The following is a 113,918-nucleotide window of genomic DNA, read 5'->3' as shown; positions in this document are numbered from 1 at the left end:
GGGGAGGGAGGAGGACTGGAGGTCTGGAGGGTGCTGTGGCTCTCATTTCGGCGTCCCGCTCCACTGAGGCACAGTTTTAAAGAATCCCAAAGACCAGGTGTGGTGGTGCACGCCTAATCCCAGCATGAGCAAGGCAGAGGCAGGCAGACTGTTAGAGGACATCCAGTCTACGGAGCAAGTTCTAGGTCGGTCGGGACCACGTAGTAAGAAGCAGTCTCAAAACAAACAAACACCCCCAAACCTGTCAAACCACACCCTTTCCCTCCCTAGAAACACAAACTATGAGGGTTGAAATTTAAAATGTATTCTAAAATCCTGCCTGAAGCCAGGCGTGGTGGTGCACACCGTTAGCCCCTGAGCTCGAGAGGCAGAGGCAGGTGGGCTGTGGGTTCGAGGCCAGCCTGGTTTATAAAATGAGTCCAGGACATTTTATAATGAGGGCTGCACAGAGAAACGCTGTCTCGAAAAGCCAAAACAAAAAACAAACAAAAACAAACCCCAAAACAAACAAACAAACAAACAAAAAATTCTGCCTGAGCTCAGAAGATAAAGGACCATCCCGACAGCGAAGTGACTGTAGCTGAGTGGAATTTGAAGAATTCGGCCTTGACTTAACGAGAGCGGAAGGGCATGGCTCTTCCAGAGGTCCTGGGTTCAATTCCCAGCAACCACATGGTGGCTCACGGCCACCTATAGTGAGATCTACTGCCCTCCTTTGGCGCGCAGGCACACAAGCAGGCAGAATGCTGTCAAAATAAATAAATAAATCTTAAAAAAAAAAAAAAAGCTGGCGCTCCGTAGCTCTTCCGGTGCAGGGCGGTACCCCGCCCCGCTAGCGTCCACGTGACAAGCCGTGCGGCATTTAAACTACAACTCCCAGAGGGCCACGCGGCCGGCCTGCGCCACGCGTTCTCGCTGATTGGCCGCTGGGCATTTTTGAAAGGAGGAGCTGGCGCGGAAAACGAAGGTTGGCCGAGGTGTTTGGTGGCGCTCGGGAGCGGAGCGGAGCCCTGGGTCTGCGGGGCCGGCGGCCGAGAGCCAGGCGAGGCGCGGAGCGACTCGGGAGACCGTGCTCAAGCCGGTAAATGGCGTCCCCTTGCTGACCTGGGGACCCAGGCGGGACAGCGAGGACCGGGGCGGCCTGCGGGGAGGGAGGGCGCTCCGGGGGCATTCCCTGCCCGCCTCAGCCGCAGGGTCCGACCGCCTCAGTCCTCCTTTCCTCCAGGGTCTTTCCGAGTCTTGGACAGTCCATTTCTTTTTCTCCAGCCTTTTGCCATGAGGAACTTCAAAGGAGTCAACTTCGCGGCTCTGCTCTGCAGCAAGGAGGGGGCCCAGGACCTGTTGCCTGACTTGAAGGTGCGTTCCGGCTCAGGACAACCTAGTTTTCTGAGATCACCCGTGGTTCCTCCTTCTTTTACTTAATTTGGTTTGTTTGTTTCTTGTCCTGGGGATTGAACCCAGGATCTCAGGCATACAGGAGACCCATATCTGTATATTTGTTTTCACTTTAAAAATTATTATTTTGCTAGGCGTGGCTCACACCTTTGATCCCAGCACTGGGGAGGCAGAGGCAGGTGGATCTCTGAGTTGGAGGCCAGCCTGGTCTACAGAATGAATCCAGGATATCCAGGGCTCCATTACACAGAGGAATCCTGTCTCAAAAAAACAAAACAACAAGAATAATAATTTTTGAATTTTTTTCCTTACATTAATTTATTTTTATTTCATGGGTGTTTTGCCTGTATCTATCGTCTGTGTGAGGGTGTCAGGTCCCCAGGAATTGGGGTTACATGGTGTGAGCTGCCACATGGGAGCTGGGAACTGAACCCAGGTCCTCTGGAAGAGCAGCCAGTGCTGTGGTGGTGTGGGCCATCTCTCCAGCCCTTCTTAAAGTTTTTTGAGACAGAGTTTCCTTATATAACCCTGGCAGTACTGGAAGTCATTCTGTACACCAGGCTGGCCTTGAGCTCGGAGAGATCCTCCAGACTCTTGCCTCCTAAGGGCTGGGATTAAAGGCCCACACCACCACTGCCTGGCCTGTTTCCCGTTTTTTATTTTGAGATAGCGTCTCACTAAGTTTCCCCAGCTGGCCTTGAACTCACTCAAGCCCAAGAAGGTCTTGAACTTTCAGTCTTTTAGCCTTAACAGAGGCCTGAGCCTCCACGCTTGTGGTTTGCCTTAACTTGGAGAGAGATGTAGGAATCTGCGGAGCTCTTTCTAGTTCTTCTGCTTGCTCTACCTCTTTCTGTACGTCCTGCTTTAGCTCTTTCTCTTCCTAGGAGTTCCTGTCCAAATCTCGACCTGATCTTCCCAGCAACCGATCTGACGCTGAGAGAAGACAAGTCTGTGACGCTGTCCTGAGGGCTTGCAACCAGCAGCTGACTGCCAAGCTTGAGTGCCCTGGGCACCTGAGGACTGTTCTGGACCTGGCGGAGCTGGCCTGTGAGGGTTATTTGCTGTCCACCCCGCAGCGCCCGCCCCTCTATCTGGAGCGCATTCTTTTCATCTTACTCCGGAATGGCTTGGCTCAGGGAAGCCCGGACACCGTGCTGTGCCTTGCCCAGCCTCTCCACGCCTGCTTGGTACAGAGCTGTCCAGAGGCCGCCCCTCAGGATTATATGCTCGTGACACGGGGCAGTTTCTCTCTGCTTTGGAAGGGAGCCGAGGCCGTGTCAGAGCGGCGAGCTGCTCTCTTGACCCGGCTGAAGGCCCTGAGCTTCCTGGTGCTCCTGGAGGATGACAGTGCTCCCTGTGAGGTGCCTCACTTTGCCTCACCAACAGCCTGCAGGGTGGTGGCTGCCTATCATATGTTTGATGCCGGCGGACGTGGGCTAGATGAAGCCGACGCTGACTTCCTATATGACCTGCTCTCTAGGCATGTGATCAGAGTCTTAGTCGGCGGGGCTGGTGGCTCTATGGGTTCTCTTTCTCCTCAGAGGGCCCTCTGCCTCTTGGAACTCACCTTGGAACACTGCCGTCGGCTCTGCTGGAGCCACTACCTCCACAAGGCAACCAGAGCGGTGGAGAAGGCCCATGGTCACCTGCAGAGCAGCAGTGTAGCTCCGGGCCTCCAGCTATGTCAGGTGGCGGTCGAGCTGCTGGACGCTGCCGAGAAGCGCCCCGGGGCAGTGGCCCAGCTCCTGAAGAAGGCGGCAGCCATTCTGAACAACAGCATGGCAGCCCCCGCGCCCCCGCTCCGGGCCTTGTATGACAGCTGTCAGTTTTTCCTCTCGGTCCTGGAGAGAGGCACCAAGAGGCACTGTGGGCTCCACGGCACCCTGAGCTTCTTTGCTTTTCTTGGGGGATACTGCTCCGTTGTCCGGCAGCTTCGAGATGTGAGTCAAGGACCTGGCGTCGGGTGGGGATGGAGTTCTGTGGATCCCTGTAAGCCGCTGCCTGGGCCATGGCTAGAGGCGCATCCTGCTGTATTTGGAGAGGGCACGGGGTCGCCTCTTCTGGTCTGTGCCAGCCTTCAGGGACTGCAGGCCAGCCACCCCTTCCTTCCTCTTCCAGGTCTCTGACGCGTCCTCCAAGCAGCAGCAGTGTCTACTCCAGGTGCACTTCCAGGCTCTTCACCTCCTCACTGGGATGGTTTATGACTTTGCCCAAGGCTGCCAGGTACCATCTGGGAATCAAGAAATAGGAATGGTCTCGGGTCTGAGGCTGCTTCTTAGAGGAGCTTTGGGCAAACTGGTGGTGCACACCTTTAATCCTAGCACTTGGGAGGCAGGCAGGCCAGCCCAGTCTGCAGAGTGAGTTCCAGGACAGTCAGCTATGTAAAGAGACCCTGTCCAGAGGGAGAAAGATGACAGAGAGAGAGGGAACAGCTTTGGGGTTGCTTTGGTTTCGGGCGTGGGCAAGGTGGGGGGTCCCAGAGGACCCCACATGACTCTTGTCACCCTCGAACCTTGTTCCTCAGGCAGCCGAGCTGGCCCAGTTAGTGGACGGTTGCAGATCTGCGGTTGCCTGGATGCTGGAGGCCTTAGAGGGCCTGACAGGCGGAGAGCTGGCTGAGTACCTGGGCATGACTGGTTAGTGCTGGGGGCTCCGATGCATTGTTCTCGGGGAGGGCCATGCCTTATCAGCCTGGTGGGTAGTGCTTCTGTATGCTTCCGGCCACTGAGTGCCAAAGGCTTGAGGCGGTGCTGACAGATACGTGCCTAAGGGTCGGTTACTCTGCTGATGCTCGGAGGGGCGTGATGAGGGCAGAGGGTTCTTTTTGGTTATTTTCTGATATTTTGCAGTTTGGTTTGTTATTTGTTTTATAAAAATGTTTATGTCTAAAATGCAGCATTACAGCCTTAATATTTGTTAGTTTTCCTTTTTAGACCAGGCTGGCCTTGAACTCACAGAGATCCACTGCCTCTGCCTCCCAAGTACTAGGATTAATGGCATGTACCACCATTGCCCACCTCCCTGGCACATACATGCAGGCAAAACATTCATGCACAATCCAGGTGCAGCAGCGCACCCCTGTGATTCCAGGGCTCAGGGAGGTGGGCACTGTCTCAAAACGAAAGTGAGGCCAAGGCAGATAGTGCAGCCAGCACAGCCAGCGCTGCCAAGGCTGAGGACCTGCGTTTGATCCCTGGGATCGGCACAGGAAGTCCCTTCAGGTTGCACATGGATGCGGCCTGTGAGCACGATGAATACAGGTTTTTAACAAGTGCTGAAATACGGGAGAGGAGTAGACCAGGATTAGAAAGGGAGGCTAGGGGGCTGGAAGGAGCATGAAGAGCATCAGCTGATGGCTGAGAAGACCTGGGTTCAACTTCCAGCACCCTTATGGCAGTTCACAGCTCAGTGTCTGTTCTGGGGGACTCATGCCCTGACCCTTGTAGATACCACACAGGTAGAGTAAGGATGAATAAGTCAGCTGGGTGTGATGGTGCACGCCTTAATCCCAGCACTCAGTGGATCTCTGAGTTCGAGGGCAGCCTGGGCTACAGAATGAGTTCTAGGACAACCAGGGCTACACAGAGAAACCCTGTTGTGAAACACCAAAAAAAAAAAAAAAAAAAGGAAGGGTGAGAAGTATAAGTACCATTTGAATTAAGAGTTTCAGGGTCTACCGCATGGATGTATGCATGAACAAGAAGATGTTAGCCGTGATGGTGTCTAGGAAGGAACATGTCTGGCATGCAAGCAGCCAGTGCTGAATCTCGTAGGCTGGAGAGGGTCCAATAGGTTCACGAACACGAAAGGGATTTCACTGTCATGGGGAAGGAAGAGGCATGAGAGGTCGGTGTGACTCAGGCTGGCTTAGTTTCCTCACAGCGGCCTCAGCTGGCGTGGGGCCAGAGGAGAGCGTGCCCGCCCTTGCTCTCCCTATGGTTTGATTTGACAGTGTTCTCAGCCAGAGGCTGAGGAGCTGACCCCAGGGTGAGTGTCTTCAGGACGGGGAGATGGTGCCACTCTGACTCAGTTGTCCTTTCTCTCCCTGTAGCCTCTTACTCGAGCAACTTGGCCTACAGCTTCTTTAGTCACAAGCTCTATAATGAGGCTTGTGCCATCTCGGAGCCAGTCTGTCAACACTTGGGCCTGGCAAAGTCAGGTGCTTGCCCTGAGGTGCCTCCTGAGAAGGTAGGAGGGAGAGCAAGGGCTAAAGAGGGGGGTGAGTTGGAGCAATGTGAAAGGGCCAGGCTTGATGCCTGCAGCGCAATGGGGTGGGCACCGGGCCTGGGCAGTGCTCCCTCATGACCTTGCCTGCCCTGGTTGTTTCCCCCTTTTCCTGATACAGTGTCTCACTGTGTCACTCCAGCTGTCCTCGAATTTGCTACATAGACCAGTCTGGCCTTGAACTCACAGAGATCCACCTGCCTCCACCTCACACCTGCCTTCTTTCTTTACATGGCTGTTTTACCTGTGGCTTCCCGCCTGTTCCAGGATAGCTCACATCAGGGACATCCTATTTTAATGCTCACCTCACGTTAATAACATCCCATTCTTGCCCTCAGCTCAGGTGACTGCTTACTTTAGGGTCCCCCCCACCCCCAGGGGGGTCCTTTGCACAACCAGAGTGAAAGCTAGTCTGGCAAATGACATGAGCAGTGCAGATCCCTGAGTTTTGCCTCCAGTAAGGGATGATAGCTGAAGGGTGTGAATGGAGCCATGGTATCAGGTTGCCGTTTGAATTGCTTTGCCATCACTGTGGGAAACACTGAAGGCCAGAAGCCCGGGTCGTAGGGCTGCTCTGACAGCCGGGGCAGGAAATGGTGCCATAGAAAAAAGTGGGTGGTATAAGAAATCAAGGCCTGTTGGTGTTTAACCGGCTGGGAAGGAGGTAGAGAGAAGGAAGACAAGAGTGACACTGCATTTCAGTAACAACGAGACAGCCTGAGACAGTGTGAGGGGCGAGGCACGGGAGGCTGTGGGTGTTGACTGGAGGGTACTGGGAGGCAGAGCTCTCTGGCCCTGGAGAGGCAGGAGGCTACCCGCTGTCCCCCTTCCTGTGCTGAGTGTGTGTGCCACCCTGCTCGGCACTCATCGGCTCTATGTTCCAGCTCTGTCCTGTCTTTGGTCAGCTGCATAGGTGCTTCCGGCTGCATGTGGAGAGTCTGAAGAAACTGGGTAGACAGGCCCAGGGCTGTGAGATGGTGACCTTATGGCTGGCAGCTCTGCAACCCTACAGCCTGGAGCACATGGCCGAGCCAGTCACTTACTGGGTTCGCGTCAAAATGGATGCAGCCAGGGCAGGAAACAAGGAGCTGCAGCTGAGGTGAGTTGGAGGGAGCTGGACACTCACATCTGCCCATGGATAGGACATGGCTCTAGTCTGACATGATCTCTCTGTAGTCCTAGCACTTGCTGTGTAGACCAGGCTAGCCTTGAACTTCCTTCCTAGTGCTGGAATTAAAGGCGGTGGCCACTGCGCTCAGCCTCCTCCATCCATACTCTTGAAAGGCAGTGGTTCCTCCATCCGTCAGCTATGGGATGAGTGCCTGAGTCTGGGTGTGGTGCGCATAGTGGTAAGAGGCTGTTCTTTTGTTCATGGACAGATGTGATTGAATGCGTGTATGTATTTCTCATGAAGACAGGTGATATGTGACCTGTTAAAAGGGGGGAACTTTATGAGGGTTATTTAAGCACGTCTTTTTTGGAGAAGTGTATTTTAAGACCTGAAGATGTAGAGAAATCCGTCATTGGACCCCTTGGAGTAAAGAGCCTACCACAGAACACAGAGAGGCAAGGGGTCAGGAACCAGCTTGGGAAAGGGAACTGGCTGGAGAAAGCCAGATGAGGAAGGAGGAAGGACGAGGTGTGGCTTGCTGAGTGAGTTGCTCAGAAGCCAGGCCACACAGGGCTGCAGGCTTAGATGTGATCCCTCGTGGAGCCCCTGTGTCAGGAGGCTTTGGCCTGATTGGAGCTTTAAAGGCACAGCAAATGCCAGGCCGAGGCTGGGTCTCCCCAGCAAGGGTCCTCATGCTGGTGCTCTTCTGCCTTCAGGACTCTGCGAGACAGCCTAAGTGCCTGGGCCCCGGAGACGCAGGTCCTGCTGCTGAGGGAGGAGCTGCAGGCCTACAAAGCAGTGCGGGCTGACACTGGACAGGAACGCTTCAACGTCATCTGTGACCTGCTGGAGCTCAGCCCTGAAGAGACAGCAGCTGGAGCCTGGGCACGGGCCACCCACTTGTTGGAGCTGGCCCAAGTGCTGTGCTTCCACAGCTTTGCCCAGCAGACCAACTGGTGAGGAGGGAAAGCTGGAAGCCTCTTCCCCTTCCTGCCTCAACACTGCTGTCTCCCACTGCTGCTGAAGGCTCCTGTCATTTGAAGGTCCTTGGAGCTGCAGTGTGACTGGCTGTCTGGGGGGCCTCTCCCAGGGTGCTGTGACTGTCCATGGGGGGCCACTGAAGTACCTCTTCCACAGCTCTGCCTTGGATGCTGTCCAGGAGGCCCTGCAGCTTCTAGAGTCAGTGAGGCCCGAGGCACAGGAGCAGGACCGCCTTCAGGATGACAAAGCCCAGGCCCTGCTGTGGCTCCACATCTGCACCTTGGAGGCCAAAATGCAGGAAGTGCGTGGAGCTCAGCACGCTGGGGTGTCCTGGGCTGCCCCCACGGAGCTGCTCCCAGTCCTGGTTTTTATTTCACCCTCCTCTTTTCCAACCAGGGTATTGAGCGGGATCGGAGAGCCCAGGCCCCGAGTGACTTGGAGGAGTTTGAAGTCAATGACCTGAACTATGAGGATAAACTCCAGGAAGATCGTTTTCTGTACAGTAACATCGCCTTTAATCTGGCCGCCGATGCCGGTGAGGGCAGGAAGCTCAGTGTGCCATAGGCTTCCTGGGGCTTCCTGAGGGGAACAAATACTGACAGTGCAAAAGAGGCTGGGCTCGTGCCTCTGTGGTGAGGAGGGAGGCTGGCACAAAGGCCTTCTCCGGTCTGGAGAAGTTCTTTCTGGGTGGACAAGTGGAGAAAGTGCTCCCCTTCTGGTTTCCAGCGCAGTCTGAGTGCCTGGACCGAGCGCTGGCCCTGTGGAAGGAGGTGCTTATGAAGGGGTCTGCCCCAGCCGTGCGGAGCCTGCAGCAGACGGCAGCCTCCCTGCAGATCCTGGTGGCCCTCTATCAGCTGGTGGCAAAGGTAATGGGGTGGCTGCGTTTGCGCCACAGGCTTAAACTAGAAACCCGGGAAACCCGGCTCCCTCCCTGTGCACTTGCTGAGAAGCCATGCAACCTAACTATCAGGAGGTAGGTGTGGTGCCAGCACAGGGGAGGCTGAGGCAGGAGAGTAGGAATTACAGGACAGCACCATTTAGAACTCAGTGGCCGAGAACTTGGCCAGCAATGCAGAGTCCTGATTCAGTCCCCAGTGTCACAAGAAGGAGGGAAGCAGAGATTTACCTAATGGCATTATTGACATTCAGCACAGCAACACATGGAAAGATGTTCTGTGTAAGCGGAATGTTAGCCTTAAGAAATACTAGGTGCTGGGCACAGTGGCCCACGCCTTTAATCCCAGCACTCGGGAGGCAGAGGCAGGTGGATTTCTGAGTTCAAGGCCAGCCTGGTCTATACAGAGTGAGTTCCAGGACAGCCAGAACTACACAGAGAAACCCTGTCTCAAAAATAAACAAAGAAGAAAAAAAAAATTAATGAATGCTTTCAGACCTTTACACTTGAAAAAAACACATAGGTGTAATTTTACTCCCCCCCATAGTAGGAATTTGAATCTACCGCTAAGCTATATGCCAGTTGCATGCACGTGTATGCGTGTGTGCGCGTGTGTATGCATGTGTGTAGACCAGAGGTACTTCCTTAACTCTCTCCAGCCTGAAGCTGATCCCTTGGGTGGGAAGGGCATGCCTAGATTTACATAGGTAGTGAAGATCCAAGCTCAGGTTCTCGAGCACTTAATTGACTGAACTATCTTTCCGTCCGGCCCTTCCCCACCCCCTTTCTGAGGTCTCACTATGGTCTCCCAGCAGTGTAGAGCTTGTCCTGTAGACCAGGATGACCTTGAACTCACAGAGACCCTGTCTGCCTCTCCTGCGTGCTGGGATTAAAGGATGTGACGACATGCCAGGCTCCTCCTTTGAATGTTTTTAACCTTTATTTTGTGCGTATGTGTGCTTGGCTTGCATGTGTGTGTCTGCACCACGTGGGGTGTGTACAGCAGTGGTCAGGAGAGTGTTGGGTTCGCCTGGGACTGGACGGTGACGAGTGGTGAGGCAGGGGCTGGGACTGAACTTGTTTTCTGGAGAGCAGCCAGTGGTCTTGGCTGCTAAGCCACCTCTCCAGCCTTCCTTTTTGATTTTTTGAGACAAGGCTTATGCTACAGTCCAGGCTTCGTTAATCTCAGGATGTAGCCAAGCTGTCACCAAACTCACAGCAACACTCCTACCTCAACCTTTCAAGTGCTGGGGTCACAGGCGTGAACTACCTTTATGGGTTCCTCCCCTTGAGATCTGGGTTAGGAGAGGTGGCTCAGCAGCTAAGAGCGGCGGCTGTTCTTCTGGAGGACCTGGGTCTGATTCCCAGCATGCACCTATGGCTCACAACCACTAGGTTCATTGCTGTGATGCCCTCTGAGAGCCTCTGTGGGCATTGTACACAAGTGGTTCCACATAGTTTCCAGGCAAACACAAATACACAAAATCGTTTGAAAATCTCAAAAAGAGAAGGAGGGTCTCCTTAAGTTCTAGGAGAGAGTTCTCTGACAGCCAGGACTACACTTCAGGCCCTGAGTCCATTCCCACAACCACCTGGTGGCTCTCAGCCACCTAGAGTGAGATCTGGCGCCCTCTGCTGGCGTGCAGGCAGAGCACTAAGCATCATGATGAACTGGTTTGGAAGGCCCAGCACTAGGAGGCTGGAGGCCCACCGCATGAGCGCTTCTGCCAGCTTGGACAGGTTATCTAACCTCTGTGAACCTAGTTTCCTGCTCTGGTCAGCTGAGATACAATTACTGTGAAGATTAAAAGAGATGATGCCGGGAGACAGTGCCTCACATGCAGTAGCACCTGTCAATCAGTGGGGTTGGCATCTAGGCCTTTGAATTTATTTTTGTGGTGCTGGGAATCAAATTCAGGAGCTTTATGAATTCTAGGCAAACAGTGGTCTACTAACTGAACTGCTTTCACTTTTAGTTTTCATTTTTCTACTTATTTATTTACTTATTTTGGAGACAGTCTTACTGTGTGTCTCTGGCTTGCCTGGAAATCCCAATGTAGATCAAACTGACCTTAAACTCAGATCTACCTATCTGTCTCCTGAACACTGAGATTAAAGGTGTTACCTCCATCATCATCATCATTATTATTATATTATTATTATTATTTTGTTTTGTTTTGAAGCAGGGTTTCTCTGTGTAGCCCTTCCTGTCCTGGACTCACTTTGTAAACCAGGCTGGCTTTGAACTCACAGAGATCTGCCTGCCTCTCTCTCTCCCCGAGTGCTGGGATTACAGGCATGAGATACCTTGCCCAGCTTTTAAAATTAGTTTTAATAGGGTCTGGCTGTGTGGTCCAGACTGGCCTGTAACTCAGCTGTGGGCTTGCCTTGGCTTCCTCAGTGCTGGAATTATGGGTATGTAAACGGAAGGGGCCGTGGTCGTGGCACCTGAGAGGTAGAGCCTGGTGAGCCAGCCTCCTGAGTGCTGGCACTAAAGGTGTGTGCCAGCAACACCCAACACATGGCCAGTCTGCATTGCATAGCAGGTTTAAGACAAGTGTGGGTCACGGGAGACCCTGTCCCTAAACAAAGAACAAGGCCCAAAGCGTGCAAGGTGGTTGTGGGTCTCTTGGGGTGGTTGATCGGTGGTCTGGGGAACCAGGGGAAACACAGGCCCCTACAGGATCGGGGTAATGTGTCATTCTTGGTTGACCAGCCCCTGCAGGCTCTGGAGACCCTCCTGCTCCTCCAGACTGTGTGTGAGAGACTGCAGGACCATGCAAAGGCAGTCAGCGCTTCCTGCCAGCTCACCCAGCAACTCCTGAGCCTCGGCTGCCCCGGCTATGCCCAGGTGAGTGCGGGCTTGCTGAGTCTGGGGCTGCAGGGGCCAAGTGGCATTAAAGGCCCATCTTCCCCTGAGAAGTTGGGTGTAAAGAGAGAGCTTCGTGCCGCTCTGGCTGTGGTACGTTAGAACGAGGCTTCCTGCCTGCCTGCTACAGGAACTGATGTCACGGTTCTGCACACCAGCCTGTTTCCCACCTGGCGCTTTGACTTGGCTTCATTTCTGTGTGTCATTGTCCTCCTTCCAACTGACTTGCAGCTCCCCTCCACCCGTCTTCTTTCCTGACTGGTGGTTGGAGGGCTAGAGGCGCACTAGATAAGAACTTGGCCGCCATGCTGAAGCCCACTTCCTCTATTTGATTCTGTCTTCTGAATCCCACCAGTTGGCACAGATGCCATCACTTCTTATCCTTCTAACAGACCCCATGGCTTCTCTGATAACTAGAACGATACTATTCCTGATTTTAATTCACTTTTAATGAGTGTATTGATAAGTGTGCCTGCTTGTCTGTGTGTGTTCCGCGGAGGTCACAGGTGGCACTGGATTCCTTGGAACTGGAATTACAGGCAGTTATTAACTACTCCATGTGGGTGCTGGGAGCCAGACCTTAACCGCGGAGCCATCTCTGTTGCCCCATTGTTGCCCATCTTTATATATTTATTTTATATATATTTACGTATTTTATGCATGTGGGGCTCTATCCGCACGTACACCTGTGTGTCAGAAGAGGGCAGCAGATCTCACTAGAGATGTCTGTGAGCCACCATGTAGTTGCTGGGAATTGAACTCAGGACCTCTGGAAGAGCAGCCAGTGCTCTTAACCTCTGAGCCATCTCTTCAGCCCCCATCTTTTATATTCTGGTTCATACTTTTTCCTGCCACTTCTTCCCCTAACTGTAAGCCAGTATGTTCCACTTGCATTGTTTCCAGTGTGTGCCCCTATCTATAGTTGTGTTAGGCCCTTTACCAAAGGTGTGCCTCTCCAGATTTCCCTCCCCCCCCCTCCCTCCCTCCCTCCCTCCCTCCCCCTCTTTTTTGAGACAGGGTTCCTCTGTGTAGTCCTGGCTGTCCTGGACTCACGCTATAGACCAGGCTGGTCTTGAACTCAGAGATCCGCTGTCTCTGCCTCCCGAGTGCTGGGAGGTGTGTGACATCACTGCCTGGCTTTTCATTTCATTCCTAAAGGCAGAGATTTAACGACAGACCTCGGGCATCTCAGGTTTCTGTGACTAGCCGCTAGCTTTTGTCTCTCCCAGGTGGTTGCTCTGTTGTTGTGTTGTGAGGGTGTCGCTCTGTTGTTCTTTAGCCTTTTCCCCCCAGTGTTGTAGTTGACTGAACTGAGGATCAAGTGAATGGCTTTTGTAGATTATAAGATTTGAGATAATACAGTATCTAATGCCTTGCCTGCAAGCGCTTCATTGCGTTTTGATTGAAGAGTCTAACCAGCATGCTGGTGGCGTCGTCTGTCCGCCTGCCTCTTTTAGTCATACTTGGAAGCAGCAGAATCAAGCCTGAAGAGTCTCGACCAGACTACTGACGTGTGCCAGCTCCTTTCCCTGACCTGTGCTCTGCTTCGAAGTCAGCTCTGCTGGGCTTGCCAGAAGGTGAGTCCCACTGCCCATGGCACTATAGACGGGGACTCGGCTGAACCCAGAGCCTGCCTGTATAGCTGGTCCAATGAGTCAGCGTCCTCTAGAGGGTGGTTCGCAACCTGTGGGTTGTGACCCCTTTTGGGGTTGAAGGACCCTTCTTTTATAGGGGTCACCTAAGACCACTGAAAACCACAGGTATTTTCGTTACAGTTCATAACAGTAGCAAAATTACGGTTCTGAAGTAGCAACAAAAACAGTTTTATTGCTGGGCATCACCACAACATAAGGAATTAAAGGGTCTCAGAATTAGGAAGGTTGAGGACCCGCTTCTCGGAGCCTGAGCCGTTGCCTTTCAAGTGCTGGATTCTGGATGTGTGGACTCTGGCAATCAGGTGGCTGTGTCCATGCACCGTCTTCATGCGTGAGCCACTCCCCAGCTCCCCCTTTTTTGTTTGATGGGCGGGTGGTTTGTGGTGCTGTGGACTCACAGGGCCTCTGCACGCCTTACAAGTACTCTGCCACTGAGCTGCATTCTCCCTCTCTTCTCACTTACTTCCTGAAGGCTGAGGACCTCAGATATCTTTAGGGTTTTTATGGTACTTGTCTGTGCTCTGAGACTCTTCTAGAGGCATGCAGAATGTTCAGGCCCCAGAAAAGCAGTATAAATTTCCTCACGTGGTAGTAGAGTTATTAATTTCTTTCTTTGCCAGTTTCTGCTGTGGCAGAACACATAAGGAGATCAGAAGCTGGGAAGACAGGCTGAGCTGGCAGCCATTTGCTGCAGTCCTCACACTGAGGCTGAAGGAAGTCAGATTTGAAGGCAGCTCCAGCTGATTATCCCAAAAAGGAAGAGGAAGCTTGGGGAGGCCCTGGAGCCTCTCTAGGAAGCACCTCAGCTGTGCATCTCCTGTCCTCTTCCCATCAAGCTCTGCTTTGTCTAGGAGTTAGTTTGTTTTCGGCTTGTTGTTTTTCCACTTCTAAAGGCAGAGATTTGCACTGCAGGCTTCTAGGGCCATCTCAAGCTTACCTGGCTTTTCTCTCTGGCTTCTCCTCTCTCAGGTGCCCGAGGGTGTTTCTCTGTTGCTTTCTGTCCTTGGGGACCCTGCCCTGCAGAAGTCATCCAAGGCTTGGTACTTGCTGCGCGTCCAGGCCCTGCAAGTCCTGGCTTTGTATCTCAGCCTCTCGGCCAACGTCCTCCCAAGTGCCCTGCGCGAGCAGCTCTGGGATCAAGGTGAAGGAGGGGCTGGTGGCTTTCTTGGCTGGTGGTCCCGGTAGGTCTGCTGCCCAGCATAGAAGGCTGTCTGTCTAGAACAGACCTGCCTGTGGTCGCGAACAGGTTTCACCCCATATGCCTCCTCTGTCGCTAACCAGTAACTCCTTGGAATATTAAGGGAAAAGGAATTCTAAGGGCAGCCAGGGGACCTCAGAGGGAAAGAGTGCTGTGATTGGTTGGCCTTCAGTGCAGACGGGAATGAGTGCCTTGTGTTTGGAGGTGCTGCGCCTGCTGTTGCAGTGTCTTCCCTCCCCCATCTCAGGCTGGCAGACCCCAGAGACGGCCCTGCTGGACGCCCACAAGCTGCTGCGCAGCATTGTCATCTTGCTGATGGGCAGCGACGTGCTCTCTACCCAGAAGACCACTGTTGAGTCAACCTTCCTGGACTTCGGTGAGGCTGGCAGGGACTGCAGGGCGCTGTGGGACTGGACACAAGAGACAGGATGAGCCGTTTTGTCTCCATAGTATCTAGCTGTGGCTCTGCATTGACGTCTTGTCTTTCATTTGCTACAGGTGAAAATTTAGTGCAGAAGTGGCAGGTTCTAACAGAGGTGCTGAGCTGCTCAGAGAAGCTGGTCAGCCGCCTGGGCCGCCTGGGGAGTGTGAGCGAGGCCAAAGCCTTCTGTTTGGAGGCCCTGAAACTCACGACCAAGTTGCAGATACCTCGCCAGTAAGTGGCAGGATGCCAGGGCCAGCTCCTGCCATGTGCTTTTGGGTGTGGTTCCCCAGTGGTTGCAGAAACCCTCTGCTCTGTCTAGAGAGCTTGGTCGGGGAAGACACCCCATGTCTAAATAGGAAATGCTGAGTTAGTCAGGGTTAGAGCTGAGATGCCTGTAAGTCTGTAAAGGACCGCCCTTCCCTCATCCTCAGCCTGTGGGAGCCGGGCAGGAATACAGCTGGCAGTCACCTGAAGGGTGATTTGGGATGAGACTTTCTACAGCAAGGGTGTTCTTTGGCGTGGAGTGACCTTTTCAGAGGGGCGGCATAACAGATAGTTACGTCACTATGCATGGTAGTAGCACAGTTACTGTTCAGAAGTAGCAATGAGAAGAATTTTCTGGCTGGGGTCACAATAGCATACTACCACTTCCTAAGGGTCGCAGCCTTAGGAAGCTTGGGACCCGAGGAGCCTGTGGTTTTCACCAGAGACTCGGGATGGTGCTGACGGCTGGGCTGGGAGGGGAAAGGAGAGGCTCCAGGAAACAGCACTCTGCTGACTGGTTCTCATCTGTTCTCACCAGGTGTGCCCTCTTCCTTGTCCTGAAGGCTGAGCTGGAGCTGGCTCGCAGCGACAGTGACCTCTGTGAGTCAGACCTGCAGCAGGTTCTATTCCTGCTGGAGTCCTCCACAGGTGAGCTGCTGCTTCCCTCCCAGCCTGGCAGGGACTGCGTGTGACAGCCTGCCACACATGTGAAGGTTTGGCTGCCTCCACACGGGTGTTGGGTGACAGTGACCCCTGTCAGGCCAGACTGATAGTGTCCTTCTTCAGAGCATCTTTTGTTGTTTTTAATTTTCTGAGCCAGGGTTTCTCTGTGTAGCCCTGGCTGTCCTGTACTTCTTTGTAGACCAGGCTGGCCTCAACTTGGAGAGATCCACCTGCCTCTGCCTCCCCCCTTTGGCTTTTCTTGTGTTTTTGTTTGTTTCTTTGTTTGTTTGTTGTTGAGACAAGGTCTTCCTGTGTAGTCCTGCCAGCCTGAACTCACCGAGTAACCAGGCTGGCTTTTGACTCTGTCTCCTTGATGCTGAGACTAAAGGAATGTGCCAGCACACCCTGCTGCCTTTCTATTTAAGGGCTGGGTGTGGGTCCACGTGCCTTTAATTCCACCATTCCAGGATTGTATGAATTCCAGGCCAGCCAAGTCCAAATCAGACCCTGTCTCAAAAAACAACCAAACAAAAATAATTGTTTCAGGGCTCAAAGATGGCTCAGTGGATAAAGATGCTTGCTGTCAAGGCCAGCAGCTTGAACCCACATGGTGGAAACTCAGAGATCCACCTGCCTCCCCAAGTGCTGGATTCACAGGCGTGCGCCCAGCTCAGCCTGGTAATATTTGATCTGCCCTCTCCCTAGAGTTTGCTGCAGTGACCCAGCGCCCAGACTCTGTGAAGAAGGTGTATATGCAGAAGGGGAAGCAGAGGGCTCAAGTACCCTGTTTTCCACTGCTGCCAGAGGAGGAACCCTTCCTGAGAGGCCCTGCCCTGGAGCTGGTGGCCACTGTGCCCAGGGAGCCCGGCCCCATCCAGCCCTCTGCAAACTCCTCCCCAGTCCTGAAGACCAAGCCGCCACCCAAGCCTGGCTTTCTGTCCCACTCCTCCAGCTGCGACTGCTCGCTGTGTGCCAGCCCTGGCCTCTCAGCCGTCTGTCTGCGCTGGGTGTTAGTCACTGCAGGACTGAGGCTGGCCACGGGCCATAAGGCCCAGGGTCTGGAGCTGCTGCAGCTCGTGCTGAAGGGCTGCCCTGCAGCCACCAGGCGCTTCACACAGAGACTTCAGGCCTCTCTGAGACACACAGCACCCCCCTCTTCCACGCCAAGCCTCTTCGATGAGATCATGGCCCAAGTGTACACACACTTGGCACTGGAACACCTGAATCAGACCTCTGAAAAGAGCCTGGGGAAGGTCCTGACTTTGGGGCTGAAGTTCGTGGCAGCACGGATACAATGCTTGGAGTTCTGGCAAGCCAGCCTGCTCTTGGTTCAGGCCCTTGCGAAGCTGGCCAGCTTCAGCTGCTGTGGTACCCAGCTTTTTGCAAGCACTTGGGGCTGGCAGCCACCATTAATAAAAAGTCCCAAAGTCGTAGAGCCCTCTAAGACTCGGAGACAGAAATGCTCTGGACGAGGGCTCCGGCAGGCAGCCTCTGCCCCGCCACCCCTCCACAACAGTGCCCAGAGAGTCTTGGAGGAGGAAGGGCCACCTTGTACCCCGAAGCCCCCAGGCCGGGCTAGGCCAGCGAGTGCTCGGGTCCCTTTCACCATATTTGAAGAAGTCCACCCCACGAAGAGCAAGCCTGACGCTCCCTTGGCTCCCAGAGTACATAGGAGGGCGCAGACTCGCCTCAGGGTAAGGAGGGGCTATGTCTAGGTGGGAGTGGCTTCAGCATAGCGAGTGCCCATCTGCCCGCAGGTACCTACCACATCATCCTTCGCTTGGTGGCGCCTTTCCCTAGGCATCTCCATCTTTGCTCTCTCTGTCTCCTTCCCAACCGAGTTAGTGTGGGGCTTTGAGAGAGGCAGGCACAGTGTGGGAGGTCTTCCCAGGCTGCTAGGGCAGCTACCTGCTGTTGGGAGGTGTTGCCTCAAGTCTCTTGTCCCTCCCTGTCCTGGTCACAGGTGAGCTTCAGTGATGACAGCGACCTGGAAGACCTTGTAGCCGAACCACAACCTGTGGAGGAAGTGAGAAGACGAGGGACCCGGGGCCGGGGCCAGATGAGGAAGGGTCCTGGCTTGAAGACAGACGCAGCAGTTGGCACAGGTAGTGGCCCTGGACGGTCAAGTGTCAGTGGGATCAGTGGGAGGAGTCGGCGGGCCAAGAAGGAGGTACCAAGACGTTGTGAAGAAGAGACTGCCAAGACATCCGTCTGTGTCCGGGCCAGCGTGGGACCTGAGGTCATGAGAGCCATCCCTGAAGAGAATCTGACGGACAGCCGGCTGGAAATGAGCTTTGAGATTCTCAGGGGTTCTGATGGGGAAGACGGCGCTGCAGGTAGGGCTTCAAGGGGGAGCAGCAGGTGTGTGTTCTGAAGTCTGTGTCCCCGGCACAAACACAACAGGAAAGCAGTGATAGTACCGGGCCCGCAGGAGAAGCCCTTCACTGGCCCTGGGGGAGTTGTAGAAGAGGAGAGAGGCTGGGGCCGGGGCACTGGGAGACGGGCGTGCCCGCTCCCCGGGTGGGAAGGCTCCAGCTGCGGGCCCTGCTCTCCCCACAGGAGAACGGGAGGTGTTGAGACGGGACTCCAGCAAGGCAGAGCATTCTGTCCTGTACCCGGACAAGGAGCCCGCTAGTGACCCTCGACCTTGGCTGCGGCCCCTTTCAGTCCCTGTGCCCATTGGTGAGTACGCTGACCCCTGAGGTTAGGTTTCCTAGAGACGGCTGAGCTGGGTCTCTTGATATCTGCCCGTTTGGGGGAGGCAAACTCTTGAAGAAATTTCCCTTGAAACTTAGTCTCATGTAGTCCAGGGTGGCTTCTAGGGTCACATCCGGCTTTGTGTGTGTGTGTGTGTTCCTGTGTGTGTGGCACACTCGTGGTGTACATGCGGAGGCTGGAGATTGACACTAGTGTCCCCTTGCTCACTTTCTCCACCTTGGCTTTTGAGCCTGGAGCTCGCTGATGAGCTGGAGTGGCTGCAGCCAGAGGGCCCCTTGTTTCCGCCTCCTCAGCTGGGAGACAGGCTGCTGAGCCTGGCTGAGGCTTGCACAGCGCAACAGCTGAACCATCTCTTCAGACAGGGTCTGAATAGGCCTGGGATTTATTATGTAGGCCACGCTGTCTTCAAATTCAGAGACCTCCTGGCCTTTGCCTCCAGGGGGATTTGTACTGGGATTAAAGGCCCAGCTTTTTACTTCTTTGGGAAAGTGACATTTGCATACATGTGGAGGTCAGAGGGAACTTTGACCTGCTGAGCCAGCTCTATGAGAACCCTTGTTTTGTTTTTGAGATGCAGGCATATGTAGCTCAGGCAAGCCTTGAACTCCCAGTCTTCCTGCCTCAGCCTCCCATGTGCTGAGATTACCTACCATGTACCAACTACACCCCAGAGCCCAGCTTTGAAAACAGTTTGGTTTCAGTTTTTGAGACAAGGTCTAATAGCCTATGCTGGCCTGGACTTTGCTGTTTGGTGCAGGCTTGTCTGCCAACCAATGCTAGGAAGACACGGACACATCAGCTTTTTAGTTTCCCCTCGTTCTGAGACAGGGTCACTGTCGCCAGCCGGTCTGGAGCTCAGTCTCTAAGCGCTGGCGTGACAGGCTAGGCAATCAGTGCGTCTCCCAGTCTGTCTGTAGTTCTGGCTTCCTAGAGTCTCTGCGCCTGGTTGAATTCTGCATTTTGTATAGAACTTTTGCTGCCTCCCATTGGGCTTCAGGGAGGATAGGGTGCGGGGCTGCCCGATAGGAGCCGCCAGCCCTCTTGGCACATGGCCGCTAAGCAGTAGCTGCTCTTCTCTGGGGTGAGGCGAGGGCTCCTCGGGGGTCCCGTTCATTACCAAGTGGGCTGTTGGTCTTAGTAGCCGCCCTGACTGTCTTGTTCAGATCTCTCTACCCTGGAGTCCATCTCCGACTCGCTGAGCGTTGCTTTCCGCGCTGTCAGTCACTGCCCGCCCAGCGGCCTCTACGCCCACCTCTGCCGCTTCTTGGCCTTGTGTCTGGGCCAGCGGGATCCCTGTGCCACTGCGTTCCTCGTCGCTGAGTCCGTCTCCATCACGTGCCGTCACCAGCTGCTCACCCACCTGCACCGACAGCTCAGGTGAGCGCTCAGGTGGGGGACTGGGCAGACTCCTCAGGTTCCTGACCCTCGAGACGGACTCATTCCTGCTTGTGTTCCCACAGCAAGGCCCAGAAGCAGCAAGGAGCTCCTGAACTAGCAGAGCGCCTCCAGGGGCTGGACCTGAAGGAGAGGCCAGGGAGTGTCCCCCTGGCCCGCATCCAGCGCCTCTTTTCCTTCAGGACTTGGGGATCTGGCTGCTTCCCCCAGGCAGAGAAGGACGATTTCCAGGAGCGCCTGGCTCAGCTCCCCAGTGGTACGGCACGTGCTTCTGCCGGGTCTCTCTTCTGTGTCTAGCTGAAGAGCTGGGTAGATGAGTCGGTTAGCCATGCTGGGTTTCTTCTTTCTGATACACTGGCCTTGGCTGGTCTGAAACTCAAAATGCTCCTTCGTCAGCCTTCTGGGTGCCGAGATTTAGCATGTACCACATGCCCTCTGTCAAGCCTTTTTATGTATTAACGTCTTTTTCTCACATCAGTCCAGATGTGAGAAATGAAACAGCAGCAGATGATGTGGAACCTTTGCTAACTGCTGTGAGGGGTACACAGAAGTACCAGCTGCCTGTTCCCAGGGAGCTATAGGGGAAAGAGGGCTCACCGTGAACTCTGTTCACAAACTCCGTCGGAGTTGAGGGGCTCCGGAGAGGCAGGCCTGCAAGCGCCTGCAGAAAGGTAGTGTGATTCTGGATGTGTCTTTTGTGTGATTTAGGGGTCACTGTCTGCGTGTTGGCCCTGGCCACCCTCCAGCCTGGAACGCTGAGCAACACTCTCCTACTGACCCGACTGGAAAAGGACAACCCCCCAGTTACCGTCAAGATCCCCACCGCCCAAAATAAGGTGGGGTTCTCATTCCAAGGGCTGGTGTTGGCCACAGGCGGGCTCAGTACCCGAGCTGGATAAGCCAGATGTCCTAAACTCTTCATCTCCCGCAGTTCCCACTAAGCTCAGTGCTCAGAGAGTTTGATGCCATCCAGAAGGACCAGAAAGAAAACAGCAGCTGTACTGAGAAACGAGCATGGTGGACGGGGCGGCTGGCACTGGATCAGAGGATGGAGGTGTGTGCTCCCGGGTGGGGAGGGGCAGCCTCTTCCTAGTGGAGGTCCGATCAGTGTTGAGCTACTTCAGGCTCCTTCCTGAAGAATTAGGACCTGCACAGCTGCTCGTGCCAATCTCCCAGTGCTGCCCAGGCTGGGCAAGAGGGTTGTCTCAGGTTCAAAGGTAGCCTGGCTACAGTCTCAAAAGTACAAAATAGATGGAAGTGAGCTCATTTGAGGGGGAATCTAATTTAATTTAATTTGGTTCTTAAGACAGGGTTTCTCTCTGTAGCCTTGGCTGTCCTGGACTGTAGACCAGGCTGCCCTCAAACTTAACGCAATCCAGCTGCCTCTGCCTCTGCCTCTGCCTCTGCCTCTGCCTCTGCCTCTGCCTCTGCCTCTACCTCTGCCTCTGCCTCTGCCTCTGTCTCCCTGAGTGCTGATATTAAAGGCATTCATCACTAGTCCCGACTTGAGGGGCAATTTAAAAAAAAAAGAGCTCCAGACATGCTGCTGTGTCGCAGCCACATCCTGTGATCCTAGCCCTGGAGAGGCAGGAAGGTGGGAGTTGATGTTATCCTCAGCTACAAAGCAAGTTAGAGGCTAGCCTGGGGACAACCCCGCCCGCCTGCCCTCCCTCTCCCTGTCCATGAACAAGGCTAGAGTGTAGCTTAGTTGGCGGAATGTTTGCTTAGCATGTAGGACGACCCCTGTGTTCAGTTTGAGCCCCAGAACAGCAAAAGTTATGTATGGTTGTACAAGCTTGTGACCTAGCACTCAGGAGAAGTGGCCGGAGGACCAGAAGTTCACAATCTCTTTTTCGTTTTTCTGTTTTTGTTTTGTTGTTGTTTTGAGATAGGTTGTGTGTGTTGTGTGTGTGGCCCTGGCTTTCCGGAACTTACTCTGTAGACCAGGCTGGCCTCCTTCTGAGAGATCTGCCGCCTCCCAGGCACTGGGATTAAAGGCATGATGAGCCACAACGCCCAGCTTCAAAATCACTTTTCCTACATAGGAAGCTAGCCTGGGAAATATAAAATCCTATTTCAACAAAGTGTTATAGTTCCTTTGTATAAAACTGTTTCTCAGTTTCCCTCTTGACCTGGCTATCACGCACATGATTGAGATATTAAAGTTTTTTGTTTACAGCTTCACAGCACAGTAACTGAGCAGTTATTACTCTGTTCTTAACCCTCAAAGCCACTCCGGCTTCCTCTGTGCCAAAATCCCAGAGATGCTTGCACTTTTTGTCACTCCTCTCCAGCTGACTCTCCGTCCTCTCTCCTGGGCCTCTGCTCATGGCTCAGTCTCCTGCTCCCTCCCTGGCTGCCAGGACATATCCAGCCCTGTTCTCTCCCCTGCTCGGTGACCCCGGCTCTAGGTTGCTTCATTGTTATATCAGGGGACAATTGGGGGACAGTGTTTACACAACATTGGGACAGGAGAGCGCAGAACAAAGATTGTAGCCAGTTATGTGGATACGGAAATTAGCATTTGACTTACACCTTATTCCCACACTGAAGATCTGAGGACGGTGACGCAAGCCTGCAGTCTGTGGGAAGGCTGAAACAGAACAGCTCAAGGCCAGTCTGGGCTGCAGTGTGGGATTCTCTCAAAAGAAAAAAAACTAGGTGTGGTAGTGCACTTTTCATCCTAGCACTCGGGACAAGTGGATCCCGTGAGTTTGAGGCTAGCCTGGTCTATGTAGTGAGTTCTAGGATAGCCAGTGCTGCCTGGAGAAGCCATCTCAAAGAAGAAGAAAAAAAAAGAATGAAAGAGAAAGAGAACAACAAAAGATTCACGGAAGGGTTTAAGCCCACTGCCCACCTGTTCATGTTTGTCAGTGCCATAGTGATCTCACGATCTTTGGTGACTCAGAAAATTAAAAGACACAGGTCTTCTAAGACTGATGATTTTCTGTCTAACCGAAAGCTCTGTCCCTGCCCTAGGACCTCATCACCTCCCTGGAGGAGAGCGTGCTGGGCTGCTGGAGGGGCCTGCTGCTGCCCTGCAGTTCGGAGCCTGGCCCTGCTCAGGAGGCCTCCCGGCTACAAGAGCTGCTGCGGGACTGTGGCTGGGAGTACCCTGACTGCACGCTCCTCAAAGTGAGTCACGGAAATGAAGGGGAAGGTGGCTCCTCTCCCGGCCTTAGCCACTAACCACTGTTCTCCCTAGGTCATTCTTAGCAGTGCCAGAACCCTCAGCAGCCAGGATGTTCAGGCCTTGGCCTATGGGCTGTGCCCAGCCCAGCCAGAGCGTGCCCGAGTGCTCCTGAGCGAGGCGGTAGAGCGGGTGCAGAGCCAGGCGGCCCCGGGAAATCAGCACCTTGTATTGGTGTTAGACAAGGTACAGAACTTCAGCCCAGAGCAGTGTCCAGAGGGCGATGAGCACTAGTGAGCTCCCCTCTAGGTCATTTTCACTTAGTGGCTGGGGATAGCAACCTTGGAAATGCTTTTCTCCCAGGACCTGCAGAAGCTGCCATGGGAGAGCATGCCCGTCCTCCGAGCACTGCCTGTCACCCGGCTGCCCTCCTTCCGCTTCCTACTCAGCTACTCCATCACTAAAGAGGTGGGAGCGGGGCCCGGGGGTGCCTGGCAGCTGAGTAAAGCCTAAAGAAAGAAGGCTGAAGCCCTGGGATGGTGGGAGTGGCCGTTATGGGAAGGGGCTTAGAGTACACTGGGGCTGGGCCTCCTGGACTGACCATAACCCTGATTGCCAGTGCTTGCCCTGCAGGCTGGGGCTTCGTCGGTGCTGAGCCACGGTGTTGATCCACAGAATGCCTTCTATGTCCTAAACCCCCACAGCAACCTGTCAAGCACAGAGGAGAGGTTCCGAGCCAGTTTCAGCAGGTCAGGGATGAGGGTGGGGAAGGGTAGAGGCCGTGCAGAGGCCCATGTGTGCGGCTCATTTCTGTCAGCTGTTCCTCTGCCCTCTTTGCTACATGGTGTCTGCCGAGGGCCAACTCCAGGCTTTCCCTTGCAGTGAAGCTGGCTGGAAAGGAGTGATTGGGGAAGTGCCAAGCCTTGAGCAGGTGCAGGCTGCCCTGACAGAGCGGGACTTATACGTGTGAGTGTTTGGGCGGGGAGGTAGGGAGGGGGCACTCTGGAGGAGGGTATCATTACCATTGCTGTGGCATTTTAGAGCTCTGAAAACTGATAAGTCGCTGCCAGCCTCACTTCCCTCTGCCTTAGCTATGCAGGGCATGGAGCTGGTGCCCGCTTCCTTGATGGGCAGGCTGTCCTGCGCCTCAGCTGCCGGGCAGTGGCCCTGCTGTTTGGCTGCAGCAGCGCGGCCCTCGCTGTGCATGGAAACCTGGAGGGAGCTGGCATCGTGCTCAAGTACATCATGGCCGGCTGGTAAGGCAAAGGGCTTGTCCTGCTCTTGGGGCGGTAGAGGTCGTGCCCCATCTTCAGGCTCCTCCCCAGGTCGGAGCCCTGAGTGCCCCTTTGCTCCTGTCCTGGGCCCTCCTAGAACATAAGCCGAGGGCGGTAGCCCCTCACTGCTTCCGGCCTTTGCTCATCTGCACCAATAGTGTGTCCCCGTGTTTTTGTTCCAGAGCCCTTACTTTGCACTTCTTCATGCTTTCTTCCAAGCCCCTTGTTCCTAGGCAACCTCTGGGATGTGACCGACAGAGACATTGACCGGTACACAGAGGCTCTGCTGCAGGGCTGGCTCCGAGCAGGCCCGGGGGCCCCCCTTCTCTGCTACGTCAGCCAGGCCCGCCAGGCGCCCCGACTTAAGTTTCTCATTGGGGCTGCACCCATCGCCTATGGCCTGCCCGTCTCTCTGCAAGCACCTTGAAGCTGTCTTACCTGTGGTAGAAGCTGTGTGACTGTCTACCTCCAAACTTAGTTTTAACTATTTAGAATTTTAAAGTGATTTTTTCCTGGTGTTTTGTATGAAATATTTTCTTTTAATATGACCTTAATAAAGATATACCAAGCCTCATTTTGTGAAAATCCAAAAGCATCTAAAGACCTGAAAGTTCCCGCCTCGTTCCTGCTGTGTGAATATTAAGCAGATGGGAGGAGCTCCAGGAGTTGAGAATTTGAAAACTTTGGGAGGAAAGACAAAAGCACAGGACAGAGTTGGGTGGTCCTGAACAGAGGACCGTCAAGAAGCCACCGCTGATCTCTGAGTTCAAGCCTAGTCTTTACTGTTGAGTTGCAGGCCATCCAGGGCCACCTAGCGAGACCCTGTCTCAAAAAAAAAAAAAAGAAAAGCAAAATCGGAGATAGGGGAAAGGTGCTGAGGCCGGTTTTAAAGCCTCCATTGCCTTTGCGTCTTTCCTCAGCGATTTTAGAAATGGTTGCTTATAATGGGACTTTCTTCAGACCGCCAGCTCCCAATAATGACAATAATAAAAGCTTCAGCTGGGTGTGGTGGCACACCAGTGATCCCAGCACTTGGAGGCAGACGCAGGTGGATCTCTGAGTTCAAGGCCAGCCTGGTCTACAGAGTGAGTTTCAGGAGGGCCTATGTAGTGAGATCTTACCTTGAAAAGGCTTGGCCTTAACTTGTTTCTAAGGTTGTAGAACTTAACCCTTTTATACCTCCCCCCTTTTTCTGAGACAGGGTCGTTTGGGGTGGTTGAAACATTTGAAAGACCCTGGACAACCTGGACAGTCACTGACTTTTTTTCTTGAGACAGGGTCTCTCTGAGTAGACCTGGCTGTCCTGGACTCATTGATTGTTCTTGATAACACCTTTCAGTATTTTCTCAGATGCATTTTTTATTTTATCATTTATTTCTAGATTGAAGGAATGTTTATCTGTGTTTCTATTGCTGCAACAAGTCACATCCTCAAATTCATGGCTGTATTAGGCACATTTAGCTTTATCTATTTGACCTGGCCCCATACCTTTGAGCTCGCTCACACTTTGTTTTGCTGGGGAAAGGGATAAAGCTCCAATCCCCAGAAACTGCATATTTACCTCCTGAAAAGGCCAACCAGAGGCCAAGATTTTGGTAAAGTTGCCATATCTGCTTCAGGGTCTACTGTACCTTCAATATGACTTATAAATACTTTTAGTTTTGGCCTGTGATCATCTATAGCAGTTTGACAAAATATTTGTTTTCTGGTTTCTCCTGAGTTTTACCTACTAAAATTGCTCTGACCTTGATATGAGTTAATTTTTTAAATTTATTTTTATGTGTATTGGTGTTTTGACTGCATGTGTATCTGTGAGGGTGTCAGATCCCCTGGGACTGGAGTTGTGAGTTGCCCTGTGGGTGCTGGGAATTGAGCCAGAGTCCTCTGGAAGAGCAGCCAGTGCTCTTAACCACTGAGCCATCTCTCCAGTCTGGATATCTGGTTGTTTGTCCCTCGTCGATCTGCATTCACTAATCCAATGCCAGCCTTCGCCACAACTTCTGTGTATTTCAGAAACGGCAGGCCTTCTTTCGGAATTACCTTGGTTCTGCCTGCAATTCATTTTGAAATGACTTTGGTCTTTCAGTGTTGCCACAGGCAAGACATTTGACAGTTTGACTAGTCTCAAAGCCTTTAGCAATTACTTCTATTGAAGTTGTATCATGAACAGGGCATCCAGTCATCTATTGGTGCTGATCCTGCCTTTAAAAGCCTGGTCACACCGTGGCATTCAGAATTAACATCTTTGAAAGCCAAAGAGTCCATTAATGCTTGCCTAGCTTCTCAATCTGATACTTTACTTACAGCTGACGTTAACCTTTGTGGAATAAAAAAATTAGTAAAATTTCTACATGGCTTATTCCTTTGTGTGTGTCTGTGCGAGTCTGTGTTGCATCAACTGGCTTTTATTCACATATTCAAATCAGTATGTTTTTCCTGTGGAGAATGGCTTGCTCTCTAACCAGAATATGAAAAAGTGAAGACTAATGCAAAATGCGACCATCTGCATTTCGGCTTGTTCTTTTTAATTTTATTTAATTCATTCCTTTAGGACTTGCCAGCTTTTTCCACTTTTCTTGCCGCCTCAGATTCCTTCTCAGAGTTCCTGTCTCTGCTGGAAATCCTGTCTATCCTCTCCTGCCTTAGCAATTGGCTCTTCAGCTATTTATTAAACCAGAGGGTGAAAAGGGGTGTTTACAAAATATGATGCATCCATATGAATGACAATACCAAATTCCAGGGTACAGAGATTAGCCTTTGAACAATACAAAGATAACCTTTAGGTGGCGTACAAAAAGATGACCGCAACAACTGCTCTTCGCACTAAGGCTGGTACACTTAGCGGTGCTGGCAGCAGATTCTGCGAGGTTTCTAGCTTCCTGACTGAAGTGTCCGGTTCCTGGGAAGCATGTACCTTACATGCATGTGTCATGTCCTGCACACAGTTAGCTGGAGCTGGACAGCTCAGCAGGTAAGCGCTCCGGGCTGTTCTTGCAGAGGACCGCGGTTTGGCTGGCCTGCAGACACTGCGATGCAAAAATACACACAACGGGCAAAGACCGTAGGCTGTACTTGCTGGCTGGCAAAGCGGTCTCTTCGGTGTGTCCGCTTACCTGTCCTCCAGGCACTGTCTTCACAAGCACCTCAGTGACTGTCAGGACACAGGCCAGCTCCCGGCCGGGCACCGGGGTTGTCTCGCCAGCGTGACTCGCCAGGGTTTCCCTGCGGCCCCTGCCAGGCCGCAGCTCGCCCCGCTCCCCTGCGAGACGCGGGTCATAGAGACGCCGGGCGCAGAGCGTCGCCGCCGCGGCACAGCGGAGATGCCGCGGAGGCTGGCTAGAGCGTCGGCGGCGCGGCCGGCTTCCTCTCCGGCGGGCCTCCCTCCCAACATGGCGCAGTCGATCAACATCACGGAGCTGAACCTGCCGCAGCTGGAAATGCTCAAGAACCAGCTGGACCAGGTGAGGCGCGCCCAGCACCCTGCCCGCGCTCCCCGCGCCCTCGCGGCGGGGCCCCCCGGTCCCGCCCCCGCCCGGGCCCGCTTCCCCAGGGGCCGCGCTGACCCTTCTTCCCGGCTCTGCAGGAGGTGGAGTTCCTGTCCACGTCCATCGCGCAGCTCAAGGTGGTGCAGACCAAGTATGTGGAAGCCAAGGACTGCCTGAGCGTGCTGAACAAGAGCAACGAGGGTATGGCTGGGCGGGTGAGGGCGCCCGGGGCAGCGGCGCGCGCCCGCCCCCGGCGCCGCGTCCCAACCCGGTTTTCCTTAGAGAAGGCTGTGCGTTATGAAGTGTGTAGCCACACGAGCCCCCTCATGTTGCCTACCGAAAACCAAAATGTGCAAGACTCCTCTCCCGCCACCTCAGTGTGGACGCTGAGCCCCGTTGGGAGGCCCCTTGAGACCTTCACGTGGGAGCGCCCAGCCTTGCCCAGCTGTCTGTCTTCATTGCTTTCACAGGAAAAGACTTACTGGTCCCCCTGACGAGCTCTGTATCCTTTCCAACGGGAGATGCTGCTTGTCTTCCTCCTCGGCCTTTCCCAAAGGGGAGAGCTTTGGTTACGGTCACCCAGTGATGTTAAGTTACATATACCGCGCCGTTCTCTTGGCCAGTCTTGGATCGGTGTCCACCCAATGTTTTCTATCGGAGTTCAGTGAAGGGTTGAAGTGTGGTGTCTCTCTTTGCGTGGGATGTTAATCTACCACGGAGATAAAGCTGGCATTCTGCTAACGACATAGAGAAATGGGCGGGTATTGGAATTGGGAAATTGCCTCATTTCTGGGTTTCAGCGTAATTGCGGCCCATTTCTAAAGTGTCTCACTGTGAACCCCGGTCGGCCTCACGCTGGCTAGTCTCCCTTAACCTGGCCTCAGATGTACGTCCCTGGGAAGCTGCATGACGTGGAAAATGTTCTCATTGATGTGGGCACTGGCTACTACGTGGAGAAGGTGAGGGAAGGCGGAGCATGTCCCCGGAAGGTGAAGGGAGCTGAAGGAGGGGCACAGTGAAGGCCCGCTCTCCTCCTCCTCCCATTCACCTCCAACCTTGCAGACAGCTGAGGATGCCAAGGACTTCTTCAAAAGGAAGATAGACTTCCTTACCAAGCAGATGGAGAAAATCCAACCAGCCCTGCAGGAAAAGCACGCCATGAAACAAGGTAAGCTCTGCCCAGGGTGCCTCAGTGTCGTCATATCTGCTCTTGTCTGTAAAGTTGTATTTGTCACTGTTTGTGTGGGAGAGAGAGAAACAGACAGACATGAGGAGAGAGAGAGAAGGGAACAGGAATGCCACGGTACATGTGTAGAGGCTGGAAGAAAATTTCAGGAATTGGCTTTTTCCGTGCACTCTGGGTTCTAGGGATTAGACTTTACCAGCCTTGTGTGGCAAGCACTTTCAGCTGTTAAAGCCATCTCACAGCCCCCTGGGAACCTCCTGACCCTTTCTACCTTCATGGTAAAGAAGAGTCATTGCATAGGGCATGATGGCACACACAAACACAACCTAACGCACAGGCTGTAACAGGAGCCGTCCTCTGCAGGGCAAAACCATGCCTCTGCCGGAGGTAGCGGTGCACGCCTGTGACCCCAGCTTTGGGGAGGCAGAGGCAGACACACATCTCTGTGTGTCAGAAACAACAAAGAGATGTTTCTGTGTCTCTTTGGTGCCGTGATGTGTCCTCTAGATTCTGTAAGTGACATGTGTAAGGGTCTGAGTACTTGAGAAGAAAAACCTGTTACTGAGTTAGGATAAAATGCCTGTAAACACAGGAATCCGCTGAGTAAATGCCAGCAGCCACCACCTAAGCTACACAGAGCAATCCTCTAGGCAGTTTAAAAAGAAAGTCTAAGTCCAGTCCAAACCAGCTAAGTCAGGCTGGAAAGGGCATCATGGGAAGCTACTCAAGGAGGCAGTTTTGTTTTTAAGCTCCTGATGTTAGAGCCAGGGCAGGGCTGATGGCTTTTTTCTTTTTGTACTATGAACCAGAGAACAGCATGTAGGCTAGACTACACACCAGGAATCTGTAGCCTGTCCAGGCCTCGAAGTCAAGGCCGTCCATGTGCCTCACCTGAGTTTTAATTTTTATATTATTGTTATTATTTTGTTTTTCAAGACAGCGTTTCTTGTAGCCTCGGCTGGCCTCGAGCTCACAGTGCTACGCAGTGGTGCTGAGGATTGAATATGGACCTCCTCTGTCGTATGGTGCCCGTGCTGTGCATCCTCAGCCCTCACATGAGCTGTTTCTGGTTATGGCTAATGTTGTGCTCGTTTTTATAGTCCAGCGCTGACTGACAACAGTGTAGATTCTAAATCTGTGCGTGTGCGCCCTCCACAGTTTAACTGGCAGTGTTCCTTGGGTTCTCCAGCACACTTCCTGACCAGGCTGTGACTCTCCTTCTTTTCTCTTAGCTGTCATGGAAATGATGAGCCAGAAGATTCAGCAGCTCACAGCCCTGGGGGCGGCTCAGGCTACTGCCAAGGCCTGAGAGCGAGCCGCGGAAACAAAGCAGAGGGACCCTGTTTCAAGGGGCCTGGGACTTTTTGGGCAGGGGCCGCCTGGTGTCTGGGAAGAGAGGGTCTCGTGTGTGAGGTCAATAAATGTGCCAGCTGGGCGAATGGTGGTCGTCTTTGGTTTAAACTCGGCGGCGGTGAGCTGGGGTGGCCAGAGGGTGTACCCGGGTGAGCGCTGGGCGAGCCGCATCGCCGCTTCGAGTCCAGCCGGGGCTCTGCGGAGCACGCCGTTTTCCGGTTGCCGTGGGGACGGCTGGCAGGCGGAAGTGAGGTGCGGCCGACACTTCCGCCTCCGGGGCGTGCTTGCCGGGGAGGGAGGCGCATGGGCCACCGCTTCCTGCGCGCCGTCCTCGCGCTGTGGCCGCCGCGGTCTGTTCTGCAGGCCCCGCGCCACATGCTCGGCCCCGAGTCCGGTCCGCCCGCGAAGAGGCGCGGCATGGCGCCGTCCCGGATCGGCACGCACGGCGGCACCTTCCACTGCGACGAGGCGCTGGCCTGCGCGCTGCTCCGCCTGCTGCCGGAGTACCGGGTACGGCCGCCCGGGGCCCCTGCGGAGGGCGGGCCCGAGCTTCCCCCCGCGCGCAGCCCGCGGCAGCCGCTCTCTGTGCCTGCAGGACGCGGAGATCGTGCGCACGCGGGACCCCGGGGAACTGGCCTCGTGTGACGTCGTGGTGGACGTGGGTGGGGAGTACAACCCCGAGCGGCACCGCTACGACCACCACCAGAGGTGAGCGCGTGGACACGGCTCGCGGCTCCGGGATCCCGGGCTCGGGGCCCGCCCCCGGCGGAGAGCGCGCGTCCGCGCTGCCCGCCCGCCCGGGCCCCGCCGCTGCTCTCCGTTCTCCGCCCGAGCCACGGCTGCAGGAGCCTAATGGTTCGCAGCCCACTCACGTGGCCTTTTGCTTTGTGTGCGTGGGAGTTTTGCCTGCATTCGCGTCTGTGCGCCAAGTGCGTCGGCGCCCACCAAGTCCCCTGGAATCGCAGTTAGCGGGTTGTGAGACACCACGTGGTGTAGGTGACTCCGCCCCCCCGTGTCATTATCAACCTGACAGTCTAGATTCTGTTGTGACCTGGGAAGTGGGTCCTTGAGGGATTACCCAGGCCGGGCGTGCCCCTGCGCCTGTTTGTAGGGTGTCCTGATGGACGTGAGACCACCCAGCCCATTGTGGGAGCCGCTGATCCCTGGGTAGCTTGAGTGGAGGAAGCAGGCCCAGCGCTGCGGGCGTGCGCCTGTTTCCACTCCGCTCTAAGCTCTGCCGCCTTCCCTCTCTGACGGTGTGAGCTGAAATAAACCGTCTTTCCCCTATGCTGATTTTTGTCAGGTGTTTTGCCCCAGCTGCCTCTATCCCCGGCACGATGGTGCCTTCACCTCAGACACCTGCTCACTCTTCTATAAGAAATTAGCTTTTCACTTTCCCCACCTCCACAATTTCACAACCTCCAATTTAGGAAAATTTGTTCCCTTCTATTTTGTTTTTTCCATAAAGAGTTTATCTGCAGCTCTGGCTGTCCTGGAATTTCCTCCGATTCACAGATCCGCCTGCCTCTGCCTCCCGAGTGCTGGGATTAAGAGTGTGCCACCATGCCTAGTTTCTTTTATCTTTTTAAAATAAAACGCATCTGTGTAGAATGTGGACAGTCTTTTCTTGCCCTCTCACCCAGTGTCTGCATCCTGTTAGGCATATGTAATCCAGAAGATGCAGGAGCAGCAAGGCAGGGCGCACACTTACAACCCCCACACCTAGGAAGATGCAGGAGGGTTGTGAGTTAAAGGTCCTTTGTTAGTTGTTTTGAGCCTGTCCTGGATCACATAAGACCCACTCTCACCAAGTAGGAGAAGAGCTGCAGCTAAGTATGATGTCCTGCACCTTCGCTCTCAGCCCTGGAGGCAGAAGCAGGTAGATCTTTGAGTTTGAGGCCAGCCTGGTCTAAAAGTAAGTTCTGGGACAGCCAGGGCTACACCGAGAAAGCCCGTCTACAAAAACAAACATATACAAGAGAATGGGCATAGTTTATAGTCAGACATTTTACACAAGGATTTGAGCATCTAGAGGTTGGGTCCTCGGGGTCCTGACACACACCAATGACCGTGAGCTCTTTGCTCTGTTGTTTGTCCACTTGTCCCGATGAACTTGACAGAACAGGCTCTAAGGTCTTAATGTGAAAACAAGACCTGACACAGTAAGCAGTGAGTCAGTCCTCTGGGAGGGGGATGCAGGTGCTGTCGGCCGGGGCCTGAGCTGGCGCTGGAGGAAAGTGCTTTGCACCTCCCTGTCCCGCAGCACTCCCCATCCTGCCAGGCCCCAAGTCCCCACACACAAACCCTAGACTCCTGGTCACCGCAGCCCCTTCCTGTGCTCCTCAGGACTTTTACAGAAACGATGAGCTCCCTGTGCCCTGGGAAGCCATGGCAGACCAAGCTGAGCAGTGCAGGACTTGTCTATCTGCACTTCGGCCGTAAGCTGCTGGCTCAGTTGCTGGGCGCTGGTGAAGAGGACAGTGTGGTGGACACCATCTATGACAAGGTAGGGGCCTGTGGACATCCGTTCCTGCCAGGCTTGCCTGTGATTTCCGAGGTTAAGCCCACCCTGGCGGGTAGCGTGCCAGCAGGCACAGACATGGTGCTGTAGGGGCAGAGTGCCAGTAGGCACGGACATGGTGCTGAAGAAGCAGCCACAAGTTCTGCATCTTGGTTGGCAGGCAGCAGCAGAATAGCACTGAGCCCGGCTTGGTCTTTTGGAACCTCCAAGAACCCCCTTCCCCATGACACACTTTCTCCAACAAGGCCATACCTCCTAATCCTTCTAAAGTAGTGCCACTACTCCCGGAGGACTAAGCCTTCAAATACAGAAGCCTCTGGGGCCATTAGCATTCAAACCCATCAGGCATCTTTGTTCCTTCCGCCTGTATTGTGAGTTGGGGATGAGGACTGGGCATCAGTGTCTAGGAAAGGGCTCTTAGTATTTTTTATTTTGAGGTATTCTGCCAATGTTGCTCAGGCTGGTCTTGAACTTACGGCCTGAGCAGTATGCTTGCTTCCCCCTCTTAAGTGCTGGGACTATAAGTGTACAGTACCACACCATCCTGGAGAAGGGCTTTAGAAGTGAGTGGCATTTTCCAGTCTTTCTCCTGACGTACATCAAAGAACAATGACTCCAGGTGTGGTGATGCCCAACACTGGAGAGGCTTAGACAGGAGGATCTCGAATTCCAGGCCAACTCGGACCCTTCCTCAAAAACAGAATTATTGGGTATCTCTGGGTACACAGCCGAGGCTGCTCACACTCAGGAGACACTGAGCTCAGATCCTGCCTCTGGATGACTCGGGCTGACACGGGAGCTGGTAAGCTCTGCCGGAAAGGAACATGTTACAGACAGGCGAGTCTGAGGCTCAGGCCAAACAGTACCAAGGTCAGCGCTCCTCAGGTTGTTCCCACGGGGATTCCATCCCGCCTCAGCTCACACAGCAGCCCGAGGTGCTGGGACAGCTTAGGCTTGCTTCTCTGGCATCTCCTGACTGTGGGTTAAGAGCTTCGGGAATGGCAAGGCTTTAGAGCCCTGGGATCAGCTTTCATTTCCAGTGCTAGAGCTGCCGCGCCCAGAGGAGTCCTTCAGGGCTCCCGAGGTCAGTGCCTTTTGTGCCTATCACACCTGAGCAGTGTGGAGCCTGCTTTCTGGGGTGGTATGTCACACCAGTATGTCACACCGGCTCTGCCCTAGAATCTGAGGCCTTGTACTGCTTCTTCAGGCAGACGTCGTATGTTATGGTATATATCATGATGCCATCTCCGCCTCACTCCGCTCTTGATGGCTGTCAGACAACCACTTTCATCGCTTAACTGTTGGGCTAGACCATCCCTACCTCACCGATTGCTGTGCAGCCTCCTCAGCCACCTCCTGGCCCAGGGACCCATCCCCGCAGGGTTCTAGGAACTGAAACCCTTGTCCGAAAGGCAGTGGCCAGGCAGGAGGTTAAGAGCAGGGGCTGCTCCCACCGAGGGCTATTGTGAAGGAGTATGTACTTGCGTCCTGTGAAACCTAAGCCACCTTCTCAATGACTGGTGTCAAGTGCCTCTCCCCTGTGGCTGCTTAGATGTACGAGAACTTCGTGGAGGAGGTGGACGCAGTGGACAATGGGATCCCTCAGTGGGAAGACGGGGAGCCCCGCTATGCCCTCACCACTACCCTGAGTGCCCGGGTTGCTCGGCTCAACCCCACCTGGAACCAGCCCGACCAAGACACTGAGGTGAGAGCCCAGAAGCCCCAGTCAGAACTGCAGAGGACAGAGCGCAAGAAAGCTGGGTCTGTCCAAGTCCTGTGAAATTTAGGCCAGTGCCCAAAACATCTGTGGTTTCTCCGTCCTTCCCAGGCAGGGTTCAGGCGCGCGATGGATCTGGTGCAGGAGGAGTTTCTGCAGAGACTACATTTCTACCAGCATAGCTGGCTGCCAGCTCGGGCCGTGGTAGAGGAGGCCCTGGCTCAGCGATTCAAGGTAGGCCTGGGAGGTGGCCCGCCGCCAGGGCCGGCCTGCGCTCTGGCCCCCTGGGCCTCTTGCTCCTGCCCAAACCCTGTAGCCGCATTCTCTCCCTTTCAGGTGGACTCCAGTGGGGAGATAGTGGAGCTCACTAAAGGTGGGTGCCCTTGGAAGGAGCACCTGTATCACCTAGAGTCTCAGCTGTCCCCCCCAGCGGCCATCTCCTTTGTTGTCTACACTGACCAGGTCGGACAGTGGCGAGTCCAGTGTGTACCCAAGGAGCCTCATTCGTTCCAGAGCCGGTGAGGCCTGTTGTAGGGCACCGTGGTTCGGGTGGTTTCTCCTCCTGAGACTCAGGATAACTACTTACAGATACCTAGGCCACACAGCGAGGCTCTTCTCTTCTCTGACAGCTCATACCTTAACCCTTTATACTAATCTACATGGCTGGCTACCTGAGCTCAGGCACCAGGCACCCATCTTCCTCACATGCTGGCTGCAGCGCCCCGCCTGTCTATCCCAGAATCTTGTCTGCCTGCTGGAAGGCCACCTATTTCCTGCCTCAGCCATAGGACACAGGTTTCTTGGCAGCTGTTGCATCCATACAGGAGTCCCCACAGAACTACCCTACCTACCCTCGGGCCTGTTCAGCATTGTTGGAGGCTGCCACCTGTGTGTGACAGGTGCCATCCTCCCGTGAGCCCCTCATGCCCCCCGTTTGTTCTTACTTAGGCTGCCCCTGCCAGAGCCATGGCGGGGACTGCGGGATGAGGCCCTGGACCAAGTCAGCGGGATCCCTGGTTGCATCTTCGTCCATGCCAGTGGCTTCATTGGTGGACACCACACCCGAGAGGGTGCCCTGAATATGGCCCGGGCCACTCTTGCCCAGCGCCCTGCACCTGTGCCTCTTGCAAATGCTGCAGTACAATAAAACATGCTTCTCTCTGACTCAGTTCCTGACCACCAACCTGGGAAGTTTCACAGACTTGTAAGCGCAGCATGTCAGGTGCAGAACCCTGCTGCTACCCATCTCCCCACCTAGTGTCCTGGCACTCCAGCACGTAGCTATCTACAACTCCAGTTCCAGGGCATCCAACGCCCCTTCTGACCTCCGTGGGGTAGACACTCTTGTGGCACACATTTGTACATACAGCCAACACATAAAGCAGTAAATCCTGAAATAAACCATCCCAGGACTAACTTGACCATGTGCACAGCAGCTAGAAAGTGACAGTGGAACCAGAATCAGGTCCTGCTCTGTTTACCCCAGCAGCATGCTAGGAGAAAATGCAGCCTCGTAAACGAGTAGAATACATGGCTTTATTTACAGGGGGGAATGGGGGGAATGGGGTTGGGTGGGTGGGAGTCCTGGGAGGGGGTCCCAAGGGGCAGAGGTTGGCGATGTTTCAGTAAAAAGTGGCACTTCATGAACAGAGCCTCCACCTCCAGCTGGGGGCTCCTGGGCCCGGCCAAGAGAAGGACTAAAGCGCGGAAACTGCGCATTAACAAAGTACAGTGGGGTGTGGGTGATCCGGCCTGAGGACCAGCACTGCAGAGAACGAGAAAGACCCAAAGTGGCACCCTTGTAGACCCGTGACCCCTGGGCCTTCAGCCAGCCTGACACCTTCACACAGCCTCGCCCCTGCCTACTCACCACACTGAGCAAGGCCCCCTTGTTGAAGGAAGGATGGAAAGTGATGAGCTGAGCCTGGGCTCCGGGTTCCCCCTGAATAATGCCACTATGGCAAAAAGGAAGCGGTAAGAAGCCAGCGGAGGCGGGGAGTTGTGCAGGTATGAGATGTGTGGAGCTCAGACCGAGCTCTGCTCTGCACTTACCAGGGAAGTAACTCAAACACGGGGCTGTTGCGAGTTCGGAAAAGGAGGATAACAGGGTTCCCATCCTGTACCCGTGGGTTTCCTGTAAGAAACAGTCAGCTAGCACAGGAACACGGCCCAGAAGGCAAGGCAATGAACAGTAGCCCTGATGCTACCAAAATCTACTAGGCTGTGGCTCAAGAAAGCCCCTCTCTAGTTGGGTGTGGTGGCCTTTAAAGGCAGAGGTGGGAGGCAGAGGTGGGCGGGCTTGTGAGTTCCAGGACAGCCACATCTCCTCAGATCTTTTCTCAGAGACATTCTCTTTATCCCTTACCTTTCATGAGCACAGCCAGACGCTCTCCACTGGGGTCCCAAACCATGGAGTGGGCCTCCCCTCCGAGCCTGTGACAGAAAGACGGGGCAGTCGGTGTCTGTCCCACTCTCGTCACTCCTGCCACGGCCACTCCAACTCACCTCTCCTCACCATCTGGGGTCTGTATTGTTGTCTCAGAAAGATCGGCCACGATTGTTGCTGACGCTGCGCCTCCAACATGGCCCTCCTCTGTTCCTGTCAGGGCAGTCTCCTGGCTTCTGTACTCCATCCCTCAGTGCAGCCCACAGGGCGCTGTCCCGCCCGCCCCAGTCTGTAATCTGAAGGCTTAACTCACCACTTCGATCTGGGAATGACAGGGAATAAATCAGTGCTTCCCCCAGGACCGTGAACAGCAGTCGGTTTCCGTCCGGACTCCAGCAGCCAGTCTAGGGGCAGAAGGAAAAGACAGGAGGAAGGCCTGCAGGAGGGCTACGTCAGGAGGGAAGCAGAGATGGGGAGCCATGCACGGGGCACCCAGGCCCGTCAGAGTTCCCTCCTCAGCCCGTCTTACCTGACAGCGCCCTGAGAGAGTTGGCCACCTCTCACAAGTCCACATCTGTGCCTCCCAGACCCTGAGCCAGAGACAACAACACAGGCTCAGGCTCCAAGTTCACAGCCACAAGGTCGCGTCCGGAAGCCAAGCGCCTTTGCCTCAGTTCCTGGCCTCCCCCAGCTTCACCCACTCACCGGAAAACAGCTGATGGCGTAGTAGCCAGGACTTTGCTGCCATCTGGGGACCACACCAAGTTGGTGACCCCTCCTCCTCGGAACCAAGGAAGGGGCACACAGATTTCTGTTGAGACATCCCATACCTGAGAGAGGGAAGTGGGTACAAGAACTCAAAACACTATCAACCAGCTGGCGGTGGGCTACCCTCTTCCACACAAAGGCCCAGAGAAGGGGAAGCAGCAAGACACCGGGTGCTCAGCGTGAGGACATGGGTTCGAGAGTACTCAACAGCTGGCAGTTTCAAGCTGAGGAGTCCAGATGAAACTCCTCCACCATATAAGACAGACGACAAAGGCTCGCGGCTCAGCACCGAGGGTGGGCCCACTCACCAGAACAGCAGCACCCACAGGTGAGGCAGAGAGCAGCCGTCCCCCATTGGGGGCCCAAGCCAAGCTGGTGACTGGTGCGTGCCCAGGGTGAGACAGCACCTGGGCGCAGCCAGAGGAGGGTCTGCAGGATAAACAAAAGGGGCAGAGGAAAAAATGGTGAACAAACGTGTCAAGGGGGTAAAGAAAGGGAGAGCAGCGAAGAGCGCTTGCTGCTTTCACAGAGGGTGGTCTGGCTCCCAGCACTCACCGCACCTGGCTCACAACCACCTGTGACTCCAGGGTCTCAGGGCCCTCTTCTCCTCTCTGCTAGCACCCAGACAACACGAAAGTAAAAGCAAAGCCCCATCATGATTCCATTTCCCTGCTTTGCTGGACGCCCTAATTCACGGCCTCTCACGTCAACCCAGGCTGGCACAAACGAAGGCTTCTGATGGAGGTTAAAGGAGGTATATGGAGAACCTGGGGTGTGTGGGGCAGGAGCCAGGGCAAGGCAGAAGGTGCTCCCGCCAGGTAGGCCTCAACGGGGCTGTGCTGAGAGTGAAGTCCACACTGACTGGGCCTGAGCCACCTCACACGACCTCAAACACCCAACCTCTGCTTCTCTTCTCACCCAGCGCCCTAACTGCCTTTGACAGAGCATCCTCCATGCGCCCACAGCCTTCTGCTGACCACAAAGAGCCGTAAGGGCCCCTTCCATCCCCGGGTGCACATCACCTAACAGTACCTGCTGTGTGCTCTTCAGTGCTGCGTCAGAGCCGGCGCCCTGGCTCTGCCCTCTCCACCTTAACTCTTGAAGTCCTTGTCACTGACAGGTGACTCAACTGGACAGTGAATGACAACTGTCCTTTCAAGTCAGCTCAGCTCAACTTACCTAGGAGCTCCCTGTCCCCGTGGCCTGTTCACCAGCCCTCTTTAGACACACACTGGGGCTGCTTATGGGCACCGTGCCCAGCCTTGACTTCCACTACTGTAAATAATGCTAGAAAAGTTCAATCTTCACAACCCACGGAGCAAAGCTAGCACAACTCCCAAATTTTGTTTTCTAGGCTTGAAGTGGTGGCACACACCTTTAATCCCAGCACTCAGGAGGCACAGGCAGATGAGTCTCTGAGTTCAAGGCCACTGTGGTCTACAGAGTGAGTTCCAGGACAGCCAGGGCTACACAGAGAAACCCTGTCTTTAAACCAAAACCAACCAAAGTTGTTCTCTAACCATCGGATGATAGAAGGCAAACACACATAATACATTTTGAAACATTTTTTTTAATTTGAAAAGGGCAACCCAGGGCCAGAGAGATGGCTCAGCAGTTAGAATATGTACCTTTTCCCAAAGGCCCCGAGTTTGACCCCAGCATGTGCGTCAGGCAGCTGTCTGTAACTCCCGTTCACTGGGTCCAGTGCCTCCAGCCTCGGGGCAGTTGTGCCTCTGTGCACGCATGCGCACGCACACACACGACTGAAAGAAATCTTTCACTGTTTTAGGTGTGTGGCCGTTTTGCATGCCTGCATGTCAGTGCTCGGATGCTTGCGGTGCCCAGGATGGCCAGAAGAGGGCATCAGATCCCCAAACTTCTTATCCCTGTGGAGACAAGCCATCTCCACATTTCTAAAATAACATTTTAAAGGGTAGCCTGTTTTCTGTTTTGTTTTTTGTAGCATCCTTGCTGCAAGAACTGTTTATCTACTTCTCAATCAAACTTTTCTGGCTTCTCCTTAAAAAAAAAAAAAAAAAAGAATCCAATTTGCTAGGAAAGGAGGGCTGGAGAGACGGCTACGTGGCTACGGGCACTGGCGGCTCTTCCAGACCCAGGTTCACTTCCCAGCACCCACACGGTGGCTCACAACTGTCTGTGACTACAGTCCCAGGAGCACCGTCCTCTCTGGCCTCGTTAGGCACGCATGCACATGGTATTCAGACATATAAAATTTAAAAAAATAAAATAAACCTCACTTTGTAAAAAGTTCCCAGGAAAAGCTGGGTGTGTGGTACACTCCTAAGATCTTTGCACTTGGGAAGCAGGTGGATTTCTGTGAGTTCAAGGCCAGCCTGGTCTACAAAGGAAGTCCAGGACAGCCCAGGCTACACAGAGAAACCCTGTCTCAGAAAAAAAAAAAAAACATTAGAAAAGAAAAGAGTTCAAGGCCAGCCAACCCTACCTATACTGAAGTTTGAGGTCAGTGTTGCCTAATTAAACCCTGACTCCACACGACTCCAAAGCTGTGCCTTTCCGTACAATTAAATGACTACAACAAAAAGCAACTCAAAAGAGAATAGTAACAAAAAGAAGACAGGGCATCAACAGAAACACTTGTCAGCTCCAAGTAATTTCTAATCTTAGCTAACGGAAATGGACAGCAGGGCAGTGGTGGCTCCCACAATTAATCCCAGCACTCAGGAACAGGGCCGTTTGGATGTCCAAGTTCAAGGCCAGCTTGTCTGCAGAATGAGTTCTAGGACAGCCAGGGCTATACAGAGAAACCCTGTCTCGAAAAAAATTAAAAAAGCAACGGAGGGTGCCAGCTTTGCTCTCAGAGAAGCTGACAGGGTGGCACAGGGTGCTGAAGCAGCCACTGAGATGAGGGTATCCTGAAACGCACCAGGCATGGGGGTACACCCTTTACTCCCAGCACAGAGGAGGCAGAGGCAGGCCAAGCTCTGTGAGCTCAAGACTAGCCTGGCCCACAAAGCAAGTTCTAGGCCAATCAGGACTACACAGGGAGATCTTGTCAAAAAAAAGGATACTGAAACTTAATAATTTTATAACTTCTCTATAAGGACTAAGCTAAAATAGGGCTGGCAGGGGAGGAAGAGAGAAAGAAAAATGGAGGAGGGGCACAGACAGATGGCACTAAAACCTGAAGACCTGAGGTCAACCAATCCCAGGGAACCATGGAGGACGGAGGGACCAACTCCCCAGAGTGTCGTATGGCCTCACACTGGAGCTATGGCACGTGTTCCCACAGACACACTGAATAAATGTATTTGTCCTTTTTTTAAAGACAGTTTCTTTGTGTAACAGTTCTGGCTGTCCCGAAACTCCCTTTGTAGACCAGGCTGGCCTCGAACTCACAGAGATCACCTGCCTCTGCCTCCCAATGCTGGGACTAACGGTGTGCGCCACATGAACAAGAACAATTTACTGTTCCAAACCTCCCTTTCCTCCACTACCACCAACCATTCCCGCCCCTCTCTGAGCTGTTCTCAGGTGTCGTTCTGTAGCCCAGGGTAGCCGCGACCTTCTGAGCTGAGGCGGCCCTCCCCGACGCCTCCGACCCCGATGCCTCTGACCCCACGTGGCCACGGCTGCAGGGGATGCCCAATGCTACCCTTGGCTCTTCCAGCTTACGCTGGCCAAAACGTTTTCTTGGTTCTTGTTTTCATTATTTATTTGTTTTTTGGAGGACAGTGCTTCCAGACAGGATTCCTCGGTGTGCAGCCATGGTGCCCTGGAACCCGCCTCCTGAGTGCGGGAATCAAAGGCCTGCACCACCAGCACTTGATGACTGCTCAGTTTTAGTTTCTGCTGCCCGCTCCTTGTCGCACTCAGCACCCTGTCTAACAGCTTACGACCCACAGGTATGTCACAGGACTCACCTTGTGGATAAGGAGGTGGGGTCCAGGGTCCAGATGAGAATACAGCTCTGGCATGCCACAGCCAAGATGGAGGCACTGAGGGGCTTCCAGGCCAGGGCTGCCACATTCCGCTGCAGACGATGCTTCAGGGAAGGAACGATAGTGCTAAGGTAAAAAGGTAGGAACTGAGTCAAAGCAGGGACACTGCGCTCAGAAAACCCGAGTCCAATCAGAAGATTAAACAAGAGGCTGGAGAGATGGCTCAGGGGTTAACAGCACTGGCTGCTCTTCCAAAGGGTGTGGGTTCGGTTCCCAGCACAGACATGGGAGTTCTTACAGCTCCCAACTGTCTGTAACTCCAATTCCAGGGGTTAGGTTGCCCTCTTCTGGCCTCCACAGGTACTGCATGCAGCCATACAAGCAGACAAAACACTCAAACATAAACGAGACAATTTTTAAAAATTTTAAAGAAGGTAAACAGGCTGCAAGTGATGGCGCACGCCTTTGATCCCAGCCCTCAGGAGCCAGGTGCAGGAAGATCTCTGGATCTGAGACCAGCCTGGTCTACAGAGCAACTGCCAGGGCTACACAGAGAAACCCTGTCTCAAAAATAAAAAAAGAAACTGGAGCTGGCTCAGGAGTTAAGAGCACGGATGCTCCTCTAGAGGAGCCAGGTTCAATCCCTAACACCTACACGGCAGCTCGCAAATGCCTGTAGCTCCCCTGCCGTGCACATGGTGTGCATATATGTTCATGCAGGCAAAACACCCAGACACGAAAAGCAAGGGAGAGGGCGGCCCCGGCAGGGGCTGGTCAAGAGCACAGATATTTCAAGACGGAGCAGAAGGTGAAGGCCAGGGGCACGCCGGGCGTCACGGGGCACGCCTTTAATCCCAGCGGTCGGAGGCAGAGACAGGTGCAGCTCCGAGATTGAGGCCAGCAGAGCCTCTAAGGAAACCCTCAGCTGCAGAAAGGTCACGCAGGCGAGCAGGCAGGGAGACCAGCCTGGACCTGCCCTCGGCCCACCCCACGCACCTGTTGGCATTATACACGCGAATGGAGTCGTCCAGCAGGGCCACTGCAAACTTGTTGGTGTGCGGGTGCCACGCAAAGACTCGGAGGCAGCAGCTAGCCCTGCAGTGGGGAAGCACAAGGTACACAGCGGCCCAGCAACTCAGCCTCTTCCACTCGGGAAAGGGCGTTCCGGTTTTATCGTTGGGGGGGGGGTGTCAGGGTTTCTGCCACGGTAATAAGAAGCCACAGCTGAGAGCAACAAGGGAGGAAAGGGCTGCCTTCATCTCGAAGCTTGAACTCCGTCCAGAAAGTCAGGGGCTGACGCGGCCAAGCTGTGGCTACTACTGGTAGGGTAATTAGGTTCGAGAGCTTTTTGTTTTGTTTTTGAAAGTGTCTCACTATGTATGTCTAGCTGGCCATAAATCACCATGTAGACCAGGCTGGCCTCTAACCCAGAGATCCGCCTGCCTCTGCCTCCCAGTGCTGGGACTAAAGGTGGGCACCACTATATCAGATTTCAGTCTGTTTTTTTCCTGTTTGGTTTTTCCAGACAGGGCCTCTCTGTGTAGCTTTGGCGATCTTAAGCTCGCTTTGTAGACCAGGCTAGCCTAACTCAGAGATCCGCCTGTCTCTGCCTCCCAGTGCTGGGATCACAGGTGGGCACCACTGTACCAGCTTCAGTCTGACTTCTTACAGCACCCAGGACCAGTGAGCTGGGCCTCCCACATCACCATTAACAAGGGCCCACCCGCACAGACCTACCCGCACAGACTGCCCACAGGTTTTCTCTTCCCAGATGACTCTAGTCTGTGTCAAGCTGACATAAATCGGCAGACGGGGGTGGGAGGGGGGACAGCATGGAGAGCGGAGGCTCAGCCTTAAAGGCTCTCCTCAGAGCACCCTTCCCAGCTCAGGACTTGCCCCTCGGTCACCAGAGCTTATGCACTCACCAGTTAGTTACTTGGGAAAATTCAGCAATCAGATCTTCACTCCTGAGCTGTAAGAACAGAAGACAGGAAAGGAGCTCACCTATTCAGCACCCCCCCACAAACCCTGAGTCCAGCCACAAAGGAAGGGGGGGTCAAACTTACAGACAGGTGCGGGAACAGGGAGCCGTGCAGGGAGGAGGCCCATCGGCAGACGGCCAGGGCCCAGCTGCAGGCCGTCTTCACCCATTCAAACACTGTGGTGTGAAAGAGACTGGGCACAGCGCTCACAGCGCTAGCACTGGGCATGCCCTTAGGTGAAGAGTGTCAAAACTCTTCAGCCCTGTGCCAGCAATGAATGGGTTTGGATACCAGAACCCGCTCTGGGTGACTAACGGAAAGTGTGGAGAGGGGCCGCAGAGAATACTTACCTTCTTCCTCTGAATTTGCAATTTCATTCAGGACTCCAAAAAGGCCCATATCCCGCCTCACGGGGAGAAAAAGGTAAAGAATTACTCTACCCTGTCGCAAGCCCTAACAGGTTTCATTTATTCAACAAACATAAAGAGGGTTGGGGTGTGTTGGGCTCAGTAGGTAGAGTACCTGCCTAGCGTGAATAAAGCCCTGGGTTCAAGCCCTACCAGCACATAAAATCAGAAGTGGTAGCACAGGTGTGTGATCCCAACACCGAGAAGGTACCTGGGAGGATTACAAGTTCAAGATCCTGAGCAACAGAGGGAGAATGAGGCCAGCTTGGGCTATATGAGGCATTACCTCATTATTTAAAAAAAAAAAAAAAAAAAGGAAGCCAGATGGTGGTGACTCACACCTCTAATCCCAACACTTGGGAGGCAGAGGTTGGAGGGTCTCTGTGAGTTTCAGGCCAGCCTGGTCTAGTTCCAGGTCAACCAGAGCTGTTATGCAGACAAACCTTGTCTCAAAAACCCAGAAAATTTTAAAAAGAAACAACTTAAGGGCTTCTCAGAAACAAACAAACAAACAAAACACCTGAAGTAGCCTGAATTTGTGGGAGATGGAAGAGATGAATTGGAGAAATGTAGGAAGCAAATACACAGATCTGAGGAACAGTTAAGACATGAGTGAGCCCAAGAGTAACATTCTGGGAAACACTTGGCGGTACGTCTATAGAGAGTGAAGCCCTGGGCCTGCTGTTTCCACAGTCCACTTGCCACAATCCTATTGCCCAGTGTCTGTTTTGTTTGATTTTTGGTGTGGTTGTTTCTGAGAGGGTCTCATGGAGTCCCTGCTGGGCTCAGCCTTGCTACTGTCAGGAATGACCACAAGCTTTGACCCTCCTGCCTGGTGTTGAGATTACCAGCGCCACTGTCCGTTTCCTGTGGTGCTAATGACTGAGCTCAGGGCTTCCTGCATGCCAGGCAAGCACTCAACTGAGCTCCCTCCCAAGTCATGCATGTCAACTTTAATAAAAGAGGATTGGCAACAACTCACAAAGAAACAAATGGACACAACTGATGAGCCCAGCAACCCTGCTGACATAATGGCGACAGCAGACATACCAAGGGATTAGTACGTGCCAGAAATGCCTCTAAGTGCTCTTGCATCTATTCAGTCACCACACTGTAAAAGAGGTTTGTAACTTTTCCAAGGCTACACAGCTGAAAATGATAGTCAGAAACCAGGTAACACTGCTTCAACTCCTAATCCAGGTGGACCAATACAACCTTTTCCTAACTGTCCTGAGCTTCAGATAAAAGCCCAGGATGAGTAGTGCATGGCCTAAGATGGGTGCTGGGAGCGGGTCTGTAAAACCGAGCCAAGCCTGAGGGATAAGCCTCAGGTAAAGCCTTCACTTTCCCAATAGGGACGGATCATCTGATATGATCTGGGGTTACATGAAGACACAGATATTAAGCAGCCGTCTAAGAGCAGCCCAAAGCAGAGGCGTAGTGACGCCTTCGTCCGGGCTCTGGGGGCCTCGGCCTGGTTAACCCTCTGCTCACCACACACTGGTACACCTCTTCCAGACTTGCTCCCGGTGCTGGATGAAGGCAGTCCTTGCGCCATGGTCCAGCCTCGCGGGGGCTTTCAGGGGGTCCTTGGTCAGGTGTAGCACAGGAAGGTTGATCCACTATACCTCAGAAATGGGCAAGGGAGACAGTCAGTGTCCTCCCCAAATTTCACCAGCACTCCCAGCCATCTCCAAACTTTGGCTGGACTAGACAGAATGGACACGGCCCCATTTCCCATATCCGCAAATGTAACACTTGTGGGGGCAGAAAAAAAACAACTTTTTGGCCCCTATCTGCAAACCCCAATCGTTGTTCACAGGGCTGACATTGGAAAAGACCTGATGAAGAGCACCCTCCACCTTCTCTCTACCTCCTCTGGAGCCTCCTCGCATGCCCCGGCATCCCTTACACGCCAACACCAGCCCTAAAGCACAGTTCGCCCTCTCTACTCTCGCGTGGGCCAGCCGTGTCCCACCTACGAGCCCCGCCGCGCCGCCCCTGCAGAGCCCCGCTCTGCGCGGAGCCTCGCTGCGCCCCCGCCCGGACCACCTGGCCCCGGAAGTCGGGAGGCGGGCTCTCGTAGCTGTCGCCGGTCACCAGCTCGTTGTTGTGCTCGTACAGGGTGACCTGACCCCTGGGCGGCGGCGGGGGAAACAAGCCCAGGGAGCACATCGCGCCCGTCCGGAGCGTGTGGAACGGACGGGCTGCCCCGACGCTCAGTTCCCGGGCTAGATTCGTACGCGGACGGGAAGCCGCGAGGGACAAACGGCGGCGCGAAGCTCAGCGGAAGGGCAGCGGGGCGGACTTCCGGAACTTCCCGGCGCGCCCCCTCGCGGACGGAGCGGGCACGGCGCTGACGCGTCCAAGGGCCAGCCTGTGCTCTAGCGGCCCGCGGTTTGGTTTTGGTTTGTTTCCCGGAGGACTACTGTTTTTTCCAACTCCGAATCCCCAGCAACGGCTCCCACTCACTTACTTAGTGCGGAAAAAGCCAAAAATAAGCCAGGTTTAGGAAAGTACCTAATTAAACTGCCCGGCGGCCGTGAATAGCCCTCAGGAAAATACAGACTGCCATCCTGTCACTGCAAGGACTTTAGCAGACAGTGCTGAGCCTGCCGAACCCAGAGCCACAGACAGGGACGGAGTCCTGAAAGAGAAAGACGACACAGGAAAAACAGCATTTCCTGCGCCCATTACTATAAGCGCTTTCATAATCCTTACAAAAACCCCTGAAATGCGCCGTCGCCCTACGCAGCAAAGGGACACAGGTTGAACCTGAGAATGCACAAACCACACACTGGCAGGGTAGGTTGGCCCGAGGCTGGCAGTGCCTGCAGGACGTGGCGATGGGGAGAAGGGGGAACAAGGTCAGCGTGGGCTACACGCCTCGAAATCTCAGTGACTCCTGCCTGTAATCCCAGCACGGGGCAGGTGGATGCGGAGGAGCCAAAGTTCAAGGTCCACTTCATAGTTCTCCAGCTTGAAATGAGTACCATCTTGCCTTTGTTTTGTTTGGGCTTTGCTTCCGCGCTTTGAGGCAGGGCTTTGCTGTGTTGATCTGGCTAGACTGGAACTTCCTATGTGGAGCTGCCTAGTCTTGAACTCAGATCTGCCCACCTCTGTCTCCCGAGTGCTGAGATTAAAGATGTACCACTATGCCCTCCTGAGACCCTGTGGGGTGGGGGAAAGGGAGGGAGGGAGAGAGATCTAGAGAAGAATGGGCGGTGAGATAATTGGTTACTCTTGTCAACTTGATTCTGATCAGTGGTTCTAATCAGTCTGAATTTTGGGAGGGAAGTGGTGAGTGTGTGAGCCTCACAGGAATAGCACCCTCAGAGGGTGCACCTGGGCCTGGCCCCGCCCTGTGATACCCTCCCTCTGCTTCCTGGCCACTAGGAATACGCAACCGTTTCCACCTGCTCCTGCCACGTGGCACTCTACCTCATCAATGAAATGATTCACCTAACCTTTAAACCTCTGAAATCCTTTAAAGTATTTTTATCAGCCAGGTATAGTGGTGCATGACTTTAATCCCAGCACTCAGGGAGGTGGAGGCAGGGGGATGGATGTGAGTTCCAGTCTGGCCTACAAAATGACTACGCAGAGAAAATGTCTTGAAAAACAAAGGATTTTTGCCGAGGGGCATGGTGCTGCTGCATGTGGACCCGTGGCACCAACACTGTTGTTTTTTATGTGTTTTGTGTTTTTCCTGTCTGGGGCGATGTGGGCCACCTGCAGGGAGTGTCCGAAGAGGCCAGTGGAGGACCTGGAGTTGCGGGTTGTGAACCCATCATGTAGATGCTGGAAAAGGAACCAGGCTCCTCTGCAGGAGCAGTAAGTGCTCTTAGCTGTTCCTCCAGCCCCAAAGAACTTTTTTTTTCTAAGACAGGGTTTCTCTGTGTAGCCCTGGCCTCAAACTCGCAGAGATCCGCCTGTCTCAGCCCCGAGTGCTGAGAATTACAGACAGTGATGATTAACCTTGTTTGTCAGCTAGTACAGAGTGAACTTGAGAGATTAGCATACACAAGACCCTGTCTCAAAAAGAAAAAAGGAGAGAAAAATTCAAAGCTGGGGGCTGGAGAGACAGCTCAGAGGTCAAGAGCACTGTCTGTTCTTCCAGAGGTCCTGAGTTCAGTTCCACATGGTGGCTCACAACCATCTATAGTGAAATCTGGTGCTCTCTGCCACAGGCACACAGGCAGGCAGAACACTATAAATAACAATAAACAAGTTAAAGCTGTGTTCAGCTCTGGCCCCACAGCCCGTCCTTCTAGCCTCCCTGAAGAGCGGTGAGGGCAATAACAGAATTCTGTTTCTGGTGCCCTATGCTTCTGTGTCTGCCTTGCCTTTCTACGTAAACGGTCCTTCCAGAGATGTTGCCGGGTTTGAGGATAAAGATACTCAGAGGGTCCCTGAAGTACACTTTCTGAGGAAAGCTTTGCCTCACTTTTATTTTGCTCTATTTCACTGGGACAGCAGCTCACACAGCTCTGCCTTCCTCTCTCTGAGTGCTGGGATCAGTCATGGGCTACCACACTGGACTTGCCTCTAACCTTGTACTCCTCAAATGTTAAGGGATGTGGGAGTAACCTGAGATTTTGTTTTTTTTTTTTTAATTTTTAATAAATTTGCTGGTGGAACTGAAGTGGCTCAACAGTTAAGAGCATTTGGGGCTCTTCTAGAGGACCAGCATTCTGTTCCAGAATTTACATCAGGAAGCTCACAGCCTCCTGGAACTCTACTCCAAAGGATTCAACGCGTAAAATAAAATTAAATGAATCTTTAAAAACTTTGCTGGGCATGATAGCACATGCCCTTAATTCTAACACTCAAGAGGCAGAGGCAGGGGGATTGCTGTGACTTTGAGGTCAGCTTCATGTGCATATCCACTTTCAGAACATCCAGAAAGACATAGATCATTTCTCAAAAAAAAAAAGAAAAAAGACAACATTTATTTTATTGTTCTCTCTCTCTCTGTCTCTTTCTCTCTCTCTCTCTCTCTGTGTGTGTGTGGGGGGGGGGGGCTGATTGCATGCAGAAGATGGAGTAGGATCCCTGAAAGTTGCAGCCTTGGTATTGGTTCTGGGGGTCAAAACAGTCCCCTGCAAGAGTAGTAAGAACTCTTAACCACTTCACTGAGCTATTTCTCAGCCCCTGAATAAAAAAAAAAAAAAAAAAAGAAAAGAAAAATTGCAAGCAGCAGTGGCGCAGGCCTGTAATGCCAGCTACTCCAGGAGGCAGAGGCGGGCAGATCGCTATGAGTTTGAGACCGGCCTGGTCTACAAAGGGAGTTCCAGGACAGGCAAGGCTATGCAGAGAAACCCTGTCAAAAAATAATAAAAAAACTGTTTTTGAAGATTCTAGGCTCTCAAAATCATAGTTGCAGAGAGTCCTCAGATATAACTCTGCTACCAACGGTGACGTGTAGCCCAGGCCGACCGACCTTGAACTCTGAAGAGCAGTGTTAGAAGCGTGCAGCTTTAAGCGACCAAGCTCTAACGTTCTCCTGTTAGCCTGGCTAACTCGATGAATCAAGTCTCTGTAGTCTGCGAAGTCACTTAACGAGCACCTGGCTAGGAGAGCTCCCCAAGATACTGCTGCCTGCAGCATCCAGCGCCTCCGGGTGAAGGCGGCCCTCACGCCCGTCCGTCACGCTCGGGTTGTTATCTGCTGGGCGTCTGGTTCAGCCTTTACTGTGTCCTCGTTCGAGCACGGCCCTCGTCTTCCACGCTGCTAACTGCACATTTTTTAAAACGGTTTTTACAATTTGCGGGTTCTAGGGAGGCCGAAGTCCAGGCCTAGCGCGCTGCCCCACTAGAGGGCGCGTCTGCCCGGGCAGTGCAGCGCCCACAGCCCCGGGGCAGCCACCCCGGCTAGGTCACCGCCGCGCCTCCTGCGACCCGAGCGGGAAGCCCCGGGCAGGCCAAGCCGCGGCCGGGCCCTTCTCAGCGGCCCCACGGTTTGGGGGCATCGCCGGGGCCCGAGCTCGCCCTCCGGAGCCGGGCGCCCGGGCCGGTAACCAGGCGCACATGGCCCGCCCGGCCCTGTTTGTCCTGGCGTCGCGCCGCCGCTATTTGAGGCGGTTTTTATCTACAGAAACCAGCAAAACCCCAAGCCGAGTCTGCAAGATGAAAGGGGCCGAGGGGCCTGGGAGGGGAGGACCGCGAGGCCGCGGCGGGCGGGCGCTGGCACCGGCCCGGCGGAGCCTGCGAGGCGACAGCCGCCCCTGGGGGGTCCCGCGCGCCCCGAGACCCGGGGCCGCCCCCGCCTCCGCCTGCGGTGTGCGCCCCGGCGCCCCCGGTCTCCGCCGACTGCCCCGGCCGCGCCACAATCCTCGCCTCTCCGCTCTCCTCCCAGCGCCGCTCCCTGCCGAGGGCCGGGCACCTCGCACCTGGGCACGGGGCGGCCCCGCGCCTCCGCGCCCGCGGCGAGGTGGGCCGGGCCGGGCGCCCTCCGCGCCGCCTCAGCCCGGCGGGGGAGCCTGGGGGCGGCGGCCGCACAAAGCCCTATTGTGGCCGGGGCCGGCCGCCACAGAGTGTCTTTTGTTCTTCCACTGACTCCGAGGCAGGCACGGCTGATTGCAGGCCCCGGGCAGGGGGTGGGTGCGTGCCAGGCGGGTCAGCCAGCCCGGAGGTCAGCCACGCCGCGCTCGTCCGCACGCGAACGCACGCCTCGGTGCGTGCAAGCGTCGCTGGCACCGACGAGAAAGAGCCCGCAGGAAGCGCTCGCCTTCCGACCCTGCCCATAGCCCTAGGCGCCTCAAAGTTCAGCTAGGTGTGACCCACCAAGTTGCCTTCCTTCTGGAACTTTCGGAGTGCAGCAGGTCCGGATTAAACACCTCCCGCAGGAAGCCCGTGGTTCGCTAAGGAAATGTCCCGTGGCCCAGCCATCTCCCTCCTCCACCCCCTTTCTCACCAGACACAAGGTCAAATCGAACTTTTATTTATTAAATTAAAAAAAAGAAAGACTCCACAAGGGGATGATCCTTTCAACGATGTTTCGCTCTTCCCACAATCCACTGCTTTACCCTCTATCTTGGGGCCTATAGAAGGAGCAGAGGACAGAAGAGGAAGATCCAAAAGTCTCAGGAAAGGCATTCAAAGGCACAAAGCGGCTTTAAAAGTCACTGGAAAGGAGCGGAAACTCCTAGATGGGGGCCTGTGGCTGTACCCCCAAATCAGTTTAGGAACCTCTGTCCTGCTATAAATCCTTTCTCATGGCTTCTAGGCACCAGGCCTTGCACATAGTAGGCGTTCAATAAATACTTGATTTATTTGAATTTGATCCCAGAGAAAGCCTTTCCCCACCTGCTTTTCAGGAGGGGCACCTCCAAACCAAAGTCCTCCTGTCAGGTGGGCTGTCCCCCAAAGAGCACATCTAAGCGGCAGCGGCAAGCGCTCCAGAACCCTGACAGCAGGGGCTAGCCTGATGAGGTCACAGGGTGCGAGAAGAGGGACGGTGGAGAGAGCTGGGGTACATTCCGGCCCCCCCTCCGCAGGACAGGACGTTTCACAGCTTCTGGCTGGGGCTGGAACTGCGCTGAGAAAGAGGCCGCCGTGACAGAAACCTTCGAACAAGGTCTCCACTATGGCTCTGTACAGAGATGCACTCGACTAGAACCTCCTTAGCCAAGAGTAAAGAATGGCCCCTTTCCCCCTCCAGCTCGCTCCACCTGACCCGTCACGATAACTTAGATAAATAGAATTATTATTATTATTAGTACTACTCTTTACTCCTGGTGCTCAGGGGTTAAGTAATCAAGACTGGGGCAGCCTCCCTGACCCTGGGGTCACCCCATCGTTGGGATCAGATCCCCACTGGTCTGCCCGTTCTTGGCACTCTGCTCGCAGCCGGGTTGCTAACACCAATCTCCCTAACTCCGGCTCCTGACGAAGAACCCACCAGGGGGCAATAAATTATCATCATCATTGTGTTTGTTAAAAAAAAAAAAAAAAAAGCTCAAGGGAATGGAAAGCGGGGGGGGGGGGGGGGGGAGGGGAGAGGAAGGTCGGGAAGATAGCCTGGGGGCTGCGGGGAAGTGGCAAATGAGGTTGGGGACAGAAGACTAGATGGCAGAGTTCATGAGGAGACAGTGATGGGAGCCCAAACGGAAGGGAAGGGAGGGGATCTGTGAACAGGGGCAGAGAGGAGGTTTAGGAGGCTGGCGCGCCCTGGCCTGCGAGGAGGCGGCGGGGACTGGTGACAGGGAGAGGAGACGGCGGGGAGGGGGCGGTGGCGGACAGAAGTACAGCATGCCTAGGGAGGACGGAGGCCAGCAGCGGTCCTCCGCACCGAGGGCCCGGCAGGCCCCGAGCTGCGGGCCGGCGCGCGCAGCTCAGATCTCCAGCAGGCTGCTCTGCTCCGGGCTGCCTCCGGGGGCTTTCTCGGGGGGCGCGGGCGAGGTGGAGGGCCGGGGCGGCTGGGGGTCTTCCTCGACGCTGCGGCCCTCCCCGAGCTCCTTGGGGCCGCTCGGGGGCGGCCCGGGCCCCGGCTCCCCGTGGGTGCGCTGGTGTTTGCTCAAGTGGTCGCTCCGCGTGAAGCGCTTGGAGCAGAGCAGGCAGGTGAACTTCTTCTCCCGGGTGTGCGTGCGCACGTGGCGCTCCAGCTCGTCCGAGCGGGTGAACCTCTTGCCGCAGAACAGCCAGTTGCAGACGAACGGCCGCTCGCCCGTGTGCCAGCGCAGGTGCGCCTTGAGGTGCGAGGCCTTGCCGTAGACCTTGCCGCAGCCCGGGATGTGGCAGCTGTGGATGGGCTTCTTCCGGAGCCCGGCCGCCGCCGCCCCCAGCCGCTCCAGCTCCTGGCAGTTGGGGCAGTCGCAGGTAGATCGGCCCGCCCCGCTGCCCGCATACCCGCCGCTGCCCCCCGCGCCTGCACCCCGAGGGGCTTTGCCTGCCCCGCTCCCCTCCAGCTGCCCGCTGTTGCCAACTGCCTTGGGCTTGTAGACATCTTGGGGTAGGACATGCTGGGGCCCCGGTTGTAAGAGGTGGGGCGCTGGGTAGGGAGCTGGATTAAGGGGGGCAAAGTCAGATGGGTAAGTAGGCAGCTGGGGGTTCAGTGGAGGCTGGGCAGGGCCTGTGGACAGTGTCCCTTGCAGCCCATCACCCTGGGCCTGCCCTCCACCTAGCCAGTTGCCCCCAGGGTGCACGTCCCACCAAGGAGTGGGTGTGTTGCCGGGACCTGGCGAGATGCCTGCGTGGATGCCTGCCTTGTACCAGGACCCATAGGGATGTGCCATATCCAGCGAGGTGTAGACACTAGGCAGGCAGTCGGAGGAGCTGTGCCCCTTGGGCACTAGTAGCCCAGGGTCTTGGGCACCGGTCGGCCCAGGGAAGGAGTGGGGAAAGGGTGGGTAGTCATTGGCATAGCCAGCGGTGGGGGCTGGAGGACTGCCTGCAGGTGAGAGGAGTCCATTGGTGCCTGAAAAGGGAGCTGGGTAGGCATCCCCCATGGTTTTGGCAGCCGAAAGGTCGGAGTACGGTGGCTTCTTCGTGCTTCCTTTTCCCAGCGTTGTTGAGTCCCGCAGAGGGCTGGAGCCACCAAATTTGCTGCAAGCTGCTGTCAGCATGGCCAGGGGACTGGAGCCATAGTGAGCTTCTTCCTGGGGAGAGAGGCGGAGTGAAGGGTGGAGCTGCGGGGCTGAGACCTCCAGACCAGGAGAGCAGAGTGCAGAGGTGAGGGTTAGAGGTTAAGAGGGGGAGAGTGGTGGGCCAGCGGGGCCAGGCAAGCCTGCTCCTCCAGTGCGGCTGACAGGAAGAAGGGCCGATGGTGGAGTGAATGGGGTGTACAGATGTCTCTGAAGAGCTGAGATTAGAGAAGCAGCTGGCTGAGGTGAGATTCAGGGCCTGGACCCCGAGGAAAGTACATTTGAAGCAGACAGAAGCCAAGCTCAAGCTATGGCCAGAGCCAAAAAAAAAAAAAAAAAGCCCTCCAAGAGGAGCCTGGCCTGGGCAACACTTAGGTGGAGCTCAGGTCATCCTCAGCTACACAGCAGATTCCAGGCCAGACAGGTGGCCTAGGCCCCATCGCGACATTAAACAGGCTGGGTGCAGTGGCTCGTGTTCTGGAGGCAGAGGCAGGAGGATCTCTGTGAGTTCAAGGCCAGCATGGTCTACATGGTAAGTTCCAGAACAGCCAGGGCTATGCAGACAGACTCTGCCTCAAACAAACAAAAAGCCTAGCTCCTCGGGAGGCTGGGGCAGGAGAGTCACTTGAGCCAGGAGTTGGGAGCCAGCCAGGATACCTCATTCTGTACCCTCTCCACAGAGACCACGGTGGGGCGCAGACTGAAGCAGCAGCCCTGGGCACACTATCTGACCCCTTTCCAGATTTTTCCGACTTCACCTCATTCCATTGCTGACCTCTGTTTCAGCTCCTGACTAAGGCACCTTGCCTCGTCTCCCTGAGGTCAAGCCCACATGTCCCTACTGAGGAATCTCTTGGCACGGACTTCTGGACCTGGGAAGCAGACAGGACAGCAGAGACACTGGGACATTGAGAGGGAGCAGGGCCTCAGCCAAGCCTGGACTGTGGCGAGGCAAGAATGTCTCTTAAGCAGGCACTGGGCGCCCCCTGTTTTGTGGTACTAGCTGGTATCCCTTTGGGCAGCAGAAGAGTACAAAGTCCTCAAGACTTCCTGAGACAGGGAGCCAGTTTCCCCTACAGCCTTAGCCACTGTGTCTGTGTCCCCAACACAGGGGGCACCTTACCATTGAAGTGCAGTGAACGAAGGAAGGCAGGGAAGTGGGCTTGTGGGGTGGGGGTCTTTTAGAACACCAGTGGTGGCTCATGCCTTTAGTCCCAGCACTGGGGAGGAGAGGCAGGCGGATCTCTATGACTTCAAGGCCAACCCGGTCTACAGAACAAGTTCTAAGACAGTCAGGGCTACACAGAGAAACCTTGTCTCAAAAAAAAAAAAAAAAACCTAAAACATAAGAAAAGAAAGAAGTATCTCCTTGATGCCTGCCAAGCTGCTGTGACCGATCTGACACCCTCAGGACCACCATTCCTCAGGAGCCCCTGGTCCCTCCTGACATCAGAGTCACTTGGGAAGAATCGCAGCATCCTTGGCTAGAATGTGCAAGGTCCTGGTTCAACCAAATCAGCTCACTAAAAGAAGAGAAATAAAGACATCCTCCAAAGGCTTGAGCCACAGGACCAGCGACACGTGTGGGTAAAGGCATTTGCCACCAAGCCCTGTGACCTAAATTCAACCCCACAACCCACACTGTGGAAGGCAGGAACAAAGCTGTCCTCTGCCTTCCTCACAGGCTATGACATGGCATTCATATAAATACACCCTTCACTCTCTGTCTCTTTCTCTCTCTCTCCTTCTCTGTGTGTGTGTGTGTGTGTGTGTGTGTGTGTGTGTATGTGTGTACCGAACATTTTTTTAAAGGCTAGCCATTGGGGGTGGAGGATGTCTTGGCAGTTAAGAGTGCTCACTGTTTTTCCAGAGAACTGGGGTTAGGTTCCCAGCATACACAGAGCAGCTCAGAATCATCTGTTACTCTAGTTCTGAGTGATCCAACTCCTTCCACAGGTACCCAGAACACACATACATATATTTAGCAAAATGCCCATACATAAGAAAAGAAAAGTGCTAGATGTGGTCCATGCCTTTAATCCCAGTGCTGGGGAGGCAGAGGCAGACAGACCTCTGAGTTCAAGGTCAGCCTGGTCTACAGAGTGAGTTCCAGGACAGCCAGGGCTATACAGAGAAACCCTGGAGAGATGGCTCAGAGGTTAAGAGCACTGGCTGCTCTTCCAGAGGTCTGAGTTCAATTCCCAGCAACTACATGGTGGCTCCCAACCATCTATAGTGATATCTGGCGCCCTCTTCAGGCACACACATGTACATGCAGATAGAGCACTCACACATAAACAAAATCTTTAAAGAAAAGGAAAGTCAGTTGTCTGATTGTCTGATGTCTCTAGTAAAACATACAAAGGAGACAGGAATTCTCAGACCAGCCTGCTGGCTCCTAATGTGTGTGTGATGTGGTGCCAAATCCCAGAGGTGGGGTGAGGCTGGGGTGTCAAGGTTTTAGTCACTACTCCTGTACTGCACCCCTGCCCAGCACTCCAACTCTGTGTGGGCTTCTGTCTCTCTCTGTCTGTCTCTATATGTCTCTCTGTCTCTCTCTTTTTGAGGTCCTCTCAATCCTGTGGACTCCCAGGCATGAGCCACCAAAACAAGTCCATACCCACTTGTCCAACAGTACCCTCCTAGGCTCTCCCAGCGCTGGTTTCACTGGAGCCTATAATGGAGGAGGAAGAGCTCAGGGGCTGGAGTCAAATGTCAAATCTTAGCCTGAAGGAGAGGTAGCAACATGGGAGTTCAAGGACACATGGTGCCCCAAAAACATGGCCCACAAAGGACACTGAGCCTGAGGAACTGCCATGCAAAGCTCCACAGAGGAGGAGGGCCCACAAAGGGAGAAGCTTGCATTAGGAGGCAAAGATGGACAGGCAAGTTAAAAGACAAAAGGGAGGGAGAGTGAGGAAAGCAGAATAAACAAAGAGGTGGTAAGAGGGCCTGGGCCAGGAAAGAAGGAAAACACAGGAAAAGACGGGAGGTGAAGGACGAGGGAGGAGGAAGGCGTTCACTTCCCACCCAAGAGAAGCCCACCATGGCGATGGGCTCCAGAAAACCCCCAGACCGGGCCACTCCTCCCTCCTTCTCCCCGTTAGCTGCCGCCCCCTCCCCCTCTGCCCAGCATGGCCCTGCTCGGCTCCGGTGGCTTCCCTGCGGTCGGTTTATTTTTAAAAACGCCGACGCGGTCCCCCGCCTGCCCGGCCCTCACACTGTGGCCACAAGGGCCTCAGCCAAGCCCTGGGACCCCACCCAGCTGTGGGGAAGCAGGGAGGGGTGAAAGAAGACAGCCAACCCTAGGCTAACATGAGACCCCGAGTTTGGGGAGCAAGGCCAACTGGGCCCCTGAAGGCCAGAAGAAAAGCAGAGTACTGGAGCCCTCCGAGAGCCAGCGCTGGAGGCTGAGTTCTAGCATCCTCAGTCTCCTCTTCTGGCTGCTTGCTCTCTGGGAGCTGAGGAAAGCTTCAGAGCTCTGAGCATGTGCCCCTATATCTGAGCTCACGCATCACCTTATAGAAACCAAGGTACCCACTCTCCGGTGTCCAGTTCCATGCCCCACCCCACCACCCTTTAAAATAAAAAGCTTAACCATTCTGGTGGCCCACGCCCTTGATCCCTTCACTCAGAGACAAGTGGATCTCTGTGAGTTTGTGAGTTCCAGGCCAGTCAGAGCTTCACAGTGAGACACTGTCTCAAAAACCAAAATTAGAAGGGCCTAGTGGTGCACACCTGCCTTTAATCCAGCACTCAGGAGGCAGAGGCAGGCAGATCTCTCTGAGTTTGAGGTCAGCCTGGTCTACAAAGTGAGTCTGGGACAGTCAAGGATACACAGAGAAACCCTGTTTTGAGAAAGCAAAACAAAACAAAAAAACTAAATTAGCCGAGTCAGGCAGTGGTGGCACAGGCCTTTAGTCCCAGTGTTCTGGAGGCAGAGGTAGTCAGATCTCTGAGTTTGAGGCCAGCCTGATCTATAGAGCAAGTTCCAGGACAGCCAGGGCTACACAGAGAAACCCTGTCTCAAAAAGGAAGGAAGGAGGAAGGAGGGAGGGAGAGAGGAAGGAAGGAAGGGAGGAAGGAAGGAAGGAAGGAAGGAAGGAAGGAAGGAAGGAAGAAAGTAGAGAGGGAGGAAGGAAGGAAGGAAGGAAGGAAGGAAGGAAGGAGGGAGGAAGAGAGAAAAGAAGGAAGGAAAAAGGAGGGAGGGAGGAAGGAAGGAAGGAAGGAAGGAAGGAAGGAAGGAAGGAAGGAAGAAAGGGAGGGAGGAAGGAAGGAAGGAAGGAAGGAAGGGAAATGAACTGAAGGCTTAGCATACTGAAATAATAGTCTGTAAAGAAAGGTCATGCCAGCAGCTGTCTCAGTTGGTTTTTGCTATGGTGTCAAGTGAGTCAAGGGGACCCCCTCTTTCCAAGCACCTCGAGGTGGAAATGCTTCCTACACACCTGCGGGCTGGGACAGACCCCACATCTGTTGAGCACCTGAGGTCCCTATTCCCAATTTCCAGCGTTCTTCCGAGTTTCTTCTGCACGCAGCTTTACAGTTCTTACAATTTTATTTTCTTTTTAATGCGTATCTTTTAGCATGCTAGGAACTGAAGGCTAAAGGTCTCTTCCATGCTGAGCAGCCACCCAGCACCAGGCTGTATCTGACTCTAGCTCAGTTCCCAGCTCCTTGCCCAGTGTCCTTTCCCGCTCATCTCCCCCCTGGTCCCCTCTCAGTTCAACCAAGTGTCTTATCCCCAGCAGCTGCTTTGCTCTCTGAATCCCTGGCTTCTCCCAATCCTGAAGAACCCACCTCTACTGTGTAGAGGGATTCCAAAGGCATTGGGAGGAGATAAGGAGCCCAGGACCCTAAAAATTAAGTAAAAGAAAAGGGGAGACTGCCTGATGTGGTGGCATGATTTTAATCCCAGCACTGGGGGTGGGGGAGGGGAGGCAGAGTCTGTGAGTTTGAGGACAGCCTGTTCTACATAGCAAGTTCTAAGACAGCCAGAGTTATGAAGAAATACCCTGTCTTAAAGTAAACAGACAGACAGACAGATATAGACAGATAGATGAAAAGAAACGGAGAGACTGGCGAGTCTGCTATTAGGGCATCTGCTCTTGGAGTAGGGGGCGCTTAAAGCCTAGCATCCAGGACACATTCTCTTGCCAAATGCCTCCCCAAGCCTGTGTCTTTCCAGAAAGTCCTGAACTGCCCCTCCCCCAGGCACTAGTGCCACGCTGGCAAGGCAGGCATGGTGTTCATACCCACTGACACTGTCCCTGCCCTGGTGGACCCAGAACCTCTGTCCTCCTGCTTCCTCAAAACCATTGCTTCAATGATGGCTCAAATCGAGTCTGTTGAATAAACATTAATGGTAATAATAAGCACCAAAGGTTCAGCAGCTTTCCAGGAAAGACTGCCCACTTGAACTCGATTCCCAGAGTCCGAGGTGGAATGAGAAAACAGATTAGCAAAAGTTGTCCTCTGACCCCCACTCGTGAGCAGCGGCAACTATGTGCTCATCGTCATACATGTACACAATAATGAAGTAAATTATGAATCTGCTGCGGAACGGACATGGGGACATGGGAGCAATGTGTGCACGGCGAGGCTCAGAGCAGGCCTCCAGCCTGGGCCTCCTGTCTGCTCCCAGACCCCGCTCACCCCACTAGCTTGAGTGCTATGAGCCCAGACCCAGTCTCAAGGCCATTATTTCATAGCCTTACACACGCCACCATTATTAAGATAATCCACTCTCTGTGCGTAAATGTACTCTTGTACACACACACACAGATGCACACACACACCTGTAGTCACAAACTCAGCAATGCAGGCACTCTAACACTTAACAGGCCAGTGGACACTTCAGTATCAAAGGCCTCCTGCTGTCACACACACACACACACACACACACACACCAGCCCTCCTACAGGTTGAGCTAGCCGGCTTTCTGATGAGTCAATCTACTCATCAAGCAGATTGATGAGCAAGACTCCTGGGACCTGAGTTGGGGCCCCCACCCAGAAAAGAGATTTTGTTGGTTTTATTTTGTTCTCCATACAGGGTCTCTCTCTGCAGCTCTCTGTTTAGACCAGGCTGGCCTCCAGCTCACCTGCTTCTGCCTCCCAAGCGTTGGGGTTAAAGCTACGTGCCACGACATCAGGCTGAGAGAGGGGCTTCTGAAGGCCCCAGGATCGGGACAATTTGAGCCTGCTGGAGGACACTGACATTCACGGAGGGTTACATCACCCCAGAGTCCTTCAGAGACTCCCTGAAAGCTGCCTAGAGGTTATCACACAGAAATAGCATCAAGAGGCCAGGAAGAACGCAGGCTCGTAGCTTCGAGCCCTCCCTATCCAACTTTGTATCTTGGGTCCCCCGAAACCCAGTTTCGGAAACAAACTGATTTCTCAAGATCCCAAACTCACATGGTGCCCTAGTTCCCCCCATCTTCACAGCCAGAGGCAAGGGTGCTGGGGTCCCAGCCTGGAGGGGAAGTGGCCCAGTGCTCCCTGGAGCCTCCCACTCCCAAAATAGAGCTTAGTTTGTCTTTGGCTGAAAGCTAAATATTTGTGAGCCGGGCAAGCGGCCTCAGACCCTGTCCCTCCTCCTTGCTTCCCTCTCAGGCCTGGGCTCAGTTCCCCTGGCCAGCCCCCACACGCAGGGCTGCCCTCCTCCTCTCCCACACAGCAGCTCACAGGGGGCCAGACCTGACCAGACCATGCTTAATGGAGGAGCCCCAGACATGGGACTCCCCTGACCCAAGGAACTCTAGCTGAAGGCTTCTCGGTGCCCGCTCAGGCACCCTCTGCTGCCAGCCTGCCCTCCCACCCTCCTTTCCCATCGCCTGTTTCTTTCCCCTCCTTTTTCCATCACTTTTTCACTCCCTTCAGTCAGTTGGCTTATCTGACCTTAGGGGTTCTGGCTTTCTTTGTACCTAATTCTCCCTCCTTCTTTGACTGCCCTCTGACCCCTGGCTCTGTTTCCCCTCCCTTGCTTCTGCCCTTGCTTGGTGCCCCCCCCCAACAGGACCCTGCTCCTCTTCCCGAGAAGGACCCTGGAGGTGACTAGCATTGCAGCTGCTGTCTGTGAGAGCTGAGGGGGTGGGATTAGGACCAGGAAGATTGTAGCTGCTTTCCCAGGAAGGCAGGGAACAGTTACCTCAAGCAGAGAGGAGGCCATCCTCAAGCTGGGGGCCGGGTCCCAAGGAGCCAGGCAGATGGAGAGAACGAAGGAGCCAGAGGGAGAGGGAGAAGGGAGAGGGAGGGAGAAGAGAGAATGGGAGAGAAGAGATCTAAAGTTAGAAGGGACTGGGGTGGGGGGCTGCTCCCTGTCTGTAGGGATCCACCCTCTAATTACAGCTTTCCCAGTGGAGAAGACTCCGGATCCAATGAACAGGGCGAGAGAGGGAGGCAGAGGGTCCAAATTTCCTGCTCCATTTGCTGAGCTCCCCAAAGAAGGGATCCGGGAGGGAGGGGGGGAAACAGGGTGCCCAGGGAGCGGGTGGGAAGCAGGAACCCTGGCAAGCTGTCAGAGCTTCCCTGGGGGGTGCTGTGGGCAAAGGGGAAGAGGCTTGGTAGACCCAGGTGTCCTAAGTACCCCAGAAAGCCAACTGGTAACTGTGGTCAGTCCCCCAGCGTACCTGTACCTGTCCCGTCCGCTCTCGGGAGGTCTGGATGGAGGGTGCTGGCCACGGCGGCCTGGGGGATCTGCTCAGGCCAGCTCGCTCCCGCTCGGAGCCAGTCCTCCACTCCCGCTGCTGCTCAGAGGCTCGGCTGCCGCCCGCCGCAGCTACCAGGCTGCTGCCGCGCTGCTGAGGGAAAGGAACAGGAGGGAAAAGGAACAAACCCCAAACCACTAATTAGAGATCTGGGGGGGGATGGGGGATCAGGGACGACACTCACACAGCGGCTGGAACACACTGACACACACACTCATGAGCAAACCCGGGGATGGGTGTGTGCACAGACACACTGCTTCCCACACGGGACTGCCACCGCGGTGAATGGACACAGGCGGGTCACACACAATGAGCGTGATGGCACAGTGGGCACCAACACCCCCACCTTCTGCCCCAGGGCAGAATCTTTTGTGTTCATTCAGCCACTGCGGGATGGGGATGGTGCCGTGGCTGTGTGCGTGTGTGCACGGGTGTGTGCGTGTGTTGTGTGGCGTGTGAGGGATGAACTGCTGAGCCTGCTGAGCATGCTTCTGCTGCCCAAACTTTCACTGTCAACGAGTTACATTCGAGAGCCAGCCTGGAGCGAGGGAGGCAGGGCGGGACGAACCTGCCCCAGCAGAGGAGACCTGGGCCCTCAGCGTGTAGGCAGGCCCTGCAGCCCGAGAAGATTAAGGGAGGCAGGAGGGTCAGCGCGGAAGGCCACTGGGTCAGCTCTTCCATGTGTACACTTGGCCTCTTGGGAGAGGCATGCCTCCATCGTTTCTTGCTCTACCAGTTACCATCCCTAGTGTCCTCTTGGCTACGGATTTTGGATTTTTTTTCGTGTGTGTTGGCGTCCTGTGCCTGCATGTATGTCTGTGTGGGGGTGTCAGATCCCCTGGAGTGGAGTTACAGACAGCTGTGAGCTGCCGTGTGGGTGCTGGGAACTGCAGCCAGGTCTCAGAAGAGCAGCCGGTGCTCTGAGCTGCTCAGCCATCCCTCCAGCCCTTAGCTAGGGGGTGAATCTCCATCCTTCAGTAGCTAGTTCCTCTCACAGCCCACCGTGCTTCCCGCCTGGGATCTCCCGGCTCCCTCCTCAACGGCCCTGCAGCACCTCCCTCTGCCTGGTGCAGAAAGACTATCTGGTAGTGCTTGATCAGGACTGCCAACTGCTCCACCAGGCCAAGCGAGAGAAAGGAAGAGTGTCAATCAGGACGGGGGAGGGAAAGCTGAAATATTTATTAACTGGTAACTGCCAGTCCACCTCACCCCTCTGGCTTCAGCCAGTCTGAGCTCTTCCCCAGGAGGGCTGAGGGTGTAGCTCAGTGGTAGAGCACGCTCAGGGATGAGGTATGAGCCCTGGGTTCAAGGAAAGTGTTGGAACCAGGTGGCTGTCAAACAAAGGAGTGAAGCAAAAGAAAAAACAGAAGGGCCAGAGGACCTGACAACGCTCAGAGCAAGGGAAACAGTCCGAGAGAAGCTGGAAAGGGATTGGAGAGCATCAGAAGAGAACAGGAGCCGGCCACGGTGGCAGCGCACGCCTTTGGTCCCAGCACTTGGTGGGGCAGAAGCAGGCAGATCTCTGTGAGTTTGAGGCCAGCTTGGTCTACATAGCAATTTCCAGGACAGCCAGGCATACATAGGAAGACCCTGTCTCAATAGACAGACAGACAGACAGATGAATGAACAGACAGAACAATAGGTAGATGGATGGATGGATGGATAGATAGATAGACAAGTAAATAAAATAAGAATAAAGGCCAGGTGTGGTGGCACAAACCTTTAATCCCTGCATGTAGGAGGCAGAGCCAGGAGGGTCTCTGTGAGTTCTGGGCCAGTATGGTCTATAGAGATCAAGTTCCAGGACAGCCAGGGCTACACAGAGAAACTCTGTCAAGAAAGAAAGAGAGAAAGAAAGAGAGAAAGAAAGAAAGAAAGAAAGAGAAAGAAAGAAGAGAGAGAGAGAGAGAGAGAGAGAGAGAGAGAGAGAAAGACATCCCTGGCAATGAAAAAGACAGCAGGGGCTGGGGAGATGGCTCATCAGTTAAGAGCACTGACTATTTTCCAAAGGACCCGGGTTCAATTCCCAGTACTCACATGGCAGCTCACAACTGTCTGTAACTTCAAAATCTGATACTCTCACACTGACACACATGCAAACTAAACACCAATGCATATAAAATAAAAACAATTTATAAAAAAAGACAAACAAAACCCAGAGAGATCTGAAAAGAAAAAGCAGCAACAACGAAAGCCACCTTAAAAGGAAAAGAAACAAACACAGAGGAACAAAGATAGGAAGGATGGCTTCAGGAGGACAAGGGAAGCAGCCAGAGGAAGAGCCAGGTCCGGAGGAGTTTGGAAGGTAGAGCTGCCAGCAGGTGGGGGGCGGGGCAGGAGTATAAATAGGGCATAATTGTGTCCGATGATTACATGGGCCACCCCACCCGTCTGCCCAGAAGGAAGTGCCCGTGGTGGGACATTCCTATGACCTAGGAGCCTCCTCCTGGGGTGGGGAGGGGGATGGGCAGGAGTCTGAGGCCTAAATGCCTGTTGCCGGCTAGAGCTTTAACTGGGAAGCTGGGAAGAAGAAAGGGCAGCCGGCCGGAAGTCACCGCAGTGCTAGAGGAACAGAGGAGAGATCAATCGGGAAACTGAGGCACGAGGGAACAGAGAGAGGCAGTTGGGACTCGGGCGTGCTTGGACATGAAAAAGAATGAAAGGGCAAGGGATGGGAAAAGGTGAAAAGAGAGAGTCCGGAGGGTGGACATCAGGCAAGGGTCCACCTTTCCTCTTGTTAGGAAAAGAACAGGAGGAGTGGGCCCAGGCAGACAGGAGAACCAGAAGCCCTGATGTAGGAGCCCAGACGGGCAGCCTGGGCACACGTCAGCCAGGCAAGGGGCTGCTTGAAGGAGGGCTGCCACCTCCACTGCCCTCACCCCGCTTTCTGACTGCCCGCCTGTGGGAAGCCAGCTGCGGACCTGGTATTCCCGGGTCCTGCTCCCCACCGCCTCTCCAGTGCCCTCGGGGGCGGGGGCAGCGACTGGAGTCCCTCACCAGGGACCTGCCTCCACCCTCACAGGCATCGCTCAGCCCAGCCTCCCCGGGGGTGGGGCAGCCCGGCAGAGGCGCCATGTGGCAGCGCGGGTAGCGGCTGCGGCTCTGGCCCTTCCAGTATAAACCCCCTAGGCATCTGGTTTCTATCCACCCCCCACCACCACCCTGGGGGCCCCTCAGCCTCCGCCCATGGCCACCCAGACGCTGAGCTCGGAGATGGACGTCCCTTGACGGGTGGATGGTGCCTTTCTGATCTCCCAGTGCCAGCTGAACCGCAGGACCGCGGGGACCACTCCCTTCCCTCCCGCCCTCCCTGGAGAGACTCAGGGTGGGCTTCCCCAGACCGGAGGGGTTGAGACTGGAACTTGCCTTCAGCTCTCCCTAATGAGTTGGATCTCGAAAAGGTGGAGGGAGAGTGAAACTCGGGAGAGTGGGAGGCTTTCCACCCTGTTCCTTGAGGGGAGCCACTTCCTTCTGCAGCCTCTGCCTGTGCCCACCTGTTCAGGTGGGCTCCCTCTCTCTCCCTCTCGCTCTCCCACCCCCCACCCCTGCCATGGGTGCTCCTGGGCTCTTCCCTTGGAATTGTTATGGATTAGGCTGTTTAGAGAGACTCACCAGAGAAGAGCAAAGAGAACCCTTGAAATTGCAGGTAACCCCACAGGCCTGAGGAATAACACGCCGTCAGGCACACAGACGGGCACACTTCCCGGAGAACACAGAACCCACTCGCGGTATGTAATGTGCGGGCGTCCACACTAGCACACACCGACGCGTGGGTGTGCCCATGTGCAGTGCTCACGCTAAGCCCCATTCCCATTCATACCAGCGTGAAAGTGCGCGGCTGTACACACATGCACACAGACTCAGGGACCTTGACTCGGCTCTGGGATCCGCTCGGACTCATGCCGACGATCCCCAAGCTTGGCAGGTGCGGGCAGCAGAATCAGGCACTTAAAGTTACCTTCAGCCACATAGCAGTTCAAGGCTAGCCTGAGCCTTGACAGGACTCTCAAAGGGCAAACAGGCAGATGTGGGCTTAGGTGTGATACGGCCGGCCTCCACACATCGCTCCTCCTGCTTCCTACTAGGGTAGGAGCCACCTTTGACCCATTACTACCCACACCCACAGAGTCCAGAGACCCAGATGGCCTTAGCAGACTCCTGGGCCCTGGGGAACCCCAGGCGTCCCTCCCCCCACCCAACTGCCCCCCTGCTCCGTGGCCCTGCTGACTCATCTCTCCCTCGGTGGAGCTCCCCAACCACAGGGGCCTGGAAGAGAAGCCTGGAAAGTTGCGCTCATGTCCCGGGCCCCTACTGTGGCCACTGCCCGCCCCCAAGCACCCAGGCCCAGCCCTGCTCTGCAGTGGTGATTCCAGTGACAATCTAGAGGGGATGGGAACGAAGAAGACACCACAGATAGGAGAACAGAAGAACAAAGGAGCCAGACTGTGTCTGCGTGTAAGACTCAGTTCCTAGGAGGTGGTAGATTGTGAGTTCAACGCCAGCCAGGATGGCATTGTGAAAACACATCTCAAAATCAAAAGATGCCAGGTATGCATGTAATCACAGCGCTCAGGAAGCCGAGGCAGGAGGACTGTTGCAAGTTCCAGGCCACCCTAGGCTCCACGATGAGTGCTGGTCCAATATGAGTTAGTGTGGCAATTGTCTGGAAAAACAAAACAGAGCTAACCCAGAGACTTGAGTGGGGAAGGCCTCGAGCTGCCAGGCCTCACAGCCTGAGTGTGGGTCGCACGGTAGGAGGAAAGTTGCTCAAGGCCTCCGAGTGTGCGCTGTGGCAAATGACCCTTCCTCCCTCATAAAGGAAGGAAGAACTTCCAAACAGAGCAGAACAGAGGAGACAGAGGTGAGGATGCAGACGGTAGGCACGTGGCAGGGACACAGACAAGCATTCCCAAGAACTCTGTGGAATGACAGGACTAGAGAAACATTTCTGCGTCAAGGCACGAGGTCACCCGTGGGCTCAGGACCTGGATACATCCTAACACGCCAGCCCAGCATTTTGATTTAAGGCTGAGGAGTCTGGAGCTCAGAGAGGACAGGAGGGAGAAGGCTGACCGACTCCATCCGAGGCAGCTTGGAAAAGGAGTCTCCACCCAACCAGCACCTAGATACACACAGGTTTTTCTGTCTCCAGCGGCCACAGGGCTCTCGTCTTGGTTCCCTTCTCTGAACCTCAGTTTCCTCAGTTGACATTTGAGCCCTGAAATGAAAGAGCAGTTTCAGGGGTGAGAGATCAGAATCAGAAAGAAATACTGTTAGAAGAGAGAGCTGGAACAAACAGAACGGGAACACGGGAGCCTGCTTTGGGTATCTACAGTCAGCACTGAACTGAGACCCTGTCAGCCTCTGGGAAATGCCCTGTGTTAAAATGAGCCCAGCAGTGCTCCGTTCAGCAGCACATATAATAAAAATGGAACAGCGCAGAAAGTCAACACGACGCCCGTGCAAGGATGGTGCACAAATTCATGAAACGTTTCCTATTTTTCTTTTTAGAGAAAAAGTATACCCTGGAATCTGTTACATGGAATATATTAGAACTTTGAGGACTGGAGAGGCGCCTCAGTGGTTAAGAGCGGGCTCTGCCTCCCAGGGGCTGAGTTCAGGTCTTCCTATCCAAAATCGGGTGGCTCACAACCACTTCCCACTTCAGCTCCAGGTCTGATGTCACTGAGGCCTGCAGAACCTGCCCTCGTGCATGTGTGCGCGCACACGCGCACACACACACACACACACACACACTAAAATGAAATCTTTCTTTTGAGAGGGCTGGCGAGATGGCTCCGTGACCTAAAGCAGTCCCTTGCTGATCGCCAGGACCCACGTGTAGGAGAAAGAGGTTCCTGCAAGGTGTCCATGTGCTGTCACATCCTTGGCCCATGCACATACAAACAAACAGTAAACACACACACACATTTTTGTTTTGGTTTGGATTTTGAAGCAGGGTCTCTCTGCTTAGCCCTGGCTGTCCTGGGCTCACTCTGCAGACCAGGCTGGCCTTGAACTCACAGAGATCCACCTGCCTCTGCCTCCTGAGTGCTGGGATTAAAGAAGTGTGCCTCCATGCCCAGCTAAGAAATGACACTTTCACAACCAAGCAGTGGTGGTGCACGCCTTTGATCCCAGTACTTGGGAAGCAGAGGCAGGAGGATCTCTGAGTTTGAGGCCAGCCTGGTCTATAGAGTGAGTTCCAGGACAGCCAGAGCAACACAGAGAGACCCTGTCTAAAAAACAAAAACAAAACAAAAAAAAGACTAAATTTCAAAACAAAGTAAATTCATCAACCAGGCTCTCTGGAGGCTGAGGCAGAGATATTTAAGATAGACTACACAGCGAGTTTCACACTAGCCTGCAGTCTCATGCTTGAGCTCCTGAGCCTCCTGCCCCACCTTCTGGTGCTGGGATCACAGAAGCGTGCAGCCATGTCCAGCTCTGGGATATCAGGGATTACACCCAGACTTCATGGGTGCCAGGCAAGCATCCCACCAGTTAGGCCACGTCCTCTCTCCCTCTCTCCCTCTCCCTCTCTCTCTCTCTCTCTCTCTCTCTCTCTCTCTCTCTCTCTCTCTCGGCATGCCAGGGAAATAAACCCAGGATCTCCTGCATGCTGAATAAGCACAGCCCTGCTCTAATTGTTGGGATCACAGATGTATGAGCTGTGGGCCGAGTCTACGCAGCATTGACTCATTCAGCAAACGTTGGAAGAGCACCTGCTTTCTTCGGAGCGCACAGGGCCAGGCACAAGATCTCAACCATAAGCATAACTGAGCAGGCTCTCTGCCTCACAGACTAACCAGCAACTAGTGAAAGAGAAGTCGTCTTAATTAGCGTGAGTACTGGATGTTATAGGAGACAGGGTTAATCTAAGTCAGTTCAGGAAGAAACATTACTGTAGAAAGAAAACAAAAAAGCTGGATGTGGCCCTGGTGCCTGTAATCCTGGTGCTTAGGAGGCCGAAGTAGGAGGAGTCTAAAGCTAGCCTGAGCTATGTAGTAAGGAAAGAAGGAAGGAAACAGAAGGAGATGGGGGCGGGAGGGGAGGACGGAGGAAGGCTCAGTAAGGCTAAGAACTGGTCTGGCTGGGCCTGGTGGCACACACTGACAATCCCAGCACTCGAGATGGAAGGCAGAAGCAAAAGGATTGCTGTGAATTGCAGGCCAGGCAGGCTACATCCTGACATTTTCTCCCCAAACTAACAAACAAACAGAAATGTTGCAACTGTGCAGTGTCCCAGGGTAGAATCCACACCTTTGCGATGCTGATGGTGACTATGGCTGCGGCCCAGCGTGGAGGCTGAGCCAGGCCTGGATTCCCAGCTGCCCCCAAGGCTGAGGCAGAAGGATTACCCTGGCTTCAGAGTGAGACCAAGGCCAGCACTTTAGTGAAACCCTGCCACACACACAGTGGGGGTGGGGATCGAGGGACTGTAGATAGTGGTGGAGTGTTTCACAAACACAAATCCTGCCAGTTCTACCGTAGGACACAGAAAGGCCCGGCGGGTGGCTGGGGTGGGGAATGTCTCCTCAGCCATGCAAGGCAGCTGGACTTGACCCCAAGGGTGACCTTTACAAATGTCCGTGTATTGGAAAGCTGGTGTGGCTCGGAGGTGAGAATGAAGCGGGGTCTGAAAGCAGGCAGCTGGTGTCAGTCAGCTATCCAGCATGGCGCAGGCTTGGGCCAGCTGTCTAACCTGTGATGAGATTCCTCTTGTGTAGAAAGGGCACAAACGAGGCCCAGTGAACTCCCAGGCTTGTGACAAAGATTAGAATCATTCTCCATAGCCAGGAACGGTGGCCCACTCCTGTGATCCCAGCACTTGGGAGACAGAGGCAGGCGGTTCCCTGTGAGTTCGAAGCCAGCCTGGTCTACAAAGCAAGTCCAGGACAGCCAAGGCTACACAGAGAAACACTGTCTCAAAAAACAAAACAAAACAAAAATTTAAATAATAAAAGGAAAGGAATAATGTGCAGCAGCCACCAAGCCAGAGGACCGAGTTCTACCCCTGTGACCCACATGGTAGAAGGATAATCCTGAAAGTTATCTACTGTGTTGCCCTGGCTGTCCTGAACTCACTCTGTAGATCAGGCTGGCCTCGAACTCGCAGACATCCGCCTGCCTCTGCCTCCTGAGCGCTGCAATCAAAGGCGTGCACCACTACCGCCTGGCTAAGTAATTTTTTAAAACCTACAAAAAAAAAAAAAAAATAGAACTTCGTGCTGACAGCCAGGTGGTGGTAGCAGCTGTAGCGGCAGCACACCCACGCCTTTAATCCCAGCATTAGGGAGGCAGAGGCAAGGGGATCTCTGAGTTCGAGACCAGCCTGGAGAGCCAGGGCTGCGCAGAGAAACCCCGCCTAGAAAGAAGAGGCGGAGGAGACGCGAGCTGAGCCGCCCACCACCCACCTACCTGGTGCTAGGGATCAATCGTGGTCTTACGGAACCACACCTGCCACCAGACCACACCTGCGGCCCTTGTGACGGTAACTACTTGCTTGGTAGACTGACACTGCCGGGCAGCGCCGCGGAGGCTGGAGGGGGCGTACAGGGACGGTGTGGCACGGGCGCAGGGGAGGGACGGGGCGGGGAGGTCTGGGCCGGGGCAGCCCTGGCCTGCCTCAGTGTCCCCGGCGGCGGGGGGCGGGGCGCGGGCGGGGCACGCCGGGCCGGGCGCCCGGGCAGGAGGCAGCTGCATATCTGCGGTCCCGACCACAATTGCTGGGAGTCGCGTCCCGGAGACTGGCGGCGCTGACTCTGCCCGCTGCGGCCGCCGCGCCGATTAGAGCCCGGGAGGGAGCGCCAAGCCGGGAGGGCGGGGGCGGGGCGCGGTGCCCCCGGCCTGCGCGCCGGCCAGCGCCCCAGATGCCGGCCGGGCCCGCCTCGGCCGCCCTCTAAGCCCGCGACGCGAGGGCAGCCCGGCTCCCCGCGCCGAGGGGCCGGCATCCTGCTGACCCGGCCGGCGCCCGCCTCTCCGCTTCCCCGGCGCCCGCGGGAGGGCCGGACCCCACGACCGCTCTCCGGCGAGCCCAGAGCACCCCCTGCTGGCTGGCTCGCCGCCCCGCCCCTCCCCCCGGCGGCGGTGGTCGCGAGGAGCTGGCCTCTTTGATCTAGGAGCGTGGCCACCCCCTCCAGGCGCCCCATTAACCTCCATTATCCCAATTAGGCATCCCTCCCCGTCCTGGACGCGGGCTTCAAAGCCCCTTCGGGGCGGAGAGGAGAGGGGCGCCCTCTGCAGCCCAGCGGTTTTCAGGCAAGACCCAGGGATTCTGGCCTCCAGCCTGCGTTCACGGTGTTGGGCTAAGGAAGCGATCTGGAGGGAAGGAGTAGGAAAGGGGACCCTTTTCCTCTTTCCCAGCTCGGCATTAAATGACTGAGGTCGTAGCATCCAGGATCCTGGCTGACCTGAGCTTCCCATCCACTCACCCAGCTTTATTCCGCCCAGAGCGCAGCCATGAGCCGCCCTCCTCCCTTCCCAATCCTATCTCAACACTCCCTCCCCTCCTCCCTCCCGGAACAATTTCCGCTGGGGGAGCCCGAGCCGGGTTCAGCACAGTGGCCGCTTCCTGGAACATTTTCCTGCATCCGAAACCGCGGCTCCCTCCCCGGGGACCCGCTGATCAAGGCCAGATGGGAGCAGAGCCGGGGGTGGAGGGGAAGGAGCCAGGCCCTCACCATCACCCCCTCCCAACGCATTTGCCCACCACAGGGAGCCCTTGCCCCGACACACAGACTGACACAGGCGCACACCGCATGCCACAGCATACACCCATGGGCTTTCATGGCGACACGGGAACCACAAGACCGAGTCTTAGAAAGGCAACACTCCCATAGATAGCACCGGGCTATCTCCGCCCTACCCCACACCCTTCTGACTTCGACTTGGGCCTTCTTGCCTCTTAAGGAGACCTTAGGGATCCAAAAATACTGGGAGAGTACATCAGGAAGGTCTCGGGTTACACAGGGGACAGACAGGGCATCCAGTGTGCCCTACTGAGCGCTAGCCCCTTCGCCTTCTGGGTGGCTTTCAGGTCTGACCCAGCTCTCTCTCTGGGTCCTGGAAAGATGCTAAGAAGCTTCTCTGGTTGCTGCTCTCGGAGCACCTTATAGCTGTTTCCATTCTTTGCAAAACTTATTAACTTTATGTGCAGCGGTGTTTTAGCCTGCATGTGTGTCTGTGTGAGGGTGTCAGATATTGGGGTTACAGTTGTGAGCTGCCATGTGGGTGCTGGGAATTGAACCCGGGTCCTCTAGAAATCAGCCAGTGCTCTTAGCCACTGAGCCATCTCTGGCTGTTTTCATTGTTACAGAAATGCAGGGTATCCACTCACTAGGTTTACGGAAGACAGTCAGAGTCCAGGAGAGCAAAAACGGGCAGTTGCAGGGATTCTAGAGTCCTGGGGGAGAACGAACCGGAGGCTGACTCTCAAGGACAGACAGGAAATCAAGAGGCCTCCCTAGTGGAAGGTTGCTCCTCCTCCTTCCATATTCCTGTGATGTTTACAGGATTTCACTGTGTAGCCACAGCTGATCTTAAGCTAAGAGAGACTGGCCTGCCGCCACCTTCTGTGCTGACATTGAAGGCGTGGAACGCTGGGGCTGGAGAGCTGGCTCAGCAGTTTCAAAGCACTGGTTGTTTCTTCCAGAGGACTCCAGTTCAATTCCCAGCACCCACATGGCAGCTCACAACTGTCACTCTATCCAGGTCTGTGGGAATCCATCACCTCACACAGACATACATGCAGGCAAAACACCAATGGTAATAAAATAAATAAATTACAAAAAAAAAGAAAAGAAAAAACAAGCCGGATGGTGGTGGTACACACCTTTAAAAAAGGTAGGGGAGACTTGTTTATTTAATTTTATGTATACACCTGCATGCCAGAAGAGGGCATCAGATCCCAGGGTTGTGAGCCACCAGAAGATTGGTGAACTCAGGTCCATTCTTAAGAGCAGCCAGTGCTCTTAACCACTGAGCCATCTCTCTAGTCCCAGTTGTACACACCCTTAATCCCAGCACTAGGGAGGCAAAGGCAGGGGGATCTCTGTGAGTTCAAAGCTAGCCTGGTCTACAAAGTGAGTCCAGGACAGCCAAGGCTACACAGAGAAACTCTGTCTTAGGGGGAGAAAGGAAGGAAGAAAAGAAGGAAGCATGGACTATGATGTGACATTTAGCTGTGTTTTGATTGTTCTGAAACAGTCTTAAACAAACTAGAACTCACTATGTAGACCAGGATAGCTTCAAACTGACAAGAAATCCACCTGCCTCTGCCTCCCAAGTGCTGAGATTAAGGGCGTGCACCACCAGGTGACATCTGGCTGTTGCATTGGGTTTTTTTTTGTTTTTTGTTTTTGCTATTGAGCTTCCTGTACATACTCACTAGGCCACCAAGGATGACCTTGAACTTCTGATCCTCCTCATCTCAAAGCCTGGGATTACAGGTGTATACCATCATGCCTTTTCTCTGCTCTCTCTTACCGGGAAGGGTAGAGGTTGGCCTGTGGATGTCTGGAATAGAGATTCAAAAGAGCCAAGAATGGAGACACAATGGGTTCAGAGAAAGTATGAAGTACATGAAACCGGAAAGTTCCAGACGCCTGACTATAAGTCACTGTGGAAGGATGGGATGAGGGAAACTAAAACTGAGCAAGCTGCCCAGAACTCACGACACTGTTTTGCTTTGGATTATTCTGGGTCCATTAATACGATAAGCAAGAAAAAAATCACATCAATTCAATAGATACTACAGAGATATTTGATTAAATTCATGGTGGCTGTTCTTCATAAAAGCCATTTAAAACAGTATTCAGCAAATGGAAGAGACTGTAGCAGATTTGTCTTAGCATTGAAGTAGTTTTCTTGGAGCTGGGCGTACATTCTGATGGGGACCTGTTATGGGCACATTCTGCTGGTATCTCAGTGCTCAGGAGCTAGGGGCTGGAGGATCTGGAAGTCAAGGTCATCCTAGGCTATACTGAGCTCAAGGCAGGCCTGAGCTATGTGAGAGAACACCTTTAACCCCAGCAGGCAGAGGCATCGGGTCTCTGAATTCAAGGACAGCCAGGGCTACACAGACAAACCCTGTCTCAAAAATCCAATACATACATACATACATAAAAAGAAGAAAGATAGGCAACTACGGATGTTGACAGGCAAAGCAAAACTGTGACAAGGTAGAGAGGGGCTAGCAAGCATCCTGTCGGTAAGATGAAAAAAGCCAGTATAATGCCCATAAGGCCAGCACCCATAAGACTTAAGCAAGAGGATCTTGAGGCTCTTGAGGCCAGTCTGAAATACAGAATGAGATCCTATCTCACAAACTGTAGCCAGCCAGGTTTGGGGGTGCACGCCAGTGAGGGCTACACTGTGAGGCATGCTGTCAAAAGCAAAGTAAAACTTTAACCGAAACAGACATCAACAGGTGTCACAAATCTGTAAGCCCAGCAGTTGTAGGAGGAAGGAAGGAGGATTGCCACAAGTTCAAGGCCAGGCTGGACTACAGAGTGAGGCTGTTAGTTATTATTTATACTGTAGAACCTTAGGCAAGACTGCTTCATACAACACAGCAATACACTGATGAAATGCAGCTATACACTTTTGTTTTGTTTTTGTTTTTCGAAGGGTTTCTCCGTGTAGCTCTGGCTCTCTCTGTAGAGCAGACTGGCCTTGAACTCACGGAGATCTGCCTACCTCTGCCTCCCGAGTGCTGGGATTGAAGGCGTACAATCCCACAGACCTTGTGGCCTTACGTTAGGAGTAGTCTTTGTTCCTGGGGGAGGGGGAGTCTGCATTGTTTTGCCCACATTCCACAGGGTAGTTCCTGTCGGTACCCACCAGTGCTAAGCCTGAAGAATAGCAGGGAAGGGGCAATAAATCCACAGAAGCTTTTAACGAAATTACTTAATGTTGCATTTTAGAAAAGAAGATGTGTGTTTTATTTATTTATGTCTTGGGCGTGTGTGTTTATGCCAAGATGCACACGTGGGATTCAGGATTCAGCTTTCTGCTCTCTCCGCCAGCAATCTGACTCAGGTCAGGGGTGCAAATGCATGTGTGCCCCACAACACACACACAGATGTTAAAAAGCCAAGCACTTAGCTTGGTCCCGACCAGCTCAGGGTGGGGGGCAACAGGAGCGAGGAGGGGGTTCCGGGAAAGGAGGTCCTGGGAAGCAGGGCAGGCACAGAGCGCGGCTTCCAGAGGAGCCCGTCCTCGTGGCGCGGCGTCGCCCAGCAGCAGGGGGCGGCAGCGAGCTGCCGTGCGTCTGCCTGACAGAGGATCCTGACAGGTCCAAAGGTGCCTTGTTCCCTGGGCCAGAATGCAAACTTCCCATTTCCCGCGCCACCTGCTTCTCTTTCTTGAGGCATTCTTGAGGCCCTCCCTGTGTGCCAGGGGCACCTCGGGAGCGTGGCGGGGAAGGCGCGGAGCCAGGGGACACCGCCAGGTAACGACTACCCGTGGCTCTGAGTGAGCGGAGCCCGGGACCGGGAAGCCACCTCACGCCCTCAGAGGCTTCGTGCTGCCGAGAAGGGCATTTCCCCCGCCGCAGCGGACTGCGGGCAGGAGAACAGCGCCCGGCTAGCACGCGCTCGGCCCTGGGCTCGCTTAGGACCTCCACACACAGGGAAGGCCAGCTCCACCCTGAGGGCTTCCAGAAGGGAGGATGCCCCGATAGAGACTTGGAGGAGCGGCGCATACACTGCAAGCCGACCTCTCGGGTAGAGGCAGACAGATTCTGCGAGTTTGAGCCAGGCTTTTCTACACAGCTAGCTCTAGCATAGCCGGGGCTACATAATGACCCCGTGGAGAGAGGATGAGAGTACAGAGAGCGAAGGCAGACAAGGACAGGGCAGTGGAGGCCCAAACGGTCCCCATTCTTCCCTCCCGTCCACAGGCACCTCCATGACTTTCTCCCCAGAGTTGTAAGACTGCAAAGCTCAGCTGGTAGAAGAACGACCTAGCGTGGGGGAAGCCCCGATTCCATCCCTAGGGCAGCAAACCTGGGTGAAAAGGCACTCTACCCAGCTCTCAGGGCCCTCAGCAGTTCAGGGTTAGCCTGGGAACAAGCAGAGTCTGAGGCCAGACTGGGCTACAAGAGACCCTGTTCTAAAAAATAAAAGTAAAAATTAAAAAAAAAAAAAATCTAAGATGGGCAGTGGCACACACCTGTAGTCCCAGCACTCAGGAGGCAGAGGCAGGTGGATGCTGTGAGTTCAAGGCCAGCCTGGTCTACAGAGTGAGTCAGGCTAGTCAAGGCTACCCAGAGAAACAAAGACAAAAACAAAACAGTTTAAATAAGTGCGGTGTGGTGGTGCATGCTTTTAATTCCAGTATTCAAGGGGCAGAGACAGGCAGGTTTCTATGAATTCAAGGCCAGCCTGGTCTGCATAGTGAGTTTCAGAGCTACATGGTGGGCACTTGCCTGAAAACAATGAATCTAAATAAGACAAGGGAGAAAAAATACATTTCTTACTCTACCCTGCACTATGCCCTTGGGTAGCCTCCGCTTTGAAGTACCCCTCTTTCTTTTAACGGTCACATTTAAAGGTCATATTAAACTATCTTTATTAGACTTCAAATTTGCTTTTTAAAAAAGCATTGCCATAAGAAAAGATAGGCAGGGCGATCTCTGGGAGTTTGAGCCCAGCCTGGTGTAAAAAGTGAGTTCAGGACAGCAAAGACTACACCAAGAAACCCTATCTCAAAAAAAAAAAATCAAACTACCCCTACAATCCAGGAAAGAGGCAGATAAAGGGAAAAAGACAGGAAGTTCAAACCCATCCTAATATAGTAAGTTTAAGGCCAACCAGAGATAAGTGAGGCTTGCCTCAAAAATAAATTAATATAGCTGGCCTTTAGTTCCAGCACTTGGGAGGCAGAGGCAGGTAGAGCTCTTGAGTTCCAGGCCAGCCTGGTCTATGGAGCAAGTTTCAAGACAGCCAGGGCTACACAGAAAAACCCTGTCTCAAATTTTTTTTTCAAAATTTAAAAAAGTAAATAAAAGATAAACTAAAATAAAGATGTAGATGAGGTTGCAGAGATGGCTCTGGGTTCCAGAGTTCAGTGCCCAGTCAGGAGGCTGCAAGCCATCTGTAACAGTCTCCAAGAGACTCAGGCCCTCCCACACGTACATGTAAATCCAAATCCAAATCAAATGGAGTAAATCAGGCATAGTGCTGTCTTCCTGAGATCTTAGTCAGCACCGAGGAGACAGAGTCAGGAAGATCAGAAGCTCAAGAACAGCCTGGACTATGTAAAACCCTGTCTCAACAGAGCAAAAGAAAACATATATGTATCATTTTTTTTTGGGGGGGTGTCATTGAAAGAGGGCTTCTCTGTGTAGCCCTGCCTGTCCTGGAACTCATTCTGTAGACCAGGCTAGCCTTGAACTCAGTATCCAGTTTGGCGGTGGGTAGAATTAGAAGATTGAACTACCACTGCCCAGCTGGATACTTTTTCTAAAATTTCATTTTATTTGTGTGTATGTGTGTGTGCTCACACACATTTGCACAGGCCTGTGGAAGCCAGAAGCTGAAATCAGCTCTTTCTCTGTCTCTCTGCTTTCTTTTTCTGGGACAGTCTCTGATGAACCTGAAGCCCATCTTTTCAGCTAGACTGGCTGGTCAATGAGCCCCAGAGATCTCAGCCCATCTCTGCCTCCCTGGCATTGGAGTTACAGGTACCCTCTACAATGCTGGCTTCTACCAGAATGCTAGGGAGCTGAACTCAGATCCCCAAGTTTATACAGCGAGCACTTTCTGCACTGAGCCACACAGCCAGTCTCTCAAGCTGTTTAAAGTAACTTTGCATTTCCTTGGCTGCTTGGGGCTTTAGAGCCAGGGGAGAACCAACTTGACAGGCTAATCTGAGCTGAATGTAGCTGGAACTTCAACTCTACTGCCTCAGTCTCCCAAATTCCCAGACCACCACACCCAGAAACAATCTCTGAGAAGTTAGGCAGGATTTTTTGTTTGGTTGGTTTGGTTTGATGAAGGAAGAGTCTTATGTAGCCCAAGCTTGTCTGGAAAGAAAGAAAGAAAGAAAGAAAGAAAGAAAGAAAGAAAGAAAGAAAGAAAGTAACAGAGAGAGAGAAAGGAAGGGAGGGAGGGAGAGCACCCCGAGGGTCCCAAGCTATGCCAAGGTATGGAGAAGATTTCTCCTGTAGACATAGGGAGAAAGCAGGCAGAGGAAAGAGTCCAGGCTGAACATGGCCAGCAGACTACAGCAAACCATGAGAGCAGACAGGGGAAGTGAGAGCAGGAGAAGAGCCGCCTAGGGAGAGGTAGCAAGGGCCCAGAGACCTGAGCAGGAGAAGAGCCGCCTAGGGAGAGGTAGCAAGGGCCCAGAGACCTGAGATCATACCTAATATGATCAGGTACCCTGTGTAACCAGTCCTGGAGGGGCTCAGAGGTTAAGAGCACTGGTAGTTCTACCAAAGGTCCCGAGTTCAATTTCCAGCAGCCACTGGTGGCTCACAAGCATCTGTCCTGAGAGCTGGTGCCCTCTTTCAGGCAGGCATGCAGGCAGGACCCTAAACAAAACTGGTCCCGGGCTTGAGCCGTAAACTGCTGAACTTCTGACCCTACTGACTATGCCTCCTGAGCGCTAGGATTCCAGCACTGAGTCAACAGCAAGGCTTGTCAGTTTCCTTTTTCAGACAGGGCTTGATGCTGCTGTTTCATACATGAGCAGGTTGGCGGCATGAGTGTGCTGGAGGAGAGCACAGGGAGACATCAGGCATGTGCGTTACCATGTGCACTCTGCCCTTCTCTCTCACTGAACACCAACTGGACACATTCTTCTGGGCCTGATAAGGTCGCAATTACATGTGTGTGCCCATGCCTGGCTGGCCTCCTGCTCCGGCCTTCCTACTGAGGGCTGGGATTATTCATCAAGCTAACCTGTCACATTTGAAGCAAAGGATCAAGTCTAGGACACAGGAATGAGGTGCCTGCCTTTCTTTCCCCTTCCTTTTGTGTTGGGATGTGGATGAAGATGGCGTGGATGAAGATGAACCTGGGTCAGTCCACCCACCTCTGCCTTCCACCAAGGCCTGTGCCACCAAGCTGAGTTTGTTAAAGTGCTACTGCTGTTGGTCCTCTCCTCTCTTCTTTTCTTCCGTTCCTGTTGTAGTATCTAGCACTCTTTTTGATTGTTTGTTTTTGTTTTTCCAGACAGCATTTAACAAAAAAAAAAAAAAAAAAAAAAAAAAAAAAAAAAAGAAAAGAAAAGATCAAGCCAGGCATGGTGGAGCATGCTTTTAATTCCAGCACTCAGGAGGCAGAGGCAAAGGCAGGCAGATCAGTGTTTGAGGCCAGCCTGGTCTACAAAGTGAGTTCTAGGATTGCCAGAGCTACAAGGAGAAACCCTGTCTCAAACACACACACACACACACACACATACACACACACACACACACACACACACGGAGGGAGAGAGAGTGAGAAGATCAGAAATTCTCTGGCCAGCTACCTCATTCTTAGCCTCTGTCTGAAGTCTGCTTCAGGGAGGTTTATTTCATGAGGCTTTTTCCTTCTCCAGGTAGCCACAGTGTAAAGGAGAGTATCTGGATTGTGAGGAAAGGGTCTCTCCATCTCTCCACATTCTACTACAAACAGCTTAAAAGACATGTGCTGGAGCCTTCCTACTTCTCTCCTCAAACCACCATCTTGAAGTAGATGGCAAGAAGAGGCATGCCTTTGGCACAGTCTCAAACCAGGCTGGATGCGGCATGCCCGTAATCCCAGCACTGGGGTGACGGAGGCAGGCCGATCTCTATGAGTTTGAGGCCAGCCTGGTCTACAGAGTGAGTTCCAGGACATCCAGGACTACACAGAGAAACCCTGTCTCAGGGGACAAAAACAAAACAAAGAAAAAAGGCTCACTATGTAGATCAGGCTAGCCTTAAATTCACAGAGTTTGAGGTCTCTGCCATACTAGTGCTGGGATCAAAGGTGTGAAGGCATGTGCTACTACCATGCCTGGATGTTTTCTTCTTCCTTTTTCTATCCCCCCCCCCACCACAGGGTCTCTTTACTTTGTCCCAGATATATTGAAATACCATATAGATGAGGAAGCCTTTGACCTACAGAGTTCTGCCTGCTTCTGCCTCCCCGGTGCAAGGATTAAAGAAGTGAACCACCATGTATGGTTCCTGCTTGTTTTAAATTCTGGGGCTGGCACTCAGCTCCACTTATCAGCTATTGTTAATCATGCCAGGAGCTTTATTAAATACAGGCCAGGACAGTGGGCACTGGACCTGCCCATACCCAGAATTCCCAGAGTATGGCTGTGAATTACATTAGCCAAAGGCGAAACCTGCAGCCCTACATATCACCTGCCTTCAGCCAATGAGGGCAAGCATAGATCCTGACAGCCTTCCTGGCTATATTGCATCTCCCACCTACTGTCATCAGGCAGGTCCTGTGCAGTTGGGGCAACCAAGCTGTTTACAGAAGAAAAAACACCTGGTTTGCATTCTAGGAACTTACTGTCCTTGGGCAAGTGGGGTTACAGGTTAGAGGCATTTCAGTTTTATAGATCTGTCTCTCTCTCCATCCTTTCCTCCTTCCCTCTTCCCCTCTCCTGCCCCCTCCAAGGTAGGGTGTCTCTGTATCCTGGAACTCATTCTGCAGACCAGGCAGGCCTGGAACTCAGAGCTCCACCTGCCTCTGCCTCCCCAGGGTTGAAATTAAAGGTGTGAGCCACCACCTCCTGTCTTTGGATCTCTGAAGCACAGTAATTTAAACCTGAAGCATAACTTTGGTCCTTACACTATTCTTTGTCTTATTTATGCTTTCTATTTTTTAAGTTTTTATTTTTTTTAATTTTTGCTTTATATCAAGACAGACTTACTCTGTGTGGCCTTGGCCTTCTTGGACTCTTTGTAGACCAGACTGGCTTCAAACTCACAGAGATTAGCCCCTCTTCGCCTCCTGTGTGCTGGGGTTAGTGGTGTGTCACCAACATCCGACCTCAATTAATTAATTAACATCCGACCTTAATTAATTAATTTTCAAGACAGGGTTCTCTGTGTAGCCTTGGCTATCCTGGACTCACTTCGTAGACCAGGCTGGCCTCAAACTCACAAAGATCCACCTGCCTCTGCTTCCTGAGTGCTGGGATCACAGGTGTGCTCACTGGGCACAAAGTAGCTCTGACTGGGTTTGAACCCAGACCTCCAGACTTAAAGTCCAGTGCTTTGCCAACTGAGTCACCTGAGGCCTGTCTGGTGTATTTTTTTGAGACAGGGTTTTTCTGTATAGTCCTGGCTGTACTGGAACTTGCTCTGTAGACCGGGCTGGCCTTGAACTTACAGAAAGCCACCTGCCTCTGCCTCCCTGAATGCTGGGCCACTAGGCCCAGCCAGCCAGTGCTCATGACTGCTGAGCCATCTTTCTTCAGCCCCACAATTCATTCATTTGTTTGTTTATTTGGTTTTATTATTTTTTTTTTCAGGACAGGGTTTCTCTATGTAGCCCTGGCTGTCCTGGACTCACTTTAAAGACCAGGCTGGCCTCGAACTAATAGAGATCCACCTGCCTCTGCCTCCCCAGTGCTGGGATTACATGATGTGTGCCACCACCCCAGCCTGTTTATTTTGTACTTATTTTGGCTTTTTTTGAGACAAGGTTTCTCTGTATGGCACTGACTGTCCTGGAACTTATTCTAGATCAGGCTTGTGGAGAGCTGCTTGTTTGTCAAGCTACTTAAGGGCAGCAAAAAACTTATTAAAAAATTTTTATTTATTTATGCAGTGTTCTGCCTGCATGCCAGAAGAGGGCGCCAGATCTCACTTTAGAGATCTCTATGGTCAAGAGCCACCATGTGGTTGCTGGGAATTGAACTTAGGACCTTTAGAAGAACAGCCAATGTTCTTAATGTCTGTGCTATCTCTCCAGCCCCCTCTTTTTTTAATTTTTGATTTTGTGTGTATGTGTCACGTGTGTTCAGATGCAGGAGTCGGCCGGAAGAAGGCACTGGATTCTCCGGAGCTGGAGTTATAGGTACTAGCTGTGAGCTGCCATGTGGGTGCTGGGACTGAGCGCCTCTGGAAGAGCAGCCAGGGCTCCCACCCCAGGGCCATGGCTCCAGCCTCTTCCTTTCTCTCTTTAATGTTTGTTTGTTTGATACAGGGCTTTTTCTGTGTAGAACAGACTGCCCTGAACTAGCTCTGTAGATCAGGCTGGTCTCAGAAACTCACCTGTCTCTGCCTCCCGAGTGCCTGGATTAAGGGTGTGCACCTTGATGCCAATTCCCTCCTTCTGGCTCCCCAGTGCTTAGATAACAGGCAGGACCGCCGTTCTCTTTTTAGCATCTGTAAGACAGAATCTCCCCCACTATCCTGGAATGTGCTTCAGAGACCAATTTGTCCTCTAGCTGATAAGGAGAGAAACTGGTCAGGCAGTTGAGGGACAGAGACCTTAGTCCTTGTCCTCCGCCGGAAGCCAGAAAAGCCAGACCTGTTCGAGGCTCCAGTTTTCCTTCTTTACACATCTGCCCTGTGTTCCTCAGGTGGGGCAGACGCCAGTGTGCAGACACCCTTTGTGTGGCCAGCACTCAGATTAGCAAGGGACGCTGTTATGTTATTCTTTATTCTGTTATATATAATTACATAACAATATAAATATAGAATAATATAATTCTATTGTATTATTGGTAGAGATGCGATATATGAACCTTTGGTTTTTCACTCTACTGCTCTCAATTTTATCTCTCCTTTCTCACAATCGATACTATTAAGATAGCCCGGCAATTATTTAATCCTACCTGCTATTACCCTCCATGTCCTGGGAGTCAGCAAGAGTAGACACCGGAAAGTCTTTTTTTTTTTTTAATTTATTTATTAGGTATAAAATGATCTGTATGTGTCCTTTCATATCAGAAGAGGACAGTGCTCTGAACCTCTGAGCCATCTTTTCAGCCCCTTCTAGACAGGGTTTCTCTGTGTAGCCCTGACTGTCCTGGACTCGCTTTGTAGATCAGGCTGGCCTCGAACTCAGAGATCTGACAGCCGCCAGGCAACACAGAAGCTCTTTAAGCCCCATTGTCAGCCCTTAGCGACTAGATCGGCTCAGTACTCATCTCTTGGAGGACTGATGTTAGGTGACCAGGTAGTGGTTAGTGAGTAGTCTAGGGAGCTGTTGAGAATGGACACCTACCTTGTGGTAGTTTTGGACCCCACTTCCTGTTTCCCCAGGAAGATCACTTCTACCTGGGTGTGGGATTTTAGTACCGTATAAAAAGGTGGAGGTATGAAAGGCCCAAGGGAAAGCAATTTCCTCCTGGTCAAATGAATGGAATTTGAGTTTGCCCTCTGGTCCTGGGTGGAGACGTGACTTTTGGATCTGTTCCCTAAGAGTTAATCAGCTGGGCCTGCAGATCACCTGGTCAGGAGGGCAAGGCCTAAGGAAGGTGACTCATCAGAAGACTTGCTGGAAGAGGGAGGAGTAATTATCTCTCTCAGGAGTGATGGACCAGCCCTTCCCAGAAGACCCACCCCCATGCTGTCGCCCACAGAGCTGTTGCCAGGGTATGCTGCTCAGCCTGCTCATTTTTCTGAGTTCTACCTCAGGAGGTTTAGTTTGGGCTGGCGGTGTGGCTCTGCGGGACGTCAAGCTAGGACCACGGCACTGGGAGAGCACACAGTAAAAGTGTTCCCTGATTTCCACAGATACACTGTAGCACTCGTGTATCCGCTGTTCCCCAAAACAAACAAACAAGCAGGGCTGGAGATGGCCCAGTGGTTTCGAGGACTCTCTCCTCCTGCGGCAGACCTGGTTCCAGCCCACGTGGGAACATGTGCGTGTTTGTGTAGAGTTCCAGGGGAGGCAGACGTTCATACACATGAAATAAAAAAGGAATCTTTAGTTGAGTGGTGGCAGTGGTGCCTGTCTTTAATCCAGCATTTGAGGCAGAGGCAGGCAGATCTCTGCGTTGGGAGGCCAGCCTGGCCTACAGAGTGAGTCCAGGAGAGCCAAGGCTACACAGAGAAACCCTCTCTGAAAAGAACAAAACAAAAGTTACCCACAGCACTAACCTTTGCAAGTTCAAACACAAAGGCCTTTAATGCCGACACTCAAGAGGTCAAGGCAGACATGAAATGAAAGTGAGTCTGAGGAAAGCCAAGGCTGAGACAACCCTGTCTCAGAAACAAAAACAAACAAATTTTAAAAAAATCTATTCAAAGCCAGCCTATGGTAATGAGAGACCCCTTTTTTTTTTTTTTTAAGACAGGGTTTCTATGTGCAGCCTGGCTGCCCTAGAAACCAGGCTGGCCTCCAGCTCTGAGATGTAACTACCCGGGGTTAAAGGTGAGTGCCACCACAGCTGCCCCACCCCCACCCCCTTGTCTCAAAAACAAAATTGTGAAGGGCTAAGAACATGGTTCTGTAGTGGAATGCTTTCCTAGCACACTGGAGGAGGGAGGAAGATTATCTAGCCCGTGCTACAGAAAGAGACCTTGTCAAACTAAACCCAGAATTAACGTGGAAGCCATCCTGTTTCTTCTGTGGAGAGTGCAAGACAGATTTTCTGAACAGGCTTTCCTGGCTCCGCCTCTATCCCGGGAATCGTCCTCTGGTTTGGTGGCCCTGCTAGGTACAGAGCCCACTTGAAGGGACAGAATAACACAGGTACTGCTGCTCCAAATGCTGGCATTAGTCTTGACCATAACCCACATGTGCCCACGCAGGCTAGTGGCAACAAAGGTCAGCAAGCAGTCAATGCTCAGATTCTGGCTCCTAGGTGGCTGGCTACAGACGCCCCCTCAGGCTAAGCCTCCTCCAGCTGCTTCAGAGACTGAATCAGACATTATAATGTGTCTGACTTGGCCCTCCTATGGTGCAACAGGAAGAACACTGCCTTGCTTGACTATATATAGGCAAGACTTGATATTTGTATCCAGTTTGCAGCAGATATGGAGGCCCAGAGAATAAGGTCATCAAAATAAAGGGCTGGGAATTATAGCTCTGTGGTGGAGTGTCTGCCTGGCCCGGGAGACACCCCGCCTCTTCCTGTAGCAAAGCAATGGCTGATCTGGTGGCAGGAGCCTGTAATCCTAGGATCTGAGGGAGAGAGATGGAAGGAACACTGCCAGATTTGTTACCCGGGAAAATCGTTATTGTAAGAACTTGGCAGTGTGAGTTTGGTCCCAGGGACATAAATCTTTTGTTCTGGTTTTCAAGGCAGGTTTTCGGAGCAGCCCTGGCTGTCCTGGAACTCACGCTGTCGGCCCGGCCCGGCTCACAAAGCGTGCCCAGCCGTGCTGTAGGTAATTTAAGGATGGTCTGTGGATGGCTCTGCACTTAGATGTATCAGCTGCCTACCAAGCCTGACAGCCTGGTGTGATGCTCAGGACCAGCCTTTAGAGAGAGCAGAACGTATTCCTGCAGGCTGTCCTTACTGGGTGGCAGATATGTTAGCATGCACTCAGGAACAAAAACCAGACAGAAAGGATAGTGTGGGGTAGCCCACCCTCCCTGGAGTTTCCTTCTCTCATCTTCAAGAGCCTCATGTGCCACTGTGGTCCTTGCCTAGACTTCAGCCACCTACGTCTGCCTTCCTGATTTCTACTGTAATCAGGTCCACCTTGTCCTGTGGGAGACCACAATTTTCCTTCATGCTAACAATAGTCTCTTGTGAGATGATGGGTTTGCTGTGTAGTTCTTTTTTCCTGGTCACATTTAAATAAAAACACACAGAAGTGAGGTGGCCCCAACGGAGTTCAGGAGTTCTAGGCCAGGCTAGGTAACAAAAGAATACCACAAATCAAAAAAGAAAAAAAAGAGAAAGAGAAAGAAAGGGGGCCAGAAGATGGCTTGTGGGTACAGGTGCCTTCCACCAAGCCTCCGGTGACCCTGACACCCACGTGGTGGAAGAACCTACTTGGAGCATAGCAGGCCTTCCTACACACTTGCTCCAATCAACCTGCCAGCCGCTCCTGTAAAAGGAGGAAGGTGGACAAGGTTAAAGAGTCACTCCAGGCGGTCCAAACCTAGCATTCCCAGCATTCCTGAGGCAGGCCAGGGCAACCAAAGCTGCTCAAGGTAATTCTTCCACACACAAGCAAGCAAAGGCCGGCCTGGCCTGTGTCTCCCCTCCTCCGCCACACCTCAACATAAATATGTTAGACTCGATGGGTTTGTTTTTTCTTTTTACAATGTTAGAATTGTTTGGTTGGTTTTGTTTTTCCAGATAGGGTTTCACTGTGTAGCCTTGGCTGTTCTGGACTCACTTTGTAGACCAGGCCTGGAAGTCACAGAGATCTGCCTGCCTCTGCCTCCCTGAGGGCTGGGAGCTTTTTCTTCAAACCTTGTTGGGTTTTTTGTTTTGTTTTTGGTAGCCCTGCTATATAGACCAGGTGGGTTCCTATTTAGAGATGCACCTGTCTCTGCTTCTCCAGTGCTGGGTCAAAGGCGTGTGACCATAATCTAATTACTCATATCACACTTTTCCAGAGTAAACATAGCTCTCTACAGACATATTTGTGGGTAGAGGCTGACTGCAAGTTAAAGATGCTACAGCAGAGTTCAAGACGTGGTCAGAAAGCAATGCAAACATTATGGTAGCCCCACCTTTAATCTCAATACTCTGGGGGCAGAGGCAGGCTAGCCAGGCCAGCCAGGGTTGCTGGGCACTCTGACTCCAAAATGAAAACAAAACAATGCAAATGGCAGGGGGCTGGGGGGCTGGCCTTTACTAAGAATGTGTTCGGGGCGGGTGACACCTTCCTGACCTCAAGCCCCTATGCACCAGGTGTAGAGAGGCACACCTTTAAAAACCCAGGATTCAGGAGGCAGGCTGCTCTGCTGCACCAAGTGAGACCTGTCTCATACAGTAAAATCCAGTCTTTAAAATGGTGCCGGCTGCAGAATCCGGCCGGCGGGAGTCTGGGTTGAGCACAGAAATGTAGCAATAGCCACAGAGATGGCTGTGACCGTTCCAGGCCCAGCTGCGTGGGCAGCGGGGCTGGGGTCCGGCTGAAGCCCCAGGAGCGGGGGGAAGCTCGGTCCTCGATGGCCGCGGAGAGTGTTAGAGGGCACCCTCAAAAACAGTAGGGCGGTGGTGATGTGGTAATGCGCATCTTTGATGCCAGCACCTGCGGGTGCGGGGCAGAGGCAGGCCAATACGTGAGTTCGAGGCCAACCTGACTCTGCAACGGCTCAGAGTCCCACAGCTCTTTCATAATCTTGGGGTTTTTGAAAGCGGCTCATACTGTGTAGCTCTGGCTGCCCCGGAACGATGAAGACCAGACTGGCTTCGAACTCTTCACTGCCTCTGCCTCGCCTGGCTCCCCCACCTCCAACGCCGGCGGTGACATGGACGCCAGGTTCAGCGAGGGAAGCCTCGGGGGCCTGCGCCCCGGCCCGCCGAGAAGGGCGTGGCTCGGAGGAGGCGGCAGCGGCTGGGCGCGGCCCCCACCCTGTCCCTGCTCTCCTCCGCCCTCGGGCCGCCTCGGTGCGGAGTTCACTTGGCGCTGCGGGTCCTTTCCCCTGCTGGAACCGCCCGCCCAGCTCCGGCCCGGCTGTGAGGAAACTTCCGGGAGAAGTTTGTGGAAACTTCCGGAAGGAGCCCGGTTCCAGCGAGCTCGAGCTGGATTCCAGGCGGAGGGCGGGCAAGCCGGGCCCCGCCCGGCCGGAAGCGGCGGAGACCCGCCCCGTGGCCGCGAGCCGGGCGCGGACGGTGTTTACCCAGCCGCCGGGGCCTGACTCGGGGCGGGGCGGGGCGGCGCTGTCAGCGCGGGGTTCCCAGAGCTCCGGGGCTGCTTGCCTCGGGGGAGGAGGAAGACCCCTCGGCCCTGGTTAAAAGTGCCCGCGGTGCCCTCCGGGAGGGAGCCGCCCCGAGGGCGGGCCAGCCCCGGGCAGGGTCTCCCGGCCAGCTGAGCACTCTGGAGGAGGGAAGGCCGGGGGCCGGGCCTGTGTTTGGGTGTGGTGCTCTCCGGCGGGCAGGTGGGCAGGGACACGGTACTCAGACACCGATACAGCCAGACCCCGGCGACCCAGGCTGCCCCTGCCCCACTCAGCACGGCCTCTGCGTCCTCCAGAGTGCAGACGGGCGCGGTGCAACGCCCTCCACCCCAGCCTGAGGCTCGGCGGGGTCAAGGTCCCGCTGGCTCTCCACGCCAGGACGACACCGCGGACCTCCCGGCCCTCCGCGGATGCGCCGCGGACTTAGGGCACCTGTCCTCCCCCTGGAGCTCAAGCCGCCCTAAGAGCGCAGGGAAGCCACCAACTGCCCTGGACGGCTGAGGTGACCTCAGAGCCTACCACAGCCACCGCCTTCCGGCTCCTGCCCTCCCTTTTGCTAACACTTCCTGCCTCAGAGACAGCCTTCCCACAACTCTCAGAAGAGGCAGTGTTTGCTTGTGGCTGTGCCAGGCAGGGTTCAGCTGGAGAAAGAACCAGCACTGTGGAGTTGCTTTTGTCCCACCGTGTAGACTTAGCTGCCTGGAGCTTGCTGTGTAGACCGGGCTGGCCTTCAACTCTCTGAGATCGGTTTACCGTTGCCTCCCAGTGCAGGGATTGCAGGATTAAAGGTGTACCCCACTACACCCGCTCCTGGGTGTTTAATTTTTTAAGGGAAGGGCACCTCAAGCCTGGATTTCGGGAGAGTAGCCATGAACTCTAGATCCCTTACCTGTGACGCCAGGGGTTGGAATTACAGGGAAATGCCGCCATGACCAGTGCTGTGGCTCTAACCCAGGGCGTTGGGAGCTCCAGCAAGCATTCCTGACCATCTGGGCTGCAGCCCCTAAATTATAATTTTTTTATTTTTTGAGTAGGAGCTTTTCCTATGTAGCCTTGACTGGCCTGGAGCAGTCCTAGTCACCTAGGTCGACAGGTCTGTGTTATGCTGGACCTAAAATTGTTTTCTTGATCTTGGCTCCCAATTAGGGAGCCCATCAATTCCACGTGAGCTAATTACAGGACTGATGCCTGCCTGGGAAGACTGCTCACTGTCTAGGCTAGTACGAGCCGGTCTCTGAGAGGAAACTGTAGAGTTCATCCTGCAAAACACTGCTGATTGCAAAGACTATCTGCAGCCTGTTCTAGGACTCTCATGGGTTCCTTTGAGTCCATACTGAAAAGCCTGGTTTGCTGCAGTCCTTTTTATTGCATTTTTCAAGGCTCCCCCCCCCCTCTTTTTTTCTCTTCTCTTAGTAGTAGGGCTGGAAACAGGTTTCATTAGCCTAGATGCTTCAAGCATACCACAGCCCAGGTTGGCCTCCAACTCTGTCTCTGTACTCTCTTCTGGATTTTGGAGATATGGTCTCACTGTGAAGCCACAAATGGCCCCGAATCAGCAATGTAGGTCAGGCTGGCTTTGAACTTGCAGCCTTTTCTGTTTTGGACTCCCAAATCCTGGCATTACAAGGATCCATGGCCACCTGGCCTCCAAAGCTGTTTTAAAACTGTGTGTGATTTCTAACACTCCAGAGTCAGAAGCTGGTGGGCCTAAGGAGACCCTAATGTGGCGCTCTGGAGGCAGCGAGGTAGGAGCAGCACACCCTCTAGGACACCTGGACTACAGCGAGCCCTTAGAAAGCAGGCTAGAGCACTGATGGACGGCTTGGTGTCCAGGCCTGCAGTGAGTGAGCGAGGCGTGGCCTGGCACTGAACACCAGCTCGCTTTGGAGGCTCACCAGAGCTTGCTCTGCAAGGCTGAGTAGTCTCTTCCAGGAAGTGTTTTTGTCCTGCAGCTCTCTTCTCTCTAGACTCTTCCCTTATTAAATTGTACTTATTTATTTTGGGGGAACACAATCCAGTGTGTGTGTATATAGATCAGTGAGAAGGGAGCTTTTGGAGTGTAGTATTTATTTTGGGGAAGGACACAGGTCTGTGTGTATGTAGGAGAAAGGGCAGCTTTTGAGGTGAGTACTCTGAACAAATGGAACCTGATATTGAGCTCATGTATTCATTCAGGTTGGTTGGCAAAAGGTTACCCTGAAAACCATCCCAACCAGCCAGATTTTGTTATATATTTCTCAGCACTCAGGAGACAGAAGCAGATCTCTGTGAGTTCAAGGCCAGCCTGGTCTACAGAGTGAATTCCAGGACAGCCAGGGCTACACAGAGAAACTGTCTCAAAAAAAACAAAAAAATATGTATATTGCATGTAATTATTTTAGAAAGTCTTCGTAGTCCAGGCTACTCTTGAATTTATAATTTCAATTAAGCTCTAGTTTCAGCCACTACCCAGTATAGGGGTGTTACAGTTGTGCTCTACCAGACTGGTCTGGTCTTAAAAACACGGCCTGGAGGCCTGATGGCTGAGTGTGCAAGGGTGCTTTCTGCGGGGAATGTGGCAGGTAGAGCTGACTCCACACCTCCTATCCTGGCGGGGGGAAGCACTTGGAATCCCCACACTGGAAGAAAGTAAGGGAGAGTGCTGGTGCTGGTTTTCCCTAGCCTGGAGTACACAAGAAGACCCTGTTCCTTAAAGACAAAAAAAAAAAAAAAAAAAGCCGAGTAGTGGTGGCCACGCCTTTGACCCCAGCACTCAGGAGGCAGAGGCAGGGGAATCTCTGGAGTGCGATGCCAGCCTGGTTTACAGTTAGTTCCACAGACTACCCAGAGAAAACCTGTCTCCACACTCCAAAAAAGAGTGAGAAGTTCTTTTCCTTCGAGACAGGGTTTCTGTGTGTGCAGTTTTGGCTGTCTTGGAACAAATTTCTGTGTGTAACCTTGGCTTTCCTCAAACTTGCCCTGTTGACCAGGCTGGCGTCCATCTCCCAGAGATCTGCCTGCCTCTGCCTCCGCAGTGCTGGGACCACAGGCGCGCGCCAGGACTGCCCGGCTCCACTTGTTTGCTCATCTGTTTTCACTGTTTTGAGCAGGGTCTCGCTGCACAGCGTGGCTGCACGGACCTCACTCTGGCCTCTAACTCACGCAGATGCTCCTGCCTCTGCTTCCAGAGCGCGCCTGGCAGCGTTTGGCAGAGCCGAGCGCCTGCCGCCCTGGCCTTCCTCCACCGTCTGCGGAGTGGAGGGTCTCGGGCCCGTCTCCTAACTCAGGAGGACCGAGCCCGCGACTCGGGGCTCTCGTGTAGGCGCCGCAGTGACGCTCGGCCGAGCCGCCATCAAGGCCGCCTCCACCGGACGGGGAGGCAAGATGGAGGCCGGGGCTGCGGCGCCGAGGGCGGCCTCCTGAGCCTCTGCCGCCACAGGAAGTCCCGGTGGCCGGGCTCCGCGCTGGGCGGGTCAGGGCGGAAGCAGCCGGCAGGCGCGCGGCGGCCTCCTGCGGGAGCCGGGCCGCCCGGCGCTCGCTCGGCACGGGCAGTAAGATGGCGCTCGCCCGCCCGTCCCGAAAGCCGTGCGCATTGGCCAGCTCGGACCCGGCCGGGCCCGCCCGCCGCCGCAGGGCTTCCACCCACGGCGAGGGGCGCCGCCCGCCCACGCCGGCGAGCCTCCAGGGAGCCGACGGAAGCCGCGAAGCCCGGCCGCGGGCGGCGCCGCCCTCGCGCGCCTCAGCTCGGACGCGCGTGCAGCCCCGGGCTCCGCTCACGGCGGCCGCCCAGCCACGCACAAAGTCTCCCAGGGAGGGCCAACATGGCGACCAGCTCGTCTTGGCACGGCCCGCTTCCCTCCTCGCCAGGGGCGGCCCGAGGCCGGTCATTGGCCAGGCTGGAGGCGGTGCCAGGCCCCCGCCGCTCCCTCATTGGCCCGGGCCCCGGAGGGGGAAGCCTGCCCTCCTCTCCCCGTTCCAAGTTCCAGCTTGCACCTCTTCCTCGGCGTCTAATTGGCTGGCGGCTCGTGTCAATTTGCGCCCTGTTCCGGCTCTCCTCCGCCGCCGGCCAATCACAACTGCCTTAACTGCCCGCCTGAACCCTGATTGGTCCCCACAGCTTGATCCCATCCCATTCCGGCCTATTTCTTACTCTTCTCCTAAACGGACTTTGCCCAGGCATGCCCAAGGTTCTGATTGGTCGCCGCGCTGTCATTCCGACCTACGCCCTCCCAATCGCCACCGATCACGGAGCCCGCCTGGCGGGTGACTGGTCCCTCCCAGAGTCGATCGTCTTCTCGTCCCGCCCACCGCCACTTCCCGGCTCTCTCATTGATCGCCGAAGCCGAGAGGGCGGTCGCTCCGGGCGGACACCGCGCACGCAACTCGGCCTCACACGCCTTAGCGAGGGATCGAGTCCTGCCATTGGGCGGCCTGCTCGCCTCTCTTCCGCAAGTCCCGCCTTTCTCCCTCCCTCATTGGGCGGGGCGGCAGATAAGGGGCGGAGATTAGGCCGGGCTTGTGGCGCGCTGCTCCCTCCTCCTTACCCCCCCCCTCCCTGTCCGGTCCGGGTTCGCTTGCCTCGTCAGCGTCCGCGTTTTCCCCGGCCCCCCCCGACCCCCCCGGACAGGACCCCCTTGAGCTCGCCCCTCAGCTGCCACCATGAGCGGTAAGGAGGAGTCCACTCCGCGCCTAGGGGTGGGAGGGGAGTGAGGGGGCGCGCGCGAGGGCCGACCGGGCGGTCCCCGCTGTGAGGGGGGGGCGGGCGGGAGGCGGCGGCGGCGGCCTTGGTCCCGCCCGGGGCGGAGGGAAGGGAGGGCGAAGGGGCTGTGGCGGGGCCTCGGAGGAGGAGGGGGATGGGCCACCCGCCCCGGGGGAGGGGGCAGCGGGGCCTCGCCCGCCCCCTGCCCGCCCCGGCCACGGGGGACGGGCCTCACCCCCCATTACCCGGCCGGCCGCCTGAGGCTCCTCCCGCCGGGGGCCGGCGCCGCGGGGGCGGCCCGACCAGTGCAGGCCCCGCCTGGGCCAACCGCCTCCCCGGTCCGCCCTCCGGTCGCCGCCTGCCCCGGGCCCTCCCCCGCACCCCCGTGAAGCTCCCTTCCCCCCTCCGGCCCGCCCTTTCCACGCCCCTCACCCCGAAGCCGCCCCTTCCCCGCCCCTCCGCCCCAAGCCCGGGTTCTAAGCCCTGGACCACCTTAGCCCCTTACCTGTGCTCTCAGATGGCTCCCCATCTGCCCCCGTGAGCTACTTTCTCCTCTTCCCTTCCTGTTTTGTCAGTTTTGTACGTTTGGGTGTTCTCCATCTCTTCTGGTCCTAATTTTAGCACACTTTCCGTCCACCCACATGGTTAGTCTCTGTTTCTTCCCAGAATGCTTTTTGAGGCAGGGTCTGCGTGGTACTCCTCGGCTTGGAAGTTACCAGGCTGGCCTCAAACTCTTAGCTATCCTCCTGCCTCCTCCTCCTGAGTGCAGGGACTACAGAGTGTGCCAATACTAGGCGCAACTTTTTGTTATTCCTGAGACACTGTGCCCTCAGATTCCCTTTCCCAAAAGTGCTGCCTTGTTGGAGCTCAGGTCTCACTGGGTAGACCTGGCAGGCCTTAGAACTGGTGAGCCACCTGCCTCCTCCTTCCACGTCCTGGTGTTACAGCTGTGAGTCACCAGGCCTGGCTTCCAAAGCACCTTTTGAGAAATTTCTGGGGTTAATTTTATGCTTGGGAAAATAATGGATACCAGTAAGCCAAGTGCCTGCCCAGCATGCCCTGGGCTCCGGCATTTTATGTGGCTGAAAATTACCCTGAAGTTTTGTTTCTCTTGCCTGTACTTCCAGATTCTGGAATTTCAGGCTTACCATCATATCTGGCCCTATCTTCTTTAAACTAATACCTTTTAAAAAAACCATACTTTTTACTCATTGCTGCTTGTCAAAGTCTTAATTTTAAATCTTAGGGTGTTTTTTTCTCTGTGCGCATAAGTTATTTGTTTTATAATCGTTTTTAGACCAAGATCACTCCATGGATGAGGTGGCAGCCGTGGTGAAGATTGAGAAAGGCGTTGGTGGCAACAACGGGGGTAACGGCAACGGCGGTGCCGCCTTCTCTCAGACCCGAAGCAGCAGCACAGGCAGTAGCAGCAGCAGTGGTGGCGGAGGAGGGCAGGTGAGTGATGACAGATGGGGAAGGTGTAAAAGGGTGTAAATATTCTTAGAACTTCCTTAATCAAAAACTCTGGGGAAAAACACAGGGAAGTACACACAGAAAGATAGGTAAACTAGAGGGTCCCCAAATAATGAAAGTTGGGCCAGTATACAAACGTGAGCATTTTGTTTCTGGTTTTTGCTCTTTATATGCCTGCATCGTTGCTGTTTGTCTGTTGGATACTGCCCCCTAGGCCGGCTGTTGGGTGCCACTAACTCCTTTCCTCTCTTCTGGCCAGGAATCCCAGCCATCTCCTTTGGCTCTGCTGGCAGCAACCTGCAGCAGAATTGAGTCACCCAATGAGAACAGCAACAACTCCCAGGGTCCGAGTCAGTCGGGGGGCACAGGTGAACTTGACCTCACAGCCACACAACTTTCGCAGGGTGCCAATGGCTGGCAGATCATCTCTTCCTCCTCTGGGGCTACCCCTACCTCAAAGGAACAGAGTGGCAACAGCAGCAATGGCAGCAGTGGCAGTGAGTCTTCCAAGAATCGCGCAGTCTCTGGTGGGCAGTATGTTGTGGCTGCTACTCCCAACTTACAGAACCAGCAAGTTCTGACAGGTCTGCCTGGAGTGATGCCCAATATTCAGTACCAAGTCATCCCACAGTTCCAGACTGTTGATGGGCAGCAGCTGCAGTTTGCTGCAACAGGGGCCCAAGTGCAGCAGGATGGCTCTGGTCAGATACAGATCATACCGGGTACAAACCAGCAGATCATCACAAACAGAGGAAGTGGGGGCAACATCATCGCTGCCATGCCAAACCTCCTGCAGCAGGCTGTCCCCCTCCAAGGCCTTGCTAACAACGTGCTCTCAGGACAGACTCAGTATGTGACCAATGTACCGGTGGCCCTGAACGGGAACATCACCTTGCTCCCTGTCAACAGCGTTTCTGCAGCTCCGCTGACTCCCAGCTCCCAGGCAGTCACGATTAGCAGCTCCGGATCCCAGGAGAGCAGTGCACAGCCCGCCACCTCAGGGGCTGCCATCAGCTCTGCCAGCCTGGCGTCATCACAAGCTAGTTCCAGCTCCTTTTTCACCAATGCCAACAGCTACTCAACAACTACTACCACCAGCAATATGGGAATTATGAACTTTACCAGCAGCGGATCATCAGGGACCAGTTCTCAAGGCCAGACTCCCCAGAGGGTTGGCAGCCTGCAGGGCTCTGATTCTCTGAATATCCAGCAGAACCAGACATCAGGAGGCTCACTGCAAGGAAGTCAGCAAAAAGAGGGAGAGCAAAGTCAGCAGACACAGCAACAGATTCTTATTCAGCCTCAGCTAGTTCAAGGGGGACAAGCCCTTCAGGCCCTCCAAGCACCACTGTCAGGGCAGACCTTCACAACTCAAGCTATTTCCCAGGAAACCCTCCAGAACCTCCAGCTTCAGGCTGTTCAGAACTCGGGTCCCATCATCATTCGGACACCAACAGTGGGACCCAATGGACAGGTCAGTTGGCAGACTCTTCAGCTGCAGAATCTTCAAGTTCAGAACCCACAGGCCCAGACAATCACCTTGGCCCCTATGCAGGGCGTTTCCCTAGGGCAGACTAGCAGCAGCAGTACCACCCTCACACCCATTGCCTCAGCTGCCTCCATTCCTGCTGGCACCGTCACTGTGAATGCTGCTCAGCTCTCCTCCATGCCAGGCCTCCAGACCATCAACCTCAGTGCGTTGGGCACTTCAGGGATCCAGGTGCACCAGCTTCCAGGCCTGCCTTTGGCCATCACAAACACCCCAGGTAAGACATCCTGTTTTCTGCATTTATTACAAACTAATACTTCCCTGTTGAATCTGAGAAAGAGTCCTCTGAGATGTTCCCTCAAGGACTAATCAGGCATGTGTAAAGTGTTTTACTCACGACATTTGGAGCGGAATCAATAGAAACTTAGGGTTAGGGTTAGGTAAGAAGCACTTCTGGGTAATGTCCAGTGGCATTTCTGCCTACTCTCAAGTAGTAAATATTTCAGGCGTGGAGATACACGTGTATTCTCAGTCTACTTTATATTTTTGTTTTCCCCTCACCTAGCAGTGATAGGCATTGAACATAGGGCTTTTGAATCTCCTGCACACTTGCTGATATGTCGCTAGCCCCTTGGTTTGCAATTTGCTTTTTAAAAAACACCCTTTTAAGAACGTAAAGCCAATGTGATGGATAGTACTATCTTTAATCTCAGCATACAAGAGCAGAGGCAGGTGGATCTCTGAGCTCAAGGTCAGCCTGATGTACAGCTTCAGGACACCAAGGGAGAGAGACCCTATCTCAAAGCAAAGATGGTAAAGCCAGGGCTGCAGAAGCGGGTGGTATAGCCGTTAATGCTGGCTGCTCTTTCAAAGAACCTGAGTTCAGTTTCAAGTATCCACGTGGTAGCTGACAGCTGTTTGTGCCTCCAGTCCCAGGAGATCCAACTCCTTCCTCTTCTGGCCTACTTGGACACTTAGAAATGTGCTGCACAGGTGTATTCAATCAAATACTAATATACATAAAATAAAAATAAAATCTAGGATGTATAGAAAGTGAAACCAAGCCTAGGATTGATGCCCCGTGGTAGAGTGTGTGTCTACACCCCGGGTTCATCTCCAGCACCATACCAAAATTAATTATTTTTGAGACAGGGTTTTTCCAACTAGCACTGAGGTGTCTGGAGCTAGCCAGGCTGGCTTTGAACTCACAGAGACCAACCTGCCAATGCCTCACAAATGCTGGGATTAAAGGCCTGTACCAGTGTGTCTTGCTTTTCTTTATTGTCCTTTCGCCGACAGTTTTGTGTGATTAAATATGTTGAAAAAACTCCATCTTGGCATGGCCACTGCTGTTACACCTCCTTCCCATAGTGACAGGTGCAGCAGCTCCCTACATCTTGATTCAGGAAATTAGCTCTGTGGCTGCATAGGTTACAGATGATGATGATTCAACTTGAGCAGTTTTCTCATGAGTTGAGGGGAAAATGACCTAATAGATTCCAGAAAGATTTTTTTTTTCCTAAGGTTTTATTTATGTGTTTAAGGTTTTATTTATGTGCTGGAAGAGCTCATCTGATTCCCTGGGGCTGGAATTCCAGGTGAGCCACCTGGTCTGTATGGGTGCTGAGAACCGAACTGTTGTCCTCTGGAAGAGCAGCCAGTACGTTTAACCGATGAGCTGGCTCTCCAGCCTCAGAAAGATTGTCAACAAGAGAAGTTTGTTTTGTTTTGTTTTTGAGACGGAGTTTCTCTGTATATAGTTTTGACTCCTAGAACTTTGTATGTAGACCAACCAGACCAACTTTGAACTCAGAGATCCGCTGTTCTATTTACTGATTTTCCTAGTTGATCTTTAACACCCTGCTGTCTGTGTAAGCTAAGTAACCATTGGCTGCGTGGATAAGGGAACCGATTCTTAACATCCCACTACTTTCAAGGCTGTGTAGGAGAATCATGAGTTCAAAGGCCAACTAGTTTCCAGGTACTGGTTGCTTGTGCCTTTAATCCTAGCATTTGGGAGGCAAAGGGAGGTAGATCTGAGTTTGAGGCTAGCCTGGTTTACAGAGTTCCAGGACACCCAGGGCTATACAGAGAAACCCTGTCACAACCCCCACCTCCAAAACCAAAAACAAAACAAAATGCAGGCTATATGGGGAGACCTTGCCTTAAAAAACAATTTTAAAAAAATCCCCTAAAACATGAAAAAAAACCAACAATAAGATTTTAGAAAACCAAAAATCAGAACCATAAGTATGAAAGCATTTTAGAATTTGTCATTTTAGAATACATCATAAGGCTGAGTATTGTCTCTTGTAATCACAACATTCAAGTGAGGCTGAGGCAAGAGGGTCTGTGCCAGTTTGTGATTCATTGTCTTCTCCCAAAAAATAAGTTTTTAAAAAATTAAGTAGGGCTGGAGAAGATGGCTCAGAGGTTAAGAGCACTGGCTGTTCTTCCAGAGGACCTGAACTCAATTCCTAGTAACCACAAGGTGGCTCACGACCATGTATAATAAGATCTGGTGCCCTCTTCTGCTGTGCAGGCATATATGTAAGTGGAACATTATATGTACAATAAATAAATAAATCTTTTAAATAGTTAATTTGTTTCTCATTAAGAAAATATTAATAAAGTGTAATTAATAAAGAATAAAAAAACTATTACAATAAATGGTACCGGTAGTTGCTAGTGAAAAAAAAAAGAGAATATTATGTAGATTATCAGTATATTTTGGCAGAGGGCACAGGGTCTTATTGTGTAGCCCAGGCTAACCTCATTACGTGTGTGAGCCACTAACACGGAGCAGAGCTAATCTTTAATAAAATCCAATAAAAGGATACAAGAAAAACTAATAACTAAAAGAATCATACTTCTAAGGGGAGTTTCATTGTTAGTTTCTTAGGGTGGCTTTAAATACTAGACTCAAGTGATTGACCTACTTCAGCTTTTCCCTAACTCTTGAGTAGTTAGGACTGCAGATGTGTGCCACAGGGTACATGGTTGTGTGTGTAGGTGTGTGATTATGGTGTTTTGAGACAGGGCTTCTCTGTGTAGCCTTGGCTGTCCTGGAACTTGCTCTGCAGACCAGGTCTTGAACTCAGAGATCTGCCTTTCTCAGCCTCCCCAGTGCTGGTATTAAAATCATGTGCCACCACACACTACTGGCTAAAAGTGTATGAGGGTAAGGTTTGTAAAAGCTGAACTCAACAGCTTGGAAATTAGACACTCGCCAGGTAATCTATACCAGCACGCTTGTTCTCTTTGTTCTTGAGCTTTATTTAGGAGTTTTGGTATGTAAAGGAGAGCAAGATCATGGAATTGTTCCAGCCAGTAATTTGGATCCTTGAAATTTCTAAAAGGTTTGTAACTTTAGCTCTAGAGAGAAGTTCTGCGAAATTTCTATTGCTCAATCATGCTTTGGGAGAAGTTTGCCATTTAATATGACATAGGTTAGAGCTGCCTAGTTGTTATTGATGGTCTTGAACTCAAGAAAATGTATGATTAAGCCAGGTCATTTTCAATTTAAGATTGTTTTCTTGCTTACTATGCTTTTGAAGAGGTAGTTAATTAAAATGTGTGTGTGTGTGTGTGTATATATATATATATATACATATATATATATGTAGATGTATTTTAAAAACCAAGTATCTGAGGGGCACCTTGAACTTCTGAAAATAAATTTATTTATTTTTTTCCCAAGACAGGGTTTCCCTATGAAGCCTTGGCTGTCCTGGACTTATTTTATAGATCAGAGTATCCTTGAGCCTAGATTCATTTGCCTCTGCCTTCTGAGAGTGCTGGTATCATAGGCATTTGCCCCAGTGCCCAGCTACTTGTAACCTTCACTTGCACCTCCAAGTGTACACTGCCTGGTCTTTATTAGGTGCTGGGCATTGACTACAGAGTCTCATGAATGTTAGGCAAGCACTCTACCAGCTGACCTGCATTCCTAGCTCATAAGTTTCTTCTTTCTTTGCTGTTATACCTGTCATAAATTTCTAACTTTTCCCCCTTTTTTTAATTGTTCAGATTTTTATCTTTAGAAAGGTCATAGTTGGGTAGAGACTTAGACTTCCTGCTGTTGTTTAATTGTTACAAAGTATCTTATTTTACCCTTTTTTTCGATACAGTATTACTTATGTACTAGAAAACTCAAACATTAACAATATTTTCAACCTCTTCACAGTACAATTTAGTAGAAGGCGCATTGAATGTGAAACCATCTTACTGTTTTAAGATGAGGTAGCTTTAGAAACTACAGCAGATCTTTTATTTGGAGGCCATCCTGGGTCTGTGTTACCCAAGCTGGCCAGGCTGCATACACAGTGAGGCTCTGTCTTTAAAAAGCCAGGCAGTGGAAGCACATGCCTTTAATCCCAGCACTCAGGAGGCAGAGGCAGGAAGATCTCTGAGTTTCAGGACAGTCTGGTCTACAGAGGGAGTTCCAGGACAGCCAGGGCTACACAGAGAAACCCTGTCTCAAAAAACAAAGAGAAAAAGAGAAGATGGTATTGTTTTATGCTCACTTAGTCTGTTTACATTAACATAAAAAATCAATTTTTAAAATGCTTCCCAAAGGTTGCCTATTGACTTTTTTTTTATTTACTACTTAGTATTCCTGTTGATTTATTTATTTATTTATTTTACTTTTTTTTTTTTGTGACTATACAAGCAAAGGTATAAATCTAGAACCAAGATAAACCCCCTCCTTCTGTGTGGCATATTGTTCGGGTTTTGCCCTTGATGGGATTTAGTGAGGGAAGGGACCACCCTATTAACCACTAGTTTCCAAAAGTGAAATCATACATAGGTTCCTAGAGTTGTTTTTAAATGTTTGTTTTTAAATCATCCACAGCCTTCTTTTTGTTTTCTTTTGTTTTTGAGGCAGGGTTTCTCTGTGTAGCCTTGGCTGTCCTGGGCTCACTCAGAAGTCCTGGGTGGCCTCGAACTCAAAGAGATCCACCAGTGTCTGCCTCCCAAACTCTGGGATTAAAGGCTTGTGCTACCACTGCCCTGCTCCAGCCTTTTTCTTTTTTAAGCAACACCTTTTCCTTTTTATCAGCAATCTTTTCCCATTTTGTAGTCTTAAACTTTGCCTCTTCCTCCCCTCAGTCTCTGTTAAACACTGAAAACTTACTTTGGGTGTACATGTGACCAGCTTTGAAATGTTGAGTGTGGTTGGCTTCTTGGGAGTTCTAATAGAGAGTTGCAGAGTTGGGCACTTTGTAGTTCAGGCTGTAGTAACCGAGTAGGGATGTGCATAGACAAGCCTTCAATCTGGTACACTCGGGAAGCCGGAGGATTTGGGAGTTCAAAATCATCTTCAGCTGGCTCTGGCATGATATTAGAACAGACTATCTTGATGTCTATAACTCACTCATGAAGAAAATTTCAGGCACTAAAAATAAAACTTCTACATCTGCTAAGTTTTACTGGGATCAGGAACATGTTTTCTTACTGTTGAGTTGAGTATGAGACTGGGATTGGATTGCCAGCATGCTCACTGAAGGTGGGGTCAGATTGTGAAGACCTAATTTATTAAAAAAAAAAAAGTTGTGTTTTTTTCCTAGTGCATGTGAACATTAGAAATCATCAAGTTTAGGTTGTAAAGATGTTTTTAAAGTTGCTTTTCCCCCCCTTTAGGTTGAGTTCTTACTTTGTTGCTTAGACTGTCTTGAGACGCACTTTGTAGTTCAGGCTGTAGTAAAAAAAACAAACAAACAAAAACCAAAAAAACTCATGGCAACAAGCCTCCTGGCTCAGCCAGTGAGTGTTGGGATTGCAGATAGGAGCATCCACAATCAGCCAGAATTAACATTTGTGAAAAGGTCATGTAAGAAACATTCTGTTTTAAGGTAACACAGTTGATCAAACAAATGTTTCTGAGTCTTCTCTAATAGTGCACTTGCTTATTTTTTTTTTTAAGAGGTGACTTTTGTTTAAAGAGAATAGTTCTTGAAATCTAAATACTTCATTGCTTTGGAACTCAGTGGGATATGAGAACACAGTCTTCATTTCAGTTGCTCCTATCTGTCCATTCCAGATGACTTTGTCTAAATGATGTCATTGTTGACCCTTGTTGCCTTATTCCTGCACTGTGCATTTCATTCAGTGTAACCGAGTAGGGATGTGCGTAGACAAGCCTTCAATCTGGTACACTCGGGAAGCCGGAGGATTTGGGAGTTCAAAATCATCTTCAGCTGGATTGTTAGTAAGTTAGAGACCAGCCCCTGTTTTCAGCAACAACAAAACTACAAACACACAGAAAAACCCTGAATAAAAATTTTCCCCTCAGCCAGGTGTAAAGTAATCCTAGCACTCAGGGAGGCAGAGGCAGGTGGATCTCTTGAGTTCGAGGCCAGCCTGGACTACAAAGTGAGTCCAGGATAGCCAAGGCTACACAGAGAGTACACAATAGCTAGGAATGGTGGCTTGTGCTTGTGGTCCTAGAAGTTGTGAAGTTGAGGTAGGTTTTGTTTTGTTTTTGTTTATGACACTGTGTGGCTCAGGCTGTCATTGAATTATGTAGCAGGGACTTCACACTGACCATATTCCTGCCACTGTCCTCTGTGAATGCTAGAATTACAGGCATACCTCATCATGACCTACCTTTTTTTTAAAATTTTTATTTTTTAAGGATTATTTATTACAGTATTCTGCCTGCATGTTTTTCTGCAGGCCAGTAGAGGGCACCAGATCTCACTATAGATGGTTATGAGCCAACCATGTGGTTGCTAGGAATGGAACCCTAGTCCTCTGGAAGAGTGGCTAGTACTCTTGACCTCTGAGCCCTCTCTCCAGTCCCATGACCTACCTTTCTTTCTTTTTTGTTTTGTGTTGTTTGTTTTTCAAAAGTATAGGGTTTTTCTGTGTAGCCCTGGATTTCCTAGAAACTCACTCTGTAAGACAGATTGGCCTCCAGACCAGAGATTTGCCCGCCTCTGCCTCTGCAGTGCTGGGATTAATTAAAGGTGTGCGCCAGCACTGCCTAGTGTGACCTAGCTTTTATAATACCCACATATACATTTATCTCATATTTGTTATGGGGTCGCGCGTGGTGTTTGGATTCAGGTCATAGGCTTGGCAGCAAGCACCCTTTACCAGCTGAGCCATTGGACGGGCTCTTGTTTTTTACTTTATTTTTTTCTGTGTGGATGTTTTGTCTGCATATATATCTGAGCACCATTTGCATGCCTGATGCTTATAGAGGCCAGAAGAGGGCATCGGATCCCCTGGAACTGGAGTTACAGTTGTGAACCATCATGTGGGTGCTAGGAATTGAACCTGGGTCCTCTGGAAGAGCAGCCAGTGCTCTTAACCACTGAGCCATGTCTCCAGCCACACCCTTATATTCATGATGTCTAAATTCAAGCCTTAGTTAGGGAACATTAACAAAACTGAAATTAATATTTAGATATTTTTTAAAGATTTATTTACTTATTACGTATACAATGTTCTGTCTGCATGCATGTACACCTGAACACCAGAAAAGCCACCAGATCATGTTTAGATGGTCGGGAGCCACCATGTAGTTGCTGGGAATTGAATTCAGCACCTCTGGAAGAAGAGCCAGTGTTCTTAACCTCTGAGCCATCTCTCCAGCCCAATATTTAGATTTGATGGAGAGACTTCCAAAAATATGTTTTATGTTTCTAAAATTTGTGTAGTCACCCTTCTATTTTCTCCTTTTTGTCTGAAAACTTCCTGTGAAGGAGGCTGGTAGGTTAAAACTCGCACTTAGTCACAGTGACATCTGCTGGTGAAAATTAGTACCATTTTGCTGATTACTTAGCTCTAAGGAAAAGAACCCATTTTCTGAGGCAGTTTCTAAATCTAAAAAAAAAAGGAAATATATTAAAGAAAGAATTTCAGTCTAAACTTTTGTTTCCATAGATATTTTCAGTCATAAAAATTTTTAACTACATAGAGAAATTACAGAAAGTACAAAAAGGAAAGGAAAAAAAGGCTTCCCATCTCAGTCACCAGTTAAACTATTGTTTGTGCTATGCTTGACAAGCTTTCGATCCATAGCTCAAGCTGGCTTTGATCTCACGATCCTCCTACTTCTGAATGCTGAGGTTACAGCCATGTTCCGCTATTCCCAGCATGCATCTTTGTTTAAAGGTTTCTTTTATAATTGGACTTTCCTAGTAATAAGCTTTTAAGTTTTTTATTAATTTATTTTAGTGTATGGGTGTTTTCTCTAAATGTATGTTTATATATCACATGGTTGCCTGGTGTCAGAGGAGCCCAGAAGAGGGAAGGGCATCACACACCCTGGAACTGGAGTCACGGATGGATGTGAGCTGCCATGTGGGTATTGGGAATCAAATCCAGGACCTGAGTAGCCAGGAATCTGAGCCGGTGTTCTCAGCCTTCCTAATGCTGTGGCCCTTTAATAGTTGGTCGTGGGCTGGAGAGATAGCTCAGAGGCTAAGAACACTGCTCACTCTTCCAGAGGTCTTGAGTTCAAATTCCAGCAGCCACATGGGGGCTCACAACCATCTCTAATGAAATCTGGTGTCTCTTCTGGCCTGCAGGTGTACATGCAGATAGAACTTACATATACATAGATACATGTATGTCTATATATACATATATAGACATGTGTATTTACATAGATATACATAATAAAAATAAATAACTATTTAAAAAAATAGTTGGTTGTGTTGTGGGACCCCAGCCATAAAATTATTTCATTGCTGCTTCATAACTGTAATTTTACAACTGTTGTTAATCATAACTTAAATGGTTGTGTTGTATGATGGTCCTGGGTGACCCGTGCAAAAGGGTTGTTCAGCCCCCAGATTGAGAACCATTTCTAAGTTATCTCTCCAGTTCATAATGAACTTTTTTTTTTTTTTAAAGTTAAAAGTGTGCTTTTTGCGGGGCCTATTGGTGCATAGTTTTCATAGTAGTATGAGAAGGCAGAAGCTGGTAGATCTCTCGTTCCAGGCCATCCAGGCCTCCATATGAAGACCTTGTGTGTTTGTGTGTGTGTCTCTCTTTCTTTCTTGCTCTCTCGCTCGCTCTCTCTCTCTCTCTCTCTCTCTCTCTCACACACACACACACACAGACATATATACATGGCTGTCCTGGAACTCACTCTGCAGACCAGGTTGTGCTCAACTACAGAGATCCACCTGCCTCTGTCTCCCTAGGTCTAGGATCAAAGGTGTGCACCACTACACCTGGCCAAACCAGTTTTAAGCAGATGTAAGCACGTGCCAGTCTGGTGCCTGTGAGGTCAGGTTCCCTGGAACTGCAGTTACAGGCAGTTGTGAGCAGTCATTACGCTGCCCCACTGAGCTTTCTTTTCAGTCCTTGTGCCTAGCTTTTTCTCCCATGGATGCCCAAATGTTTTCATCTTTGCCTCTTCCAAAGCTCTGCTTCCTCTGACATATGTCTTCAGCCCTTGTCACAGTTTAGGGGCTTTGGGGAGAGGAGTTTCTCACTAAGTTGCTCATGTTGTCTTCTGGGTCTCTCAGATACCTCACATGCCTGAATGTCCTGGAATTCATGTGATTCAGAGACACACATGCACGCAGGCACACATACATAAATTAATCTAAAAAAATCTTCATCAGATTGTCTTCAGAAGTCTAAAGGGAGCTGGAGAGATGGCTCAGAGGTTAAGAGCACTGGCCATTCTTTCTAAGGTCCTGAGTTCAATTCTCAGCAAACACATGGTGGTTCACAACCATCTATAGGGAGATCTGGTGCCCTCTTCTGGTGAGTAGGCACACATGCAGGCTGTATAAGTAATAAATCATTTAAGAGTGTAGGCCGAAAACAGGATGCCCAGGCCTTGGAGGTGAAGCCAATCCTGCTTGTTGGTGCTTACCTTGTTCCTCCCTGAGTTCCCTCGTGATGGCCCAAATTGTTAGGTCATGGCAGTTATCATGGCAAGAAGCCCAGTTGGAGTTTTTGGAAATACATGGAAACTGGTAGAATGCTTGCCTAATGTGTAGAGGCCCTCAGCTCAGTTCTACAATGGTGTTGACTTTGTTTTACAGTTACTGATGTCTTAATTTCATAATGCTTTAATAATTTCCAAGTTTGTTTCTCCACAGAGAATAAGGTTTTGACTCTTAGTGATCTTCTTGGAAGGTTGTGGTTTACCATACTTCTTTCCTTTGAAGAAACTGAAAAGATCTCTAACGCGCATAGTTTCAGAAATTGCTGATGCTGGAGGCAACGACCGGGTTTAGCCAAGACTGTCATTAAACTGTGCTTCTGTTTTCCTAGTTACTTTCATCACAGGAAGGCCGATCTTTAATTCATCTCATTGCTTAACTAGTACCATGGTTTAAGATTAAAGTGTTCTTTTCTAAAACTGTTATTAAAAGGGGAAAAAAAATCCAGTATGATGTTGATGTCATTGTTGGCCTTTGTATTGACATGGGTCTTACCTGCTAGCCAAGGTTAGCCAGGAAGTACTATGTCAGCTTAAACCTGTGGTTCCTTGGGAGTCCCTCAAATACTTATTTGTGAAGATGAGTCAGAAAATTGCTTGAGCCTAGGAGTTCTAGGTCAAGCTTGGAAAACATAGCAAGACTTTATGTCCGATTTAAAATGTGTGTGTGTGTGTGTGTGTGTGTGTGTGTGTGTGTGTATGCTGCCTTCTGGGCTAGTGAGATGGCTTAGCAGGTAAAAGCAGTTTCTTTAAGGCTCATAGTCTGAGATTGGTTCCTGGAAAGAGAACTGATTTCCAAAAGCTGTCCTCGGGCTTGGACAAGCATACACACCGATCATAGAGGAAAGAACTGTAATTAAAATTTGAAAAGAGAAGAGGATGACACTATGAGTGTGATGTCTGTGAGATTTCCTTTTTTTTAATTTTTTGGTTTTTTGAGACAGGGTTTCTCTGTGTAGCCCTGGCTGTCCTGGACCTCGCTCTAGAGCATACAGAGGTCTGCCTGCCTGTGCCTCCTGAGTGCAGCTTTGTTGGCGAGATTTCTATAGATGCTCTGTCCTACCACTGCCGTTTCTCCTTCTCTCAGGTGACCCTGGAGCTCAGCTTGGCCTTCACGGATCTGGTGGTGACGGGATGCATGATGAGACAGCGGGTGGAGAAGAAGGGGAGAACAGCCCAGACCCCCAGCCCCAAGCTGGTCGGAGGACTCGGCGGGAAGCATGTACATGTCCTTACTGTAAAGACAGTGAAGGAAGGTGAGTTTATTTTCTTGAATATAGAATTTGTTTTTGTTTTTGGTTTGTTTGTTCAAGACAGGGCTTCTCTGTAGAGCCTTGGCTGTCCTAGACACAGGACACACGCCCGCCCCTGCCTCCCTGAGTGCTGAGATTATGCCACTGCACCCGGCTGTGGTTTTTGTTTTTGTTTGTTGCAGTTTCTGGTTTTTGAGAGAAGGTCTCACCTTCTCACCTCATAGAAGTCTCCTTTAGCTTCTCAGTTCTGGGATTAAAGACATGTGCCTCACCACGATCAGCAGCTCTTGTTTTTTTGTTTGTTTGTTTTGTTTGTTTGTTTTGCTAAAGAATCTCTATTGTAGCCCTGGCTGTTCTGGCATTCATTATGCAAACCAGGTGGTCTTCAAATTCACAGAGATCCTTCTGCATCTGTCTCCCTGGTACTTGGATTAAAGGTCCCAGATACCACATTCAGCTCTTATTTTACATTGAATCAGGGTCTATGTCTCCTACTTTAGCCTTGAATTTTTGGTGCTTGTGCCTCCAAGTAGCAGTCTTCCAAGTAGCAGAAATTACAGGGATGAGCCTCCATGTGTTTCTTTCATCCTTAAGATTTATGCCTGAGGCAGGGCTTGGTGGCTCTGGCTGGCCTTGAACTCAGAGATCTGCCTGCCTCTCTGCCTCTGCCTCCTGGCTGCTGAAAATAAAAGCATGCAGCGTCACCAGCATGTGTTTAGTAGCCACTATTAAAAAAACCAAATACTTAATGCTCTTGCACATAAAAATAAATAAAAAGAGAACAAGGAGCCAGGCATGGTGTTGCACGCCTGTAATCCCAGCATGGTGGAAGGCAGATGCATAGAGAGTTCCAGGACAACAAGAGGCTACACAGAGTTACCCTGTCTAAAGTGTGTGTGTGTCTGTGTCTGTGTCTGTGCGTGTGTGTGTGTGCGCGCGCGTAAGTTTTATCCAACCCATTCCCCTTTTCCCACTAAATCTCTGATACTATGCTGGGCAGGCAGCTCAGTGAGTCAGAGTGTTTGTTGTTAAAATAAGAGGACCTGAGTTCAAGTCCTCAGCACACTGGTTTGTTTGTTTTTCGAGACAGGGTTCTCTGTGTAGCCTTGGCTGTCCTGAACTCAGTTTGTAGACCAGGCTGGCCGCAAACTCACAGAGATCCACCTGCCTCTGCCTCCCCACACACTCACAGACTGGCAAGCAAGCTAGAAAAACAAACAAACCTTAGTGACAGATATGATGGCAAATACCTTTAATCCTAGCACTATGCAAGCAGAGGCAGGTAGATCTGTGAATTTAAGGCCAGCCTGGTTTATTTCAGGAGTTTCAGGACTACATAAAGAGACCCTTTCTCAAAAACAAACAAAAGAACGGGTTATGTAATTTCTCCTGACGCTTTTTGGTTCCTTAATTTCTGTCTCTGGAGTGATAAGTCATTATGTTCTCATGTTCTCATTCTTAGAAGCTCTGGAGATCCTGGCAAAAAGAAACAGCACATTTGTCATATCCAAGGATGTGGCAAAGTATATGGCAAGACCTCACATCTCCGGGCACACTTGCGCTGGCATACAGGGGAGAGGCCATTCATGTGTAACTGGACATACTGTGGGAAGCGCTTCACACGTTCAGATGAGCTTCAGAGACATAAACGCACACATACAGGTAAGACCCAAGGGAAGAGAAAAAGTAGTAGACAGAAGACATGATGTGCATGCCTGTGAAGTAACTGAAATTCCTGAACAGTGTGTTGTGAAACTGAATGTATCTCAAAAAGCATTTGAATTAATCTGGAAGGTTTTATTTAATAAGGAGCTCAATTCCAAGTGAGATTTTGAAGGACACACAGCAACCCCATCTTTGTCCTGACTGATTTTTGCCTACGGTTTTTGTTGTTGTTTTAAACTTCTTTTCTTTTTAATCTAGGAGAGAAGAAATTTGCCTGCCCTGAGTGCCCTAAGCGTTTCATGAGGAGTGACCACCTGTCAAAGCACATCAAGACTCACCAGAACAAGAAGGGAGGCCCCGGTGTAGCCCTGAGTGTGGGCACTTTGCCCCTGGACAGTGGGGCAGGTTCAGAAGGCAGTGGCACTGCCACTCCTTCAGCCCTTATTACCACCAATATGGTAGCCATGGAGGCCATCTGTCCAGAGGGCATTGCCCGTCTTGCCAACAGTGGCATCAACGTCATGCAGGTGACAGAGCTACAGTCTATTAATATCAGTGGCAATGGTTTCTGAGATTAGACAGCCAAGGCCAGAGACATATGGGCCAATACCCATCAAGCCCAGGATGCAAGGTAGCATGGGTCCAAGAGACATGTGGAAGAGAGAGCCATGAGGCACTGATGTGCGTGGTGGTGGGATGAATTGGGGGAGGGTGCAAGAGAAGAGATGGGATTGTGGCACCCATCTATGTCGCTGGGGACTCCTTGAAAATGGAAAATATTAGTGAAAACTCTGTTGGTGCCACCCTTTGATAAGCATTTATTTCATCCCAGGTTCTTCTCACACTTCTTACCCAGCCTCCCCTCTGCGTTTCCCCTCTGAGCTCTCCTCCCATGATGGATTCCCCACCCCTTCCTAAAGCCATCATGCCTTGATAAATATATATGATCATTGAAATACTTTTTAACAGAAACAGATTCTATATTATATATATATATATAAATATATAGAGATGCTTTCACAGGGGCTGGCTGGGAGGAGGAAAAAGAACATTCTGTGACCAAAATACCTTGGTCATTTTTTTTTTAATTGCCTTATTTCTCAGTGGCTGAGCCTTATCATGACACATCAAGCTTTTTCTATAAATGTTGTCCTGGCATCCCACCAGAGTAAGTGTTCATATGCTCTGCTTTTAGTTCATATATACATATATAATGTCTTATTTCTTAATTTTGTCAGTATATTTGGGATTAGCTCCTTGCACTCCTTTTCTGACTCAATCCTTTTTGTCTCCCTTTTTCTCACATGATCACTTCCTGTGTTGTTTTTGACAGAGATCCCTGGATTAGCCACTTCTGTCAAAATTTTGAAGACCTTAGTACAGCAGCAGAGTGGAAAAGCCTTGAGGTGCAGTCTGATGCTTGAAGTAGCTATGGAGGGAGTGTTCGAAATACTCCTGACGCAGGCACCTTCTCAGTGCTCGAGAGTAAAAACCATCTCCCTTTGTTAGCTGCTCTAAACACCAGAAATCAGAATTCTCTCCGTGGAACTATATAAGAGGCCCTTTGAGGGAGACGGTCTGTATAAGCTGTCAGATGATCAAATAGTAGGCAGCAGTTTTCAGTAGGAAAATGATGTTCTCAGAAAAGGAAACAACTCGTTTTCTCGGATTCAGAAGTCAGTGGAATTGTTTGGATTTCAGTATCATTGTCTTCCAAATAGCTCTAAGCCTTACTGTCTGGGCTTCTGAGTTCACACTTTCTCTTAAGCATTTCTGTAGTTCCTTCCTACCAGTGCTAAGGAGCATCAGCCCATGAGTCTGATCCAACCTTCCATTCTCTAGAGTGCAAGACTTGTGCCAGAGGCAAAGAGTGGTTCTTCAAAGCATGTTTCCCCTTCACTCTTCCTTATGATGTACTTGGGTGGTTCTTAAGGGAAAGGGAAGCACACAGTCATGGAAACGATAGCCCAGAACAAAAGAAATCTTGTCTTACCACTGTGGACTATAGGAGAGATTGGGAGAAATTATCCTGCTTTCTCCATGGCCTGATTCCAGAAGAGACTGATCCAAAAATTATATCGGCAGGGAAACTCAGTGCGTTTGACACTGAGATTTAAATGCAACCAGAATTGTCCTCAAGGCCCAGCCATTAAACCATTGTCTCTCCTGACTTTCTGGTATCTTGTCAGAGAGCTTTTCACTGTGAGGAAGTATGGAAGTGGTTGTGTGTATGTGTGAAATCTATTAGGTTGGGGATAGGTTTTCTGATAGCCAATATTTAAAGAGACCTGCAATAAAAAATTTCCCTGATCTGATAGAGTAAACTGTTTGTGTATGACTGTGTGTGTGAATGTGTTTGTGCCTGTATATATCTACATGCAGATGAGAACTTATATTTGAAATTGTTGGAAAATAAATTCAGATCAAAATGCCTTTCAGGTCCATTCTCTAGAAATTGGTCATAAACTTGGGTATGTTCCTGAGGTCAGTTCTCTGCTCATGCTGAATCAGTTACAATTATGAATGGGGTGGGGGGTATCCTAGTGCACTTTCTAAGAAGAAACTATTTTTGTGTTTGAAAATGAACTCAGCATCCTTATCTGTAGTGGAGTCCTTGTTCTAAACTCTTCTTTATCTTGGCTACATATACATTATACTATTATTATACAGTTTATGTAAACTCCATCTAAACTAGGTTCTTAGTAAGTTTGTGGTGTTGTTAGCCTGTAATACAATAGCTGTTAATCCTCTAACGTTAGTTTATTCCATTTGGTCCTTTCTGTGCAGACTTAATGCTGTTGTCAAGACTCAGGAAATATTTCGAGGGACTTTCTCCAGATCACATGTTCTTAATGTTGAAGTAAATGCTATCCGTCCTCAGCCACCATCACGCTTTTTATTCCTGCAGAGAAGCAGAACCCAAACCTTGTTATTTTATGTTCATAATCATGTATTTTGGCATCTCTGGAGGAAAGGGGCAGGATTACTCACTGGGGTGTGCACTATTGCTAGGTCATTTCAAGGACTGTAGTCTTCTTCAGCGTGAGGTGATGCGATGAGCTGGCTTAATGAAGCCACGGAAGTATAGGCCTTCAGATAAGTTATTTGATAGTGTTTTCTCTCTTGGGTGAAAAGTGGTGACTTACCTTCAGTGTCTGCTTCGTTAACATTACCACGAATTAATTTACATCAGATTCTTTCTGCCTTTTTAATTAATTTCCTTCTCCAGTGTCTTATTTGACCCCAAAATGAAAGCTGTTTCTGCTTTTGCCTCCCTGTCTGTGAGCCTCTCAGTCTTTTTCACAGTTAAGAGACTACATTCCTCCAGTCGGGGTCTCCTTACTGAAAAATAACCTTCCCCCAAACTTCTGACCATCAGAATTTAACATAATTGGCTTACATATTGATTCTAAAATTCTTTTCATTACCTTTTTATTGTTTGGTTTGGGTTTTTTGTTTGTTTTGTTTTGTTTTGTTTTGAGACATGGTTTTACTCTGTAGCCCAGGCTAGCCTGAAATTCACTATGTAACTCAGACTGGCCTTGAACTTTGGATAGTTTTCTGCCTCCCACATGCTAGAATTGCAGGTATATGCCACCATGTCCAGTCTTCCTGAATTTTTTCTTAATTTTTTTAAAGTGACTACACCTTACAGGGTGTTGGATGACCACATAGTTTTTGTTTGTTAATAGGTCTGTCTATGTAGCTTTGGCTGGTCTGACCCTGAACTCAGAGATGTACCCACATCTCCCTTCCAAGTGCTAGGGTTACAGATATGTGCCTCTTCACCCAGCAGAAATAGTAATTCATCCCCTTGTCCTAGGCTGCCCACTCATATTCATCTATAAACCTTCAGGAACCTCTCAGCGGGCACTCTTTTTGGGGAGTGCTATTCAACATGCAATATAATGAATATTTCTTAGCCTGGTTTCAGAATAAATAGAACCCTCAATCACAGAAAGTATAGACTGATGTATGGGATGAAGGTGTTATAATTTGGGGAGGGTTGGAGACTAAAGCTGTAAATTACTATGGCTGATTTATTTCTACTATATACATATATATTTTTTGCTTTTGTATATCCTATATAGAAAACCAAGCATTGTATTTTTTTAACAAATCTGAGAAAGCACTATGAACTGCAGGTATTTGACTTTCAGAATATATTTTGTATTGTTAATACTTCACATTATGTGAATACTGGAAGCTGCAGATCTTTGTTAGGGCACAATAAATTTGGATACTTTTTGTGGGGTTCTTTTGGGGGTGCTAATCAGGCCTCTGTCATACTTGGAGGGAGCCCTGGTGCTACATGATTAAAGTTTTCATTCAGTTTTAAGTGCCCTGATGTCTTTTGGGCCTTGGGATCAGGTCAGAAGTGATCAGGTGCCAGGGAATGAGGACTGTGCCAGCCTCAGCTGAGGGCCCTTTGCTTAGCTTTGCTTTCCCTAGACAAAACTGGGTAGCCTCTTGAGTTTGGAAGGAGGAATGTTTGAAATCTCAGAGTTTTGTCTTCTCTTAGAAGAACCAGCAACTGACAAGGATAAAGGTAGCAGCGGTTGCTTTGGGAGAGGAGGGTATGGCACTTTTCCAATCCCGGAAGACATTGCTTTGAGAGCTGATAAAACATGGGCACGCTATTACTTTGGCTAGACGACTTTTCTCTAGTGCCTCTCTTGGCTTTGCTCCGGGGTACAGATCTCATCTAGGAAAATGAGTAGACCAGTTTGAGGTTGCCCTGTTTCTTTTCTTTGTCTGCATTCCCTAAACACCACCCCCGAGAAAGACATTAAGCAGCCTTTAGCTTAAGTTCCCACTCCCTCTTCCAGACTCGGTTTGTGTGCTGTAGGTCAAAGACTGAGAAGGGAGAAGAGAGGCAGTTCTTGGCTCCATTCCTTCCCTAAGTCCTCTCCGCTCTGATTGTCCAAACCCAAGAGGATTCCTCCACAGCACTCATTTGAGAGTCAAGGGTTTTTGTTTTTTGTTTTCCCATCTCTCCCTTCTTTATCAAACAGCCCAACCTTCCTTGTCTTGGCTAAGAAAGTATTAGGGACTCATCTGTCCTTCAGGTCTTCTAAGTCCCAGCTTGTTGTGGGGGTTGAGGAGCATGACAAATTAGGCCGGGGCTGTAGATAGGGAAGATTTTGTATCTACTTGGTTGTGTACTTTCTTTTATCTTGCCTTCAGGAATCACACTGTGCCTTTTCCACTAGGGAATCAAGTATCTACCCAGCTTTTCCAGTAACTGCTCTTGAAAGTTGTGGATAATAGTAATTCTTCATATTTCTGATGACTCTTCTCCCAGTAACATCCTAATATCCCTTACCTAGCTGAAGACTAGGCATAAAGTCTGAAGGAATATGTTGGTGTTAATCTGAGGAAACCAAAGGCAGCTCGCCCTAGGGCCTGCTTCTCTCTCCCAAGTCTGTCATCCCAGGGCAGAGGAGTGGTGCCCCATCTGGTGCCTAAAACCAGTTTATCTTCCTTAATACTGGCAATAAGCTGTCTCCATACCATGGTTGCCTTTAAACCTTCTAATCTCACGCTGTGTTTGCTGTGGGTTCCAGTCCAGTTCTCACCAGGGCTGTGTGGGTAAATACTTCTAAACAGTCACTCACCTCGCTCTCCACCCTCACTCTTGTGTATGTATGATGGTAATCTGTCTGCCTTCTCCTTTTGTATCTTCCTGGTCTCTCTCCCCCTAACTTTGTCCCTGGGTGTTTTGGGGATGTCAGTATCTCTTTCTCTATATCTCTAGCTCAATCTTTCTGCCTTTTGTACAAAGATTAGTTTCAATGTAGTCTGTAGCTCCTTTGTAAACCAATTAAAATTTTTTTAATAAATGATGTCTCTGGTGTATTGAGAGGGTTGGGAATGGGGTGTATGTGATAACTTGCCAGTTTGGATCCAGCAAATGTTGAGCTACACTATAACTATACTGTGCTTTCCTACATTTAACTAATGCATTAACTCCTCACTTTAATCTCAGGTGAGGGCTCATGAAGAGATCAGTGTGCTTTGACTACATAGAAACCGGAGGGACTGCTGGTTTGGTAGTTTCTGAGTTCATGCCTGTAAACCCAGCACAGGGATGACAGAGTAGGTTGGGTTCCTGTGATTATGAGAGGCCAGATTGGTCTACATAGGGAGTTTGAGGCCAGTTTGAAATCTCTAAAAATACAAAAATGGGCTGGACAGGGACCCAGGTGCTGGGCTTCAGAGCTCAGTGATGAGGTACTTTCGTCTTGTGCATGATGCCCTGAGTTGATTCCCGGCCCCTTTAAAGGATGCCTGTGAGAACCCGTGAGGACTAGGGACAGCCCCAGCTGCTTCTGTAACGTTTCTCTGTGTTTGTGCTGTGGGGTCACAGTGCATGTGGAGGTCAGGGAGAACATGCAGGAGTCAGTCGATTCTTCCACCAAAGAGTACAGGGTAACTCGGGTGGTTAGGCCTTTAGCCCTGAACTGTGTTTCCA

At 52.1% G+C, this 113,918-nt stretch overlaps 6 protein-coding genes and 1 non-coding gene across 16 annotated transcripts; 5 read left to right on the top strand and 2 right to left on the bottom strand.

The window, feature by feature from the left end:
* The first annotated feature begins 968 nt into the window (after window positions 1–968).
* On the top strand, window positions 969–24,788 carry Espl1 (extra spindle pole bodies like 1, separase). The gene is made up of 31 exons (XM_021643489.2): window positions 969–1,081; window positions 1,267–1,356; window positions 2,280–3,335; window positions 3,514–3,618; window positions 3,920–4,031; window positions 5,447–5,583; window positions 6,525–6,718; window positions 7,447–7,686; window positions 7,868–8,012; window positions 8,108–8,246; window positions 8,438–8,577; window positions 11,323–11,457; window positions 12,933–13,052; window positions 14,100–14,271; window positions 14,576–14,704; window positions 14,827–14,983; window positions 15,555–15,664; window positions 16,385–17,373; window positions 17,643–18,015; window positions 18,239–18,361; window positions 19,561–19,774; window positions 19,858–20,048; window positions 20,501–20,628; window positions 20,724–20,846; window positions 22,772–22,927; window positions 22,998–23,168; window positions 23,286–23,390; window positions 23,556–23,671; window positions 23,805–23,888; window positions 24,014–24,178; window positions 24,416–24,788. The coding sequence occupies exons 2-31, from the start codon at window positions 1,276–1,278 to the stop codon at window positions 24,621–24,623; spliced, it is 6,318 nt and encodes a 2,105-aa protein (XP_021499164.1). The 5' UTR covers window positions 969–1,081; window positions 1,267–1,275; the 3' UTR covers window positions 24,624–24,788.
* Window positions 24,789–27,499: 2,711 nt separating this feature from the next.
* Pfdn5 (prefoldin subunit 5) lies at window positions 27,500–30,306 on the top strand. Its single transcript, XM_021643486.2, has 6 exons — window positions 27,500–27,657; window positions 27,780–27,882; window positions 28,152–28,183; window positions 28,566–28,640; window positions 28,744–28,849; window positions 30,100–30,306. The coding sequence occupies exons 1-6, from the start codon at window positions 27,517–27,519 to the stop codon at window positions 30,174–30,176; spliced, it is 534 nt and encodes a 177-aa protein (XP_021499161.1). The 5' UTR covers window positions 27,500–27,516; the 3' UTR covers window positions 30,177–30,306.
* A 186-nt stretch (window positions 30,307–30,492) lies between these two features.
* Window positions 30,493–35,622, top strand: Myg1 (MYG1 exonuclease). Its single transcript, XM_021643568.2, has 7 exons — window positions 30,493–30,730; window positions 30,816–30,928; window positions 32,567–32,726; window positions 34,294–34,446; window positions 34,570–34,692; window positions 34,795–34,976; window positions 35,407–35,622. Exons 1-7 carry the CDS (start codon window positions 30,524–30,526, stop codon window positions 35,603–35,605), a joined length of 1,137 nt encoding a protein of 378 aa, XP_021499243.1. The 5' UTR covers window positions 30,493–30,523; the 3' UTR covers window positions 35,606–35,622.
* A 350-nt stretch (window positions 35,623–35,972) lies between these two features.
* Window positions 35,973–46,214, bottom strand: Aaas (aladin WD repeat nucleoporin). 6 transcript variants are annotated; one of them, XM_060388536.1, is made up of 16 exons: window positions 45,974–46,214; window positions 45,416–45,543; window positions 43,865–43,920; window positions 43,599–43,690; window positions 43,458–43,504; window positions 42,529–42,627; window positions 41,515–41,658; window positions 37,921–38,041; window positions 37,550–37,674; window positions 37,374–37,434; window positions 37,158–37,248; window positions 36,964–37,057; window positions 36,824–36,891; window positions 36,511–36,592; window positions 36,329–36,413; window positions 35,973–36,223 (listed from the first exon to the last, which is right to left on the bottom strand). In XM_060388536.1, exons 1-16 carry the CDS (start codon window positions 46,094–46,096, stop codon window positions 35,999–36,001), a joined length of 1,641 nt encoding a protein of 546 aa, XP_060244519.1. In that variant the 5' UTR covers window positions 46,097–46,214; the 3' UTR covers window positions 35,973–35,998. The 6 variants fall into 6 exon arrangements, with proteins under 6 accessions (XP_060244519.1, XP_060244520.1, XP_060244523.1 ...); XM_060388537.1 differs by having other exon boundaries at window positions 36,964–37,051; window positions 45,974–46,209; XM_060388540.1 differs by having other exon boundaries at window positions 43,599–43,920; window positions 45,900–46,038.
* A 4,633-nt stretch (window positions 46,215–50,847) lies between these two features.
* Sp7 (Sp7 transcription factor) lies at window positions 50,848–92,438 on the bottom strand. 3 transcript variants are annotated; one of them, XM_060388535.1, is made up of 3 exons: window positions 92,153–92,438; window positions 61,135–61,305; window positions 50,848–53,519 (listed from the first exon to the last, which is right to left on the bottom strand). In XM_060388535.1, the coding sequence occupies exons 1-3, from the start codon at window positions 92,174–92,176 to the stop codon at window positions 52,257–52,259; spliced, it is 1,458 nt and encodes a 485-aa protein (XP_060244518.1). In that variant the 5' UTR covers window positions 92,177–92,438; the 3' UTR covers window positions 50,848–52,256. The 3 variants fall into 3 exon arrangements, with proteins under 3 accessions (XP_060244518.1, XP_021499236.1, XP_021499235.1); XM_021643561.2 differs by lacking the exon at window positions 92,153–92,438 and adding an exon at window positions 60,654–60,681 and having other exon boundaries at window positions 61,135–61,273; XM_021643560.2 differs by lacking the exons at window positions 61,135–61,305; window positions 92,153–92,438 and adding an exon at window positions 60,654–60,778.
* LOC132656084 (U6 spliceosomal RNA) lies at window positions 66,611–66,715 on the top strand. Its single transcript, XR_009594027.1, has one exon. It is a non-coding gene; the product is annotated as a U6 spliceosomal RNA (small nuclear RNA).
* On the top strand, window positions 91,487–113,286 carry Sp1 (Sp1 transcription factor). Of its 3 annotated transcripts, none has more exons than XM_060388534.1 (6): window positions 91,487–91,614; window positions 92,945–93,102; window positions 93,524–94,886; window positions 105,613–105,781; window positions 107,241–107,440; window positions 107,702–113,286. In XM_060388534.1, the coding sequence occupies exons 1-6, from the start codon at window positions 91,608–91,610 to the stop codon at window positions 108,013–108,015; spliced, it is 2,211 nt and encodes a 736-aa protein (XP_060244517.1). In that variant the 5' UTR covers window positions 91,487–91,607; the 3' UTR covers window positions 108,016–113,286. The 3 variants fall into 3 exon arrangements, with proteins under 3 accessions (XP_060244517.1, XP_021499227.1, XP_060244516.1); XM_021643552.2 differs by having other exon boundaries at window positions 93,380–94,886; XM_060388533.1 differs by lacking the exon at window positions 91,487–91,614 and adding an exon at window positions 92,167–92,184 and having other exon boundaries at window positions 93,380–94,886.
* The last annotated feature ends 632 nt before the right edge of the window (window positions 113,287–113,918 follow it).

The sequence above is a fragment of the Meriones unguiculatus genome, chromosome 8 (genome assembly GCF_030254825.1).
Source record: "Meriones unguiculatus strain TT.TT164.6M chromosome 8, Bangor_MerUng_6.1, whole genome shotgun sequence".
NCBI lineage: Eukaryota > Metazoa > Chordata > Mammalia > Rodentia > Muridae > Meriones > Meriones unguiculatus.
Note: the sequence above shows the minus strand (reverse complement) of the source record. Positions and strands in the feature narration are given on the sequence as shown.

What these genes read in the sequence shown, in the direction of transcription:
- Espl1 (XM_021643489.2), top strand. Translation starts at nt 1,276, where the DNA reads ATGAGGAACTTCAAAGGAGTCAACTTCGCGGCTCTGCTCTGCAGCAAG. An exon ending in TCTGCTGGGCTTGCCAGAAG is followed by an intron (nt 13,053 to 14,099) that starts GTGAGTCCCACT and finishes CTCCTCTCTCAG; the next exon opens with GTGCCCGAGGGTGTTTCTCT. An exon ending in CTGACTGCACGCTCCTCAAA is followed by an intron (nt 22,928 to 22,997) that starts GTGAGTCACGGA and finishes TGTTCTCCCTAG; the next exon opens with GTCATTCTTAGCAGTGCCAG.
- Pfdn5 (XM_021643486.2), top strand. Translation starts at nt 27,517, where the DNA reads ATGCCGCGGAGGCTGGCTAGAGCGTCGGCGGCGCGGCCGGCTTCCTCT. An exon ending in TCAAGAACCAGCTGGACCAG is followed by an intron (nt 27,658 to 27,779) that starts GTGAGGCGCGCC and finishes CCGGCTCTGCAG; the next exon opens with GAGGTGGAGTTCCTGTCCAC. An exon ending in TGGTCCCCCTGACGAGCTCT is followed by an intron (nt 28,184 to 28,565) that starts GTATCCTTTCCA and finishes ACCTGGCCTCAG; the next exon opens with ATGTACGTCCCTGGGAAGCT.
- Myg1 (XM_021643568.2), top strand. Translation starts at nt 30,524, where the DNA reads ATGGGCCACCGCTTCCTGCGCGCCGTCCTCGCGCTGTGGCCGCCGCGG. An exon ending in GCCTGCTGCCGGAGTACCGG is followed by an intron (nt 30,731 to 30,815) that starts GTACGGCCGCCC and finishes CTGTGCCTGCAG; the next exon opens with GACGCGGAGATCGTGCGCAC. An exon ending in CGCTACGACCACCACCAGAG is followed by an intron (nt 30,929 to 32,566) that starts GTGAGCGCGTGG and finishes TGTGCTCCTCAG; the next exon opens with GACTTTTACAGAAACGATGA.
- Aaas (XM_060388536.1), bottom strand. Translation starts at nt 46,096, where the DNA reads ATGTGCTCCCTGGGCTTGTTTCCCCCGCCGCCGCCCAGGGGTCAGGTC. An exon ending in CCCTGTTCCCGCACCTGTCT is followed by an intron (nt 43,505 to 43,598) that starts GTAAGTTTGACC and finishes CTGTTCTTACAG; the next exon opens with CTCAGGAGTGAAGATCTGAT. An exon ending in CTGTGGGTGCTGCTGTTCTG is followed by an intron (nt 37,675 to 37,920) that starts GTGAGTGGGCCC and finishes TCCCTCTCTCAG; the next exon opens with GTATGGGATGTCTCAACAGA.
- Sp1 (XM_021643552.2), top strand. An exon ending in GTGGTGGCGGAGGAGGGCAG is followed by an intron (nt 93,103 to 93,379) that starts GTGAGTGATGAC and finishes TCTTCTGGCCAG; the next exon opens with GAATCCCAGCCATCTCCTTT. An exon ending in ACATAAACGCACACATACAG is followed by an intron (nt 107,441 to 107,701) that starts GTAAGACCCAAG and finishes TTTTTAATCTAG; the next exon opens with GAGAGAAGAAATTTGCCTGC.
- Sp7 (XM_060388535.1), bottom strand. Translation starts at nt 92,176, where the DNA reads ATGGGGAGCCATCTGAGAGCACAG. An exon ending in GGAGCCATCTGAGAGCACAG is followed by an intron (nt 61,306 to 92,152) that starts GTAAGGGGCTAA and finishes CCTTTCCCTCAG; the next exon opens with CAGCGCGGCAGCAGCCTGGT. An exon ending in AGCGGACGGGACAGGTACAG is followed by an intron (nt 53,520 to 61,134) that starts GTACGCTGGGGG and finishes CTCTCTCCCCAG; the next exon opens with GAAGAAGCTCACTATGGCTC.